Source organism: Hyla sarda, chromosome 5, assembly GCF_029499605.1.
Source record: "Hyla sarda isolate aHylSar1 chromosome 5, aHylSar1.hap1, whole genome shotgun sequence".
Classification (NCBI taxonomy): Eukaryota; Metazoa; Chordata; class Amphibia; order Anura; family Hylidae; genus Hyla; species Hyla sarda.
In genome coordinates, this window is record NC_079193.1 from 344,316,971 (window position 1) to 344,461,149 (window position 144,179).

The following is a 144,179-nucleotide window of genomic DNA, read 5'->3' on the forward strand; positions in this document are numbered from 1 at the left end:
AATCAATATATACAAAAGTAATACTTTTATTGAAGAAAAAATGACATACATTAAAAACACGTAAAAATAGGAGGAATGAACATCACAGAAAAGGGCGACATCACCGGGACTACTGCTGAAATATCTGGAAAATATGGTAACTACATGGTAAGTATATAGCAAAAAAAAATACTGGGAAGGAAAATACACATGTATGTGTAGTACTTGCAAGTAAACAAACATACACAGCTGTAAACAATCCACAATGGGACATCAGTAAGGTGCAAAGGGCTACAGCCATTAACTACATAAACTGCAATAAAAAATTGTCAGAATTGTACCATACATATATCAAATGGATACCAACCACAAGAAAAGTAATGCAGTCCCGGGATGGCAGCATATGTCATGGCATAGCAGAGGGGAATAGGTGCTGTGCTTTGACTAAACAGGCAACTATGGGAGGAAGTAACAGTGTGTGTACTATTGTCAAATAGTGCAGCTCTGGTCCCACCCTCGAAATGAAGAAAATAAGAAATAGCTGTGAGAGTACTCTCAGGGGCTCAATAACAGCAATAATACCACTAAAATAACCTTGTCACCACTCTGAAGGGTTAATGTAGTGACGCCAAAGTTGTGGTGTGACCACGGGGTGTGAGGGGTGTAGGTGGATGGGGCAGATGGTATAGCCCAGGGGCAAGGTGTTATTAACCCCTAATGTACGTGACGCCAGACCAGGTAAGGGTTAATGGTAGCTTTACTGAGGTTAGACTAAGAGGTTAGTCTTCAAAGCTAGGCCAGAATCCCAGAGAGTCGACTAGTAACATTGAAAGGGCCTTGCAGCTTGCTGGGACTTGCAGTACTTTTGGGTCATACTTCAATACAGCCACTCTAACTATAATTGACTTGACTAGTGACTTGACTTTGGTAGAGACAGCAGACATAGATGAGATGACTTACTGACAATGTGGCTGGTGTGCAGGCGTTATGGCCTCCAGGTGTACTGGACACGGAATCTGTGATGTCTGTGCTTTGCTGTTACTCAGGATCTAAGAGCAGTGAATGATCAAAGAGGCAGATTGTAATGGCTGTCCCTCTTATAAAGGGAGGATGAGTAAGAAGCCCATAGGTCAAGCCGCAGGTCAGGTGGTCAACCGGTGCTCTCTGGGTAACATAACACATCTTGTGATACATAACAGGTGATTCCTCCAAAGGTCCTTAAAGGTCTGTTATACTTTATATACTGTGAGAAGGTGAAAGGTATGGTGGTCGATGGACGCTATGTGTCACCAAGGCTCCTGGCCTTGGTGAAGTAAGAGCCGGTATTATTCAGTGTCTGGACTGCGAGGCAGTCTGACACTAAGACAGTAGTATGGCTTTAAGGCCAATCTGGGACGGCTCTTACTGGGAATGACCAAGTGCAGGGTGGCGGTCATTCCCCACAATCCAGGCCAGCTTTTGTTGGCCATAAAACATGGCTGTTTCACCAGCTGAGGGGGATTTGCTATTTGCAGCTCACAGTGCAAGAGACAGCTGTGTCTGGAGTCCTGCCCTCTGTTTTGCTTCAAGTGTGGAAGCTGCTGAACAGCCTAGCTGGATGCTAGGGAAAGTCTTTGCTTAGTGCCGCACGGCACGATCTCCGGTGTGAACAAACACCAAGGAACAAAGGTGGACTTTGTTATGTTTTCCTTTTGTTCCATGTTAAAGACTGTTTGGCTGTACGCTTAAGTGTGAATAAAACACTGGACTTTGATTTAAAAACACTGTCTCCATACCTCAATACTGCAACCGCACCTGTTTGCAAGAGCGAGTCATCACAGTACATAACATTATGCACTATATTTACAACACCATACATAACATTAGATTACTACTGTGATAGCCTGGGAAGTGTAGGGTATGGGGAGTGTAGCTGTGCAGTAATTAAAGGGTACTTGTTAACCCTAGCTATTCGTGATGCCAGGGTGAGGGTTCCTCAATAACGCTTTTCCTACCTCCACCCTTCCCAAGAGCGATAGGGAGGTAGATAAGAAGAATAGATTATCCACAACCGGAGAGTTTCTGAAACAGCATTAACTTTTACTGAAGATTTTCTGCAAGCTTCAATAATACAACAGTCTCTGAGCATAACAACATCTTTCCTTTGAGATTTACAAAGGTTGGAACTTTAGCATTAAGAGTCTTTTTTGTATATTGCGTTGCTCCACAGGATTTAGGGGTTAGTTGCGGTCCAATAGTCACGCTAGCATTAGCGGGGATTTAAATTTGAACTCACGGTTTTGGTTCCGCTGAGGCCGGAAGTTTTGAGGCCTAGCGTGTCTTTGAAAGTTGCGTAGCACCGTCCTGTTAGTCCGGCATCCACGAGAGAAGCAACCCAAGAGAGCGATAATTGGACGCAGCTCCCTTATATGGACAGGGGCTGGACTAACGCTAATTGGTCCATACTGATGTCAATCACCATTACAGAGATTTGTGGGTAACACATGACCCAAGGACCTCCTAAGGTCCTGCAACATACCATAGAGGTTACTAGCATGGTCACATGACCGAAGGTCCTGCGACGCTGAACAAGGTAAGTACTATACATTACTATAGAATATATATATATATATATATATATATATATATATATAATTATGAAATATATACATATACTAACATTAGAGATAGACTATAGGAGAGGCAACTAGGGGCTGTCCCACCTGAAGAACCCTACCTGAACGTAGTTACTCTGACTTTGGGGAACTCTACACTAGGTACAGTATGCAATACGGTACCGGGACACCACACTACTATGGGGGAGACACTGCAGGAGAGCCCCTAGGACAAAGAGGGACTCAACCTGACAGGGCCTAAGCACTACACAGGAGTATATCCTGTACTGGGACATTACAGTAGCATAGAGTGGGGGACTATGAGGACAAGTGAGAGACCAAGAGAAGATAGCCTATGGGTGAATGGGCCTGGTATTGGTTGTAGACATTACTCTCTTGGCTCAAGGGTTAAATCTGTGACCATTGGGGGCATTTATCAAATCCTGTGTAGAGGAAAAGTTGACCAGTTGCCCATAACAACAAATCAGATTTCTTCTTTCATTTTTGAGACGCCCTTTTAAAAATGAAAGAAGCGATTGTTACGCCGAGCGCTCCGGGTCCCCGTTCCTCCCCGGAGCGCTCGCCTCATCCTCGTTGCTGCAGCGCCCCGGTCAGATCCACTGACCGGGTGCGCTGCGGTACCGCCTCCAGCCGGGATGCGATTCGCGATGCGGGTGGCGCCCGCTCGCGATGCGCACCCCGGTCCCCGTACCTGACTCGCTCTCCGTCGGTCCTGTCCCGGCGCGCGCGGCCCCGCTCCCTAGGGCGCGCGCGCGCCGGGTCTCTGCAATTTAAAGGGCCAGTGCACCAATGTTGGTGCCTGGCCCAATCTTCCCAATTACCAATTAGTGTGATCACCTGTGTACTTCCCTATATTACCTCACTTCCCCTGCACTCCCTTGCCGGATCTTGTTGCCTTAGTGCCTAGTGAAAGCGTTCCCTTGTCTGTTCCTAGCCCGTGTTCCTGACCTCCTGCCGTTGCCCCTGACTACGATCCTTGCTGCCTGCCTCGACCTTCTGCTACGTCCGACCTTGCTTCTGCCTACTCCCTTGTACCTCGCCTATCTTCAGTATCTTCAGCAGTCAGAGAGGTGAGCCGTTGCTAGTGGATACGACCTGGTCACTACCGCCGCAGCAAGACCATCCCGCTTTGCGGCGGGCTCTGGTGAAAACCTGTAGTGGCTTAGAACCGGTCCACTAGCGCGGTCCTCGCCAATCCCTCTCTGGCACAGAGGATCCACCTCCTGCCAGCCGGCATCGTGACAGTAGATCCGGCCATGGATCCCGCTGAAGATCCTACACTGGTCGCCCAGCTAGCCCTAAAGATCGCCCAACGAGATCAACAGCTGGCATACTTGACCTCCGAGGCACTGCGTATTCAGTCACAGATACAGCAGCTGCAGATACAGCAACAGCTACAGCTGCAACTACCATCTCCTCCGCCGGCTCCTGCAACTCCTCCGCAGCAACCGGCCGTTCCTAACCCCTGCTTGTCCCTGCCGGACAAATTTGGCGTAAAGATCGCCCAACGAGATCAACAGCTGGCATACTTGATCTCCGAGACACAGCGTCTTCAGTCACAGTTACAGCAGCTGCTGCCGCAGATACAGCAACTTCAGTCACAGCAGCTGCTGCCGCAGATACAGCAACTTCAGTCACAGCTACAGCTGCAACAACCATCTCCTCCGCCGGCTCCTGCAACTCCTCCGCAGCAACCGGCCGTTCTTAACCCCTGCTTGTCCCTGCCGGACAAGTTTGATGGGGACCGCAATGATTCTGCCACAGCCACAGTCCAGTCCTTCTTCGCTGAGGTCCGTGGTGTCTTCGAGGAGCCTGCCCGAGCTTCTTCTGCCGAGATTGCCCTGCTGAACCTGGAACAGGGTGTTTCTTCCATTGGCGAGTACGCCATTCAGTTCCGTGCTCTTGCTTACGAGTTGTCCTGGAATAGTGAGGTTCTCTGCGCGACCTTTAAAAAAGGCCTATCCAGCAACATTAAAGATGTTCTGGCCGCACGAGAGACTCCTGCTGACCTACATGAACTCATTCATCTTGCCACTCGCATTGACATGCGTTCTTCCGGATGGCGTCTGGAGCTCCGCCTGGATATGGACTTTGTTCGCACGAAGCGTTTTTTCTCCCCGGCTCCTCTCTCCTCTGGTCCTCTGCAATCCGTTCCTGTGCTTCCCGCCGCGGAGGCTATGCAAGTTGACCGGTCTCGCTTGACACCTCAAGAGAGGACACGACGCCGCATGGAGAATCTTTGCCTGTACTATGCCGGTACCGAACACTTCCTGAAGGATTGTCCTATCCGTCCTCCCCGCCTGGAAAGACGTACGCTGACTCCGCACAAAGGTGACACAGTTCTTGATGTCAACTCTGCTTCTCCACGCCTTACTGTGCCTGTGCGGATATCTGCCTCTACCTTCTCCTTCTCTACTATGGTCTCCTTGGATTCCGGATCTGCAGGAAAAATTTTTTTGGCCTCTCTTATCAACAGGTTCTACGTCCCTGTGACCAGTCTCGCCAGACCCCTCTACATCTATTGTATTAACAATAAAAGATTGGACTGTCTCATGCGTTTCCGCACAGAACCCCTCCTAATGTGCATCGGACCTCATCACGGAAAAATTGACTTTTTTTTCCTCAGGTTCTTTGGCCCCAAGAAGAGGGGGAGACCCAAGGGGGGGGGTACTGTTACGCCGAGCGCTCCGGGTCCCCGTTCCTCCCCGGAGCGCTCGCCTCATCCTCGTTGCTGCAGCGCCCCGGTCAGATCCACTGACCGGGTGCGCTGCGGTACCGCCTCCAGCCGGGATGCGATTCGCGATGCGGGTGGCGCCCGCTCGCGATGCGCACCCCGGTCCCCGTACCTGACTCGCTCTCCGTCGGTCCTGTCCCGGCGCGCGCGGCCCCGCTCCCTAGGGCGCGCGCGCGCCGGGTCTCTGCAATTTAAAGGGCCAGTGCACCAATGTTGGTGCCTGGCCCAATCTTCCCAATTACCAATTAGTGTGATCACCTGTGTACTTCCCTATATTACCTCACTTCCCCTGCACTCCCTTGCCGGATCTTGTTGCCTTAGTGCCTAGTGAAAGCGTTCCCTTGTCTGTTCCTAGCCCGTGTTCCTGACCTCCTGCCGTTGCCCCTGACTACGATCCTTGCTGCCTGCCTCGACCTTCTGCTACGTCCGACCTTGCTTCTGCCTACTCCCTTGTACCTCGCCTATCTTCAGTATCTTCAGCAGTCAGAGAGGTGAGCCGTTGCTAGTGGATACGACCTGGTCACTACCGCCGCAGCAAGACCATCCCGCTTTGCGGCGGGCTCTGGTGAAAACCTGTAGTGGCTTAGAACCGGTCCACTAGCGCGGTCCTCGCCAATCCCTCTCTGGCACAGAGGATCCACCTCCTGCCAGCCGGCATCGTGACAGCGATCTGATTGGTGGTTATGGTCAACTGGTCAACTTTTCCTCTACACAGGTTTTGATAAAAATCGCCCCATGCGTCAGAGTGCGCCTGCCTCAGGCGGCAGAGACTTGATACTAAGAGCGAAAATACTTGACCGGCTAGGGGTGGAGAAGTCAAATGTTAACCAATGAGCAGTTTTCTTCATGACACAACATTCTTGAGAAATATAGGGATTGACAGTCTGGTGTCTGCTGTATGAACCATGATGTCACATTCTGGAGATTTGGAAGATTTTGCAATGCTCCTTAGACACAGCTCTTTACTATGCCATTTTTATTGTATTTGTATGGCAAACCTCAAATAGGGAAAACTAATATTTATGCCTGAACATATGTTTGGAATAAATAGAATACAAGATCTGATGGCTATGAATTGTTTCCAGTAAAATATATAACAATGGCTGCATTCATACACATTCTGGACATAAAGAGAGAACTCTGGCAAGGTGGCCAACTGCATAAAGATTATGAATACAATAAAACGTTATAAGTACATTTACAGTAAGCAGTAACATATGCTACAGTATATATACGTGGCTGGTGATATTCTGTGCAGTGGAGGAGTTTTATAGGCTTTCTTATACAGTCCTGTTTAACAAACATGTTATGGGTATATGACAATAAATCTACAATCTGTTATTTTCGGTTTATACTTTCGCCTCTGACGTTAAAGGGTTTTAGCCGCAGAAAAAAAGCAAAGGTTGTTCGTCAGCCTTCTCTCTCACTTAGAATAATACACTTATTGGTACTATATGACTGGAAGTTTTAGAGATGTCTGGTATCATGTGTATTTCAATTGACACTGCCATGAAAAAAAAAAAATTCAAATGTGGTAGAGATCAATAGAATGAGCAGGAAGAAGTGTGTCACATGACCTGGACAGACTCATAATGTAAGTCTATGGGGCCATCCAGGTCTCATAGACACAAAGCTTGGAGACTTCTCTCCCTGCTTGTTCTTGGACACTCAGATCCTGACATGTCAGAAGTATTTTTATATTAAAACAGGGGTAGGGTCACCTATAGTGCATAGACAGTGTATTTCACGCTGCAAGAAACACGCTGAGCGGACACAAAGGGCTTCCCTGCTTGCAGCCCTGTGTGTGCAGTAAGGTTTGTAGTCAGGCCCAAATCACCATCAAACCTTACTGCACACACAGGGCTGCAAGTAGTGTTGCCACCTGGATGGTATTTTACCGGCACAGCTGCTATTTTGGCCACCATGCCGGTATTTTTATATAAAAAATACCGGCAATGCAATAACCGGTATTTATCTAACCAATCCTCTAACTCCCGGAATGTAGCACCATATTCTATACTGGTGTTTCCCAACCAGAGCGCCTCCAGCTGTTGCAAAACTACAACTCCCAGCATGCACGAGCATGCTGGGAGTTGTATTTTTGCAACAGCTGGAGGCTCCCCTGGTTGGGAAACACTGACCTATACTATATACTACTATATAGTCCAACATGCTGGGAGTTGCAGTTTTGCAACAGCTGGAGGCACCCCTGGTTGGGAAACACTGACCTATACTATATACTACTATATAGTCCAATATGCTGGGAGTTGTAGTTTTGCAACAGCTGGAGGCACCCCTGGTTGGGAAACCCTGACCTATACTATAGTTTTGCTACAGATGGAGACACCCCTGGTTAGATAACAGTGACCTATATTATATACTACTATATAGTCCAACATGCTAGGAGTTGTAGTTTTGCATCAGCTGGAAGCTTCCCTGGTTAGAAAACAGTGACCTATACTATATACTCGGGTTAAGTCCTGGGGGGAAAAAGTGTGGGAACTCACCCAAAATTTTTACTCAATTGTTGGTCCTGCTAATAGGAACAGTGTACCTGCTGTGGAAAAAGTGCAGGAACTCCGTTCCCATGTGTTCCTGCAGGACTTGAACCCTGTATATACTACTATATAGTCCAAACATACTGGGAGTTGTAGTTTTCGTTTGGGGCAGCTGCTCAGCCACAGGCTGTATCAGGGCATTCTGGGAGCTGTAGTTAGTAACCAACTGCAACTCCCGAATTTAATTTAAAAATCGATCAAAAAGGGTACTGTTAAAGACTACAGATCGTGGCACAAAAAATGAGCCCACATACAGCCCCGTATAAGGATAAATAAAAAAGTTATGGGGATCAGAATACGACAAAATATTTCTGGGGTGAAATTGAAAAAAAAAAAAAAAAAGCCAATTTGTAACTTTTGGGGGTTTCCGTTTCTACACAGTGCAATTTCTGGTACAAATGACACCTGATATTTAATCTGTAGGTCCATACGGTCACAAGGATACCCCATTTATATAGGTTTTATTTTATTTTACTACTTAAAAAAAATCCTGACTTCCGGTTCCGGCACGCGGATGTGAGGTACGGCGAAAGAGAGCTCCGGACGCACCGCTTCGTCCACCCGCTCCTAACACCTCATCCAACAATCTTTTCCTACCCGTCTGGGGCCGGAGGTTAGTGGAGTGCGGCAGGCACCAGATGGACCGCTTTTTACAAAGGAGCGGGGACGGGCAGGGCCAGAGAGCGGGGACGCAATTACAGCCCTGTGGAGAGCTGGGGGCCGGGAAGATGGCGGCGATTCCACTCACTGAAACAGCGGGACCGCTGGCGGGCCTGCTGGCTGGGTCAGAGGAGGCCATGATTCCGGGACTGCCGTTCTCATTTCAGTCACTGGCCACTCTAATGGCAGCGGAGGTAACGAAAATGCTCCTGCCTGATTTGAAACTGCAAATTGATACCTCTATTGCCTCTGCCCTTACCCATGTCCAGGGAGAGGTGTCCCTACATACCTCCCAGATAGCTGACCTGGAGGAGCGGATGAATGTAATGGAGGAGGAGATGATGTCTGCTAAACAAAAACTACAGCAGTCTGCTCAACTCACTAAAGCTCTACAGGAAAAGACAGATGATTTAGAAAATCGCTCCCGCAGGAGCAACCTGAGATTGGTGGGTTTACCTGAATCAATACCGTCTCATCAACTATGCGCCATTTGTGCGGAAGAACTACCACAAGCACTGGGCATTAAAGTTAAAGCTGCAGTGGAGAGAGCTCATAGATTAGGCCCTGTAAGACAACCTGTGGCCTCTTCTATTGCTAATGCTGATAACAGACCAAGACAAGTGATCACGAAATTCTTAAACTATGCGGACAAGGCTTTGATTCTCTCTACCTACAAAAAGCTGACATCTCCTCTGATGGTACGTGGTCACAAGGTGTTGCTGTTTAATGATTTCTCAGCGGAGGTGGCAAAGAGGCGAAAGGCGTTTTCTCCAATTTGTTCGCAACTGGTGGCTCAACAGAGAAAGTTCACTCTACAATACCCTGCAGTGCTCAGAGTTTTCAAGTTAGATGGCACTACTGAATCTTTTACTACGCCTGAAGATGCAATGGCGGCGTTGAATTTGAGAGCCGCAGTTGCAGGGACTGCTTTGTCGGAGAAGAATAAGAGACGACGCCATGCAAGCCCTCCTACTCCGCCAGTTGCGATGGAGTGACCTGATTCTGACTGATTCCAGGGACTGTGGAATTTTTTTTTTTTCTCTTTTCTACTCTGCGGACTAGTGTGACCTTCTCCTTGGGACGCTTTTTCCCTGAACTACGATGGACTGCTTCATGATTCCCCTCGACTGCACGTGAGAAATATACTGTATCCCGTTTTATTTTTATTTTTTCTTCGTCTTTTCTGGACTTTGTGACTGTTTTTTGCGCTCATGCTGATTATTTTACAGTTATGGTCTGCTCGGAACTCGCTGTGGCAGCTTAGCTACCTGGGTGCTCACTCTCTCTCTTTCCCCACCTTCCCCCTCCCCCCCCCCTACTCTTTCCTCTCCCCATACCCCCCCCCCCGCCCCCCCCTACTCTTCTCCTCTACTCACTCTCTGTTGCCCCCCACCTTTTTACCCTACACCTTACCTTCTCCCCCCCATCCCTCCTACTTTTCTATTACTCCTTGCCTCCTTCTCTTCCATCCACTTACCTTTTTACTTTTCTCCTGCCTGTTCTCACATGGCCTTGACACTGTCATCTTATCACCATCCCAGAGGTTCAGGGCCGGAGCCTCTTCTGGTTTGCTTTATACTACTAGGCGGTGTACTGATGAGTTGGGTTTGCGGGAACCCAGTGGAGGTCCGCGGAAGAAGTGAAGTCCTTATTCTCCCTATCTCGCTTAGATCTATGGGATTTACCATAGACAGGGATTGGTTCTGTGTTATTGCCATTTATATGTTGGTGTTTTTTTGTTTTTGGGTTTTCTCCCGGGGAGGCTGCACCTCATTAAGTTTATTTACTTGCCTTTTGCTCTTACCATCATTTGTATTACAGGAACACCTAGGCCTTTTACTCGTATTTTCCTATCCTCCATATGAAAATTATTTCTTGGAATACTAAGGGCTTGCGTTCTCCTGAGAAGCGTTCGTCTGTTTTACGCCATCTACAAAAACTGAAGGCGGATGTGGCACTTCTTCAGGAGACGCATTTAGTTACAGAGGATTTTGTGAGAATGCAGAAAATGTGGGTGGGACGTGTTCTGGGGTCCCCAGCTGTAAATAGAAAGGGGGGGGGGTATTGATCCTGATACATAGGAGACTGGTACACAGCGTTAAAGCACATTGGGAAGATGTGGAGGGGTTGCTGCAACATGTCCTTTTGATGGAGGGGGATAATTCTTATAGCATATACAATGTGTATGGTCCTCAGTCTGGGAAAGCCAGTTTTTTTGATGCTCTGGCCTCGCACATTTTGGCGGACACAGAAAGATTTATAGTGGTGGGCGGAGACTTTAATACCGTAGTCAATGCAGCGGAGGACAGGAAACGAGATGTGGGTAGTACACCACACACGGAACTATATTTGCAATCACTCCTTCACACTACGGGGTTAGTTGATGCGTGGAGACATCTGAATCCTACGGAACGAGAGTACACACATTTTTCACACCCTCACCTGTCCTGGTCACGCCTAGACTACCTGTTTATTTCCCATCCTCTTTTGTCGCATGTCCAATCTGAACATATTTATGACATAATTATCTCAGATCATGCACCAGTGGGATTGTCTTTGACCCCAGCAATACCCCCGGGAGGAGATAGGGTTTGGAGATTCCCTGCTATGCTAGCTAAAGATGAGTCTTTTGTCCAACTACCAAACCACTGGTGGGAGGAATATGCCATGTTTAACGAGACACATAGGGACGACCCTCATTTGTTTTGGGAAGCTGGTAAGGCGGTGTTAAGGGGGAAAATTATAGCACATGTTGCCCACCATAAGAAATTAGCTAGGGACAACTATGACCGCATGACTACGCAACTGAGACAAACCTATACTTCTTTCTTAGATGATCCAACTCCAGTAAAGAAAGACATTTGGGTTCAAGCGCAGCATGATTTTGAAATCTCTCGGGCTGCGGTGGATTCCTACTACAGGGACCAGTTTAGGGCGGAATTTTACAGGTTTGGAAACAAGTCTGGGAAATTATTGGCCAATATGGCGCGTGGTCAGCGGCCCCTAGAGCCCATCCGGCCCCTTAGAGATAAAGCCGGCACCCTGCATAGACAGCCTAGGGATGTGGTGGAGGTTTTTCGTCAATATTATCAAGACCTCTATGCGGCTCAAGATATAGATACTGCTGCAGGGGACGGATTTTTGAGTTCCATTACACTTCCTGAATTGTCTGCGGAGGATAGGGACTTGATTAATGCCCCTATTACGCTGGAGGAAGTTGCTCAGGCGATTTCCCACTTGAAATGCTGTAAGGCACCTGGACCCGACGGCTTTACGGGGGAGTTTTTTAAGATTCTACGTGAGAAGCTTAGTCCAGTATTATTGGCAGTATATGATAGTACGTTGTCGGTGGGGATGTTACCCCCATCTGGCAATTTGGCCCATATAAAGGTCTTACATAAGATGGGGAAGGACCCTTCTCAACCTAGCGCCTACCGCCCTATATCTTTAATAAATGTCGATATTAAACTCTTGTCCAAAATATTAGCAGACAGGCTGGCAATATATTTGCCATCCCTGATAGGGACACATCAGGTTGGTTTTATTAAAAATAGAGCTGCCGTGTTCAATATACGGACAGTTCTAGCAGTCCAGGGGGCGGTGGCGTCTCGTCCATACTCCAGCCGGGCTCCAGCACTGTTGTCTTTAGACGCCGAAAAGGCTTTTGATAATGTTCACTGGTCTTGGCTGGAGTTGGTACTGAACAAAATGGGGTTAGTGGGTAGTTTTAGAACGTTTTTGTCGGCTTTATATAAGAATCCTGTATCTAGAATACATCTACCGGGGTATCTATCTACCCCATTTCCATTACAGAAAGGCACGAGACAGGGATGCCCCCTCTCACCCCTGCTTTTTAACTTGGCCTTGGAGCCGCTGGCACAGTACTTTCTTCAGCACAGCATCTATGAAGGTATTATGGTGGGGTCGGAGGAGGTGCGAATTAGCTGCTTTGCTGATGATATACTGCTATATCTAAACGAACCAGAGACCCAGCTGCCGGCTGTTTTTAGAGCCTTGTTCACTTTTGGCTCTCTATCGGGCTACAAGGTGAATTTAGATAAAAGTCAACTGCTATTTTTAGGTTCGGGATCTCATGATCCTGCCCGGGTACCCTTGGTTCAAGTAGCTAAGAAATATATCTCTTACTTAGGTATAAAATTAGGTTGCACTCCACTCTCCCTGTATACTCTAAACTATCCCCCCTTGTTTGCGAAAATTGAGGGCGAGTTGCACAGATGGCAGAACCTGCCTCTCTCGTTTTATGGTAGGGTGCAATTAATTAAAATGATGAGCTTCCCAAAACTCCTATATCCGCTGCAGACAATTCCCCTGTTATTACGCCATACTGATGTTAAAAGGCTCCATGCTAGTTTTACAAGGTTTATTTGGGTAGGTAAACGCCCAAGAGTAGCCTATGACACTTTATGTCTAGCAAGAGAGAAGGGGGGATTGCAAATGCCTAATGCTCGTCTATATAACTTGTCAGCTATTTTTAGACATGTCCGGGACTGGATCTTTGATACCGCTCATTTTTCAAACACACCCTTGGAGAAGGGTCTCTGCCCGCTGGGTTCACTGTCCACCCTGTTTCATTTACCTTATAAAGATATCCCTGGTTCATTGAGAAAGAATGTACTATTTAGTGACACATTGGCAACATGGAAGGCGCTCCGTAGGATGTGTGGGATGCCTTGGTGTCTTTCTAGACACTTTCAGTTGTGGAGCACCCCTGCGCTTGATCACTGTACCAATAGTCCGATAGGCAACAATTGGAAATCGCTGGGTATCACTCAGTTTGCTGATTTCTTGACTGAATCTACTGGAGTGTTCATGAGCTGGGGGGAATTCCAGAGCAAATATACCCTTCCTGATTCCCATCAGTGGCTGTATAATCAATTATGCTCCTTTTTTCATGGTGTGGTGAGAGGTTATGCAACGGTAGAAAAACCTAATGATTTTGACAAATTGTTGGGGAGTACACAGTCCCACCGTTCCCTTTCGCTGATCTACGCAACCATCAGGGATATAGCGTTAAAGGGACGGGGGGCCACAGCTCTTGCCAAATGGTCCTCTAAACTTGGTGACTCTGAAATTGCCCCCTGTTTACTAGAAGGCTTATTGGCTGTCAATGGCTCTACCCCCAGTGCACAGTTAAGAGAAATTCATTGGCGTATTCTACACAAGGCTACGTATGCATTTAAATGGAGGGGCACGCCACCTCCGCCTCCGTTCCTCACACATTGTCCGACATGTCAACTACAGGGGGCGGACCTCTGGCATTGCTTATGGGAATGCCCGCAGGTGTCGAAATTGTGGTCTGACCTATCCTCCTTAGTACTGACCATTTGGGATAGACATTTACCGTTCTCCCCAGAACCATACCTCTTTCACTATCTACCTGTTAGAGAATCGAACCCTCCTGATAGGGGCAAAATGCCCAAGGGTGTACACTTACTTATCTTTATTGCTAAACTGTGCTTGCTTAGACACTGGCTCCAACCTACCGTGCCGACAATTACAGAAATCTTAAAGGAATATCATTCTGTATTACATAGAGAGATGTTATTGTCCATAAGATGCTCAGAGTTGCATGCAAAGGCCTTTTTTAATAAATGGAAAAGATATCTGCACTACTTACCTGATGTCGGCGAACGTCACAGGATAATGGCATATTTTAAACACACTACATGGTATTCAACTGAGGCTCTCAGGGGCACTCTTGGTAATCTAGAGCTACCATCTTAATGTTATATGATCCTCTACATCCTTGGCTCTCTATGGGACCCCACTATTAGAACTCTCTGTATGCATAATGTATAGTCTGACCTTAGGTGGCAAATACCCTACATAGGTACGACACTGTACTCGGGTGGGAATGGTGCAGCCTTCTCTGGGAGATTTGAGGTTTTGTTTCACAATTGTTACTTGTTGTTTCCTATATTTTGGGAGTAATCCTCCGTATTACAAACTGGATCCAGACGATACTTTTGACCTATTATCCTGACATTGTATTGTTGTTCCAGATTCTGACTGATTTCAATGCACCTTTGTCATATATGCTTTGTACATGCTCTGGATCCGTGAATAAAATATATTTAAAAAAAAAAAAAAAAAAAAAAAAAAATCCTAACTACATGTACCAAAATTAGTAAGTTTAAAATTGTGATCTTCTGACCCCTATAGCTTTTTTATTTTTCCACATGCGGGGCTATATGAGGGCCCATTTTTAGTAGCGTGGTCTGTAGTTTTTATCGGTACCATTTTTGTTTTTAAGGGACTTTTTTAAAATCTTTATTAATATTTTTATGGTATATGAAGTCCAGGTAGAAGAAATGAAGATATAGCACTCACCCAATGTTTAAATACATGAAGGGACTTTATTGGAACATGATATCAGTGCACACATAACATGGGAGACAGAAAACAGCGTGCAGCTACACGAGCTGCAGGAGGAGCAGTGACTGCCCCGTTTCGCGGTTAGTACACCGCTTGGTCAGGCCTACCTCTGCTGCTGCACACAGCACTATGCTAAGTAAGCACGGTCTCCGTGGGCGGGCACACATATTGCTATGACATTGGCTGGCTAAAGGCCAGCATGTGCTATAATTTTCATAAAGCTGGACTGATGTCCAGGAATACCTACAACAGAAAAAGTAAGGGTAGGGGAGAAAGGGAACAAGTAACACAGTCACAAAAACATTGCATGAACTGATTTTAACGAACAAGTGTCAGCTAAAGGCATTGAACTCATTCCTCTTGTTCAGTCCGAGAGGACCTGTGGCTTGCTTCTCTCGGCAGTAAGTGGGTATGAAGAGTCAGACCCGGCATCGCATTCTTCACCATCTCTAATCCAAAGAAACAGAGGCACGATGTGGAGCCCTTGAGTGCATTAGTTACGTGCTGTGCCAATCTGGGTACCCCTTGACCTTGCCCTGCAAGTCTGAGGTGCTCCCGGATTCTCATAAAGAGGAGTCTTATAGTAGAGCCAATATAAAAGTGTCCACATGGACATGGGAGGCAATAGACCACATAAGGTGTCCTGCATGTCACAAGTTCCTTTACATGTATATCCATGCCACCTTCTTTGAAGTTCTTCCCGGTGAGCATATATTTACAGTATGCGCATCTGCCGCACTTGTGATTGCCTTGTGGTGTAGATTGATTTAACCATGTTCTTTTCTGGATCTCGGAGTCTGTGCTAAATTTACTTTGATCAAGTTATTTTTAATGGTGGCACTGCATCTGTATGTCACCATGGTTTTCCTCATTGCTGTTTCCCGTTCTTCTTCAATCAAGTGCCAGTGTTTGTAAATAGACTTACGGATGTCAGAGGCTAGATTATTGTATTTGAAGGACAATGTGAAGCGGTTCTCTTTTTGTTTCTTTCTCTTTTTGTTTTTCTAGATGAGATCTTCTCCTAAATGGATAACCTCTGGACACCAGATGCTCCTTTAACTGGCTAGACTGTTCGACAAAGTCCAAAGGGTCAATGTTGGTTTTCTTTAGTTGTAAAAACTGACTAAAGGGGATTGCCTCTTTTTAGTATGAGGTGGGTGAAAGGAGTCGTGGTGCAAATACATCTACGGGGTTGACAATTTTCTGAAACCTCTGGTACGTAGCTCATTTCCATTTATGGAAATCAGCACGTCAAGAAAGGCGAGTTCCATTATACTGAAAAGTGTCATCCACATACCTTTTATAGAACTTTATACAGGAGAAGAAGGGATTTGCGGTGGTATATATAATTTGGGCTTCCAAGAAAGCCAGGTACAGGTTTGCCAACGTGCATGACACCGGAGTGCCCATCCCAGTACCGTTATGTTGCCTGAACCACTGCCCATCAAATTGGAAGAAATAATTATTCAACACCAATTCCAAAGCCTGGAAGATTAAAGATTTTTTATAGAAGTAATTTACAAATCTGTTTAACTTTCTGGAGCCAGTTGAGGGACATAGGGGGAGATTTATCAAAACCTGTCCAGAGGAAAAGTTGCCCATAGCAACCAATCAGCTCACCTCTTTCATTTAACAATTTTTCCTTTGCACAGGTTTTGATAAATCTCCTCCATAGAGCTTGTGCTGCTCCTAAACATCATAGCCCTCATTTATTCACAATGTTTATATGGTACATTATGGCTTAGATTTATCAATCTGCCTAAACCCAAAACTGTCTGGTTTTGCCCATAACAACCAATCACAGCTCAGCTTTCATATCTTAGCGAGCTCTGGTAGAGAGGTAAATAATGTAAAACATCAAAAAGTACAGCACGTAATGCACATATGGGGGGAGATTCATCAAAACCTGTCCAGAAGAAAAGCTGACTAGTTGCCCATAAGAACCAATCAGATCGCAGAGAGCGACCTCTGTGGTGGCAGAAAATTCTGGCGGTGGGATCACTCAAAAATGTGCTGTCTGCATAGACGGCAATGGATTCCTGAGGGGATTCCGCAGAAAGAAATGCTGAGGCTGGAATTGGAATTTCCATGGAAGATGTTTCCGTTGCGGTTATTCCGCCACGTGCACAGAATTGCATTAAAAATGATGGGACTCTGCTGCAACAGAATTTTTTCCACTGGATTTCACTTGGAAATTCCGCTGTGTGAACATATACTAAAGGGGACTGAGATTTATTTGCTACTACTATAAATGAGAGCCCTCTCTAAATGGCACTGTTAATGGGTGACTCTACTGCTGGGTTTTTTGATGGCAGTCTCTAGCTGCCACTCGTAAGGGGATATCTTTGGTTGACAGTGTTTGGCCAGATGGAATAAAGCTGATTGGTCACAGATCCCCCATGACTCAACTTTCGTCCTGAAGAGTCTTCCAGGTGTATAGGTCTTCTTTAACCTTTTCGGACCTGGGTTCACCGTACATGAGGGCGATCACAACATTCTGGTTCACGCACCCTTGGTAGAATGGGGGCATCTCCGCATCTTCCCACACGTCTTGAACATGGGGGTTCTTCAAGGACTCCTTAATAGAGCCACTCCAGGCAAAATGTGTTGGAGTTGTGGTGTGGTTTCTGGGGTGAATCCTGCCTTCCTATCACTGGTCTGTATTTTTTGCTGCTGCTCTGTATCTTTTGCTGCTACTCTGTACATTCCACCTTTGCTGCTATCTTGTATGCCTCACTTTATGCACTTTTTGTTTGGCTTTCACTACTAAGTGGTTATGTAATGTAAATGTACACATTTTTTATGCAGTGTTAGTTTTCTCACTATTTATATGCACTACTAGAGCACCTTCTCTCACTATGATTATTGATTGCTCACCTTTTTGCATTATTTGGAGCTGACCAGTTGTTAACTATATTGTTATTATATTTTTTTTATTCCAGGGCCTCTCACCCCAGTACCCCCACTTTTATCTTATTTAGCATATTGATTTTATACCCTGTTCTTTTTAAACAATAAAACTATTATTCTGCTGTATGCATACCATATTTTATATGTATCAATAATAATAATGATCATAAAAATATTTTTTGACATTTATTTATTATCTTGATTTTATTGGGGGTCCTTGTTTGGTGTAGTTTTTACACATGTACAGTGGGGATCAAAAGTTTGGGCATCCCAGGTAGACATTTGTATTAATGTGCATAAAGAAGCCAACGAAAGATGGAAAAATCTCCAAAAGGCATAAAATTACAGATTAGACATTCTTATAATATGTCAACAAAAGTTAGATTTTATTTCCATCATTTACATTTTCAAAATAACAGAAACAAAAAAATTGTGTCTGCAAAAGTTTGGGCATCCTGCAGAATTTAAAGCATGCACTGCCCCTTTGCAAAGCTGAGACCTGCCAGTGTCATGGATTGTTCTCAATTATCATCTGGGAAGACCAGGTGATGTCAATCTCAAAGGTTTTAAATGTCCAGACTCATCTGACCTTGCCCCAACAATCAGCACCATGGGTTCTTCTAAGCAGTTGTCTAGAAATCTGAAACTGAAAATAGTTGATGCTCACAAAGCTGGAGAAGGCTATAAGAGGATAGCAAAACGTTTTCAGATGTCAATATCCTCTGTTCGGAATGTAATTTAGAAATGGCAGTCATTAGGAACAGTGGAAGTTAAAGCAAGATCTGGAAGACCAAGAAAAATATCAGACAGAACAGCTCGCAGGATTGTGAGAAAAACAATTCAAAACCCACGTTTGACTGCACAATCCCTCCAGAAAGATCTGACAGACACTGTAGTTGTGGTACACTATTCCACTATAAAGAGATACTTGTACAACTATGGTCTTCATTGAAGAATCATCAGAAGAAAACCTCTTCTATGTCATCACCACAAAAATCAGCATTTGAACTTTGCAGATGAACATATAGACAAGCCTAATGCATTTTGGAAACAAGTTCTGTGGACCGATGAGGGTAAAATTGAACTTTTTGGCCAGAATGAGGTAAGGTACGTTTGGAGAAGAAGGGGAACAGAATTTAATGAAAAGAACCTCTGTCCAACTGTTAATCATGGGGGTGGATCAATCATGCTTTGGGGTTGTATTGCAGCTAATGGCACAGGGAACATCTCATGAGTAGAAGGAAAAATGGATTCAATAAAATTTCAGCAAATTTTGGATGCTAACTTGTTGCCATCTGTGAAAAAGCTGAAGTTAAAGAGAGGATGGCTTCTACAAATGGATAAGGATCCTAAACACACCTTGACATCCACCAGGTATTACATAAAGAGGCATAAACTGAAGGTTTTGCCATGGCCTTCACAATCTCCTGACCTCAACATAATTGAAAATCTATGGATAGACCTTAAAAGAGCAGTGCGTGATAGACAGCCCAGAAATCTCAAAGAACTGGAAGATTTTTGTAAGGAAGAATGGGCAAAGATACTTCAAACAAGAATTGAAAGACTCTTGGCTGGCTACAAAAAGCGTTTACAAGCTGTGATACTTGCCAAAGGGGGCAGTACAAGACATTAACTCTGCAGGGTGCCCAAACTTTTGCAGACGCCATTTCTTTGTTTTCTATTATTTTGAAAGTGTAAATGATGGAAATAAAATCTAACTTTTGTTGACATATTATAAGAATGTCTAATCTGTAATTTGATACCTTTTGGAGATTTTTCCATCTTTCCTTGGCTTCTTTATGCACATTAATACAAATTTTTACCTGGGGTGCCCAAACTTTTGATCCCCACTGTAGGTGCTATTGCCAAATTGGTTGTTTCTCTTACTGCCATGTAGGAAGGACATTTCTCTTTTTCGTTGTTACTTTCTTTGATAGGTGGACTGTCGTCTGTCAGAATCCAGTGCTGTATCATGGACGTACGTGCAAAGTCTGTAGGATGCTTACTGAAAGCTTCTTAGTACCTCTTGGTGACATTGATGACTCCCTTAACTTGATCCCTCTGAGTAGTTTCATCTCCCACTTGAAGTTATGCCCACCAGGGCTCAGAGGGACTTTCAGTAGAACCAGGAGTCACTTGAGCTATCCGTTGCTGAGCCACCTTGAGTTTTGATAGGATGTCACTTGACTCTAGAAGATACAACTGGGTGACCGGAGTGTATTTTGGTAAGACGGTAGCCACACTGGACAAATTGACTAGTCGGACTGGAACTCTCCCATTGGTAATAGTGACAAGGCTTCTTGCGGCTCAAACGAGAGGACGATCCTTTTATTGTATAGGCTCTAGCAGGAGTTGATAGTCCTTGTTTCTCCCTCCAGGACATGCACGACACCAAAGGACTGTCTCTGTGTTGGGTTGTAAGGTCACCGACCTGATGTCTTGGATTCGTACTTTGCAAACTTCACCTTGCTAGTTGGCAAACTTCTGCTCCGTTTGGAGAACCTTTAAGTGGTGCTGTGCAGCCCGCTGGCCTGAGGGGGACATGTAGGGAAGAGAGGCATGCAATGAATCTACAATGTCAGCAAAACAGTGTTTCATGATATTCATCCCCAATATGAACTCTGCAGACCCTTTATCAGACACATCAGTTACAATCACTCCCTTTCCCCTGAGTACATGTCTCCCCAACTGGATGGTGGGCTCCCAATATCCATGAGTAAGTAGAAAACGCAAAATGCAACTCAGCTCACTCACCACACGGATGAGGAGTGGATGGGCTTGCTCTGAATTCTGCAGCGCTGGAGCTCGGAAGAAGCGGGCCGCCTGCCCGTATAGACAAACGATCAAATAGTAGTGGATCTAGCTTCTCAGCAAAACATTGTTAAAATCCAATCTTTAATGAAGTCGGTTAAAACATGGAGAATTCATAGATAAAAATAGACACGCTAACGCGTTTCGGGCTTATTACAAGCCCTTAGTCATGGCAAACAATAATGAGACTGTGCTTACTTTTATATCTAAAGTATATGTGACAATTACCAGAGCGGTAATCCTTCAGCTGGAGTTAGTGTGACAACAGATCCGGTGGTGGAAACAGGTAGGGTCATAATGAAAACATGGGCTTGGCGAGAAATGCCAATAAAGCCCATTTCTCACCCAGCCCGTGTTTTCATTATGACACTACCTGTTTCCACCACCGGATCTGTCGTCACACGCTAACTCTGGTTGAAGGATTACTGCTCTGGTAATTGTCACATTTACTTCAGGTATAAAAGTAAGCACAGTCTCATTATTCTTTGCCATGACTAAGGGCTTGTAATAAGCCTGAAACGCATTGGTGTGTCTGTCTTTATCTATGAATTCTCCATTTTTTAATCGACTTCATTAAAGATTGGATTTTAACAGTATTTTGCTGAGAAGCTGGATCCACTACTATTTGATCGTTATCCAAAATATCCATGCCTGGATATAGGTTTCCTGTTACCTGCTACTACCCTGAAATCAACATCGTCAGGTTCACACAACAAATTAGCATTCCAGTACTTGTAAAAAAACATCTTTAGATATAGTGGACACTTGCAATCCTTTATATATTAATGCCTCCAACTGTACACCTCCTACAATGACTTTTGCATAGGGGCAGGAGGCATCATAAAGGGATAGTCCTGACTTAGGGCGTTCTGGATTGGCGACTGCTGGCTGTTTTCCTGGGGACCGGTCCTTTACTCAAGGGGGAATTCCATTTAAACCCCAGGAGTGCACTGTCCAGACTTGTTACAGTGAGTACAGAAGGGTCTATTACTCCCAGAATACCTAGCGGGTGAAGGAGCACAGTTATTGGGATTATATGGGGCAGGAGTAGAGGGGGTTTCTCTATGCAAGGATTGCTCATGGAAGAGTGGAGCAGGACGGGTGCTGAGCTCCCTGATAGCCTTAGTCAATTGTGCAAAGTCTTGAGTAATATTTTAAGTCTGAATCCATAGTGACTGATATGGTTGCTTGGACTGCAGTCGGGACAGTTGAAAGGGGGCAGTATAGGCCTGACCGTCACCCCTGAGGGCTCCTGAGCAGGTGCAAGGGGAGTACAAACATCTTTAGACTCAATCCCGGACTCAATTACTTGAATAGCCAGTCTTTTAAAAGCAGGGAAGGACAGACTGGGGTTCTGAACTGCTAGCATTATCAACTGGGCTTTGTCGCACTTATTATGAGCCCCATCGATAAACCTGTCCATTAACACCGTGTTGCCCTGCTCGGGCGTGATACCATCTATTCTTTGAACAGTCTCTAGGGAATTCTGTAGGGCAATGACATAAGTCTCACCTGGTTTCTGTCGCCTCTCATACAATCGGAGACGTACCTCTGACGGAGAATGTGACTCAAATACCTGGTACAACCCTTCAAAGATCTGCTCTACAGTCGCCTTATCAGAGGTGGGCCAGGTGCGGACTTCCTCAAGTGCTGGTCCTTCTAGTTGTCCTGTAAGTAGCTGCACCTGTTGATTAGGAGAGACAGCGTAAAAGACAAACACACCCTGGATCTTCTCCTTGAAATCCCTCAGGGTGAAGGGGTCTCTATTGTAGATAGGGAGGACAGGATTCCCCAAGAATACCGGTGCTGACATCTTGTAGACTTTTTTAGTACACTGTCACTTTAAGATGAATTGAGCACGCTGTCACTTTAAGATGATTTGAGTGTGCTGTCACTTTAAGATGATTTGAGTGCGTTGTCACTTTAAGATGATTTGAGTGCGCCATTTCATTAAGAAGATTGACAATAGACTGCAACGGTTTAAATCTTGATTACCAGGAACCCTCCGAGTGAGGCTCCCCCAATATGCAGCGAGTACCTGTGGACTTTGTCGGGCACTGAGGGGTTAATGCTAGCTGCCACCGGTGCTGGAGACTAGTTGTGGAAGATCGTTGGTTTATGTGGGTACTTGTTGGTATGGCGCAGAGCCAGACACAGCCGCCGGAACCTTCAATAGGGAACTTCCTGTTTTGTCCGGTTGGTAAAGTCTTGACCCGTGCAACACGGAACGGATGTTTGGTTCCAGCTGGCACACTGAAGAGGCGTCACCGCTGAGGAGCTGCGCCCGCTCGCGCACGCACGGGAAATGTCGGACTCTGTTCAACCCTTTGAGGTACGGATTTACACACTTTATAACAGCAATTAACAGTCTTTCTTTCACCTCCCTCTCTACTTTATCAGCGCCCGCTAGTAACTCTTTGCAATAGGGACAGTCCTGTACACTTTTCTGGCGCAAATGTTTTTGCATATGCATGCAATCAGACTAAGGGGAGGACTTGCAGCTTTATGGCTAAGGCACACACTTGTATCCTGTTTGTGACTCCAAAGTTTTGTGGTGAGCCACTGGGTGTGAAGGTGAGATGTAGGGGCAGATGGTATTAACCCCTAAATGTTCGTGACGTCAGGGCATGGTTTTCCTATCCCTGGGTTAGGCAGGGTAATAATAGTCCAAGACCAGGTTAGGGTTAACGGTAGCTTTACTGAGTTAGACAGTGGTAACAGTCTTTACAGCTAGGCCATGATCCCAGAGAGGTGGCCAGTAACACAGACGGACCTTGCAGCTTGATGGGACTTGTAGTTACTTTGACATGCTTTAGGGCAGCCACGTTGACTAAAATAGATTTGACTATAGACTTGACTTGACTGTAGGTAGTGACAGCAGACATAGATAGGGGATAAGATGTCAGATCGCCGGCTCCTGCTGCTGGGGACCCCTTGGATTTACCATGCAGCACCCTCTTGTAGCGGCTTCCGGAACCGCTGGAGGTCCTCAGGCTGAGTCCATCTCGACCACAGGGACGGAATATCGTGACGTCAAGACTCCGCCCCAGTGTGACGTCACACCCCGCCCCTCAATGCAAGTCTATGGGAGGGGGCGTGACAGCTGTGGATCCGTTATGTGTGACCCCACCCTAAAAGGGGTACTCCCCTGAAAAACATTTTTTTTTTAAATCAACGGGTGCTAGAAAGTACAACAGATTTGTAAATTACTTCTATTTAAAAATCGTAATCTTTCTATTACTTATCAGCTTCAATTTGCTCCACAGGAAGTTCTTTTCTTTTTGAATTTCCTTTCTGTCTGACCACAGTGCTCACTGATGATACCTCTGTCCATTTTAGGAATTGTCCAGAGTAGGAGCAAATCCCTATAGCAAACCTCTCCTGCCCCGGACAGTTCCTAAAATGGACAGAGATGTCAACAGAGAGCACTGTGGTGAGACTGAAAAGGAAATTCAAAAAGTAAAGAACTTTCTGTGGAGCAAATAGAAGCTAAGTACTAGAAGGATTAAGATTTTTAAATAGAAGTAATTTACAAATCTGTTTAACTTTCTGGCACCAGTTGATTTAAAAATAAAAAAGCTTTCCAGGGGAGTACCCCTTTAAGTGCGAATTTTGAAGGAGACTGGGCGTGGTTAGGGGTGTGGCTGAGGGTGTGGTTAGGGGGCGTGTCTTATCCCTCTTTGCTCTAAGCAGAAGTTGGGAGGTATGGTATCTATCATTTTCTGTAGTTATGCAGTATAGTGTGTAGATCCCTCTGTTCTGCACATAAAGCCTCAGCTACTAGATACTATCGTTCCCATGACAACGCTACGTGCTCTGCCCGCCCCCAGCGGCGATGACGCAACACGCACAGTACGTGCTTTCGTAGCCTAGACTGAGACCCTAGTGACGTCAGACGTCACGTCCCGGCTACATCTTCCACCAATCATCCCCGACCGGCTTGTGTAAGTAGTCAGGTAGTAATGGTGATCGGCAGCCGTGTGTTCCGCAGTGTCCGGGCGCCGGTTCTCACACACGGTGTACGGGTGTTCGGTGTATATGACGCGTGCCCCTGCTTGTGTGTTATGGAGACCTGGGTGTATCTGACTGGCAGGGGCCACAATAGGCATCGCGTGTAATGACTCTGGGCCCCTGTCACGTGACACAATGTCTGTGTGGCCCCTGCTACCGATCGGAGGATTTATTTATAGCAGCCAATCAGATTCTAGATCTCACTCATCATGTGTCCTATTCAAACTGAAAGCTGCCGTCTGGTTGCTATGGGTGACGCCAACGCCACTTCTTACATAAAGCCCTGTATTTTACTGAATTTATTTTTTAGTTTACTGAAGGGGGCGCTGGTCATGGCATCTGCTAGACAGCTGTGCAGTATACTGCCAGCTGTTGCCAAACTACAACTCCCAGCATGCCTGGACAACTGTTGACTGTCCGGGCATGCTGGGAATTGTAGTTTTGCAACAGCTGGAGGCACCCCTGTTGGGAAACACTGGTCTGTGGGGTGGCGATACAATGATCTAAGAGCCAGGGAGTAAAGTTCCTTCTGGGAGTCTCAGCAATGAGGCTCTGACCAATCAAAAAAAGATATTTTTTAAGTGACAGGTAAGCCTTAAAGGAGATCTGTAGTGCTCTGAACTTAATCCCCTACCTGAAGGATAGGGGATACGTTTTAGATTGCGGGGGTCTGAGCGCTGGGGCCCCCCGCGATCTCATGTACGGGACCGCGGCAATGTACAGGAAAGGGGGCGTTCCATATCCGCATGACGCGGCAGCCGGCACGCCCCTCCATATGTATCTATGGGATTCATGGAGGGGTGTGCCGGCTGCCGCATCATACGGGGACAGAACGCCCCTTTCCTGTACATTGCTGCGGCCCCGTACAGGAGATTGCGGGGGCCCCAGCGCTCGGACCCCCCCGCAATCTAAAATGTTTCCCCTATCCTTCAGATAGGGGATAAAGTTCAGAGCACTACAGATCTCCTTTAAAGGGGTACTCCCACCCTAGACATCTTATCCCCTATCCAAAGGATAGGGGATAAGATGTCTGATCGCGGGGGTCTCCAGCGGCTCTGAGCCGCAAGTCCGGGACGTCAGGATTCCACCCCCGTGTGACGTCACGCCCGTCCCTTCAATGCAAGTCTATGGGAGGGGGCATGACGTCACGGACTTCTGTCCCGGACACGCGACTCAGCCTCCAGCGGTTCCGGTGTAAAAAGAGGTGGGTGCCGCATGCAATAATGCGGGGGTCCCCAGCGGCGGGACCCCGCGATCAGACATCTTATCCCCTATCCTTTGGATAGGGGATAAGATGTCTACGGTGAGAGTACCCCTTTAAAGGGGTACTCCAGGAAACTGAAACGTATCCACTATCCACAGGACCTGATCGTGGGGGATATGGCTGCTGGAACCCTCTACGATCTCCTTTGTGGGCCCTACTACTTACCCATCCTTGACTCCCAGGCCTCACCCTTAGGGTGCATGAACACCACGTTTTTGCTATACAGTTCCCATATAAGGTTTCAAATTAAAAACCGTACGGAACCATATAGAAAACTGTATGCATTGACTTAACATTGTAAACCGTATGTCAAACGCATCATCCGGTTTAGTCCGTTTTGCATCTTATACGGTTATGCACAGTTTTTTACCCGAATCCAAAACTGTAGTCTACCATGTTTTTTTGTTGGGGTGAAAAACCGTATTAAACCGTATACAGTTTTTTTTTTAATGGGAGTCAATGAGAACCATACAAAACGGTTCCATCCTTTGCACGTTTTTTTTCCCTTGGAATTTCAATCAAACATGTGAAACTTTATTCAAAATGAAGTGAAAAGTTAAAAATGTATACGTTTTTTTCTTAAAAAACTGATGCAACCCGACTTCATTTTTCAGGACAAGCAGGACTCTGTGTGTGATCCGGAACATATCACAGAGCCTCAGTGTACAGAGCCCTGCTTGTCCTCAGTGTACAGAGCCCTGCTTGTCCTCAGAGTACAGAGCCCTGCTTGTCCTCAGTGCACAGAGCCCTGCTTGTCCTCAGTGCACAGAGCCCTGCTTGTCCTCAGTGCACAGAGCCCTGCTTGTCCTCAGTGCACAGAGCCCTGCTTGTCCTCAGTGCACAGAGCCCTGCTTGTCCTCAGTGTACAGAGCCCTGCTTGTCCTCAGTGTACAGAGCCCTGCTTGTCCTCAGTGTACAGAGCCCTGCTTGTCCTCAGTGTACAGAGCCCTGCTTGTCCTCAGTGTACAGAGCCCTGCTTGTCCTCAGTGTACAGAGCCCTGCTTGTCCTCAGTGTACAGAGCCCTGCTTGTCCTCAGTGTACAGAGCCCTGCTTGTCCTCAGTGTACAGAGCCCTGCTTGTCCTCAGTGTACAGAGCCCTGCTTGTCTTCAGTGTACAGAGCCCTGCTTGTCCTCAGTGTACAGAGCCCCGCTTGTCCTCAGTGTACAGAGCCCTCCTTACAGAGACACACAGATAATAGATATAGGGTCAAAAATATACACCTTAACCATTGTGTATTACAAATATACATATAATGGTATCATCTAAGCGCTGCGGAATCTGTAGGCGCTCTATAAATAAATAAATCTACGTTATATATAATGTTTTTGTTAACCACAGGTTCACTTTAAATGCCTTGTTTTTTGTTTTACATTTTGGGTACAGCAACCTGCAGTGTATTTGCTGTGGATTGTTTGAGGAAATAGCTGCATTTACAGGGGGAAGAAAATGTTTTCCGCAGCAAGTTCCACAAAATAGAAATTATCATGGTAGCAAATTGCATCATTCTGACGCATTTCAAGCAAGTAGGGGCTCTTAATCATAGTCCGATTTACAGTTGCAGAAAAATAGGAGATTTTGATAAAATGTCAACAACACAATGCAGAATGAAAATCTGCACAAACTTCTTAGTGAAATTGACTTGCAGTGCATGGGCTGTTCGGGCATGCTGGGAGTTGTAGTTTTATAACAGCTGGAGGGAATCTGGTTGTGGAACAGTGCTATAAAGACATACACTTAAAGGGGTACTCCAGTGCAAAGAAAATGCTTTAAAAACAAACAGGTGTCAGAAAGTTAAACAGATTTGTACATTACTTCTATGTAAATATCTTAATCCTTCCAGTATTTATCAGCTGCTGTGTACTACAGAGGAAGTTGTGTAGTTCTTTGTCAGGCCTGAGCAAATCCCCATAGCAAACCTCTCCTGCTCTGGACAGTTCCTGACATGTACAGAGGTGTCAGCAGAGAGCACTGTGGTCAGACAGAAAATACACAACTTCCTCTGTAGTATACAGCAGCTGATAAGCACTGGAAGGATTAAGATTTTTTAATACAAGTTATTTAGAAACCTGCTTAACTTTCTGGTACCAGTTGATTTGAAAACATTTGTTTTCCACCGGTGTACCCCTTTAACTCCTTGGAGACTGAGCCCATTATAACCCTAAGGACGGGAGCATTTTTTGCACATCTGACCACTGTCACTTTAAGCATTAATAACTCTGGGATGCTTTTACTTTTCATTCTGATTCCGAGTTTGTTTTTTCGTGACATATTCTACTTTATGTTAGTGGTAAATTTTTGTCGATACTTGTATCATTTCTTGGTGAAAAATTCCAAAATTTGATGAAAAAATTGAAAATTTAGCATTTTTCTAACTTTGAAGTTCTCTGCTTGTAAGGAAAACAGACATTCCAAATAAATGATATATTGATTCACAAATACAATATGTCTACTTTATGTTTGCATCATAAAGTTGACATGTTTTTACTTTTGGAAAACATCAGAGGGTTTTAAAGTTCAGAAGCAATTTTCCAATTTTTCACATTTTCAAAACCGGAATTTTTCAGGGGCAAGTTCAGTTTTGAAGTGGATTTGAAGGGCCTTCATATTAGAAATACCCCATAAATTACCCCATTATAAAAACTGTACCCCCCAAAGTATTCAAAATTACATTCAGTAAGTTTGTTAACCCTTTAGGTGTTTCACAGGAATAGCAGCAAAGTGAAGGAGAAAATTCAAAATCTTAATTTTTTACACTCGCATGTTCTTGTAGACCCAGTTTTTGAAATTTTACAAGGGGTAATAGGAGAAAAATCCCCCCAAAATTTGTAACCCAATTTCTCTTGAGTATGGAAATACCTCATATGTGTATGTCAAGTGTTCGGCGGGCGCAGTAGAGGGCTCAGAAGGGAAGGAGCGACAATGGGATTTTGGAGAGTGAATTTTGCTGAAATGGTTTTTGGGGGGCATGTCGCATTTAGGAAGCCCCTATGGTGCCAGAACAGCAAAAAAAAAAAAACACATGGCATACCATTTTGGAAACTACTCCCCTCAAGGCACGTAACAAGGGGTTCGGTGAGCCTTAACACCCCACAGGTGTTTGATGACTTTTCGTTAAATTCGGATGTGTAAATGAAAACATTTTTTTTTCACTAAAGTGGTAATGGGAGAAAAATCCCCCCAAATTTGTAACGCAATTTCTCCCGAGTACGGAGATACCCCATATGTGGCCCTAAACTGTTGCCTTGAAATACGACAGGGCTCTGAAGTGAGAGAGCGCCATGCGCATTTGAGGCCTGAATAAGGAATTTGCAGTAGGGGTGGACCCGGTTACAAGGATGGGGCTGGTCTCCACCAAAACCCTACAGCAGTGTCTCCCACAGGGTGCCTCCAGCTGTTGCAAGACTCCCAGCCTGCCAGGACAGTCGTGTCCGGCAACACTGGGAGTTGTGGTTTTGCAACAGCTGGAGGCGCCATTTAGGAAACACTGCCGTATGAGACGTTTTTCATTTTTATTGGGGGGGGGGGGGGACGTGTAAGGGGGTGTATGGGTAGTGTTTTACTTTTTATTATTTGTTAGTGTTGTGTTTTTAGGGTACATTCACACAGGCAGGGGTTCACAGTAAGTTTCCTTGAAGGAAACCCACTGTAAACCCGCCCGTGTGAATGTACCCTGTACAACCTTCAGCTGTGGGAAAATGGCAACTCCCAGAATGCACTGACAGACCGTACATGCTGGGAGTTGTAGTTTTACAACAGCTGTATTCACACTGGTGGGGAACCACTGAGTTAGAAAACAGACTCTAGCTCAGTGATTCCAACCCATGTGCCTCCAGCTGTTGCAAGACTTCAGCTCCCAGCATGTACGGTCTATAAGTGCACTCTGGGAGTTGTAGTTTTGCAACAGCTGGAGGCACACGGGTTGGAATCACTGAGTTAGGAAACAGACTCTAGCTCAGTGTTTCCCAACCAGTGTGCCTACAGCTGTTGCAAAACTACAATTCCCAGCATGCCCAGACAGTAAGGGATGCTGGGCGTGTAGTTCTGCAATATCTGGCCCTTCAGATGTTGCAGAACTACAACTCCCAGCATGCCTGGACAGTCTGGGCATGCTAGGAGTTGTAGTTTTGCAAAACTACAACTCCAAGCATGCCCAGACTGTCCAGGCATGCTGGGAGTTGTAGTTCTGCAACATCTGAAGGGCCAGATATTGCAGAACTACACGCCCAGCATCCCTAACTGTCTGGGCATGCTGGGAGTTGTAGTTTTGCAACATCTGGAGGACCACAGTTTAGAGACCACTACACAGTGGTCTCCAAACTGTGACCCTCCAGATGTTGCAAAACTACAACTCCCAGCATGTCCAGACACCCTTTGGCTGTGTGGGCATGCTGGGAGTTGTAGTTTTGCAGCTTTTAGAAGGCCACAGTGAAGATCACTTATCGCGATCTTCACTGCAGCCTTCTCGGCCACACTTTCCGGCCGCCGCTCTTCCTCTGCCGCCGATGCCGCCTCCGAAGGTCCGGGTAAGCCGGGCCATGCTCCCCCCTCTCCGCCCGTGTTCCCCCATTCTGTACTGACTTCCGATCGGTGGCCAGAGCGGGGGAAATGAACTCTAACCCCCGCCCCCCTCCTGCCATTGGTGGTCAGCCTGAACGACCAATGGCAGGGGATAGGAGGGGGTGGCAACACTGCCACCTCGCTCCTATCCTTTAGGCTGGTTGGAGCTGGCTCTGACAGCTCCGATCAGTCTTGTTTTCCGGAAGATCTGAGATTTGCTGCGATCGACGATATGGGGGGGTCTCAGAACCCCCCTAGGCATTGCCACGGGATGCCTGCTGATAGATATCAGCAGTCATCCCGGTCCGATCACCACCCGGCGAGCGGCAGTGATCGGAAATGCAGAGGGCGTATGCATACGCCCTCCGTCCCCAAGGAGTTAATTTAGGTAATTCAAAAAGTAAACAATATAGATTTATTTTCTCTTCTTGTCTCGTACCCCCCTCAAATGTATCCCCTTAAAGGGGTACTCCAGTGAAAAACTTTTTTTTTTTTTTTTTTAAATCAACTATTGACAGAAAGTTAAACAGATTTGTAAATTACTTCTCTTAAAAAAACTTAATCCTTCCTGTACTTATTAGCTGCTGAATACTACAGAGGAAATTATTTTCCATTTGAAACACAGAGCTCTCTGCTGACATCATGAGCACAGTGCTCTCTGCTGACATCTCTGTCCATTTTAGGAACTGTCCAGAGCAGCATATGTTTGCTATGGGAATTTCCTTTTACTCTGGACAGTTCCTAAAATGGACAGAGATGTCAGCAGAGAGCACTGTGGTCATGATGTCAGCAGAGAGCTCTGTGTTTCAAATGGAAAATAATTTCCTCTGTAGTATTCAGCAACTAATAAGTACAGGAAGGATTAAGATTATTCAATAGAAGTAATTTCCAAATCTGTTGAACTTTCTGGCACCAGTTGATTTAAAAAAAATAAGTTTTTCACCATAGTACCCCTTTAAGGACCAGGCCAATTTTATTTTTGCAGTTTTGTTTTTTTCTTCTCGCCTTCTAAAAATCGTAACTTTTATATTTCCATCCACCATTGTTTTATGCGCGATCAATTTTCCTGCATAATTACATCACTCATTTTACCATAAAATGTATGGCACAACCAAAAAAATACTATTTGTGTGGGGAAATTAAAAAGAAGACCGCAATTTTACAAATTTTGGAAGGCTTCGTTTTCACGCCGTACAATTTACAGTAAAAATGACGTGTTCTTTATTCTGTGGGTCAAATCGCTAACTTTTTAACCAAATTAGTATGTTTAAAATCCTTCTATTTTGAGGACCTATAACTTTTTCATTTTTCCGAGGCGGTATGAGGGCTCATTTTAGGCGCCATGATCTGTACTTTTTATTGATACCACATTTGTGTATATAAAACTTTTATACATTTTTTTTTATAAAATGTGACAAAAAAGCAGCAATTTTGCGTTATTTTTTTTTTTTTTACGTTCACGCCGTTCACCGTAAGGGATCAATAACATCATATTTAATGTTTGGACATTTACGCACGCGGCAATACCAAATATGTTTATTTTTTTTTTTTAGACATTATGGGGGTAAAATGGGAAAAAGGACATTTTACATTTTTTTACTTTCACTTTTACATTTAAATAGTCCCCATATAGCAATCCTTTGATTGCTAATACTGTTCAGTACTATGCATAGGGCATAGCACTGATCAGTATTATCGGTGATCTTCTGCTCTGCTCGATCTCAGACCAGAACAGAAGACCCTGGGAGACGACCGGAGCCAGGTGAGGGGACCACTGGCCGCCATGCTGGATGATCGGATCCCCGCGGCAGCGCTGCGGGCGATCCGATCATCCATTTAAAGTACCGCACTGCTGCAGATGCGGTGATCTGTATTGATCATGGCATCTGAGGGGTTAATTGCGGACATCCGCGCAATCGCAGATGTCGGCCATTACCGGCGGGTCCTTGGGTCCCCAATGCTCGCGGTCAGGACGGAGAGTAAATGTACGCCATGGTGCGTTAAGTACCACGGCACCATGATGTACATTTACGTTTATTGTCATTAAGGGGTTAAGGAATGAAAATTAACCATGAATGCACCCCACAAACTGTTAAAACTAGAAAGTACGATACATCCTGCAAAAAAAATAAATAAAAAAAGCACTAAAAAAAGAATGAACCTCATTCAGCCATATTGATGCTATAAAACTATACTATCTGGAGTGCATGCAGAAATAGAAATTCGAATGGTCCTTGATCCCAAAAATGTCCTGGTCCTAACATATTCTTGTGTGTTAGAATAGGATTTATTTTATTACATTATTTATTTACTTATGTTATTTTATTTTTTACAGACAATGGCGAAGGTGTCTGACATGTTTGATGTTAATTGGGAAGGTAAGATGTGGCTGCGTTATTGTTTTCAAAAAATAGAAAGGCATAGTGGTTAAAACTTAGCTTTTAAAGGGGTATTCCGGGCAAAAAATGTTATCCTCTATCCAAAGGATAGGGGATAAGATGTCTGATCGCGGGGGGCCCGCTGCTGAGACCCCCCCCGAGATCTCCCTGCAGCACCCACATTCTATGCGGGTGCTGAATCTCCAGTTTTGGAAATCTCCAGGTTTCCGGGACTGGGGATGTCACGCCACGCCCCCTCCATTCATGTCTATGGGAGGGGGCGTGACCACGTGAGCCCCTTTACCATATAAAATATATGGGTAGTGGACAGCAGTACAATTATCCGTCACTGGACAACTTCTGTACCTACCATATAGATACCGGAGTGGCGTTTGGACACCTCAGGGTTTACACAACGAGATCTGTATAATTATTAGTAACATGAGAAAATGAATATCTCAACATCGCCTTCAGTTGGCGAGCAGCAGTAGCCGGAAGTCTCAGCTCCCTGCTGTACAGCAGGTTCTGCTCAGCGCCGGAGCTAACAATATGGTACACTAACTGTGGCATCTTGACCCTGCACAGGCACATTGGAGGCTATATACAATGGACAATACATATGGGCTTATAAAGCATTTGATCCAATGCGCTCCTCAGGGATTTGTTGCACTGAATAAGAGATGGTGTATTTTCTCTTATAGGCTTTCTCATTAGGGGCCAATGGACAAATCTAAATGTGCATATATTAGAGTATAGATATGTATAAATATTTTTTCTATACAGTTCATTTGTAGGTGTCTGTCTGCCTTAAGAGATCTTTACATGAATCTATGATCTAACTACTACAGTGGGGATCAAAAGTTTGGGCACCCCAGGTAAAAATTTGTATTAATATGCATATAGAAGCCAAGGAAAGATGGAAAAATCTACAAAAGGCACCAAATTACAGATTAGACATTCTTATAATATGTCAACAAAAGTTAGATTTTATTTCCATCATTTACACTTTCAAGATAACAGAAAACAAAAAAATGGCGTCTGCAAAAGTTTGGGCACCCTGCAGAATTTATAGCATGCACTGCCCCCTTTGCAAAGCTGAGACCTGCCAGTGTCATAGATTGTTCTCAATCATCATCTGAGAAGACCAGGTGATGTCAATATCAAAAGGTTTTAAATGCCCAGACTCATCTGTCCTTGCCCCAACAATCAGCACCATGGGTTCTTCTAAGCAGTTGTCTAGAAATCTGAAACTGAAAATATTTGACGCTCACAAAGCTGGAGAAGGCTATAAGAAGATAGCAAAACGTTTTCAGATGTCAATATCCTCTGTTTTGAATGTAATTAAGAAATGGCAGTCATCAGGAACAGTGGAAGTTAAAGCAAGATCTGGAAGACCAAGAACAATATCAGACAGAACAGCTTGCAGGATTTTGAGAAAACAATTCAAAACCCACGTTTGATTGCACAATCCCTGCAGAAAGATCTGGCAGACACTGTAGTTGTGGTACACTATTCCACTATAAAGAGATACTTGTACACATATGGTCTTCATGGAAGAGTCATCAGAACAAAACCTCTTCTACGTCCTCACCACAAAAATCAGCATTTGAACTTTGCAAATGAACATATAAACAAGCCTGATGCATTTTGGAAACAAGTTCTGTGGACTGATGAGTTTAATATTGAACTTTTTGGCCAGAATGAGCAAAGGTACGTTTGGAGAAGAAGGGGAACAGAATTTAATGAAAGAAACTCTGTCCAGCTGTTAAGCATGGGGTGGATCAATCATGCTTTGGGGTTGTATTGCAGCCAGTGGCACAGGGAACATCTCACAAGTAGAAGGAAAAATGGATTCAATAAAATTTGAGCAAATTTTGGATGCTAATTTGATGCCATCTTTGAAAATGCTGAAGTTAAAGAGAGGATGGCTTCTACAAATGGATAATGATCCTAAACACACCTCGAAATCCACGGGGGATTACATCAAGAGGCGTAAACTGAAGGTTTTGCCATGGCCCTCACAATCTCCTGACCTCAACATAATTGAAAATCTATGGATAGACCTTAAAAGAGCAGTGTGTGACAGACAGCCCAGAAATCTCAAAGAACTGGAAGACTTTTGTAAGGAAGAATGGGCAAAGATACCTCAAACAAGAATTGAAAGACTCTTTCAATACCTCAAACAAGAATTGAAAGAATTGAAAGGCTGGCTACAAAAAGCGTTTACAAGCTGTGATACTTGCCAAAGGGGGCAGTACAAGATATTAACTCTGCAAGGTGCCCAAAATTTTGCAGTCAACAGTTTTTTTGTTTTCTGTTATTTTGAAAGTGTAAATGATGGAAATAAAATCTAACTTTTGTTGACATATTATAAGAATGTCTAATCTGTAATTTCATGCCTTCTAAAGATTTTTCCATCTTTCCTGGCTTCTTTATGCACATTAATACAAATTTTTACCTGGGGTGCCCAAACTTTTGATCCCCACTGTACTTGTATAGCATATTTAATATCAAATATAGAAGCTTTACATGCGTACATCATCCTGATGACGTCGGCGCTTATAGGCTGACAGAAACGTGTTGAAGGCGATGTTGAGATATTCATTTTCTCATGTTACTAATAATTATACAGATCTCGTTGTGTAAACCCTCAGGTGTGCAAATGCCACTCAGGTATCTATATGGTAGGTACAGAAGTTGTACAGTGACGGATAATTGTACTGCTGTCCACTACCCATACATTTTATATGGTAAAGGGGCTCACGTGGTATTGGTGAATTATTTAAGTTACATCATGAAAAGCTAAGTTGGATAGATTGCACCTAGTGTGGTCGATGGGACCGGTAGAATACCCATAAACATATTTATGCTTTATTGTTTTGTTAATTTCTAGAATGTCTTGAATGATTGGAATGTGATAGTTCTAGTCCCATGACTCTTCTAATAGTTTCTAGGCGAACATACAACTATTAAACTGGAAGTGTTCTTATATATAGACGCCCATTGTTTTATTTTCACATCCAAAAGTCTACTTACATTAAAGGGGTACTCCGCCCCTAGACATCTTATCCCCTATCAAAAGGATAAGATGTCTGATTGCGGGGATCCCTGTGATCTCCGTGCTGCACCCGGCGTTTGTTTAGAGCATCAGGTTCGGTGCCAGAGGCTTGTGACATCATGTCCATGCTCCCTCAAGCAAGTCTATGGGAGGGGCGTTACATCCCCTCCCATAGACTTGCATTGATGGGGTATGGCCGTGACGTCACGAGCCTCCGCCCCACATCGCCAGTCTTCCGGCACGGAGCAATGTTCGCTCCATGCAGCGGATGTCTGGGGTGCTGCAATGAGACATCTTATCACTTTTCCTTTGGATGGGGGATAAGATGTCTAGGGGCGAAGTACCCCTTTTACGCTTTCACATTGATGCATTGTGGGAGATGGAACTGTAGTCTGATGAGAAACTATAGCAGAAATATAAATGCAGCTCTTGATTTAAAGGGGTATTCCAGGGGAAAATGTTTTTTTTATATATCAATTGGCTCCAGAAAGTTAAACAGATTTGTAAATTACTTCTATTAAAAAATCTTAATCCTTCCAATAATTATCAGCTGCTGAAGTTGAGTTGTTCTTTTCTGTCTGACAACAGTGCTCTCTGCTGACATCTCTGCTTGTCTCGGGAACTGCACAGAGTAGAAGAGGTTTGCTATGGGGATTTGCTTCTACTCTGGACAGTTCCTGAGACAAGTGTCATCAGAGAGCACTTAGACAGAAAAGGCCAGGTCCCGCGGCTAATACAGGACATCACCGATTTCGGTGATGCCCTGTATTAACCCTTCAGAGGCGGCGATCAAAGCTGACCGTTGCGTCTGAAGCAAAAGTGACACTAACCCGGCTGCTCAGTCGGGCTGTTCTGGACCGCCGCGGTGAAATCGCGGCGTCACGAACAGCTTACAGGACACCGGGAGGGACCTTACCTGCCTCCTCGGTGTCTGCTCCGTGCTGGGATCCCCTGCATCGTTGGCGCTCTCCTTCGTCGTCATCACGTCATCGTGCACGCCGTCCCGTCATCCAATAGGTGCGGTGTGCATAGCGACGTGATGGCAGCGACGGAGAGTGAGGATACCGGGCAGCAGAGACATTCCGGAGCGATGGGGACACCCCGGGGATGCGGTGACAGCGATGGAGGGCGGCATCCAAGGCAGCGGTGATGGGTCCGGAGCGGCGGGGACACGTGAGTATTACCTCCTATACCAGTGGTCTTCAACCTGCGGACCTCCAGATGTTTCAAAACTACAACTCCTGGCATGCCCGGACAGCCAACGGCTGGCCGGGCATGCTGGGAGTTGTAGTTTTGCAACATCTGGAGGTCCGCAGGTTGAAGATCACTGTCCTATACTTTACATTGTATTTGGTTAAGAATCTTTTTTTTCTAGATTTTTCTCCTTTAAAATTGGGTGCGTCATATATGCCGGAGCATCTTATATGGCAAAAAATATGTTAATTATTATTGAAAAATTTTATTGAAGGAATAGTCCAGTCCTGAAAAACGTATCCCCTATCCAGCCCACGGGAAGGAGGCATGTCGAACACCGCGCAAAGCGTTGGCTAACACGCCCCCTTAAAATCTGAAAACCTTTAAAATCATAGCCCGTTATTAATAACTGACGTTATTTTGTGTCGGTAGAAAGAACAGAAGAAATAGTTCATATGCACTTAGGTTACTGTTGTTGGTATACGGATAAGAAAAACGCCCCGGACTTCAGGCGCTCACTATGGGCACATAGAAGAGAACCGCTGTGAATCCTGTAGGTCAGTCCTATCACTTGTCATCTGTCATTTGTTATGGGTGTCTTTTCTTCGGACTATTGCTCTTAGGCAGCACGTGCTAGTATTACAATGTGAGCGGACAGAACAGGGCCACCATTGTATGGGGATAACATCTGCCGGTGTCTGCTCTTTTTACATGGCTCAGCACCGGCCCTGCCGTCCAGTAACAGGTGATCTGTATTAAGCTGTCACCATAAACATCACAACCAATAAACTTTTATTCATCCTAAAAAAATCCCTGAGCCTTTAATTACGGCCGAAAAGACCAGAGAAAAATAAAGCAGTTTTCTTTTCCACAAAAGAGATGGAATATTCCTAACCAGATAAAACAAGGCCGGAGCCAGGCTAAATATCTGACGTGAAGCAGCAGTGTCCAAAAGGAAGTCTGGGAGCACTAAACTCTATGCGTGGAACATCAGCAGAACTTCCCTTTGAAAGAGAATACGGTTTAGCAAAGCTCCTAATGCCGTCTTAAGTACTGGCTGCTATTAACAGTGTTGTTTTTGCTCTAAGTGCTGTTCTAAGGTTAATCTGAGAAACATATCCACCTTAGAAGAAATATGGCTTTCTTATGGGTGATAACTCAGTACCTAGGCTGGTTGTGCACTGACTCCATGTAGGGTCAGGTAAGGTAAGTGGACGGCTACAACCATGATGGAGTCTTCCCAACCACAAGATCCTCTACTCAAGTCTGTTCACCTTAAAGGGGTATTCCAGGTTTATACATCTTATCCCCTATCCAAAGGATAGGGGATAAGATGTATAATCGCGGGGGGTCCTGCTGCTGGGGACCCCCCACGATTTCTGTGCAGAAACCTGGCATTATGTGTCGGATGCTGCTTCTGTGACGGAGACGTGACGTCACGGTGATGGCCACACCCCCTCCGTTCATGCTGTCACGCCCCCTCCCATAGACATGAATGGAGGGGGCTGAATACCCCTTTAATTTTCCCCTATTGCGATCATAGCTGTGTAGTTGGACTTGTAAAATGTTTAGAGTTTTCCGTTCTTAACCCCTTCAGCTGCGATTTTAGTATTTTTTTCTCCCACTTACATTTTGTTTCCCCACTCACATTTTAAGGTTGAGTTCACATCAGCATCGATCTCTGTTCGCTGAGTCCATTCAAATTACGGGACTTTAGCAGGGAAAAAATTATATCTCAAGCAGTTATTTTTTTATCCGCCCAACTCCTGCGAAAAAACAACAGACCCCATTTAAAGTCAGTGGGACAACCCGAAGGACTCCATTCAAAGTCAGTGGGACAACCCGACGGACCCCATTCAAAGTCAGTGGGACAACGTCGACGGACCCCATTCAAAGTCAGTGGGACAACCCGACGGACCCCATTCAAAGTCAGTAGGACAGCCCAACGGACCCCATTCAGAGTCAGTGGGACAACCCGATGTACCCCATTCAGAGTCAGTGGGACAACCCGATGTACCCCATTCAGAGTCAGTGGGACAACCTGACGTACCCCATTCAGAGTCAGTGGGACAACCTGACGGACCCCATTCAGAGTCAGTGGGACAACCCGACGCACCCCATTCGGGGTCAGTGGGACATGACAGTGTCCATTGTGCAACTGACTGCAGGTCCATTGTTTGGTACTAGAACGAAATCTACAACAGAGCTTCCCGAATGGATTCAGCCTAAGACAGTGTATCCCCACCAGGTTGCCTCCAACTGTTGCAAAACTACAACTCCCAACATGCCTGGACAGCCTTTCCCGGCTTGCTGTACGTCTAGAGACAAAGCAACACAAGTCAGCTGATCACAGGGGGCTTAGCTGCTTCTCCAAGTCATCCCCAGATGATGTGTGCGGCCCATCTCTATGTCCTGCGTCCCCGCTATCTGCAGACTGCTGAGAACATGTTAGCCAAATGCATTCAATATAGGCCATATAGGCCCGGCGGGACATAGAGATGGACCATACTTGTCATCAGAGGGCTGGCTTGTCAGGGAAGACAAAAAGAAGCCAAGCCCCCTGTGATCAACTGATCTGCGATGCACAGGAAGGCAGGAAATGATGAAGATGACGGTAATCCCTAGTGCAGAACCTCTGGGGGATTAAAATACTAAATAAACGGCACAATCCACCCCAACAGCTGTCCGGGCATGCTGGTAGCTGTAGTTTTGCAAAAGCCTTAGGCACCCTGGTTGGGAAACACTGCCTAAATCAAAGCTGATCACAAAACGTCTTAATGCGGGGACACCCAGCAAGCAGTTGTAATCTATGAGAAAACCTAGTAGTAAGTGTTTAGTGTCCCAGAAGGACCACCACAGTGCCAAATAATCCTTACACAGTTGGCTTTGAAATTAGAAGACCGCCCTGAGGGCTAATATTGCTATCCCACCTAAGGCCATGTTCATACGGTGTAAAATGTGCAGAATATCCACCCAAAAAACACAAACGGTCACTCTGCACTTTTCACTGTTCCGCCGGGCGCTTGGATCGCTTGGAAACGCGCTGTCTCATAGATGGCAATGCATTTCCAAGCAGAATCCACAGAAAGAATAGACATGGCTGTTCATTCTGCAGATGACAGAATCAAGGTTTCCGCCGTGTGCACAGCGCAGCAGAATCCCATTGAAATCAATAGGAATTCCGCTCAGAAATTCTGCCGTGTGACCATAGTCTCACACTGATGAGGATAGCCTTTCATTCTTTGTGCGTTCTGATGAGCTGCACCCACATAGTCCGTCTCCTGAGTATGCTGCCCTTGTTTCTTGGCATAGATGCTGTTTGCCGCCTTTTACATTTTGTGTCCTTTCAATAATAAAGGTTAAAGGGATACTTCGCTGCTCAGTGTTTGGAACAAACTGTTCCGAACGCTGGAGCCGGCGCCGGGAGCTCGTTACGCCATAGCCCCGCCCCTCATAACATCACGCCCCACCCCCTCAATGCAAGTCTATGGGAGTTGGCGTGACAACGTCACGCCCCCTCCCATAGACTTGCATTGAGGGGGCGCGGTGTGACAGCATGAGGGGGCGGGGCTATGGCGCCACGAGCTCCAACGTTCGGAACAGTTTGTTCCAAACGCTGAGCAGCGGAGTATCCCTTTAAAGGGGTTGTGCGCTGCCCTGCCTTTCGGAGCTCCGCACGCAGCGTCCGGAAGTTCATTACTCCGAACGCTGTGTGCGGGCTTACGTGTTCGCGGGCGCCCGGCCCCCTCGTGACATCACACCCGCCCCCTCTACCAAAGTCTATGGGAAGGGGGCGCGACCGCTGTCACGCTCCCTTCCCATAGACTTTCGTTGAGGAGGCGGGCGTGACGTCACGAGAGGGCCAGCGTGATGTCACGCCCGGCGGCCGCGAACACGGAAGCCCGCACACAGCGTTCGGAGTAATGAACTTCCGGACGCTGCGTACGGAGCTTCGAAAGGCAGGGCAGCGCACAACCCCTTTAATTTTCCCTTAGACAAGAACATTTTGGGTGTTAGTCTATGAGCCGCATATGACTAACACCTCTTTTTTTTCCCCCTGTCCGGTACAGATGTTTCATAAGACAAGAACTCACAAAGTACACAAGAACACACTGGCTAATAGAAGGTGTCAGAAATCTATGTGCGAGAACATTATTTTTCTTTAGCTATTCCTCCGAGAAATAATCCTTCTGTCTTTCGTTTTTCCGGGATTTTACCAGAATTGCTAATTCCACATTTGGGTGACAAATGTGTTAGCAGTAAAGCGAGCTGCATGATAGCCCAGCCCCGTGCTGCGATAGTTTATATTGGTGCTTGGGTTGCTGCAGGTGCCAATGTATGGGTCGGAAGGGAATGTTGGCCAGCTGAGGGTTTTTTTTTTTCGGTCTTTGGCCTTTGCTAGTATTGTGATGTATTCACAGTCGTTTTTATCCGTACGGTCCATTTAGACCATTTAGAAAGATCAGAACCCAAGAGGGATTTATTGGGCTTAGAATTTCACTGTGAAAACACTGACAGTTTTATAGGAGATCTGATCGCTCCTGGCATTGAAGCCAATGTTATAGTGTAGTCTGGTGTCTTTTTCATTTCGTTATGCTCCAAGCATTGTGCTGTTGCTATATCTTTCTTATGTGAACATTAAAATAGCAGAATTATATTGTTGTTATTAGGGATGTAAGAAAAAATCGATTCTCGCGATAATCGCGATTTTTCATTTGCCGATACAGAATCGATTCAAAATATTTTTTAATCGATTCTTTTAGGGATGTGGAATTTTTAATAAAACGCACTTTTCTTACCTGCCAACGAGCCCGCGGAGCTCCGGTACAGGTGTTCGGTCCCCGGGCTGTATTCTTCTTACTTCCTGTTAGTCCGGCACGTCACATGGAGCTTCAGCCTATCACTGGACGCAGCGATGTCCCGCCTCCGCTGGTGATAGGCTGAAGCTCCATGTGACGTGCCGGACTAACAGGAAGTAAGAAGAATACAGCCCGGGGACCGAACACCTGTACCGGAGCTCCGCGGGCTCGTTGGCAGGTAAGATAAAGTGCGTTTTATTTTATTTTGCAGCCCGGACGGGATAACATAAAAAAAAGTGTGCACCGGAGTACTAGATCACCGCTGTCAAAGCTGACAGCGGCGTCTATTGGGATCTATGAATGCTCCCAGGTGGGCGATATATCGCGATGTATCGTCACCTAGACGGTATCGCGATATATCGCGATATATCGAATCGCCACACTGGTATCGCGATTCGAATCGAATCGCCAAATTCTTGGCGATTCACACCCCTAGTTGTTATTGCATTATTTTATATTATCTGTAATGAAAAAAGGTAATATAGTGCAGCATACCCTATTATTAGAGAATAAAGGTTATTTTGTATGCCTTGTGCTTACCTGTTTTAGCTGATGGGGCATGCATTGGTCATCTTGATTCTAGTTCAGAGTAGAAAGGATTTTCTTATGTTGCCTACATTTCCATTTGCCATTAGGAGAAAGGGATTTGACGTATAATCCATAATTGGGGTGTTTTCTGAAGATTTAAAGTGTACCTGTCAGATCACCCATTATATGTTGCTCAGTATCTCATCGTGGTCATGTACATATCATTTTTATTATTCCGTTACCTATATTTCTTTCAGAATTAGCTTTATTTCTGAATTACCTTAATGTTGTCGACCAGAATAAGGGGGGGGGGGGTCCTTTCCTTCTCCTCAGGTGATAACCACTAGGGTCGGCAAGAATTTGGCGATAAGATACGTATCGCGATACACGTATGACGTTACAATATATCCCGATATATCCCGATTCTGTTAACGAGATGATATATCCCGATTCTGTTTCAAAAAGAATGTGTTTTATACTTTTATTAAAACATATATTTTTTTTAATACACTTTTATTAGACTTTTAGGAGGAATCATAGATTCCTCAGACAGATGAATAGAGTTCTATTGAACTCCATTGATCTGCAATCCATTGATAGAGCCTAGTCAAGCCAGGATCTATCAATGACAGAGTCACGGGACAGCAGGAAGCAGAGGTAAGCCCTCCGGCTTAATAGCCAGCCGCGGCGATCGCCACATGCAGGCTATTAGCAGCGGCCCCCGCTGGGGGCTGCAGAGTATGGAGCGGTCAGGAGTCCGGAGCCTTCTCCATACAGACTGCTGAACGCCACATACTGGCAGAGTACGGAGCGGGCACGAGTCGGGAGCCGCTCCATACACCCAGAGCGCGCTTGTCAGGTCCGGCCCTGCTTGCACGAGCCATAAAAATTCACCAGCCCGGCGCCGGGAGATACCAAAAGGATCAATTCAAAAATATGCTGGGAGCTGTAGTTTTACAACAGCTGGAGGCAACACTGCTCTAACACAGTTATTTACAAACATTGCAGCTTCAGTTGTTACTAAACTACAACTCCCAGCATGCTGAAATAGTCAAAGCTTTCTCGGACTCCTGAATGACAAAGAAGTTGATCAGACATTCAGGAGTCTGTGAAAGATGAATGACACACATAGTGACAGCTATGCTGATTAGCATCCAGCTTTACTAGGAGAAGATAAAACAGATAGAACATGTATTCATAAAAATGCTGTACTTTTATCTAAAAAATCCTTGCACTAATTTTATAAAGATCTGTTCTTATATTTATACATTTTATCCTGTGATGAATTCACCATAATGTCTTCTGATTACTGCAGGCAAACTCCAAGTATCTTCCTCTGACACATGACACAGCATAAAACCAGAGAGGAAAGGGTTACAGAGTAGAGAGTACTGATTGGCTGACTGCCCAGACTTCCTCCTGTGAGGGAGACAGACTGACACGCCCCCTCCAGCCTGCACAATGAAAAAGTAACTCACCAGCAGATAAATGCTTATATCTCTGGATATATAGGTCCGAGACACATAAAAATGATATGCACATGATCAGGATTGGGTCCAGAGTAACATATGACTTCTTTTGTTTTTTTTTTGCACTATGACAGGTACACTTTAAATAATTCTTTATTACACAAAAGTATTTCCTTTCAGAGTTTACATTGAATCAACATGTCAATTTACATTAGTTTACCAAATCTTTCTGGTTGTATTATTATTTCCAAAAATATACAAAAGAACATTTTTGATTTTTATTTCCCATCCCCCTCCACCTCCAGGTGCTTCAGGTGCGACTTAAAGGGGTACTCCGGTGGAAATTAATTTATTTATTTTTTTAAATCAATTGGTGCCAGAAAGTTAAACAGATTTGTAAATTACTTCTATAAAAAAAATCTTTACCCTTCCAGTACTTTTTAGCAGCTGTATGCTACAGAGGAAATTATTTTCTTTTTGCAATATCTTTTTTGTCTTGTCCACAGTGCTCTCTGCTGACACCTCTGTCCGTGTCAGGAACTGTCCAGAGCAGGAGAAAATCCCCATAGCAAACCTATGCTGCTCTGGACATTTCTTGACACGGACAGAGGTGCCAGCAGAGAGCACTGAGGACAAGACAAAAAAGAAATTAAAAAAGAAAAGAATTTCTTCTCTAGCATACAGCTGCAAATAAGTACTGGTAGGATGAAGATTTTTTAATAGAAGTCATTTACAAATCTGTTTAAGGCTGCATTCACACCTCGTTTTTTACATACGGGTGCCGGATTCCGCTGGGGGAGGGGAAAACCGGGTGCTCCGTACCCCAGCCGGATCAGCCCGTGACTCCGTTTACTTTAATGAGCCGACCAGAGTGAAATGGTGACTCCGGTCGGCTCAGTTTTGATCTGTATCCGGTTTTGGACCGTACCTAAAACCGTACTATACTACGGTTTTAGGTCCGGTCAGGAAACCGCATACGGGTCAAAACTGAGCCGACCGGAGTCACCATTTCACTCCGGTCGGCTCATTAAAGTAAACGGAGTCACGGGCTGATCCGGCTGGGGTACGGAGCACCCGGTACCTTATCCCCTATCCAAAGGATAGGGGATAAGATGTTAGATCGCTGCGGTCCCGCTGTTGGGGACCCCGGGGATCGCCGCTGCGGCACCCTGCTCTCATTACTGCGCAGAGCGAGTTCGCTCTGTGCGTAATGACGGGCGATACAGGGGCCGGAGCAGCGTGACGTCATGGCTCCGCCCCTCATGACAGCACGGCCCGTCCCCTTAATGCAAGTCTATGGCAGGGGGCGTGACGACCGCCACGCCCCCTTCCCATAGACTTGTATTGACGGGGACGGGCTGTGACGTCACAAGGGGCAGAGCCGTGACGTAACGCGGCTCCGGCCCCTGTATTGCCCGTCATTACGCACAGTGTGAACTCGCTCTGCGCAGTAATGATAGCGCGGTGCCGCAGCAGTGATCCCCGGGGTCCCCAGCAGCGGGACCGCGGCGATCTAACATCTTATCCCCTATCCTTTTGGATAGGGGATAAGATGTCTAGGGGCAGAGTACCCCTTTAAAGTGTTTGACATAGTTGTGAGTGGTGGTGCAACGTGTCCTTTTGTAAATGAAAAACTAGACCCTAAAACCATTGTTTCCCAACCAGGGGTCCTCCAGCTGTTGCAAAACTACAACTCCCAGCATGCCCGGACAGCCAACGGCTGTCCGGGCATGCTGGGAGTTGTAGTTTTGCAACAGCTGGATGCCCCTCTGGTTGGGAAACACTGCCCTTGGCAGCCTAATGTAGCCCCCAGAATTGACCGGACACTCCCATAGGCCTCTGTAACATATTCAACATTCACTTCTTCCTCTTGCAGATATGCGCGACAAGATGAAAACCTGGCGAGAAGAAAACTACAGGAACAGCGAGCACATCCTCGAAGTCGGCGAAGAGTTGCTGAACGAGCACTCTTCCAAGCTCGGAGACGATAGTAAGTTTATTACTTACATGGGTTCCAGTTCAGTAAGATGCTCGCTGGTGTTGGGAACACCTGTTCGCCTCTAATATCCCACAGGGGACTCCATATATAGATTTTTTTCAATTGGTGTCAGGAGTAGTTTATATAAGAACGGAGCAGCCCAGAGCTTTACATGCGGCAGTAAAAAGTGTGTTTCTCATTACCTTCTATGGCCGCGTATCTTTCCAATGGCTTTCGAAAAAAGATGTTTTATTTAAAGAAAAAATATATATTTTAAATAATGAAAATCTGCACTTTTATTGTTGGCTGTTTCTAACCAGAATATTGGAGGACTTTCACCTCGAGCTATTCAAAGTCAGTGAACCCAGAAATGAGGCCCCTGCTTGTCTGCAAGGTAAATGACCTGTAGGGAGTCGTCAGTTTTAGCCAAAGTCTGGGGGGGATAGTAAGACATGTCATGATCCAGAACAGAGATGCAGATCTGCCTGGAGTAAAGACCCTCCTGGTGCCGCAGCAATGCAGGAGGGGCTCACCGAGTGACCCACGTGGATTTACGAAATGCAAGAGAGCTAGCTCTGCAAAAACATGATGAATGCCGTAAAGGCTTGAAGACGATCTCCTCCGCTACATAATGTCCAAATCCCTCTCCATACAGACAACACGTATCTTATAATGGCTTACAACATTTCTTGTGACTACACCCCCTCTGCTGTGGGAAACATTTTTTTTTAGGTCTTTTTAAGTCAACTGGCTCCAGACAGATAAACAGATTTGTAAATTACTTCTATTCAATTTTTTTTTTATCCTTTCAGTACTTATTAGCAGCTGTATGCTAAAGAGGATATTCTTTTCTTTTTGGATTTCTTTTCAGTCTGACCACAGTGCTCTCTGCTGACACCTCTGTCCATGCCAGGAACTGTCCAGAGCAGGAGAAAAGCCCCATAGCCATCCTCTCCTGCTCTGGACTGTTCCTGACATGGACAGGGGTGTCAGCATAGAGCACTGTGGACAGACAGAAAAGTAATTCAAAAAGAAAAGAATTTCCTCTGTAGTAAACTGCTGCTAATAGGTACTGGAAGGATTAAGATTTTTTAATAGAAGTAATTTACAAATCTGTTAAACTTTCTGGCACCAGTTCATTAAAAAAAAAAATGTTTTCCGCTGGAGTACCCCTTTAACCCGTACAGGACCTAGGGCGTATGGATACGCCTTCTGTACCTGGGTCTTAAGGACCCAGGGCGTACCTGTACACCCGTGGGAATTTCGGTCCCCGCCGCGCGCCGGGCGGGGACCAGGCCGGGGTGACTGCTGATATCGATCAGCAGGCACCTCGTGCAAATGCCCAGGGGGGTCATCGCACCCCCCCCCATGTCGGCGATCGGCGCAAATCGCAAGTGAATTCACACTTGCGATTTGCGCCGATTCCGGATCATTCGGGTCTATGGTGACCTGGTGACCCGAAATATAAGGGGGATCGCGGGTGTCTAAGACACCCACGATCCCCCTGTAGCCATAGGAGTGAGGTGGCAGAGGTGCCACCCCTCCTATCTCTGCTATTGGTGGTCTAGACGCGACCACCAATAGCAGATTAGGGGCGAGGGGGGTTTACTTTCATTTTCCCCGTTCTGCCCACCCACAATCGGCAGGGCAGGACGGGGAAATGACGGGGACCGAACGCCGAAGATCCACTTACCCGTCGGTGGAAGCTGCGGGACCGGATCGGCGGTGGTGATCGGCGCGGGCGGCGATGTCGTGCGGCAGAAGAGGACAGCTCCCTGGATCCGACGGAAGACGGTAAGTTGCCTAGCAACATCTAGAGGGCTACAGTCTGAGACTGTAGCCCTCCAGATTTTGCTAAACTACAACTCCCAGCATGCCCAGACAGCTGCTGGGCATGGTGGGAGATGCAGTTTTGCAACAGCTGGAGGTCTACAGTTTAGAGACCACTTCACAGTGATCTCTATACTGTAGCACTCTAGATCTTGCAAAACTACAACTCCCAGCATGCCCACATAGCTGTTTGCTGTCTGTGCATGCTGGAATTTGTAGTTTTGCAACATCTGGAGGTCCACAGTTTGGAGATCACAGTGCAGTGGTCTCTATCTGTAGCCCTCCAGATGTTGCAAAAATGCAAATCCCAGCATGCCGAAACAGCTGTCTCGGCATGCTGGGAGTTGTAGTTGCGATCCCTCCAGCTGTTGCATAACTAGATCTCCCAGCATGCCCTTCAGCGATCAGTACATGCTGGGAGTTGTAGTTTTGCAACAGCTATAGGCACACTGGTTGGAAAATACTGAGTTAGGTAACCGAACCTAACTGAAGGTTTTCCAACCAGTGTGCCTCCAGCTGTTGCAAAACTACAACTCCCAGCATGCACGGTCTGTCAGTACATGCTGGGAGTTGTAGTTTTGAAACAGCTGGAGGTTTGCCCCCCCATGTGAACGTACAGGGTACATTCACACGGGTGGTTTTACAGTAAGTTTCCTGCTTCAAGTATGAGCTGCGGCAAACTTTTCGCCGCAGCACAAATTTCTAGCGGGAAGCTCACTGTAACCCGCCAGTGTGACTGTACTCTAAAAACACTATACTACACTAACACATAATAAAGGGTAAAACACTACACATATACCCCCTTACATTGTCCCCCCAATAAAAATGTATTGTACGGCAGTGTTTCCAAAACGGAGCCTCCAGCTGTTGCAAAACAACAACTCCCAGCATTTCCGGACAGCCACTGACTGTCCAGGCATGCTCGGAGTTTAGCAACAGCTGGAGACACCCTGTTCGGGAATCACTGGCGTAGAATACCCCTATGTCCACCCTTATGCAATCCCTAATTTAGTCCTCAAATGTGAATGGCGCTCTCACTTCAGAGCCCTGTCGTATTTCAAGGAAACAGTTTAGGGCCACATATGGGGTATCTCCGTAATCGGGAGAAATTGCGTTACAAATTTTGGGGGGCTTTTTCTCCTTTAACCCCTTATGAAAAGGAAAAGTTGGGGGCTACACCAGCCTGTCAGTGTAAAAAAAATTAAAAATTTTACACTAACATGCTGGTGTTGTCCTTTACTTTTTATTTTCACAAGTGTTAAAAGGAAAAAAATCCCCCCAAAATTTGTAACGCAATTTCTCCTGAGTACAGAAATACTCCATATGTGGGCGTAAAATGCTCTGCGGGCACATAACAAGGCTCAAGAGTGAGAGCGCACTATGTACATTTGAGGCCTACATTGGTGATGTGCACAGGGGTGGCTGATTTTACAGCAGTTCTGACATAAACGCAAAAAAATAAATACCCACATGTGACCCCATTTTGGAAACTACACCCCTCACGGAAAGTAACAAGGGGTATAGTGAGCCTTAACACCCCACAGGTGTTTGACGAATTTGGATGGAAAAATGAAAAAAAAAATGTTTTTCACAAAAATGCTGGTGTTACCCCAAATTTTTCATTTTCACAAGGAAACATAGGAAAAAAGCCCCTCAAAATTTGTAACCCCATTTTTTCTGAGTAAGAAAACACCCCATATGTGGATGTAAAGTGATCGGTGGGCGAACTACAATGCTCAGAAGAGAAGGAGCACCATTGGGATTTTGAAGATAAAATTTGTCCGGAATTGAAGGCCACATGTGTTTACAAAGCCCCCATAGAGCCAGAACAATGGAACCCCCCACATATGACCCAATTTTGGAAACTAAACCCCTCACGTAATGTAATAAGGGGTACAGTGAGCATTTACGCCCCACAGGTGTCTGACAGATTTTTGGAACAGTGGTCCGTGAAAATGAAAAATGTAATTTTTCATTTGCACAGCCCACTGTTCCAAAGATCTGTCAAACGCCAGTGGGGTGTAAAAACTCACTGCACCCCTTATTAAATTCTGTGGGTGGTGTAGTTTCCAAAATGGGGTCACGTGGGGGGGTCCACTGTTCTGGTACCACGGGGGGGGGGGCTTTGTAAACGCACATGGCCCCCGACTTCTATTCCAACCAAATTCTGTCTTCAAAAGCTCAATGGTGCTCCTTCTCTTCTGAGCATTGTAGTGCGCCAGCAGATCACTTGATGTCCACACATTGGGTATTTCCATACTCAGAAGAAATGGGGTTACAAATTTTGGGGGTCATTTTCTCCTATTACCCCTTGTAAAAATATAAAATGTGGGGGAAAACCAGCAATTTAGTGAAAAAATATTTTTTTCTCATTTACACATCCGACTTTAGCAAAAAGTCGTCAAACACCTGTGAGGTTTTAAGGCTCACTGTACCCCTTGATGTGTTCCTTGAGGGGTCTAGTTTCTAAAATGGTATGCCATGTGTTTGTTTTTTTTGCTTTTCTGGCACCATAGGGGCTTCCTAAATGCTACATGCCCCACAAAAACCATTTCAGAAAAACTCACTTTCCAAAATCCCATTGTCGCTCCTTCCCTTCTGAGCCCTCTACTGCGCCCGCCGTACACTTGACATACACATATGAGGTATTTCCTTACTCGAGAGAAATTGGGTTACAAATTTTAGGAAGATTTCTCTCCTTTTACCCCTTGTAAAAATTCAAAAACTGGGTCTACAAGAACGTGCGAGTGTAAAAAATGAAGATTTTGAATTTTCTCCTTCAATTTGCTGCTATTCCTGTGAAACACCTAAAGGGTTAACAAACCTTTTGAATGTCATTTTTAATACTTTGGGGGTGCAGTTTTTATAATGGGGTCATTTTTGGGGTATTTCTAATAAGAAGGCCCTTCAAATCCACTTCAAAACGGAACTGGTCCCTGAAAAATTTTGATTTTGAAAATTTTGTGAAAAATTAGAAAATTGCTGCTGAACTTTGAAGCCCTCTGATGTCTTCCAAAAGTAAAAACATGTCAACTTTATGATGCATTCATAAAGTAGACATGTTGTATATGTGAATCAATATATAATTTATTTGGAATATTAATTTTCCTTATAAGCAGAGAGCTTCAAAGTTAGAAAAATGCTAAATTTTCAATTTTTTCATCAAATTTTGGAATTTTTCACCAATAAACGATGCAAGTATCGACAAAATTTTACCACTAACGTAAAGTAGAATATATCACGAAAAAACAATCTCGGAATCAGAATGAAAGGTAAAAGCATCCCAGAGTTATTAATGCTTAAAGTGACAGTGGTCAGATGTTCAAAAAATGGCCGGGTCCTACAGTGAAAATTGGCTGGGTCCTTAAAGGGTTAAAGTGCAACTGTCACAACCTGTAAGCGCTGGGACCGCGGTGTGATTGACCTGAAGGTCCCCAGCGCATGCACCCTCCATCACTCTTACATGCCCGCAGCTAGTTTACTGCGCCGGCGCTCGCTCCCAATGCCTCCTTGCTTAAAGCGCTTGTACATTTCTAGAAGCAGAGAGCCTGAATCTTAAAGGAATCACCGCAATTCTGCACTGTTAGTAAGGGCACAGATGTTCTATATCACTGTTCTATCACTTAGATAAAATTCAGAGCAGGGGCAGTGATTAGACTCCTTCCCCTCTTTCTGGAAAGCCAGAGGCATCATGGGGAAAGTATATAACCTATTTTCTTCCTGGGAATGTATTCCTATATAATTTAGCAACAGACAACAATACCAAAAACCAATTATGTAACCTACAGTTGTCACCCAAAAACATATTAATCCAATTATTATAATCCAAAATAAACTTTATTATAACCAAAAAAATGGATATACACAATAGAAAAATCACATTACCAAAAGACCGTACAGGAAAAAAACCCTATCCCATAAAAACATGTATCTCAATACAGCACAAGTTCCCCAGCCACAATAATATCAAATAATGGCAATATGCATTTACACCTTATTAAAGGGGTACTCAGCTTTCTGCTGACATCTCTGTCCATTTTAGGAACTGTCCAGAGCAGCATATGTTTGCTATGGGGATTTTCTCCTGCTCTGGACAGTTCCTAAAACGGAAAGCAGATGTCAGCAGGTAGCACTGTGGTCATGACAGAAGAGAAATCCAAAAAGAAAAGCATTTCTAGTAGTATACAGCCCCTAATATGTACTGGAAGGATTAAGATTTTTTTTTTAATAGAAGTCATTTACAAATCTATTTAACTTTCTGGCACAAGTTGATTTAATAGAAAATGTTTTCCAGTGGAGTACCCCTTTAAACCCCCATTAGAGTCAGTAGAGAAAATGATTGAAACATATGCCAGTACAATAGCCGTGTTCAATAGTGCTCATTACCTACTCCAGGCATATTGCCAGTGGCCATATGGGGACACCGTGCACCCTCAATCATGGGAAAAGTTGTCTGTAAGTAGAGCCTTTTCGGAGGGGAGGATGAATTAAAGATGGCAGGCAACCCATACATGCCACATCAACTTAACTAGGTATTCACAAGGCATACACAAGAACCCCATCATTATTTTCTAAGGGTAAAACACATAAGCTCCTGGTCACATGTAAGCAAAACGCTGCAGCCAATCGCCTTACAAGTTTGCCGGCAAACCTGTGCTTCGATTGGCTGTCGCATTTCGTCCACATGCGACCAACAGCTTGTGTGCTTTCACCCTAACAATTGCCTATGCTGCACTATATAAGAAAAGATTGCCAGGGTGTTTCTTTAAAGTGTTACTGTTACTTTTGGCATGCCTGTGCATCATGTCAAATAACAGTAATCCTTAAAGGTACATCGCCTTTAAAAGGGGTATTCCCATCTAATCAATTTGCTTTTTCGCCTGCCAGAAGTGGTCGGAAAAGCCGAAAGCAGTTTACTTAAATCACATTGACTTTAAAGGGGTATTCCAGGGAGAAAAAAAAAAATCTTAAATCAACTGGCTCCAGAAAGTATAACAGATTTGTAATTTATTTCTATTAAAAAAATCTTAATCCTTCCAATAATTATCAGCTGCGGAAGTTGAGTTGTTGTTTTCAGTCTGGCAACAGTGCTCTCTGCTGACATCTCTGCTTGTCTCAGGAACTGCACAGAGTAGAAGAGGTTTGCTATGGGGATTTGCTTCTAAACTGGGCGGTTCCCGAGACAGGTGTCATTAGAGAGCACTTAGACAGAAAAGAACAACTCAATTTCAGCAGCTCATAAGTACTGAAAGGATTGAGATTTTTTAATAGAAGTAATTTACAAATCTGTTTAACTTTCTGGAGCCAGTTGATAAAAAAAAAAAGTTTTTCTCCTGGATGACCCCTTTAATAGGAGTTGCGCAAATGGCCTAGCCAAGAGTTACTTAAACATTAGTAAGGGGCATATTTTTATTTTGTGGCATCTTATTATAACCAACCCCATTTATCAACATGAAAAAAGTGCTTTCCGTATCTATTCAAACCAGTGTTCCCCAACCAGAGTGCCTACAGCTGTTGCAAAACTACAGCTCCCAGCATGCCCGGACAGCCAAAGGCTGTCCGGGCATGCTGGGAGTTGTAGTTTTGCAACAGCTGAAGGCACTCTGGTTGGGAAATACTGATTTAAACCATGACACATGAACAGGATTAATGTAGCATGGATCCCTGACGTTGTAAATTCACGTATTATTGACATGTTAGCAAGATGTCCCATACACACAGTAAATATCGGACCCCATGTGAATTAGGATTTGTTTGCTGGGAAAGATGCAGAAAGACATGGAGCTTATACTGGGTGGCGGCAGTCACCACTCTGTCGGTCATGTAATCCAGCTCTCGCAGCACTTGTTAACGGGGTACTCCCCTGGGAAAAAATAAAAATTAAATCAACTGGTGCCAGAAAGTTACAAAGATTTGTAAATTACTTCTATTAAAAAATCTTAATCCTTCCTGTACTTATCAGCTGCTGTATTCTCCACAGGAAGTTCTTTTTGTTTTGAATTTCCTTTCTGTCGGACCACAGTGCTCTCTGCTGACACCTCTGTCCATTTTAGGAACTGTCCAGGGCAGGATAGGTTTGCTATGGGGATTTACTCCTACTCTGGACAGTTCCTAAAATGGACAGAGGTGTCAGCAGAGAGCACTGTGGTCAGACAGAAAGGAAATTCAAAACGAAAAGAACTTCCTGTGGAGCATACATCAGCTGATAGCTACAGGAAGGATTAAGATTTTTTAATAGAAGTAATTTACAAATCTGTTAAAGTTTCTGGCACCAGTTCATTTAAAAAAAAAAAAAAAAAAAAAATTTTTCCAAGGGAGTACCCCTTTAAGTATTCCACCTCTCGCCCGGGTGCCCCTTCCTTGGTCTCGACAGGATTGCGTTCTGCCGATAATTAGGTCTCCTGTGAGTCGGGAGCTTTCCAAGAATAACATATTCCAGGAAATGGTCACCTAGCATATAGGAAACCTGACCCCCTCTGGCACGACTCTATTATTTGGTACCTTTAAACAATATTAAACAGAGTTCCAATAGTAAAAGCTCATTTATCTTCCGAAGCTGTGAACTTTGGCAGAACAAGGGCTTTTTTTTTTTTTTCTTTATTTCTTAAGCAAAACCAAAGACGAAAAAATAAAACAAAAAAGTTGCTTTGCTGTTTAGTTTGGGACTCAGCTGAAAATGTTGATTTCTCTGTCGGAGAGCGGTAACGGAATACAGGGGTCTTCAGGTCTGGGGTTTCAGCTCAGGTGGGTGGGTCACGTATAGTTGCGGTTCAGCCATCGCCTGTGTTTCCAGACGCACCGTCCAACCTTCTCTAACCCGTCACAATCAGGTAATCAGACTTACTGCTTATAGGTTATTAAAAGAAACATTGGCAGATGTTACTGGGTTTATAGCAATCCAAAAGGCTACTATAAAAATCCATATACTGCAGAATAAACGGAGGAGGAATCGGACTTGTTTGTTACTAGAAATGTGAAGCGATATAGACTGCAGGATATATATATATATATATATATATATATATATATATATATACCGTATTTTTCGCCGTATAAGACGCACTTTTTATTGCCCAAACTGGGGGGAAAAAGTTGGTGCAACTTATACGGCGAATACACCCCTATCGCGGCGGTCCCTGCGGCCATCAACGGCCGGGACCCGTGGCTAATACAGGACATCACCGATCGCGGTGATGCCCTGTATTAACCCTTCAGACGCAGCGATCAAAGCTGACCGCCGCGTCTGAAAGGAAAGTGACACTAACCCGGCTGTTCAGTCGGGCTGTTCGGGGCCGAACAGTCCGACTAAATAGCCGGGTTAGTGCTTACAGGACACCGGGAGGGACCTTACCTGCCTCCTCGGTGTCTTCTCCGTTCAGGGATCCCCTGTATGGCCGGCGCTCTCCTTCCTCGTCATCACGTCGTCGCGTACGTGCGTCGGCGTGCGTAACGACGTGATGGCGGCGATGGAGAGCAAGGATACCCGGCCGGCAGCAGAGACGTTCCGGAGCGACGGGGACATGGCGACTGCGATGGAGCGACATCCAGGGCAGCGGTGACGGGTCCGGTGCGGCGGGGACACGTGAGTATTACCTCCTATGCAGTGGTCTTCAATCTGCGGACCTCCAGATGTTGCAAAACTACAACTCCCAGCATGCCCGGACAGCCGTTGGCTGTCCCGGCATGCTGGGAGTTGTAGTTTTGCAACATCTGGAGGTCCGCAGGTTGAAGACCACTATAAGGTTCAAAATCTTAATTTTTTTTGATTTTGCACCTAATAAATTGGGTGCGTCTTATACGCCGGTGCGTCCTATAGGGCAAAAAATACGGTGTATATATATATATATATATATATATATATATAAATATATATATATATAATATATACACACATATAGAGGGATATATGCTTTCAACTCTTCTAAATCTGACAGATTAATACACTTTATAGTTATATTTATTTTTTATTCTTTATTTTTCATGTTTTTAATTCAAACTAAACTATCCCTACACAGAGGGAATAACAACTTTTAAGTCGAACATCAAGCCGCCAAATAAAATCACAGTCAAGCAGGGACAACCTGCATGAAGATATGTGATTCAAATTCACCAAATAAACTTAAAGGGGTACTTAAGGATTTATTTCATTAGACCGTGCTACAGGGGTTGTAAAGTTAGTGTAGTTCATAATATAGTGTCTATCTATGTTTGGCTGGTCTCACAATTTTTATGTGATCTTTGCACCGGATGTTCACTTTTAGTATCATAGAAAATGAGTTGTCTCGGTCCTTTCTAGGTTGCAGGTTGTATCACTAGTCTGGTGCTGAAAGGGAGCGTGTCTGTGCTTTAATGGGTGGAGTGACAGCTGGGTGGAAGGGAGATCATTCTCCACAAGGCTGCAGGGAATTGTAGTTTCTAGCCCAGCATGCATGTAAGGGTGCCTAGCTGTGCTGCAATGGGTGGGTTGGCTGATGTGTGGGAGATAATTCTGCTCTGGCCTAGAAACAAAGGATCCTGGGGATTATAGTTAGGGGAAGGCACAGAAACAGTAAATAGCCAGATCCCACAAGCAAGCCAGCAGTGTGATGGGGGACACAGAAGGAAAACAGAGGTTTTCACTTAATTGTGCCCAATTTGTACATTATGATTTAGGGGTGTACTCACTTTTGTAGCCAAGGTTTATACATTACTGGCTGTGTGTTAAGTTACTTTGAGGTGATACAACAATATTATGCACTGTTATACAGGCTGTGCACTGGGAGATAATGTATATAATGTGAGGGGTGGAGTCACTTATGGGAGATAATGTATATAATGTGAGGGGTGGAGTCACTTATGGGAGATACTGTATATAATGTGAGGGGTGGAGTCACTTATGGGAGATACTGTATATAATGTGAGGGGTGGAGTCACTTATGGGATATACTGTATATATATAATGTGAGGGGTGGAGTCACTTATGGGAGATACTGTATATAATGTGAGGGGTGGAGTCATTTATGGGAGATACTGTATATATAATGTGAGGGGTGGAGTCACTTATGGGAGATACTGTATATATAATGTGAGGGGTGGAGTCACTTATGTGAGATACTGTATATATAATGTGAGGGGTGGAGTCACTTATGGGAGATACTGTATATATAATGTGAGGGGTGGACTCACTTATGGGATATACTGTATATAATGTGAGGGGTGGACTCACTTATGGGAGATACTGTATATAATGTGAGGGGTGGACTCACTTATGGGAGATACTGTATATATAATGTGAGGGGTGGACTCACTTATGGGAGATACTGTATATAATGTGAGGGGTGGAGTCACTTATGGGATATACTGTATATATAATGTGAGGGGTGGACTCACTTATGGGAGATACTGTATATATAATGTGAGGGGTGGACTCACTTATGGGAGATACTGTATATAATGTGAGGGGTGGAGTCACTTATGGGAGATACTGTATATATAATGTGAGGGGTGGACTCACTTATGGGAGATACTGTATATATAATGTGAGGGGTGGACTCACTTATGGGAGATACTGTATATATAATGTGAGGGGTGGACTCACTTATGGGAGATACTGTATATATAATGTGAGGGGTGGAGTCACTTATGGGAGATACTGTATATATAATGTGAGAGGTGGACTCACTTATGGGAGATACTGTATATATAATGTGAGGGGTGGACTCACTTATGGGAGATACTGTATATATAATGTGAGGGGTGGACTCACTTATGGGAGATACTGTATATAATGTGAGGGGTGGAGTCACTTATGGGATATACTGTATATATAATGTGAGGGGTGGACTCACCTATGGGAGATACTGTATATAATGTGAGGTTTGGACTCACTTATGGGAGATACTGTATATATAATGTGAGGGGTGGAGTCACTTATGGGATATACTGTATATATAATGTGAGGGGTGGAGTCACTTATGGGATATACTGTATATATAATGTGAGGGGTGGAGTCACTTATGGGATATACTGTATATAATGTGAGGGGTGGAGTCACTTATGGGATATACTGTATATTTAATGTGAGGGGTGGAGTCACTTATGGGATATACTGTATATTTAATGTGAGGGGTGGAGTCACTTATGGGAGATACTGTATATATAATGTGAGGGGTGGACTCACTTATGGGAGATACTGTATATAATGTGAGGGGTGGAGTCACTTGTGGAATATACTGTATATATAATGAGAGGGGTGGAGTCACTTATGGGATATACTGTATATATAATGTGAGGGGTGTAGTCACTTGTGGAATATACTGTATATATAATGAGAGGGGTGGAGTCACTTATGGGATATACTGTATATATAATGTGAGGGGTGGAGTCACTTATGGGATATACTGTATATAATGTGAGGGGTGGAGTCACTTGTGGAATATACTGTATATATAATGAGAGGGGTGGAGTCACTTGTGGGATATACTGTATATAATGTGAGGGGTGGAGTCACTTGTGGGATATACTGTATATATAATGTGAGGGGTGGAGTCACTTATGGGATATACTGTATATAATGTGAGGGGTGGACTCACTTGTGGGATATACTGTATATATAATGTGAGGGGTGGAGTCACTTATGGGATATACTGTATATAATGTGAGGGGTGGACTCACTTGTGGGATATACTGTATATAATGTGAGGGGTGGAGTCACTTATGGGATATACTGTATATATAATGTGAGGGGTGGAGTCACTTATGGGATATACTGTATATAATGTGAGGGGTGGAGTCACTTATGGGATATACTGTATATATAATGTGAGGGGTGGAGTCACTTATGGGAGATGCTGTATATATAATGTGAGGGGTGGACTCACTTATGGGAGATACTGTATATATAATGTGAGGAGTGGAGTCACTTATGGGATATACTGTATATATAATGTGAGGGGTGGAGTCACTTAAGGGATATACTGTATATAATGTGAGGGGTGGAGTCACTTATGGGATATACTGTATATATAATGTGAGGGGTGGAGTCACTTATGGGAGATGCTGTATATATAATGTGAGGGGTGGACTCACTTATGGGAGATACTGTATATATAATGTGAGGGGTGGACTCACTTATGGGATATACTGTATATATAATGTGAGGGGTGGAGTCACTTATGGGATATACTGTATATATAATGTGAGGGGTGGACTCACTTATGGGAGATACTGTATATATAATGTGAGGGGTGGAGTCACTTATGGGAGATACTGTATATAATGAGAGGGGTGGAGTCACTTATGGTATATACTGTATATATAATGTGAGGAGTGGAGTCACTTATGGGATATACTGTATATATAATGTGAGGGGTGGAGTCACTTAAGGGATATACTGTATATAATGTGAGGGGTGGAGTCACTTATGGGATATACTGTATATATAATGTGAGGGGTGGAGTCACTTATGGGAGATGCTGTATATATAATGTGAGGGGTGGACTCACTTATGGGAGATACTGTATATATAATGTGAGGGGTGGAGTCACTTATGGTATATACTGTATATATAATGTGAGGGGTGGAGTCACTTATGGGATATACTGTATATATAATGTGAGGGGTGGACTCACTTATGGGAGATACTGTATATATAATGTGAGGGGTGGAGTCACTTATGGGAGATACTGTATATAATGAGAGGGGTGGAGTCACTTATGGTATATACTGTATATATAATGTGAGGGGTGGAGTCACTTATGGGATATACTGTATATAATGTGAGGGGTGGACTCACTTGTGGAATATACTGTATATATAATGTGAGGGGTGGAGTCACTTATGGGAGATACTGTATATAATGTGAGGGGTGGAGTCACTTGTGGGATATACTGTATATAATGTGAGGGGTGGAGTCACTTGTGGGATATACTGTATATAATGTGAGGGGTGGACTCTCTTAGTCTGTATGTGTAGCCTCCATCTTCCGAGGAGACTTGATGGGTGTCTGAGCTCCACATCTGACTCTCACACTACAGGTTGGGGACCCCCTGCTGTATATATGAAGCTTTTATTCTGCTCTTTTTCTCAATGTAACCTACACCAGACACCATCAGAGCTGTCACTTAAGTTTGTCCATTGCCGTTTACATAACTTCTCTCTCCCCGTGAATGAGGGCGTCTACATGTGCTCCTCGTCGTTGCTGTAGACCTCAATCCTTAATAAACCTCCTCTTTCATGTTAAGACATTGAAGCCCTCCGCGTCTCTCTGAAGGCAGCATGAAGCAGCGTTGTTGTTTTCCCCTAACATTGTAGTCATTCCTGAATATATACATAGATGTGCAGGACAGATAAGGACCCTCTCGCATACTTTCCTAACTTACGCTAACACTGTAGATCTTACTTGATCTTGGGCTCGATTTTCATTTGCCGAAGCCTCGTTGTTTCTTTGTGACTTTCCAGCATTGATTGTTCCCTTCTTTTTCCTTTCACAGTTAGTTTTAGTTTTTCATGTCGCTGATCTTATTCACAATATACTTGTTGTTGTTATGTTTTCAAAGCATCTGTTTTGGCTCCCGTGTCCTGTAGTTAACATTCTCAATTCTGACCCCAAAATACATGGAAGGAAAGACACAGGCCAAGTAATTGTAATGGATAAATCACATGTGGCTGGAGCCTGTGCAGTTTTTTCTTTTAAGGCTGCATTCACACGGCCGTCTGTCCCCCTTTTTTTTATCCCCGTTTCGGTTCCGTTTTTGCAGGCTGGAAACGGATTAAGAACGGTTTAAAAAAAAAATCCCATTCATGTCAATGGGATTTTTTTTTACAATCTGTTTACATCCCTTTGTACCCGTCTGCACTCATTTCCGTTTTTTTTACCACAAAAAAACGGCACATGCAGTATTTTTTCTTCCGTCAAAAAAAAAAAAAACGGAAGAAAACAACGGATACAGTAAATTCAACATTGAAGTTTTTGGAAAACGAATGAGCCTTTAAAGGGGTATTCCAGGAAAAAACTTTTTTATATATATCAACTGGTTCCAGAAAGTTAAACAGATTTGTAAATTACTTCTATTAAAAAATCTTAATCCTTTCAGTACTTATGAGCTTCTGAAGTTAAGGTTGTTCTTTTCTGTCTAAGTGCTCTCTGATGTCACCTGTCTCGGGAAACGCCCAGTTTAGAAGCAAATTCCCATAGCAAACCTCTTCTAAACTGGGCGCCTCCCGAGACACGTGTCATCAGAGATTACTTAGACAGAAAAAAACAACCTAAACGTCAGAAGCTCATAAGTACTTAAAGGATTAAGTTTTTTTAATAGAAGTCATTTACAAATCTGTTTAACTTTCTGGAGCCAGTTGATATATAAAAAAAAGTTTTTTCCTGGGAAACCCCTTTAATGTCATCTATTTGCATCAGTTTTTTCAATCCGTTTTTTGATCCGTTTTTACTTCTGAGAATGCTCAGAACAAAAAAAAAATGTATTTTTTGGTTTATTAACTGAACAATAACGGATCCAAACAGATACAAATGGATAGCACCCGTTTGCATCCGTTATTGTCCGTTTTATTTATAAAAATAAATTTTTTAAAAATTTTTGACAGGAGAAGAACAGGACGGGTCTAGACGGCCGTGTGAACGCAGCCTAAGACCTCAGTTTTAAGATCACTATCGACTCTTTTTAAAGGGGTACTCCAGTGGAAAAGTTTTTTTTTTTTTTTTTAATCAACTGGTGCCAGAAAGTTAAACAGATTTGTAAATTACTTCTATTTAAAAAATCTTAATCCTTCCAGTAGTTATCAGCTGCTGAATACTGCAGAGGAAATTCTTTTCTTTTTGGAACACAGAGCTCTTTGCTGAATCACGAGCACTGTGCTCTCTCCTGACATCTCTGTCCATTTTAGGAACTGTCCAGAGTAGGAGAGAATCCCCATAGCAAACATATGCAGCTCTGGTCAGTTCCTAAAAGGGACAGAGATGTCAGAAGAGAGCACCGTGGTCATGATGTCAGCAGAGAGCACTGTGTTCCAAAAAGAAAATAATTTCCTCTGTAGCATACAGCTGCTAATAAGTACTGGAAGGATTAAGATTTTTTTAATAGAAGTAATTTACAAATCTGTTTAACTTTCTGGCACCAGTTGATTTAAAAAAAAAAAGTTTTCCACCGGAGTACCCCTTTAAGATTTTAGTTGTTTTATCTTTTCACTGATGGGTTATTAGTTTGTTTTTGTATTATTTATGTTATTGCACCATTGAAAAATGAAAGCAAACCTGTAAAAATAAGGACATTAAAAAAAAATTTTAAAAAATTGTCGATCAGGGTCTTTTCGGCTACACCCTCTCTTTTCCCATGCTGAGTTTATGAGACCTGGACGGCCCCATAGACTTGCTTTACAAGACTGCCCCGATCACATGACACAGAGCCGCGAGAGATCGCGCTATGCGCAAACTTCTCCTGGCTCGTTCTCGTGTTCGCTTGGCGGCTTATCTCTCAGAACCCGACCAATGGAAACTTGACGTATCAAAACATTTTTCTAAATGAATGTTACTATTCAACAATCAATGCTGTTTAAATTAATGAAATGTGCTAATTAAATGATTACTTACATAGAATGGCACCACCTGTTGTTTTAAGTGTTTAACACAGTGTCTCCCAACCAGTGTGCCTCCAGCTGTTGCAAAACTACAACTCACAGCATGCCCGGACAGCCAAAGGCTGGTGGACACACATGCTCAACTACTCTCCCCATTGACTCCTCCCTATTTCTGTAGCCTACATAGTGATCCTCTGTTAACAGATCAGCGGCTTATACAAATTACCTCTTCTCTGCTTGTCAGAGAAGGACCAGAGAGTTGTTCTGCAATATACAGCAAATCTGAGAAGGCTGCTTCTAAGTAGAGATGAGCGAACTTACAGTAAATTCGATTCGTCACGAACTTCTCGGCTCAGCAGTTGATGACTTTTCCTGCATAAATTAGTTCAGCTTTCAGGTTCTCCAGTGGGCTGGAAAAGGTGGATACAGTCCTAGGAGACTCTTTCCTAGGACTGTATCCACCTTTTCCGGCCCACTGGAGCACCTGAAGGCTGAACTAATTTACGCAGGATAAGGCATCAACTGCCGAGCCGAGAAGTTTGTGACGAATTGAATTTACTGTAAGTTCGCTCATCTCTACTTCTAAGGGTTGATTTGGGATCTTACTGGGGACTGTACTTATGACTTTCTGGGTGGGGCTTTCTGGAGAAGGAAAACTTAAAGGTTTCCGCCACTGGTTAAATGGAGCAGAAAATAACCCTGAGTGAATGGCGCTGCAGACTCACTAGTAGGAAATGCACATAGACCGGATAGGTGCAATATGTCCTCAGTAGGAACATCTATTGAAGTGCATGACAAATAAAAATAAAAAAGGTTGCGATGACGCGTTTCGGGAGGAAACCTCCCTTCCTCAACTGGAAAACATTTTTTTTAAATCAACTGGTGCCAGAAAGGTAAACAGATTTGTAAATTATTTCTACAAAAAAATCTTAATCCTTCCAGTACTTATCAGCTGCTGTTATAATCCACAGGAAGTTCTTTTCTTTTTGAATTTCCTTTCTGCCTGACCACAGTGCTCTCTGCTGACACCTCTGTCCATGTCAGGAACTGTCCAGAGCAGGAGAGGTTTTCTATGGGGATTTGCTCCTGCTCTGGACATTTCCTAAAATGGACAGAGGTGTCAGCAGAGAGCACTGTGGTCAGACAGGATTAAAGGGGTTATCCAGCATAAGGTGATTTTAGTATGTACCCGGCAGGCAGTAATGGACATGCTTAGGAAGGATCTGCGCTTGTCTTGGGGCTAAATGGTTATGATGTGAGATTACCAGAACACTGTGGCTAGCTTTTTGTGAACTTGTATTTCCTTATTGAGTTTTCATTTTCGCCTACAAATCCCATAATTCCATTTTCCTCCCTCCCACACATCAGCCACCCCACCCAATGAAACATGAGTGGCATCCATTCAAAAGACCTGTGGTTTTCAATCAGGGTGCCTACAGCTGTTGCGTTAGTTGCAGATTGATCTCTCTCCCACCAAGCGATCGCTCCACCCATTGAAGCAGACAGGCTCCCTGTCATCAGCTGACTAGTGAGTCACGTCCCGGCCGCATTGCAAGCTGGGAAAAATCTGAGACAACAGTCATTTTGTATGCTGGTAAAAATAAATATTGGGGTGAAAATCACATAAGAATTGTGAGAAAACGTCACATACAGCTACAGTCACTATATTATGAACTACACTAACTTTACAGCACCTGAAGCATAGTCAAATAAAAACAATTCCTTGACTACCCCTTTAAGGCTGGTTTCACATCACGTTTTTGCAATACAGTTCCCGTATCAGGTTTTTGATGAAAAATGGATTCCTCAAAACCGGACTAAACTTTATCAAAACGTGTGTACAAATTTGAACCCATATACGGTTTTAAAAAATGATGTCCAGTTGCATCAGTTTTTAAGAAAAAAAAATGTGTACGTTTTTAACTTAACTTTAACTTCACTTCTTTATGAATAAAGTTTCACTTTTTTGGTTGAAATTCCAAGAATAAAAACTTTCAGTGCCAAAAACTGTATGGTCCAAACCAGATGGAACCATACGCACATACGGTTCTGTACGGTTCCCATTGACTCCCTTGTTAAAAAAAAAAAAAAAAGTATTTTTTTACCTGGACCAAAAACCATGGTAGGCTACGGTTTTGGGTACGGGAAAAAAACGGACAAAACCTTACAATATGCTAAACGGACACAACCGGATGCATCTTTTGGCATATCATTTTTAATGGAGAGTCAATGCATACGGTTTTTAATACGGTTCCGTACGATTTTCACATTGAAAACGTGTACGAGAACTATATTGCAAAAAGGTGGCGTGTACCCAGCCTAAGATTTTTTTATAGAAATAATTTACAAATCTGTTTAACTTTCTGGCACCAATTGATTTAAAAAAAAAAAAAAATGTTTTCCAGTGGAGTACCCCTTTAAAGGGACCTATACTTACAGCTGGAAAAGGGGGTGGAGGCTGACTAAGGAATATACAATGGACTTTATTTACAGCTGCCAGAGCGGGGAGGAGGCTGACTAGTGAATGTACTGGGGACTATGTTTACAAATGCCAGAGGGGGAAGGAGACTGAGTGTTGTAGGCAGAAAGCAGAGAGATTGGTCAAGTAACACTGCCCAGCAGCCTGCCCATGATAGCAAAGATTAGTGGTGCTGATAGGGACACAGAGAAAACAAAAAGGTATAAATAGTATATTTTGGGGGTGAAAACTGTGCAAAGTACTTTTAAAATAGTATCTGTTGTATTGGGGGGGGGGGGGGGGGCAGTTATAAATCTGTTTGCAGCCGAGTTTTATTACTGACTGTCTTTATTTCTTTCTTCTCTGGACAGTATGGATAGTACATGAACAGGTGTTTGTTGCTGCCTTGGATTGTGGTCGTGATGACATAGCAATGGTAGGTACTATATATATATATATATATATATATAGATATGTCTACCTGATAACACCTCCATGACACAGTATTGTACTGATTGTCTGTTATGAGGTGGTATTCTGCTCTTGTAATGTTTATAACTCGACGTATTACTAGGATAGGCCATAGCATTCTGATCATTAGGAGCCCAACCTCTAGGACCCCGGCTATGGGTCATTTTATATATATTATGTGGGTGTTTGTGTATGTAACATGTTGTGTTTCTATACTGGGAAATGGAGATTATGGAGATAAATGTGGCAATTACGATATTCAATAGTTGTATAATTATCAAGTGGTCAAATCCCCCAATTTCATGTCCAATCTCCCGCATTTCATTGCTATCCCTCAGTTTCACATACCCCCCCCACATTTCACTCCCCTCCCCCCATTTCACATCTCTTCCATTTAATTTTCACACCCCCATGTCACATCTCCCCCATTTTACATCTATACCACCCATGTCACCTTCCCCCCACCCCATGTCACATCTCCCCCATTTCACATCTATACCACCCATGTCACCTTCCCCCCACCCCATGTCACATCTCCCCCATTTTACGTCTATACCACCCATATCACCTTCCCCCCCACCCCATGTCACATCTCCCCCATTTCACGTCTATACCACCCATGTCACCTCCCCCCCACCCCATGTCACATCTCCCCCATTTCACATCTATACCACCCATATCACCTTCCCCCCCCCACCCCATGTCACATCTCCCCCATTTCACGTCTATACCACTCATGTCCCCTTCCCCCCACCCCATGTCACATCTCCCCCATTTCACATCTATACCACCCATGTCACCCCCCCCCCACTCCATGTCTCATCTGCCCCATTTCACGTCTATACCATCCATGTCACCCCCCCCCCACTCCATGTTTCATCTCCCCAATTTCAAGTCTATACGACCCATGTCACCGCCTCCCCCCACTCCATGTCTCATCTCCCCAATTTCACGTTTATATGACCCATGTCACCCCCCCACTCCATGTCTCATCTGCCCCATTTCACGTCTGTACCACCCATTTCAATCCCCCCCCCCCCCAAGTCACATCTCCCCCACTAAAGTTGTTCCGGGGCACAGGGGAAACAAATAAAAACCTGATCTCATTCTCCTCCATGCAGTCCAGTGGCTTATGGAACTTAAAGGACCTTCTTGCTCATCCAATCACTGGCCTGACACATGACACCACTGCGGCCACTGATTGGCTGATCTGGAAAGGTCCTGGAACCAGCTGCTTGTCTGAAGCATGGAGAAGATACCGGGACCACACAGAGGAGAACGGGGTCTGTGGCCGGCCTACGGATACCAAGGGTAGGTAAGCATTAGGTTTTGTATGTTTCCCCCCGTGTCCCTGTTATTTAGTATAGTCTTTTCCAATCAGGATGCCTCCAACTGTTGAAAAACTACAACTCCCAGCATGCCCGGACAGCCTTTGGCTCTCCGGGCATGCTGGGAGTTGTAGTTTTACAACAGCTGGAGGCACCCTTCTTGGGACATACTGACATAGCATTTAATAATAGCAAATTTCCCTAGGAGGGGCCATAGCAATACAATTGTTAAAATTGTTGACACTTTCTGTATCGCTCCTTTCCGTCTCTAAACTCTCGCCAGCTCCACCATATTTTTATGGTTTTCGGCGCGCTCGGCGTATAATCCTTTGAAATGAAGCTGCGGTGTAGGTTTTCTCGCCGTGTATCGGTCTCAGAGTAAAACATGGCAGCACATATTCTCAGACGTGTTCTTCGCCCCTTCGGCATGTGCCGCACGGTGTTTAAGTTTGTGCGGTTATGTCATGCATATTTATCATATTTTTTCATCGTCTTACGCTAAGTTTTTCTGTTCTCCGGCCAAGACTGTCCCAGATTTGTTTTAGTTAAAAACTATCCGAGCGTTGCCAAGTTGTTGCAAATCAAGAACATTTTCAGCCATCTCAAGTGTCAACAGGAACGCGGGAGCCCGGTATTAAAGGGGCAGGACGCAAAAAATACCACCAGAGGTCTGAGACAATAAAAAGAACCAAACACTGACAGTCTGGCACACTTTAGAGAGAAAAATGCCTACTGCAGGAATCTCTCCCCATAACAGTGCCTACTGCAGGAATCTCTCCCCATAACAGTGCCTACTGCAGGAATCTATCCCCATAACAGTGCCTACTGCAGGAATCTATCCCCATAACAGTGCCTACTGCAGGAATCTATCCCCATAACAGTGCATACTGCAGGAATCTCTCCCCATAACAGTGCCTACTGCAGGAATCTCTCCCCATAACAGTGCCTACTGCAGGAATCTCTCCCCATAACAGTGCCTACTGCAGGAATCTATCCCCATAACAGTGCTTACTGCAGGAATCTATCCCCATAACAGTGCCTACTGCAGGAATCTATCCCCATAACAGTGCCTACTGCATGAATCTCTCCCCATAACAGTGCCTACTGCAGGAATCTCTCCCCATAACAGTGCCTACTGCAGGAATCTATCCCCATAACAGTGCATACTGCAGGAATCTCTCCCCATAACAGTGCCTACTGCAGGAATCTCTCCCCATAACAGTGCCTACTGCAGGAATCTATCCCCATAACAGTGCCTACTGCAGGAATCTCTCCCCATAACAGTGCCTACTGCAGGAATCTATCCCCATAACAGTGCATACTGCAGGAATCTCTCCCCATAACAGTGCCTACTGCAGGAATCTCTCCCCATAACAGTGCCTACTGCAGGAATCTCTCCCATTACAGTGCCTACTACAGGAATCTATCTCCATAACAGTGCCTACTGCAGGAATCTCTCCCCATAACAGTGCCTACTGCAGGAATCTCTCCCCATAACAGTGCCTACTGCAGGAATCTATCCCCATAACAGCGCCTACTGCAGGAATCTATCCCCATAACAGTGCTTACTGCAGGAATCTATCCCCATAACAGTGCCTACTGCAGGAATCTATCCCCATAACAGTGCCTACTGCATGAATCTCTCCCCATAACAGTGCCTACTGCAGGAATCTCTCCCCATAACAGTGCCTACTGCAGGAGTCTCTCCCCATAACAGTGCCAACTGCAGGAATCTCTCCCCATAACAGTGCCTACTGCAGGAATCTCTCCCCATAACAGTGCCTACTGCAGGAATCTCTCCCCATAACAGTGCCTACTGCAGGAATCTCTCCCATTACAGTGCCTACTACAGGAATCTATCTCCATAACAGTGCCTACTGCAGGAATCTCTCCCCATAACAGTGCCTACTGCTGGAATCTCTCCCCATAACAGTGCCTACTGCAGGAATCTATCCCCATAACAGTGCCTACTGCAGGAATCTCTTCCCATAACAGTTCCTACTGCAGGAATCTCTCCCCATAACAGTGCCTACTGCAGGAATCTATCCACCTAGCAGTGCCTACTGCAGGAATCTCTCCCCATAACAGTGCCTACTGCAGGAATCTCTCCCCATAACAGTGCCTACTGCAGGAATCTCTCCCATTACAGTGCCTACTACAGGAATCTATCTCCATAACAGTGCCTACTGCAGGAATCTCTCCCCATAACAGTGCCTACTGCTGGAATCTCTCCCCATAACAGTGCCTACTGCAGGAATCTATCCCCATAACAGTGCCTACTGCAGGAATCTCTTCCCATAACAGTTCCTACTGCAGGAATCTCTCCCCATAACAGTGCCTACTGCAGGAATCTATCCACATAACAGTGCCTACTGCAGGAATCTATCCCCATAACAGTGCCTACTGCAGGAATCTCTCCCCATAACAGTGCCTACTGCAGGAATCTCTTCCCATAACAGTGCCTACTGCAGGAATCTCTTCCCATAACAGTGCCTACTGCAGGAATCTCTCCCCATAGCAGTGCCTACTACAGGAATCTCTCCCCATAACAGTGCCTACTGCAGGAATCTCTCCCCATAACAGTGCCTACTGCAGGATTCTCTCCCTATAACAGTGCCTACTACAGGAATCTCTCCCCATAACAGTGCCTACTGCAGGAATCTCTCCCCATAACAGTGCCTACTGCAGGAATCTCTCCCCATAACAGTGCCTACTGCAGGAATCTCTCCCCATAACAGTGCCTCCTGCAGAATTCCCTCCCCATAACAGTGCCTACTGCAGGAATCTCTCCCCATAATAGGGGCAGAGATCATAATCTCCCCAGTACCAGTGCCTACCTCAGAAATACCTCCCTAGTACCAGTGCCTACCACAGGAATACCTTCCAAGTACCTGTGCCTACCTCATTAATATCTCCCAGTACCAGTGTCTACCTCAGAAATACTTCTCCAGTACCAGTGCCTACCTCAGGACTACCTCCCCAGTACTAGTGCCTACCACAGGAATATCTCCATAGTACCAGTGCCTATAGTACCTAATCTCCCCCCATAACAGTGCCTGCTGCAGGAATCTCTTTCCAGAACATTACCTACAGCATCAACTTTATGCCATGTAACAGTGCCTTCCACAGGTATCCTCCCTCTCCAGTAACAATAGATGCCACATCATCTAAATCTTTGTGGAAAAAGATTCAGCAACCATGCCATAAAGAATCTACCTATGTAAAAGCTGGCCAATTGGAAATTAATTTAATTTTTAAAAACTATACCCGTCATTCCAGGTAAGACATCAAAGATCTGTCAATTTTGTAAAAAAAAATTTTTTATCACATTATTTTAAAATAGAGAGAGATTTTAAGGTTGATTTAGGAGAAGTCTGTTTCTAATGCTGACCATTGATCCGTGCTCCTTTCCTTGTTTTGAAGTCTTGTCTACAAGAACTACGAAGGCAGTTTCCTGGCAGCCACAGGGTTAGGAAACTCACTGGCATGAGATTCGAGGCCTTGGAAAGGTAAAATAATGGATACCATATACCCTGCACGTGTTGGGTCTTCTTTTTGTTTCTTTTTTTTGTGTTTTGTTGCTACTATATGTGTTTGGATTGTTTCCTGAAATGTATCCTCTGAATTTTGCAAGTACAGTACAGGAGTACATTTGGCAATGGTGAAACCCATGTTCCAGCTACCAATATTTACACTGTACTCTATAGGCAGATATATATACAGAAGGGTAACTCACCTTGTTCTGCAGGTATAAGCCTTTTTAGTCAATAGCCTCCAGACCACTGCCTGAAAAAAGGCGAAACAAGGAGAGTAACAGAGACCTGAACCTCATGATAAGACTTTGGTGGAATATCCTGGGGAAGAAAATACATATAGGCTGGCATTTATCATTGTAGGTGTAAGTGAAGCATTTATCATTGTAGGTGTAAGTGAAGCATTTATCATTGTAGGTGTAAGTGAAGCATTTATCATTGTAGGTGTAAGTGAAGCATTTATCATTGTAGGTGTAAGTGAAGCATTTATCATTGTAGGTGTAAATGAAGCATTTCTCTGCACCTTTTTTTGTGTGCTGTAATGTGTAGGAGCGCCACATTTATTAAATGGTCTCAGAGCATTTGATACATTTTGTGCTGATCACATTTTTAGAAATTTCACTCTTCACATACACCAAAAAGTTAAGCTAAGTCTGGGCTGGTGTAGTTTTAGAGACTTTTCAGTGGCTTTGCGCCTTTTTTGTGCCTTTTCACAAATAGGTGCAGTTGATAAAACCCTTCCATATCATGTGTATTGCCAAAATCTGTGGATTGCAACTCAAAATCAGCAGAAATGTGTAAACCAAAAGGCACAAAAAAGGTGCAAATAAACCCTGCTTGAAGCTTTTGTAGACACAAAAAACTGTCTAAAGAAAATGATAAATGTCAGCCATAATACGTTAAAGGTGTACTCCACCTCTAGACATCTTATCGCTCAGCCAAAGGATAAGGGGTAAGATGTCTAATTACGGGGGTCCCTCCAATGGGAACCCCCTCGATTTCCCTGCTGCACCCAGCGTTCATCATGACCACGCCCCGCTCGTGACATCACGGCCACGCCCCCTCAGTGCAAGTCTTCCATAGACGTCATGAGCGGGGCGCAACCGTGAGGTCACGAGCCTCCGGCGCTGCACCCGACGCTCTAGACAAACGGCGGGTGCAGCAGGGAGATCAGACATCTTATCCCCGATCAGACATCTTATCCCCTATCCTTTGGATAAGGGATAATATGTCTAGGAGTGGAGTACCCCTTTACGGGTCTATTCACTCATACAGTATGTTGCACATATTTGATGCTGCAGATTTCAAGCTGTGTTCACTCATTTAGTTCACATAAAAATAGCTGCATAAAATCTGCAGCTTTAAAACCTGTGCATCAAATATGCGCAGGATACAGTACGTGGGAATAGACCCTAAGGGTAGGGTCACACGTGCCGTATTTTCTGCAGTTGATTTTGCTACTCATTGACTTCAATGAGTAGGAAAATATTGGGGTTAGCCTGAGGCCCCCCGCGATCACCAGGACGAAAAGACCCAAGTACATCTCTCGGGCATCATCGGCGCTCCTATAAAAATGAATGGAGTACGTGCGGTCTACCGGTAGAAGACACACGCTCCTCACTGAGAGCCGGGGTCCTGTCTTGGAGATCGCGATCAGGCCCCCCCCCCCCCTACTTTTCCCCTATCCTGTAAATGGGGGATACGTTTATTTTTGCCGGAGTACTCCTTTAAAGGGGTTTTCGATAAAAAAAAAACCCTCATTTTATATACCCTATGAGTAAATTCTCTGCTAATAGAGGGGACCCATTGTTCTGTATCTCCTGGCCAGATCGGAGAACAGTAACAAAAAACATCTTACTGTAGGACCTGTCCTGAATTACACAGACTTGTAGGTCCATTGGTGTGAATAAGTATCTGATGCATTTTTTCCCCAAACAATGTGCCTCCAGCTGTTGCAGTACTTCAACTCTCAGCATGCTCGGACAGTAAAAGGCTGTTTGGGCATGCTGGATGTTAAAGGGGTTATCCAGTGAGGGGGGGTTACAACTTTTAGAGTTAGCAACAAATAAAAAAAAATAAAGTTTTACTTACCTCCTGCGCTCCAGCGGTGCCTCCAGTCGCAATGGCGATCCTCTTATTGTGAGAAATTGTGCCCTGAGTGACGTCGAGTCCCAGAGTGTCACACTGCTGCTCAACCAATCACTGCCCAGGGCAGGACACCAGAGGCACCGCTGGGGCGCAAGAGGTGTGTAAAAGTTTTTTTTTATTTTTTATATGCTGCTAATTCTCAAAGTCATAAAAAATAGGTATAACCCTATTAAAGTTTTGCAACTGCTGGAGGCACACTGGGTTAAAAACACTGGTTTAATGCTTCATATCCCCTGTAGTGGTGCTATGAAAAAAATAAAAACGCAAAGCACCATTATGTAAACGCACCTAATTTCTTCCCTAAATGTCCTGATAAAGATATATATGTATGTGTGTAAATTACATTGAGATGGTAATGTAGACTGTAGCACAGTGTTTCCCAACCAGGGTGCCTCCAGCTGTTGCAAAACTACAACTCCCAGCATGCCCAGACAGCCGTTGCCTCCAGCTGTTGCAAAACTACAACTCCCAGCATGCCCGGATAGCCGGTGCCTCCAGCTGTTGCAAAACTACAACTCCCAGCATGCCCGGACAGCCGTTGGCTGTCCGGGCATGCTGGGAGTTGTGGTTTTGTAACAGCTGGATGCACACTGGTTGGGAAACACTTCTGTAGAGGTTGGTCAGAGGTGATGACATCACTCAAGGGGCGGGGATAGAGCTCAGAGACAAAATCCAACCACACCTCCTGAGACCGCAGGAGATCATGCATTGTCTTGGGAACAAGGGAGGTGCCAGACACCACCACGTTAAAATAGAAAGACTACACAACTTCCTGTCAGGGGATAATTCAAGCAGGAGCCATGCTAAAGTCTGTTCAATTTCTGATGACAATATTTTAGTAAGTTTTTATATATATATATATATATATATATATATATATATATATATATATATACTGGAGTGATAGTTTTATTTAAATACAATTATGTAAAAATTAAAATAACCCTTTAACATTTGGATAAACCAAGTGTGCATGTGTTTGGGGGAATCATTGAAGGCATCTATCTGTTTCCTGATGCTCCATTGTTCATACCTCTTGATCTCTTCATGGTCATAATTAAAGGGGTACTCCATTGTCCAGCGTTCGGAACTAAATGTTCCGAATGCTGTTTTCGCACTGCAAGGGTCGGCCACTCCCCTCGTGATGTCATGACCATGCCCCCTCAACGCAAGTCTATGGGAGGGGGCGTGACAATGTCACACCCCCTCCCATAGACTTGCATTGAGGGGCCTGGCCATGACATCACGAGGGGGCGTGTCCAACCCCTGCAGTGCAGAAACAGCATTCGGAACATTTAGTTCCGAACGCTGGACAAGGGAGTACCCCTTTAAGGCTGGGTTCACGCCACGTTTTTGCAATACAGTTCCCGTATACGTTTTCAATTTAAAAATCGTACGGAACCGTATTGAAAACCGTATGCACTGACTCTCCATTGAAAACCGTATGCCAAAAGATGCATCAGGTTGTGACCGTTTTGCATCCTGTACGGTTTTCTCATGTTTTTTTTCCCATCCCGAAAACCGTAGCCTACCATGGTTTATGGTCAGGGTGAAAAACCGTATTAAAACGCATACGCTTTCTTTTATTTTTTTTTATTTTTTTTATTTTTTAAACATGGGAGTCAATGGGAACCGTACAGACCTGTATGTGTGTACGGTTCCATCCGGTTTTCACCATATGGTTTTTGACTTTGCACAGTTTTTTTCTTGGAATTTCAATCAAACAAGTGAAACTTTATTCATAATGGCATGAAAAGTTACAAACATATACGTTTTTTTTTTCCTTAAAAAACTGATGCAACCAGACATTATTTTTCAAACCGTATACGGATTAAAATTTGTACACACATTTTGATACAATTTAGTCAGGTTTTGAGGAATCCGATTTTTATCAAAAACCTGTATTGCAAAAACGTGGTGTGAACCCAGCCTAACAACCTGGGTTGTCATATTGGTTGTCACTCAGCTTTCCCAGAGACCGATATGTACAAATGAATCTCTTTTGCTTTCTTTATTGTATGAGGAAATGTCTCATCCTTGTTTAACCCCTTCTGCACCCAGCACCTTACAAGAAGCTTTTCATTGTACGTTCTCTCCTGATTGCAATTTACATGGAAACCTGAACTGTTTAGAAGTATTTTTCTGCGGAGCCGAATAATATCTTTTTTTACGCTGACTCGTTGGGTTGTTTCTTTCTATGTTTTCTGGAACTCATTTTCCATAAGCGGTTTTCACTTTCCTTTTTGGAACAGGTATGATGATGCTCTCCAGATATATGACAGGATATTACAAGAAGATCCAACCAACACAGTAAGTCAAATATTGTGACTGTTAATAGGTAATTTGAGAGAAGCCGGCTGAGTGTATACTCTTGGCTAACAAAATATTGCTCCAAAATCGTTCTCGCTCTCCCGCAGGGAAATATATTTCTTTTAATTAATTTTTTTTTTTTTTTATTAACTTGGAAGTATTGTTTTGCTTGCACTTTAAATACCAGAGAAGCGCAGAAATTAATAATGTAATAGCTCGTCTTCCTAGTTCGACAGGCTTTGGCAAAACGTTATTGCTGAGCGTCCCGCTCTCGAAATAGATCTTCGCGTTTAGGTTTAACTTGAATTTAATATTGAGACTGACAATGGCTTCATTTATTCTAAACCACCCGGAATCAGAGAAGTCATCACTGATCACAGTCGGGAGTCTGATCTTTCCTCGTAAGACCATGTTCATGTGGCCAGAAAATACGGACGGATATTCCGCACATGGGCACTAGGGCCACCAGGAAATGTACAGTCTCTGTAGACGGCAATACATTTTCTGAGCTGAATTCGCAGAATCATTGAACAGGTTCAGTGTTTTTGTGGACGCCGGAATCGGGATTTCTAATTCCGCCGTGTGCACAGTGCAGCAGAATCCCATTGAAAACAGCGTCAGATAAATTTTTCGAGGGGAATATGCCTGCAGAATTCCGCTAGGTAATTCTGCTGTGTGAACATGGCCTAAGACAGTGTTTTCCGACCTGTGGCTCTTCAGCTGTACCAAAACTACAAATACCATCAGTCCATGACAACCTGCAGTTGTAGTTATGCATCAACTGGAGAGCCACTGGTCGGGCAACACTGTCTTAAAGGGGTACTCCTCACCTAAACATCTTATATAGAGATGAGCGAACTTACAGTAAATTTGATTCGTCACGAACTTCTCGGCTCGGCAGTTGATGACTTTTCCTGCATGAATTAGTTCAGCTTTCAGGTGCTCCGATGAGCTGGAAAAGGTGGATACAGTCCTAGGAGACTCTTTCCTAGGAATGTATCCACCTTTTCCAGCCCACCGGAGCACCTGAAGGCTGAACTAATTTACGCAGGATAGGTCATCAACTGCCGAGCCGAGAAGTTCGTGATGAATCAAATTTACTGTAAGTTCGCTCATCTCTAATCTTATACCCTATCCAAAGGATAGCGGGATAAGATGTCTGATCGCGGGAGTCCCGCCACTGGGGACCCCCGCGATCTCCCTGCTGCACCCGGTGTTTGTTTATAGTGTCGGGTGCAGCGTTGGAGGCTTGTGACGTCACAGCTACGTCCCCTCAATGCAAGTCTATGGGAGGGGGTGTGACACGTCACGCCCCCTCCCATAGACTTGCATTGAGGGGGCGTAGCCGTGACGTCACGAGCCTCTGCCCCGCATCGCCAGTAATCCGGCATGAAGCAAAGAGGGGTACCAGGATATGCAGGGTGGAATAGAAACTGGTTTGGTTACAGAGACCTTGCCAGATTTACATGCAAGTAATTGAAATAAGTATCCTCCAATGGTGCAAGGTGGTAAATGCAGGAAGAAGCAGCCGGGTTCTCAGGCGCGATCCACTTGGAATAACTTGCAACAGTTGTGCAAAGTGGTAATATCATACACTGGTTTATTTGCCAAAAACATACACAAACGCGTTACAAGGTATAGCAACCTCTTTTTCTGATGCCACACTCACATTGAAAGAGGTTGTTATACCTCGTAAGGCGTTTGTGTATGTTTTTGGCAAATAAACCAGTTTATGATATTACGGCTTTGCACCTGTTGCAAATTATTCCAAGTGGATTGCGCCGGAGAACCCGGCTGCTTCTTCCTGCATTTACCACATTGTCCTCATCGGTCCGGATTCCCCGCAGCACCGCTCCCCCGGGAGGCAGCACCACCACCAGGAGTAAAATCTTTCTGCTGTTACAAGTTGTTGTCTTTCCGAACACAAGTAATCCAGGTGAGCAGTTTACTGTAGAATTCCACTACGTGATCCGTGTCACCTAACCTTATTACTCTATGGGAAGCTCTGCACTTTTATTTTTTTGTCCAGAACTCCAATGGTGCAAGGAGTCGCAGGTTCCCGGGTGTGTATAAGAAAGACTCAAGTTTATTGTCCAATACAAGCGTTTTTGGAGATACTACATGTCCGTCTTCAGGTACAAGAACACTGCTTGTATCTAAAGAAGGAGACGTAGTATCTCCGGGAGCACTTGTACTGGACAGTAAACTTAAGTCTTTCTTATACACACCCGGGAACCTGCGACTCCTTGCAAGATTGGAGGATATGTACTTTTAAAAATTTTTGTCACATTTCTCAAACCATTCCTAAACAACTTTTGCTGCGTGGCCATGGCATTCTGCTGAAAGTGGCACAGTTCTTACTGTCCCCTCATCTCTCCCTATGTAAGTTATTACTGTCCTCTCATCTCTCCCTATGTAACAGTTATTACTTTCCCCTCATCTCTCCCTATGTAACAGTCATTACTGTCCCCTCATCTCTCCCTATGTAACAGTTATTACTGTCCCTTCATCTCTCCCTATGTAACAGTTATTACTTTCCCCTCATCTCTCCCTATGTAACAGTTCTTACTGTCCCCTCATCTCTCCCTATGTAACAGTTATTACTGTCCCCTCATCTCTCCCTATGTAACAGTTAATACTGTCCCCTCATCTCTCCCTATGTAACAGTTATTACTGTCCCCTCATCTCTCCCTATGTAACAGTCATTACTGTCCCCTCATCTCTCCCTATGTAACAGTTATTACTGTCCCTTCATCTCTCCCTATGTAACAGTTATTACTGTCCCCTCATCTCTCCCTATGTAACAGTCATTACTGTCCCCTCATCTCTCCCTGTGTCGATCATTACTGTTCCCTCATCTCTCCCTATGTAACAGTCATTACTGTCCCCTCATCTTTCCATGTGTGTCAATCATTAGTGTCCCCTCATCTCTCCCTGTGTGTCAATCATTACTGTCCCCTCATCTCTCCCTGTGTGTCAATCATTACTGTCCCCTCATCTCTCCCTATGTAACAATCATTACTGTCCCCTCATCTCTCCCTGTGTGTCAATCATTACTGTCCCCTCATCTCTCCCTGTGTGTCAATCATTACTGTCCCCTCATCTCTCCCTGTGTGTCAATCATTACTGTCCCCTCATCTCTTCTTGTGTGTCAATCATTACTGTCCCCTCATCTCTCCCTGTGTGTCAATCATTACTGTCCCCTCATCTCTCCCTGTGTGTCAATCATTACTGTCCCTTCATCTCTTCTTGTGTGTCAATCATTACTGTCCCCTCATCTCTCCCTGTGTGTCAATCATTACTGTCCCCTCATCTCTCCCTGTGTGTCAATCATTACTGTCCCCTCATCTCTCCCTGTGTGTCAATCATTACTGTCCCCTCATCTCTCCCTGTGTGTCAATCATTACTGTCCCCTCATCTCTCCCTGTGTGTCAGTCATTACTGTCCCCTCATCTCTCCCTGTGTCAGTCATTAGTCACTGATTGTAGCGGCGGACACCTGTATGACCGGATGTGGTGATTGGGTTACTACATCCTCAGCGATGGAGGAATCCCTTCTATGTTATCCATGCATTGTGGCTTTACTTCCACTATTCAGAGATGCTAAAGATCCAGCATCTACTCCAATGTTTTCCAACCAGTGAACCTCCAGCTGTTTGCAGAACTACAACTTCCAGCATGCCCGTTCAGCCAAAGGCACTCACTGGACTCTACTCAATATAGTGAGTGTTACATGGCGGCTTGTTTCCAAAATCAGCGCCGACCTGTCCATGGGGGTCTTTGCGTTGCCATAACCCAGCCTCATTCCTTTTACTAGATCCCTTCGGCAATACCAGATACAACTCATGGGCAGGTGCAGCAGTATTCTTGAGAAAACCGCCATGTTTTTCTGATCTTACAGCCAAATTGCACCGATATAAACTTGATGTATTTTATTTTATACCGTAATCTAAGCAACTCCATGTGTTCGCATACACACACACACACAAGAAAAAAAAGCGAAAGTCTCTTCTGGATGCCAAAATAAACTTAGAGAAAGCTGTGTCTCGAATCCAAAGCCCTCCGCCCCCCACGGCAGCCGCATATCCATATGGAAATCATTAGCAGGTAGATGATATATAAACAATCTCCATACCTGACAATTTATCAGAGCGTTTCCATTCAGTGTTTACCCGTCAGTGCGGGCCAAGGAGATTTCTGACCATCCTTGGGAGAACCTTGTGCTGTAAAATGATGGGAAGGAATTTATGTTTTCTTTTTTTTTTTTTTCCATATAAAATGCTAAAAAACGATATTGTCTGCATAATAATGTGACCAGTGTGAATAGTAGCCGGTTTTTAATTTAAATCGGCAAAATGAGATGAAAAGCTGCCAAAAAAGCATAATTGGGAGCTGTTTACAAGAGTGGTGAGTGCCAGACGTGCCGCTGGAAACATTTACTGTGCCCGTACATGTCCCCGCTCTGCGGCTCAGCTTATACTCAGTTGTAGGATAACCTATTAAAATGTCTATTCCAATGTTTCCCAACCAGAGTGCCTCCAGCTGTTGCAAAACTTCAACTCCCAGCATGCCCGGACAGCCCTTGGCTGTCCGTGCATGCTGGGAGTTGTAGTTTTACAATAGCTGGATGCACCCTGGTTGGGAAACACTGGTCTATTTGCTGAAAGTTCTGTCTCCTTTTAAAATGTTGCTTCAAGCCGCAAGTTCTGATCCAAACAATGGGTGTAAAGTAGGGATCGACCGATATTGTTTTTTTAGGGCCTATACCGATAATCTGTGGCTTTTCAGGCCGATAGCCGATAACTCATCGCCTATTTCTCCCCCCCCCCCGAAGAAGCTGCTGCAGATCATTGATTTAAAGCGGGCTTTAAGTCAATGAACTGCAGCAGCTTTGGCTGAATAAGAGACCACCGCTGCCACCCACTTCTCTCCCCCTGCTTGTCCGGGGTCCTCCCAACCACCGCCGCTGCCCCCCAGCCATCCCCCCCTATCCCCACACCGCACGCCGCCCCCACCGCCGCTGCCCCATTGCCTCCCCTATCCCCGGTTTTATAATTACCTGTTCCCGGGTCCGCGTTACTTCTGGCTCCCGTCCTGAGCTGTCACTGTGCGCACTGACGGTGACGTCACGTTGTGGACGTCACTGCGCTGCGCAGCGTATCGCAGGACGCAGCAGGAGCCAGAAGTAGCTCGGGCCCCAGACCCCGGGAACAGGTAATTATGGAACCGGGGATAGGGGAGGCAATGGGGGCGGCGTGTGGTGCGGTGGGGGGGATGTGGGCGGCGTGCGGTGGGGGGGCGGTGCGCGGGTCGGGACATTATCGGATTATCGGCAAGGTAATTGCCGATAACGTCAAAAATCGTGAATATCGGCCGATAATATCGGCCAAACCGATAATTGGTCGATCCCTAGTGTAAAGTAGTCGGCTTATACTCGAGTATATACGGTATATGTTTCAATATGGTTTTTCACCTGGACCAAAAACCATGGTAGGCTACGGTTTTGGGTACAGGAAAAAAAACTGACGAGACCCTCCAGGATGCAAAACGGACACAACCTGATGCATCTTTTGGCATACGGTCCGTATGGTTTTCAAATTGAAAATGTATATGGGAACTGTACTGGAAAAACGTGGTGTGAACCCAGCCGTAGAAAAATGTATTCCTCACGATCTCCTGCCCGGTTCTCCCCATCCACAGAGTTGTGTCGACCACTGCATGTAAGTGAGGATTGACACTCCCCATCCATGCATCTCTATTGCTTCTTTCACGCTGATGTTTGTGCCCGTCAGTGTACCTGCCGTTAGAAGATAGCGGGAGAAAAAATTGTGCTTGCGACGTCTTTGTCTCCCGCTATCTTCCAGCGGAATAACGGGAGTCATAACTGACGTTAGAGGAATCCCATTCAAGTGAACGGGATCCTCTTTGCCCCTTATGACTCCGGTTAGGCTCCGTTACAATAACGGACGTTAATGGCACTAAAAGTGGGGGGGGGGGGGGAAGAGCCCTTAAAGGGGTACTCCGCTGCTCAGCATTTGGAACAAACTGTTCCAAACGCTGGAGCCGGCGCTGGGAGCTTGTGGCATCATAGCCCCGCCCCATCATGATGTCCCACCCCACCCCCTCAATGCAAGTCTATGGGAGGGGGCGTGATGGCTTTCACACCCCCTCCAATAGACTTGCATTGAGGGGGTGGGCAGGGCGTGGCATCACGAGGGGGTGGGGCTATGATGTCACGAGCTCCCAGCTCCAGCGTTCGGAACAGTTTGTTCCAAACGCTGAGCAGCAGAGTACCCCTTTAAAGTCTGTTTGTATCGGAGCCTCACACATAATGCGAAAGTAGCCTTAGGGAGAGCAGGTCGGACCCCCCCCCCCAATATGACACTTATTCCCTATGCTTTGGATAGGCGATACATTTTCCTAAACTGGATAACCCCATTAAATTGTCGGTAAATAAAACTGTAGTGATGCAAAGGGTAACTAAAGGAGTCCTCTATCTGAACAGTGCTGAACCCACATCATGGACTACTTTTCCCTTATATCATATATAGATAAAGCTGGTGACCTCCAACCTTTTGGCTCTCTAGCTGTTGGAAAGAAACGATTTCCACCAGACCTTGACAGCCAAAGGCTGCAGCTAGCTATAGTGATGTAGCTGTAAGGTAGTCCGCAGACAGCAAGCGCTGAGACCACTCCGCAATGCGCAGTCTCTATAGACGGCAATGCATTTCCTAGCAGCCGTCTCTCATTGAAAGCAGCAGGGCTCTGCTCCAACTGAATTTCCGAGCTGAATTTTTCAGCCTTATTCCGCACGGAGATTCCGCCTTAGGCAGTGTAAAAACTACAACTCCCATCGTTTCCTCACAGCTTTTGCAGACCTAAAAAAGGTTCAGTACATATCCAACATGGAGCTAAGCCTCTTTTCACACTTAATAAGAAAGTGATAGGTAGGCTATCTAGGTCACCAGACTAAAGTAGAGACCCTACTCTGATGATCATTTTCTAATAGAGAAGATTTAGGAACAACAAATTGGAAGGAAGCCAAAGGTTTCTTTAATGGTCCCAAACAGGACCGTTTATTGGCATATAAAATAATATAAGATGATGACACGTTTCGGGTGGAAGCCCTTCCTTCCTTAGATCTGTAGTAACTTCTGCACGAGGCCGCAACATTCTATTCACAACTCCAACCAGGCTGCCTTCAGCTTTTGACACTACTACTCCCAGCATACCCAGATAGCCTTTGGCTTTTCAGGCATGCTGGGAGTTGTAGTTTTGCCCTTGCCGGAAGCACCCTGGTTGGGAAACACTGTTCTGAACAATAAGTCCTGATCCAATAGGAGAAGGATGACTGCAGTACTTGCCCATGTGTGTAAAGCATAGCAGGGATGGACAAGAGTTTCCAGGAATTGGATCTTTAAAGGGGTACTCCGCTGCTCCAGGTGTGGCATGGCGTCACGGCCACGTCCCCTTGTGATGTCATGCCACACACCCTCAATGCAAGTCTATGGGAGGGGGCGTGGTCGTGACGTCACGACCCCCACCGCCGGCACCCAGCGTCCTAAAAGAACACTGGGTGCTGCACAGAGATCACCAGGGTCCCAGCTACGGGACCCCGCGATCAGACATCTTATCCCCTATCCTTTGGATAGAGGATAAGATGTCTAGTGGCGGAATACCTCTTTAAAGGGGTACTCCAGTGGAAAACTTTTTTTTTTTTTTTTAAATCAAATGGTGTCAGAAAGTTAAACTTAGATTTGTAAATGACTTCCATTCAAAAATCTTAATCTTTCTAGTACTTATTAGCTGCTGAATACTACAGAGGAAATTCTTTTCTTTTTGGAACACAGTGCTCTCTGCTGACATCACGAGCACAGTGCTCTCTGCTCACATCTCTGTCCATTTTAGGAACTGTCCAGAGCAGCATATGCTATGCTATGGGTATTTTCTCCTACTCTGGACAGTTCCTAAAATGGACAGAGATGTCAGCAGAGAGCACTGTGCTTGTGATGTCAGCAGAGAGCTCTGTGTTCCAAAAAGAAAATAATTTCCTCTGTAGTATTCAGCAAGGATTAAGATTTTTTTTAAATAAAAGTAATTTACAAATCTGTTTAACTTTCTGGCACCAGTTGATTAAAAAAAAAAAAAAAAAAGTTTTCCACCGGAGTACCCCTTTAATATCTGCGTCTCCAACCTTAGAATAAATCGGGGAAGTAATACTGGTGCCTGCGGCCTCATGGCTGCTAATGCTTTATTAGGATCACCTAATAGCTGTGTACATAGGCAGCTCTCTCCAATAAGGGGAAATGTATCCCCTTTTACTATAATTTAGGATAACGTTGTTAGTCTTGGAATGCTGGCAAGGGAGATCACAATGCCTTAGAGCCAACAATGGGCCGGTTACGGGAACCTTAAATTGATTCTGACAATGTATCTAGAGCCCTGTATTTATAAATACTCTTGAGAAGGTATCCGCAGGCATATGTATCATTGGCCGCTATTGTTGTTTTCACATTGGCCATTGAGCCCCTACACCAGTGTTTCCCAACCAGGGTGCCTTTAGCAGTTGCAAAACTACAACTCCCAGCATGCCCGGACAGCCGTTGGCTGTCCGGGCATGCTGGGAGTTGTAGTTTTTCAACAGCTGGAGGCACCCTGGTTGGGAAACACTACCCTACACAATAGGCTAACTCTTCCTATGGCTTTTTAGCCTGTGCTACGTATATTGGGAGCAGGGTCAGCAGTCATGTCCTTGTCTTCAGAGGACAGGTTACACGCAGGTTCTTGACTCATAAGGGAATGTTAAAGGGGTACTCCGGTAGAAAACTTTTTTTTTTAAAGGGGTATTCCAGGAAGAAAACTTTATATATATATATATATATATATATATATATATATATATATATATATATAATCTCAACTGGCTCCAGAAAGTTAAACAGATATGTAAATTACTTCTATTAAAAAATCTTAATCCTTTCAGTACTTATGAGCTTCTAAAGTTGAGGTGTTTTTTTCTGTCTAAGTGCTCTCTGATGACAAGTGTCTCAGGAACCGCCCAGTTTAGAAGCAAATCCCCATAGCAAACCTCTTCTAAACTGGGCGGTTCCCGAGAAACGTGTCATCAGAGAGCACTTAGACAGAAAAGAACAACTCAACTTCAGAAGCTCATAAATACTGAAAGGATTAAGATTTTTTAATAGAAGTAATTTACAAATCTGTTTAACTTTCTGGAGCCAGTTGATATATATATAAAAACATTTTTTTTTCCTGGAATACCCCTTTAAATCAACTGATGAAAGTTGAACAGATTTGTAAATGACTTCTATTAAAAAATCTTAATCCTTCCAGTACTTATTAGCGGCTGTATACTACAGAGGAAATTCTTTTCTTTTTGGGTTTCTCTTCTGTCGCCACCACAGTGCTCTCGGCTGACATCTCTGTCCATGTCAGGAATTGTCCACAGTAGGAGAAAATCCCCATAGCAAACATATGCTGCTCCGGACAGTTCCTAAAATCACAGAGGTGTCAGCAGAGAGCACTGTGGTCGTGACAGAAAAGAAATCCCAAAAGAAAAGAATTTCCTCTGTAGTATACAGCCGCTAATAAGTACTGTAAGGATTAAGAATTTTTAATAGAAATAATTTACAAATCTGTTTAACTTTTTTGGCACCAGTTGTTTAAAAAAAAAAAAAAAAAAGGTTTTCCACCGGAGTATCCCTTTAATACTGGTCGGATTTGTCTACGTGTATGCAAGGGATGGGTCCTGCTATAACTGACCATTCTATGGTAAGACAATCCTATTAAAGGGAACCTGTCACTTTATAGAGCAGGAAAAGCTGAGAAATACGTTTGTGGGAAAACATTTAGGATAACATGTTAAAGGGGTTATCCAGGTTAAAAAAAAATTTTTTTTATAAATCAACTGGCTCCAGAAACTTAAACAGATTTGTAAATTACTTCTATTAAAAAAACTTAATCCTTTCAGTACTTATGAGCTTCTGAAGTTGAGTTGATCTTTTCTAAGTGCTCTCTGATGACACTTGTCTCTGCAACTGTCCAGAGTAGAAGTGAATCCCCATAGCAAACCTCTTCTACTCTGTGCAGTTCCCGAGACAAGCAGAGATGTCAGCAGAGAGCACTGTTGCCAGACAGAGAACAACTCAACTTCAGCAGCTGATAATTATTGGAAGGATTAAGATTTTTTTAATAGAAGTAATTTACAAATCTGTTTAACTTTCTGGAGCCAGTTGATATATGAAAAAAAGTTTTTTCCTGGATAACCCCTTTAATCTTACTTCTGATCAAAGTAGTCATGTGGGAGGTCCTACTGACTGACTGACAACCATTTGTATGTATGTAATGAGAGCTGTGATTTAAAGGGGTTCTCCACTGGAAATTTTTTTTTTTTTTTTTTTTTTATCAACTGGTGCCATAAAGTTAAACAAATTTGTAAATTACTTCTATTTAAAAATCTTAATCCTTCCAGTACTTATCAGCTGCTGTATACTACAGAGGAAGTCCTTTTCTTTTTGAACTTCTATTCTGTCTGAACCCAGTGCTCTCTGCTGACACCTCTGTCCATGTCAGGAACTGTCTAGAGCAGGAGAGAGAGTTCCTGACATGGACAGAGGTGTCAGCAGAGAGCACTGTGGTCAGACAAAAAAGAAATTCAAAAAGAAAAGAACTTTCTGTAGAACATACAGCATCTGAGATACAAATCTGTTTAACTTTCTCGCACCAGTTGATATATATATATATATATATATATATATATATATATATATGTTTCTTTCTTTTTTTACCAGTGGAGTACCCCTTTAATGGGTAGGGCCATTCGCTTGACTACTTAGCCCAGAATAAGCAAAGTAGTCATGTGGGAGGTCCTACTCACGGATTGACAGCTCTCTGTGTGCATCTAAAAGGAGTTGTGACTCAATGGGTATGACCACCTACTTGACTACTTAGCCCAGAGTAACCAAAGTAGTCATGTCTGAGGTCATAGGGTGGAGGGATATGCTACTTGAACCCATTTTTTTCACGATTAATGCAACTGTTTCTTGTGTTCAGTGGGTCTCTATTAGACTTGCTATAGCTGGGAGATAGTTAACTATCCTATCACATATAGCAAGTCTATACTTCTTTTCCTTAATCCCCCTGATATTCCATTTAATTTTTTTTTTCCCATTTAATACTTCTTTAGATTTAGGCGGTCTCCAATACCTACTATCTGGCAACTGACTGGCGTTCCTTCCCATTGGCAAGGGGGGGGGGGGGGTAGCTAAATGAAATGGGGGGGGGGGGGGGGGATTTCATAATTTTTTTATTAGATCGCATATCAAAATCGCAATATTTATCTCCATAATCACAATTGCACATTTTCCCAAAATCAGGCAGAGCTTTGTCTATGAAAGAGTACCCGACATATCCCTCAAAAAAAGTTATATGTTACTCAGTGCCTAATCCTGATCATGCACTTAAAATTTGTATGTGTCTAGCACCTATATTTCTCTCACAAATACCTTATATATGTTGCTCACTCTGCACAACTCCTCTTCCTCCCTGAGTCTGCTGTGCTGTGTTTCTTCATCCAATCACTGCAGGCTGCTCTGTAACCCCTCCTCTCTGTTTTCATGCTGCAGTCTGATAGGACAGGAGTGAGCACAGGGGAGTGCTAGTCCCGCCCTCACTTCCTGGACTTTGTCCATGCCTGTGCTTCAGCTGAGACAAAAATGATGCTGCAGCCTGACAGGATTATGTTCCGGATGGTACGGGGACACCTAGTGGTCTTTTTTTTTTTTTTTTTTTATAAGCCATGATTTCTATTAAAAGGAAATAACATTTTCTTATGAAGTATGTTAGGTTAATGTTTTGCCAAGATGTACAACATATAAATAGTTTTTGAACCTGAGCATGCCCATCGAAATGTTGTGACGGCTCCGACTAAAGACTGCTTGTTGGCTTGCAGTCCTATGTAAAAAAGATATGTGATTTTAAATTGACAAACTAAGTTTTCCTTTATCTAACAATCTCAGCTCTGCCTTATCTTCACGATAACAGAATAAAGATTTAGTTATACCTATTTTTAGTTAGGCAAATTTTCTTTGTTTACTTTGTTAGGCGTTAAACTGAGATAAATCATGGGCTGAGCGTTTCTTTAAAGGGGTACTCCGGTGGAAAACTTTTTTTTTTTTTAAATGAACTGGTGCCAGAAAGGTAAACAGATTTGTAAATTACTTCTATTAAAAAATCTTTATCCTTCCAGTACTTATTAGCAGCTGTATGCTAGAGAGGAAATTCTTTTCTTTTTGAACTTCTTTTTTTTGCCTTGTCCACAGTGCTCTCTGCTGACACCTCTGTCCGTTTCAGGAACTGTCCAGAGTAGTATAGGTTTGCTATGGGAATTTTACTCCTGCTCTGGACAGTTCCTGATACGAGCATCAGATGTCAGCAGAGAGCACTGTGGACAAGACAAAAAAGAAATTCAAAAAGAAAAGGTTTTCCTCTGTAGTATACAGCTGCTAAAAAGTACTAAAAGGATAAAGATTTTTTAATAGAAGTAATTTACAAATCTGTTTAACTTTCTGGCACCAGTTGATTTAAAAAAAACAAAAACGTTTTCCACCGGAGTACCCCTTTAACTATTGAACTGCAGGCGTTCGGGCAGACTGCACGGGTAACACTGATTCTGGCAGGAGAGCGAGAGAGCAATCCCACATAATGTGTTACTGGACCGGCCTCAAAACATTCCCGTCCAGTCTCTCCCCCCCCCCCCCCGACAAGCTTTGTAAATCATCCTAGATCCTGATACATTACTGGAAAAATCACTTAACCGCACCACCAATGAAATCCTCGGTGCGCAGTGAGTCGGCGGAGTAGGGCTTTGCGTTCGATGGTATTTTAGTAAGTTAAATCCACATGGACAAGATGTCTGCAGCCTTGCAAAAAAATATGAAATCCTGATCCAATCCAATTTGTTTAGCCTGTTGACATTCCTGGCTATTTTTACCTCTCTGTAGTTCTATTGGGGCCGTGTTTCCCATCCAAGGTGCCTCCAGCAGTTGCAAAACTACAACTCCCAGCATGCCCGGACAGCCAAAGGCTGTCCGGGCATGCTGGGAGTTGTAGCTTTGAAACAGCTAAAGACCCCCTGGTTGGGGAACACTGGGTTGAAATGGGGTTGGTTATAGTAAGATGCCATAAAATAAAATGATGCCCCTTACTAATGTTTATGTAACTCTGGGCATGCTGGGAGTTGTAGTTTTGCAACAGCTGGAGCCACCCAGATAAGGAAACACTGTATTGAGTTTTGTATTCCTTAAAGGGGTACTCAGGTGGAATGCAAAAAAAAATGTTTTTAATCAACTGGTGCCAGAAAGTTAAACAGATTTGTAAATTATTTATATTTTAAAAATCTTAATCCTTCCAGTACTTATCAGCTGCTGTATGCTCCACTGAAAGTTATTTTCTTCTTGAATTTCTTTTCTGTCTGACCACAGTGCTCTCTGCTGACACCCCTGTTCATGTCAGGAACTGTCCAGAGAAGGAACAAATCCCCATAGCAAACCTCTCCTGCTCTGGACAGTTCCTGACATGGACAGAGGTGTCAGCAGAGAGCACTGTGGACAGGCAGAAAAGAAAATCAATGTATTTAATGTGTAGCTGTTGCTTTAAAAGACTGTTGACATGTCCTAGAGACATGTCAAAGAGTTGTGTACGGTCGCGGGGGCTGAGCACTTCTCACGTTCTCTGCTTCTGACCGAAACAATCCAAAAGACTTGTCTAGGTCACGTGGCCCAGAGCTGGAAGATAATGCACTTAGGGCGCACTGCGGGGGGTTCGGGGGGGTCTGAACACTCGGACTCCGACCAGTCCAAACTTAACCCATTAAGGACACAGCGGCTGCCCCAGTGCCTCAGCGGGACTTAATCAGTATAGCTAAAGTTATATATACTTAGTGTTACTTTTCCTTTTATTTGTTTTTAAGGTAGCAGTTCCCCTCCTGTGCATGGCTGCAACAAATCTGCTAAGCAGTCGTGCCCCGATACCTGTATCCTAGATATAGCACACTGTCTAAATCCCACATAGCCAACGCTTCTAGAAACTTTTCCTATTATCCTCTAAATTTTTGGGTTGTCGTCCATTGATATCTCATAGCTGATCCGGCTCTTAGTGTACGGTATTATGTCCATAGCTTAAAGCTCTTACAAGCCCCTTACATTTCCTTTGGGGCCAGTGAAACCTTTATCCCTCCCTTACAAAGATTATTGCAGTGACAGGAAGGAGAGATACAACCCTGAATGGGATCCCGGGATTAGCCTTCCCCGCTGGTTTGTAATTACTACATTCTGCCGGGACCCTTCTTTGGATGAAGCCATGCATAGTGTTGGTATCAATAGGCGGGCATACGTAATGCGATCGCTGGGTGAGTTTTGCATTGTGTCGGTAGAACAGCATAGGGTGTGTTTATATACTCCGGCCAAACACTGGAATTCCTCTGGCATTGAGATAATAATTTGCACAGTTAAATTGCCTTCTCTACCGAGGGTCTAATCCTTTCTTAATGTCAACCTATAGGCGACAAGAAAAAGGAAGATTGCCATTCGCAAAGCCCAGGGGAGAAACGCAGAGGCAATCCGAGAGCTGAATGAGTATCTGGAACAGTGAGTGTTTTACAAGGGGATTTTGTTTTGCGCTTCTGCTTATATATATTTATATATATATTTTGTTTTTTTAATTAAAATGGAATTTGCATTTGATTTAGTCCCCTTTTCTTTCTTCAAACTTTCTTTCCCACCCTTCCCATGTTCCTCAAGCATCTGACCTTCTCGTTGCAGATTTGTAGGTGACCAAGAAGCTTGGCATGAACTGGCGGAACTTTATATCAATGAACTTGAGTAAGTGGCTGAACAGAGTTCTGATATGTAGAGGATTGAGGAGATGGCTTTGGTCGTGAACTTAAAGGGATGGTCCAGCGAAAAAACAAGATATCCCCTTTCCACAGGATAAGGGATGTGTCTTATCCGACCACTGGGCCCCCTGCAAGCTTCTGAACGGGTCCTCGGGCATCTCCAGCGCTCCCTCCCGTTGAAGTGAATGGAGTGTGTGCCGTCTGCAGTATGCACGCCTCTCCGAGAGCCTCTCCAGAATATGGGGGGGGGGGGGAAGCGATTTGACCACCTTTTCAATGGGTAATCCAAGACTATAAAAATCAGAGCTGATTTCTTCAAACAAATAATAGCACCACCCCTGTCCTCAGGTTTTGTGTGGTATTGCAGCTCCATTCCATTGAAGAATGGAGCCAAGTTGTAATACCATACACAACCTGAGGACCCTTATCAATCCCAGTAGTAAAGGCAACACATCACTATGCCTTCCTTGCAGCACTGCCCCATTTAAGTACATAAACCTGTCTGTCTTCACTACTGGGAGTGTTCAGGGAAAACTGCACCACTGCATCTCCCTTGTTCTCTGGATTGGTGGGGGTCTGAGAGGTCGTAATCATAAGGCGGGGACACAAATCTGATTTGGTGACATAACAAGATGTGATTATGTGTCCACCTGTGTTATTAGGGGATAGCACATAACTGGTATAGGTCATCGCATTATGGTTGTGGGGGTCCAACCCAGTGTTTCTCCACCATTGGGCCTCCACCTGTTGCAAAACTACAACTTGCAGTATTCCCTGGAAGGAAACAATGAAGTTTCCTGTTATATGACAACAAGCAGATGTCTTAAAGGGGTATTCCGGCCAAGGACATCTTATCCCTTATCTAAAGGATAGGGGGATAAGATGTCTAATCGTGGGGAATAAGATGTCTGATCGCCCACCGCTGGGACCCCTGCGATCTCCGTGCGATCTCCACATTCTATGCTGGGCTGCTGCTCCTGTCTCGGAAACCTCTGTGTTTCTGGGACTGGAGAAGTGACGCCGCGCCCCCTCCTACATATGTATGGAGTAGACGTGGTGTCACTTCTCCACTTCAACAGGTGGAGGCCCAATGGTGGAGAAACACTGGGTTGGACCCCCAACAACCATAATGCGATGACCTGTACCAGTTATGTGCTATCCCCTAATAACACATTTGGACACATAATCACATCTTATGTCACCAAATTAGATTTGTCTCACCGCCTTATGATTACGACCTCTCGGACCCCCACCAATCCAGAGACATGAATGGGGGGGGGCGTGGTGTGACATCACGAGTGGGACACCTGTGGCTTATTACCACCACAGGTGTCCCAGTGCCTCCTAGATGTGAGGTCTACTCTAGGGATGCTGCCTGTGGCCATTAGAGGCCGGGACCATCACCTCTACTGAGACGCACATGATGCCCTGCGGTGACATTTTTATTTTGAAAAGCCAAACATTTTAGCTGTATACTTTTTTTTATTCAATTCCTCACAGCATTTAAAGGGTTATTCTGGCCAAAGACATCTTATCCCCTATCCAAAGGCTGCCACTGGGACCCCCCATCCCCCACCCCCGGTGATCTCCATGCAGCACCTGCATTCTATGCTGGGCTGCTTCTCCGGTCTCGGAAACCTCTGTGTTTCTGGGACTGGAGGCGTGACGTCACGCCCCCTCGTGATGTCACACCACGCCCCCCCCCCCCATTCATGTCTCTGGATTGGTGGGGGTCCGAGAGGTCGTAATCATAAGGCGGTGAGACAAATCTAATTTGGTGACATAAGATGTGATTATGTGTCCACCTGTGTTATTAGGGGATAGCACATAACTGGTACAGGTCATCGCATTATGGTTGTTGGGGGTCCAACCCAGTGTTTCTCCACCATTGGGCCTCCACCTGTTGAAGTGACACCACGTCTCCTACATACATATGTATGGAGGGGGCGCGGCGTCACTTCTCCAGTCCCAGAAACACAGAGGTTTCCGAGACCGGAGCAGCAGCCCAGCATAGAATGCAGGTGCTGCATGGAGATCACCGGGGGGGGGGGGGGGGGGGGGGGGGGGTCTTTGGCCAGAATAACCCTTTAAATGCTGTGAGGAATTGAATAAAAAAAGTATACAGCAAAAATGTTTGGCTTTTCAAAATAAAAATGTCACCGCAGGGCATCATGTGCGTCTCAGTAGAGGTGATGGTCCCGGCCTCTAATGGCCACAGGCAGCATCCCTAGAGTAGGGAGTAGTATCCCCTGGAGACCTCACATCTAGGAGGCACTAGGACCTGTGGTGGTAATAAGCCACAGGTGTCCCACTGCAGCGCGCCAGTAGGAAACCACCGCCATAAGACCGGTTCCTGTTAGAAACAGCGCCACTCCTGTCCATGTTGTGTTGCAGTATTCAGTAATAGTGAAGGAAAGAATAGGCTGCACTCACCACATTTATTCTCTTCCATACTTTAGTCCATAAAAATCATGGGGTACATACAGCGGGTGCGTCCAAGGACGCACCCGCTGTATGTACCCCATGATTTTTATGGACTAAAGCAGGCAAGACAATAAATATGGTGAGTGCAGCCTATTCTTTCCTTCACTATTGTTACATTGGGGACTGTATGCTGCTTATGGGCGTTTTGCGTCGCCACATATGTGCTGCAAGTCTCCATCGGTCACATCCTGCGATTTTTACATTGGGATTTGCTTAGGACTGTACTGTTAGGCTAGGTTCAGACTACAGAATCTCCGGGCAGAAAAATTTCCGCCCGGAGATTCCGAGTGCGGCCAGCGCAGACTAAATCAGTCGGTGTTAGGACCACGCGGACACGACAGACTCCAATAGACTTCAGGCGGAAATTTCCAAGCGGATTTTCCGTTCACAAATTCCGCTTTACAAATTCCGAAGTGTGAATTTGTAAACGGAAACCCATTCACTACACTATACATTTTAGCAAGCGGAATTTCTGCCTGCAATTTCAAAGCGGAATTGCAGGCGGAAATTCCATAGTGTGAACCTCTCCGTAGTAGTGCCAGTTCTCTATTCTACTATAGGGATTTATTCAGTATTAGGGTTGAGCTGCAATAACCCAAAACAGCCCTTAGGAAACAGCAGCACTGTTTTGAGGAAACTTCAGCCCTGTATTGAAGAAATATAATAATCATGTTCTTTAACACAGTTAGAATATATGGGTATTGTTTATTTTCCCATATGCTGCTTATTAGGAACTTAAATTCATTCATTTTAATAAAAGGAATACATTTCCTTCCTCAGACAAAAGTCTTTGTATACAAGACAAGGCTGAGTTGCCAAGGACAATAGGGAATTGTCTGTGTGAGCTGAACCTACTTATTGGCTATGTAATGTTAGGCCTTTATAGCCGTATTGACAGGAGGATATAACAACATGAAGGATTAGCCGGCAGCTTAGTGCACTTCTTCCAACATCACTGCATGAATTCGGTCACAAGCACATGCCTCTTCACAAGCCTTAAAGGGGTACTCCGGTAGAAAAAATGTTTTTCATATCGACTGGTGCCAGAAAGTTAAACAGATTTGTAAATGACTTCTATTAAAAATTCTTAATCCTTCCAGTACTTATCAGCTGCTGTATGCTCCACAGGAAGTTGGGTTGTTTTTTTCTGTCTGACCACAGTGCTCTCTGCTGACACCTCTGTCCATGTCAGGAACTGTCCAGAGCAGGAGAGGTTTGCTATGGGGATTTACTCATACTCTGGACAGTTTCTGACACAGACAGAGGTGGCAGCAGAGAGCACTGTGGTCAGACAGAAAAAAAATAATAATAATTCAGCTAAGTACTGGAAGGATTAAGATTTGTTTAATAGAAGTAATTTACAAATCTGTTTAACTTTCTGGAGCCAGTTGATTTGAAGAAAAAAAAAAGGTTTCCACCGGAGTACCCCTTTAAGTCTATCCTGTTTAAGGTGTCTCTGTCATTATAAAAACTTTTTACACGTCCTGTGGACATGTAAAAAAAATGTGAATAGATTTTATCGGTCAGGGTCTGACCAATCACTAGAATGAGCATGGAGGGAACTGCTCCTGAATTTGTCCTGGTCACGTGACACAGAGGGGCTCGATCTACTGATCGGTCGAGAACACGTTTTCTATGGCAAATCGATCAATGACACTTTATACCTCCCCTATATGCCATGCAGTGTATGGTTCATGGTCTGGAGAAAGATTTTTTTTTTTTCCTGATATTTTTTTAATGTATTTTTCTTAAAGGAAAACTGTCACATGTTTGCTCCCGCACTAACCACAGGTACTGATGGATAGTGCGGGAGACGCTGATTCCTATGATCCTTACCTTGGCCGCATCCGGCCGGCCGTTCGCCCGCAATCTAAGTTTTATTATATATGGAAGTATGGTTGTAACTGGCATGGGCGGGGTTTCTGTAGCTTAACTTGCATTGACATCAGCGCCGCCCACTTATGAATATTCATCCCCCCTCCCTCCAGCTCTCCCTCTCTTCATCACTCCCAATTGGTCTTCACTGCACATGTCAGGAAGCAGCACATGTGCAGTGAAGACCAGTTGGGAGCGGTGAAGAGAGGGAGAGCTGGAGGGAGGGGGGATGAATATTCATAAGTGGGCGGCGCTGACATCAGTGCAAGTTAAGCTACAGAAACCCCGCCCGTGCCAGTTACAACCATACTTCCAGATATAATAAAACTAAGATTGCGGGCGAATGGCCGGCTGGATACGGCCAATGTAGGGATCATAGGAATCAGCGTCTCCCGCACTATCCATCAGTACCTGTGGTTAGTGTGGGAGCAAACATGTGACAGTTTTCCTTTAAAGGGCTACTCCGGTGCTTACACATCTTATCCCCTATCCAAAGGATAGGGGATAAGATGCCTGATCACGGGAGTCCTGCAGCTGGGGACCCCCGTGATCATGCACGCGGCACCCCTTTTGTAATCAGTCCCCGGAGCGTGTTCGCTCCGGGTCTGATTACGGGCGACTACAGGGCTGGCGGCATGTGACGTCACGCCTGCGCCTCCGTGTGACATCACGCTCCGCCCCTCAATGCAAGGCTACGGGAGCTTGCATTGAGGGGCGAAGCGTGACGTCACACGGGGGCGGAGGCAGGACGTCACACGCCGCCAGCCCTGTAGTCACCCGTAATCAGACCCGGAGCGAAGACGCTCCGGGGACTGATTACAAACAGGGTGCCGCGTGTATGATCACGGGGGTCCCCAGCTGCAGGACTCCCGTGATCAGGCATCTTATCCCCTATCCTTTGGATAGGGGATAAGATGTGTAAGCATCGGAGAACCCCTTTAAACCATCATTGGTGAAGCTTATATTGTAGCAATTTTTTAAAGCCATATTTTGGTCAGTGCAAAAAATCGCTTTGTGTCATTAGCCCACTTATAATTTAGTAACTGCTAGCATGGGGTAGAAATTCTTCAGGTAGGTTTCAATAATTTCCACAACCGCTGGTGTCTCCTAGAGCACCCCTGTGGGGGAATGTTCATCTTCATCACCTGCACGGGTTACAGGGAGACGGCTTTTTGGGTACTCGTGGAGTTAAACTTGTGGTCCACCTGTTTGGAGAGGATCAGGTTTTCTTATCCTTTTTGGACATGCCAGAACGTTATGACATCCCTGGAACTGCCTTTTATAGGAATTTTCACCTTTGGCATGCGGTCCAGGCGCAGTTTGGCTCCCTGATGTTTACTCCTGTATTTTCGGAGGTGGAGCTTCTACTGGGCACCACGGATCTATCTAAGCCCCTTACCCAGTCCTATGTTCTTCTCCAGTCGCTGGGTCCTAGCCCTTTCTCAGAAGCATTAGATAAGTAGGTGGTTGATATCCCTGACTTATCTGATTGTCAGTGGAAGGAGGTCGAGGGAACATATTATTCCACTGTATTTGGTTGTAGGGATATGTTGCTCCTCTGAGGTAGGTACTTTCTTACATGCTGTTTGGGATTGTCCTGTTATCGCCCCCTTCTGGAGAGATGTGATGAGGTTTTTAGCTGGCAACTTGGATTGATTAATGGGGTTGTTTGTGGTTCCCATAGACATTTCTTAATTCGGTTCCTTCTCTTTTGTTCTGGTAAAGTGGTGATGACCTGGAAGGAGACCTTTCCTCCTCCTCTGTCCCGATGGTTTAGTTTAGGCAACAAATATGTCCCATTGTACCAGGTGTTGTATGTGAGTCGCAAATGTCCCAAGAAATTTGATAAGATCTGGACCCCTTGGCTTTTACTTGAAATGTCAACTGACCCTCCGACTGGATTGTTCGAATAGGTCTCCTCTGTTGCGGTGCTGCTTTGGGATGGGTACCGGGGTTGAGGGGGGGGGGGTGTAGGGTTGCCGGGATGTGTGTGTGAAGTCTGCTTGTTTTTGTCTGTTTACGTTCGGCTTTTCTCCAAGCTGGGTCCCAGTTGTAGCCGTCACCTACTGTTGGGTGGATATCAGCTCCTACCTTGTGTTCCTGTAGATGCTCTAGTCCAGTGGTCTCCAACCTGCGGACCTCCAGATGTTGCAAAACTACAACTCCCAGCATGCCCGGACAGCCAACGGCTGGGAGTTTAGGTTTGCAACATCTGGAGGTCCGCGGGTTGGAGACCACTGCTCTAGTCGGATCATCCGATGTCTCTCTCCTGTATTTATTTATTTTTTTATTACGATGTGGGTCCCTGTTGTTTTTGTACCTTGTTGGTATTGTATGTTAATTAAGTTGCAAAACATTATAAATAAATACTTTAAAAAAATAAAAAAAGGTAGGTTGCAATGAGTCCTGAGAAACTCATGATATGACAGTTTGGCCCAAGAGTCTCCTAAAATCATAGCATTGCCTCATTTTACACCTGATCTCTCTGTTTCCCTATAAGAAGATGCAATTCCCCTAAATCTGACACTTGAATTCTTTGTTTCTCTATACAAGCCCCCCAAAACTTACACTTAAAAGGGGTATTCCAGTGGAAAACTTATTTTTTTTTTTTTTTTTAAATCAACTGGTGACAGAACGTTATACATATTTGTAAATTTCTTCTATTTAAAAATCTTAACCCTTCCAGGACTTATCAGCTGCTGTATACTACAGAAGAAATTCTTTTCTTTTTGAATTTCTTTTCTGTCTGACCACAGTGCTCTCTGCTGACACCTCTGTCCATGTCAGGAACTATGCAGAGCAGGAGCAACTGGCTCCAGGAAGTTCAACAAATTTGTAAATTACTTCTATTAATAAATCTTAATCCTTTCAGTACTTATGAGCTGCTGAAGCTGAGTTTTTCTTTTCTGTCTAAGTGCTCTCTGATGACACCTGTCTCGGGAGCTGTCCAGAGTAGAAGCAAATACCCATAGCAAACCTCTTCTACTCTGTGCAGTTCCCGAGACAAGCAGAGATGTCAGCAGAGAGCACTGTTGCCAGACAGAAAATAACTCAATTTCAGCAGCTAATAATTATTGAAAGGATTAAGATTTTTTAAAAGAAGTAATTTACAAATCTGTTTAACTTTCTGGAGCCAGTTGATATAAAAAAAAAAAAAAGTTTTTTCCTGGAATACCCCTTTAACCTCTTAGTTTCCTTATAAGAAGAAACAAGTCCCCCTAAAACCTACACTTGCCAGCCCTGAAGTTCCCATTGACTTCAGTGGATAACCACATGGAGAAGTCACAAGTCACTTCTTTTCTGCACGATTCTATGTTTCCCATTGAAGTCAATGGGAGCAAGATGTTCAAAGCTAACACATGTGTTTTTTTTTAAATTCTCCAAAGAAACAGCTCCCCCCTTCCTGCTATCGCACGCCAGTGCACGGAAACTGCCGGAATCACCATCGGCCCAACACAGGATACAACAGAGAAAGAAATCCAGCACTGTTCACTTGCGATCCAAAAGCCTTCTTTTTATTGAACGTGTTCACACAGGATACAAAGAGGAGATAAAATCTCTTCTGCCGCGTTTCGCGCAGTCAGCGCTTAGTCATACTGATGGCGCGAAACGCGTCAGGAAAGTTTTTATCTCCTGTTTGTATCCTGTGTGAACACGTTCTATAAAAAGAAGGCTTTTGGATCGCAAGTGAACAGTGCTGGATTTCTTTCTCTGCTGTACCATGTGGTTTTTGGCGCAGAATTTATCGTGCATCATAAACATTGTGAACATGCCCTCATGGTATGCTTACACACATTGGGGCAGATTTATCTCAGTGACTCGTCTTACTTTAGTCTAACTTTAACTTTACAGCACCTATTAGTGGGCTTAATTTGTGCCCAAATTTTGGTGCAACTCAATTTTAAAGGAGTAGTCCAGTGGTGACCCAGTGGTGGACAACTTATCCCCTATCCTAAGGATAGGGGATAAGTTTGAGATCGCAGGGGGTCCGACCGCTGGGGCCCCCTGCGATCTCCTGTACGGAGCCCCTTCGGCAATCTCCGGCTCTGCCATAGAGATGTATTGAGGGGGCGTGTCGGCCGCCGCTTCGTGCGGAGGTCGACACCCGCTATCTGGACGGAGAGCCAGGGCCCCCGTACAGAGAGATCGCAGGGGGCCCCAGCGGTCGGACCCCCCGCGATCTCAAACTTATCCCCTATCCTTAGGATAGGGGATACGCTTTTCACCACTGGACTACCCCTTTAAGCCACGCGCTGTTTCCAGCAAAGCCATGCACCAGTTCTTCAGGTGCAGATCGTACCTGAATTTCTGCGCATCGGGAATAGTAAATCAGTCCCAGCGCTTGGTTGTAAAAAGGACCACTCCAGTTTCTGATGCAGTTTCCACTATTCACATTAGCTCATAAACTTTTGCAGAAGCTTAATGGATTTCCATTGAGAGAGTTTGTGAATTTTTGACCCTTTTGTATCAAGCTCCTTTTAACTTTCTTTTTCTCTTGTTTTTTTCCCCCCCTAAACCTGACAGCTATGCAAAAGCCGCTTTTTGTCTGGAGGAACTTATATTAACCAACCCGCACAACCACTTCTACTACCAGCAGTTTGCTGAGGTCAGTATTTACAAATGAGTGTCGTCTTGACCTGAAAAATACTTCTGTCATGTGCCTAGACCAGTATTTCCCAACCAATGTTCCGCCAGCTGTTGCAAAACTACAACTCCCAGCATGCCCGGACAGCCAACGGCTGTCCGGGCATGCTGGGTGTTGTAGTTTTGCAACAGCTGGAGGCTCAATGGTTGGGAAACACTGGCCTAGGCACGTGGCCAAAGTATTTATTGGTTGGCGTGTGAGTGAACAGATTCCGACCAATGACTAGAATGAGCTTGGAAAGAACCTCACGGCAACGCTATGGGAGCAGGACAGTCCAATAGATCTATTTCATGAGTCCGTCCAGGTCACACTTTCACCAGCTCTTTCTTGTGAACACTCAGACACCTTCCGATCAAAACCTTTGAGATGTCTTGTGTATCAAATTCTATACATTTATTCATTTGAGAAGGATGTAAGGATGAATGGTAATGCTCCAGGATCTAGACCTTTGCACCTTTACCAGATAATCTGCGTTTTATATTAGATAGGCATCTTAATGAGGTGCTCTGGCGGAATACATCTTATCTTGAGATAAGATGTCTGATCACAGGGGTCCCCGCGATCTCCGGGCCGGCAGCTGCGGCATCCCGGCACGCCCCTTCCATTCATGTCTATGGGAGGGGGAGTGACGGCTAGTATGTAGTCGTCACGCCTCCTCCCATAGGCATAAATGGAGCGGGCATGGCAGCTGTAGTCGCCAGTCATGCTCCATGCTCTGGATGACTGGGGTGCCGCAGCGGAGATTGCGGGGGTCATCAGCAGCGAGACCTCCGCAATTAGACATCTTATACCCTGTCCTTGGGATAGAGGATATGATGTTTTCCTTTATAGTATCCCTTTAAATAGGCACTGTGTCATCTGAACAAATTTTGCATAGATCAATAGTACAAGCGAATAAAATAAATTTTGTTATATATCTTATTAGACAAAAATACTTTTTTCTCCTGTTACCAATTTTTCCTTCCTCCCCCTTGCTGTTAAAATCATCTCTGAAAACCAGCTCATCTTTGTCCTGTGTCTACAAGACAAGCCAATACAAGTCTATGGAGGGGGGAGGAGGAAGCTCCGCCCACCAGCTCTGGGAGAACTGCAAATTATAGACGAAGCCTCCAGAGCAGAAATGCTGAAAAATACCATATACAAGATATAATGGGCAGAAATAGTGCTGCTCCTCATGTACACATAGGGCAGCTTAACCTTTAAGGTAACATAAAATGATAGGTAGGCTTTAAATGGTTACTCCGCTCCCCAGCGTCCGGAACATTGAGTTCCTGAATGCTGTGTGCGGGCTTCCATGTTCACGCCTGCCCCCTCGTGACGCGACGGCCGTCACACCCCCCCCATCCCATAGACTTGCATTGAGGGGGCGGGCGTGAACACAGAAGCCCGCACACAGCGTTCAGGAACTCAATGTTCCGGAAGCTGTGGAGCGGAGTAACCCTTTAAGCTTTGCTGCACGTATAAGGAGCACCCTGAATATATAGTATAATAGATAATTTATGTATTTCCTTGTGTAAAAAAATTCTTATTTATAAAGAAGAAACCTATATTGACATTGGACATTTTGGTCATTGTATTTCTTATTATATGTGTTTTTTGTATATGTCAGAATATTTGAGAAGGTTGTGTCTGTCTTATAGGCTGCTGATGTTTGGCTTTTCATTTTGCAGGTGAAATACACTCAGGGGGGACTTGAAAACCTTGAACTGGCTAGAAAATATTTCTCCCAGTCTCTGAAGCTGAACAACCACAATATGAGAGCCCTGTTTGGTCTCTATATAGTAAGTTATGAGAATACACCTAGGAAATTTTATTATTTCAAGATGAAAACTTACCAACTATTCACAGGATAGGAATTAAGGATGTGAACAGTGGGGGTTTTGACCACTGTGGGACCCAGACCTATTGCAAGAAAAGGGGTCCCTTGTCCCCTGAGTGAATGGTGCGGCAGTCTGCATGGATAGTCACTGCTCCATTCACTGTGGGACTTCAGAAGATAGAGGCATATACAGCACTTGGCTATTTTTGGGAGTCCCATAGAGCATTAATGGAGCAGTGTCTGAAGGTGTGTGCTGCTTCATTCACTCAGAGGACAAGGGACCCCTGTTCTCGTGATAGGTGGGGGTCTCAGTGGTCAGAACTCCACCAGTCAGCTAGCTTTTCCTTATCCTGGGGATAGTTAGTAGGTTTAAATCTCTGGATAACCCCTTTAATCAGTTTTGAAAAGTAAACGTTCTAATATACATACCCTTTATTTATTAGAATTTCAACCTGCCAATGACCACCCGTGCGTCTTTGTTATGGTGGTCATCACTGATCCTTATTCTACAGCACTGTGTTTTGATGGTCCTGCAAAGGTGTCAGTACCACCCTGTAAGGCTGGGTCCACACTACGTTTTGTCCCATACGGGAGCGCATACGGCAGGGGGGAGCTAAAAGCTCACGCTCCCGTATGTTACCGTATGCGCTCCCGTATGTCATTCATTTCAATGAGCCAACCGGAGTGAAACGTTCGGTCCGGTCGGCTAATTTTTGCGCCGTATGCGCTTTTACAACCGGACCTAAAACCGTGGTTGACCACAGTTTTAGGTCCGGTTGTAAAAGCGCATACGGCGCAAAAATGAGCCGACTGGACCGAACGTTTCACTCCGGTCGTAGTGTGGACCCAGCCTAACAAGGGCTCAGCTGTAAAGACCCGGATCGGTGGAACCTCTGGTCATAGCCATTTAACACTTTGATTGCTTTGGTCAGTAGTGACTACAGCATTTATTTGAATTGATTACAAGGTTTTCCGGTGAACAACTCAGGGACAAGGGAAACCCTCTGCAGTCAACTCTGGGGACCTAGAATGGACACCAGGGCCATCCGTACACTTGTTATAAGGGTACACAATCACCTGCATCATAGTGACACAGAGGGTAATGTATAGGCATGGAGGAAAACGCTGACACATTGTAAGTGTAAAATAAACAAGATCTGCAAAAAAAAAATTATTTAAAAAAACTACAAATTATTTAAATTAAAATACATTTTCTTACGTATACACGACTTAAAAACAAAAAGCCTACAGTTAATTGATTGTAATAATCTAAAGAACTGGTTATTCACATGAGTAAAACATGAAATGTTTAGAAAAGAATGTAAGAAAGTTCTGCGTTTACAGTGTGCGTGTTATTTAAACAAACGTATATGTCTGAATGTCAACCAGGAGATCGAGCGGGGAGAAGCGCGGCTCTCAGTTATCTCTGAAAAGACACCATAGACTTATAATGTTGCATTAGACAGAGATCGCTGAGAGCCGGGAAGTGAAGTGCTCAGTACTCAGATTCCGACTGATCAAAACCTTTGGCATGTTAAAAGTTTATTTATTTATTTATTTATTTTTTAAAGAGTACCTCTCATGAGCTTGTTAAATGTTATAATCCTCCCAGTTCACTGCACCCATCATAATAAACCACCTCCTGCTTTTATTTTTATTATTTGTTAGTTTTCTACCTTGATATTGCTCTGTATTTTCTGCTCAGTCAGATTCACAGACTGGGAAGGGGCGTTCCCCAGCAGGCGTGACATCATCTGAAGCCATACAGGGGAGAACTTCCTCCCTCACCAGGCCAGCAGGAATCCAAAGTCTGTGCAAGAGATGGGGGGAATTGTGCTCTGGACAAGTAGGGAGACACCTAGTGGCAGCTTTTTATTTTTTTTTATTTTTATTTTTTTACTTATTGAAAAAACTAAATGTTACATAATATATAGGAATACAAATTTCATATCATAATATATAAGAATACAAAATTCATATACTTTTCCCCCAACCTACTTAACCCACCCCTACCCTGGAGAGAAGAAAAAAACATAAGACTTCCATTTTTTTTATTTTTTTTTAAACAACTTACATTAGAAAGATTTTTTATTTACCAATGCAATATCAAAAATTTGTTTTAATGAGTGCCCATTTAGGCAAAACAAGCCTGGCTGTTAATGGGTTAAAGGGGTACTCCGCTGCTCAATGTTTGGAACAAATTGTTCCGAATGCTGGAGCCGGCGCCGGGAGCTCGTGACGTCATAACCCCGCCCCCTCATGACGTCACGCGCCGCCCCCTCAATGCAAGTCTATGGGAGGGGGCGTGATGGATGTCACGCCCCCTCCCATAGACTTGCATTGAGGGGGCGGGGCTTTTTAGGGCAATTAGCCACCTCAATGCAAGTCTATGGGAGGGGGCGTGATGGCTATGACATCATGAGGGGGCAGGGCTATGACATCATGCGCTCCCGACTCCAGCGTTCGGAACAGTTTAACCCCTTTAACTTCATCTCCTGCAGTCTCAACTCTACCATAAAATAACACATTGCAGTACATTCTATGTAGTAATGGGCCAAATAGAAGGTCTCTGGAGTCGGTGCTGCCGCTGGTTTTCCTTTGCCAGTTTACATGAAACGTTTATACATATGAGCAAAGTGACGCTTGTTGTGTTACATACAGTCTCTTTCCTCCTCCCATTACATTACCTATATATGCGGGCCGTAAGAGCAGCTCTCCGGGTCCTGATAACTACAAGGGCTTTGCAGTGTTATTTTTCTATTATTTTTATAGTGTCCTGGAGAACTCATTATTGGGCATTTTCTATTAGTTCTCATTTATTAATCCTCTGGCCGCCAAATCCATGATTCACATTCCAGTTTTATAACTGAGCCCGAAAAAAAAACAGCTTTGTGTTCTATTTACAAAAAATGGCAAACGGGGAATCATCTGATATGGGTGGAATTGTGGCAAGAGCGCTAGACGCCACCATTAGGGAGTCCTGACTAGTAATGAAAAAGATTTTTTGGAATGGAGCTCATGATACAACCCTGAATATGTCTGCGCTGTAGCTTAGCAGCAAACATCATAGCCAGTGGGTGTCGGTGTTAAATCTTTGGGCTTCTGGGAGCAGCCTGTGCGAAACATTGCATCTGTTTTATTGAGAAAACTTTTATAAAACGTAAAAATTAAATAGTGCCACCCACCCGTTAGAGGTAACTTCTCTTTGAAATGAATGTATGTATGTTTGTTTTTTTCTGTTTCTATTTTATTTATATACTTATTTATTATTTTATTTTCCTTGTACATTATTACATCAGCTTTTTTTTTAACAACAATTAGAAATAACCTTAAAGGGGTACTCCGCTGCTCAGCGTTTGGAACAAACTGTTCTGAACGCTGGAGCCAGCACGAGAGCTCGTGATGTCATAGCCCCGCCCCCTCATGACGTCACACACAGCTCCCTCAAAACTAGTCTATGGGAGGGGGCGTGACGGCTCGTCACGCCCCCTCCCATAGACTTGCATTGAGGGGGCGGGGCGTGACGAGCTCCCGGCATCGGCTCCAGCATTCGGAACAGTTTGTTCCAAACGCTGAGCAGTAGAGTACCCCTTTAACAGCCATGGACATAGAACATAAGAATAAACAGGAGCGGTCCCATTTACTTCCATGGAAAATGTTACTGAACGTACTCTGTGACCTTTGCAGTGGCCATTTTACAGGGAGTGGGAGACTGAGCTGTGAACTTCATCTATTGTCTCTACTGATGTCACCTTTCACTGTAATGCTGTACAAAAGTATTTATTTAATTAATAGTTTTATTTGCTTATTTAGATTTTTTACATTTTCTTTGGACATTATATTACAGACATATTATAGATAGTAAAATAGAAAATGTATTTAAAATAATATCACCAATAATTATTTAAAAAATGTAACAAAACTTAATTTAATAATTAATTTTCTCATGACACTTTTCACTAGTCATTAAAGGGATTGACCAACCAACAATATCTGTTCTATATCTAACTATTGTATGTAAATATTCCTGTGGACCTCAGCAGTAATTTAGTGTTAGTTGTACTGTAAGAGGACACAGTGAATATTGAAGGCAGTGTTTCTCAACCAGTGTCCGGGCATTCTGGGAGTTGTAGTTTTCCAAGAGCTGGAGGCACACTGGTTAGAAAACACAGATTTAAAGGGGTACCCCGCTGCTAGACATGTTATCCCCTATCCAAAGGATAGGGGATAACATGTCTGATCACGGGGCTCCACCGCGGCACCCCAGTCATCCGGTCCACGGAGCGAACTCCGCTTCTGCCGGATGACTGGCGATCACAGTTGCCATGCCTAGGGGCTGAGTACCCCTTTTAAGGCTTAGTCATTTCTACATCAGAGACTGTGGGCAAAAAAACAAATGGAGCTTGACGGTCTGTTGCACAATGGACATCAGTGGATCCCATTGACTTTAAAGGGGTATTCCAGGATTTTTTTTTATTTGACTATGCTACAGAGGCTGTAAAGTTAGTGTAGTCCATAATATAGTGTCTGTACCTGTGTGTGACGGTTTTGTCACAATTCTGTGATTTTCACCCCAATATTTATTTTTAACAGCATACAAAATGACTGTTGTCTCAGATTTTTCTCAGGTTGCAATGCGGCCAAGACCTGACTCACTAGTCAGCTGATGACAGGGAGCCTGTCTGCTTCAATGGGTGGAGCGATCGCTTGGTGGGAGAGAGATCAATCTGCAACTAATGCAACAGCTTTAGGCACCCTGATTGAAAACCACAGGTCTTTTGAATGGATGCAGCTCATTTATGTTTCAATGGGTGGGGTGGTTGATGTGTGGGAGGGAGGAAAATGGAATTCTGGGATTTGTAGTATAAAAAGAAGAGTCAAACAGGAAATACCAGTTCACAAAAAGCTAGCCCCAGTATTATAGTAATCTCACAACATAGCCATTTAGCCCCAAGACAAGCGCAGATCCTTCCTAAGCATGTCCATTACTGTCTGCCAGGTACGTACTAAAATCACCTTATGGTGGATAACCCTTTTATGGGGTGCGTCTGGGGCCCATTTATTTAGCAGCTCTGACCGTACAATTGCCGCTTGCAGCATTTCTTTTTGCCCACTCACGTCCTGCTAGTTGAACGGACTCTGACGAAGCTCCGATGCAGATGTGAACACAGCCTATCTCTGATTCATCTTCCTAAAAACTGATGGGGTAAGCAATGTGAAATGTTGGCAAAGACCAAGAATCCAGTTTTATAAGAATGTTCCCCCATCACTACTCAGAGCTCACGTTTCATTTTCTCTGCTTTATTTTACAGCAATTTAGTTCATTTTCATTTGTTATTACACATTCCTGGCATAGTGTGATTTCACATTCCTGTTAACATGTGCGCTGCGGATTGTGAGCGATACGAACGGCCGGACCATGGAAATGCGCAGAGCTTAAAGGGGTGTTCCAGGAGAAAACTTTTTTTTATATATATATCAACTGGATCCATAAAGTTAAACAGATTTGTAAATTACTTTGATTAAAAAATCTTAATCTTTTCAGTACTTATGAGCTGCTCTATTAAATAATCTTAATCCCTCCAATAATTATCAGCTGCTGAAGTTGAGTTGTTTTTTTCTAAGTGCTCTCTGATGACACCTGTCTGGGGAACTGTCCAGAGTAGAAGCAAATCCCCATAGCAAACCTCTTCTACTGTGTGCAGTTCCCGAGTCAGCAGAGAGCACTGTTGCCATACAGAAAAGAACAACTCAACTTCAGCAGCTGATAATTATTGGAAGGATTAAGATTTTTTTTTTTTTTTTATAGAATTAATTTACAAATCTGTTTAACTTTCTGGATCCAGTTGATTTAAAATAAACATTTTTTTTTCCTGGAATACCCCTTTAAGGTTATTAGTGCAAAGTGACCCTTGAAGATTAAGGGGTTGAATGGCTTGTAATTTGTCTTCATGAGAAAGAAAAATACAAAAAAACAGTCACTGGCAAGTGTTATAGACTTACACTTCTCCCACTATTGTCTCATTCTAGTCATCAGTCCACATTGCAGCTAACCCCAAAGCCAGCGCAAAGATGAAGAAGGATAATGTGAAATTCGCTACATGGGCTTCCAGTCAGATCAAAAAAGCTTACCAGGTACCTAACCAACGCCAAATAAATAAATAAATAAATATATATATATATATATATATATATATATATATATATATATATATATATAGATTAGATTGGTATATGAATTGTATGTGTCAAAATACTGTTCATTTTTACTTTGTTTCTAAGCATTTGGCTGAGCAGGTTGTCACTCCCGCACGTCTCTGAGGGTGGGGTCCGCTCTGCTCCTAGGACGGGTGAGTAACTGGGCCCCATTCCGGAGATCGTAAGGGACCCCAGTGGTTGGACCACCCCACGATCAGACGCTTATCCTCTATCCTGTGGATAAGGGATAAGTTTTAGTTACCTGGAGTACCCCTTTAAATGTTAGAGGATCCCCCCCTCTCCTGACCTGTCTCATTTAGTAAATACTATATAGATACTATATTATACTACAGTGTTTCCAACCAGTGTGCCTCCAGCTGTTGTAAAACTACAACTCCCAGCATGCCCGGACAGCCAAAGGCTGTCCGGACATGCTGGGAGTTGTAGTTTTGCAACAGCTGCAGTCACCCTGGTTGGGAAACACTGCCTTCGGCTGTCTGGGCATGCTGGGAGTTGTAGTTTTGCAACAGCTGCAGGCACCCTGGTTGGGAAACACTGCCTTCGGCTGTCTGGGCATGCTGGGAGTTGTAGTTTTGCAACAGCTGGAGGCACCCTGGTTTGAAAACACTGCTATACTATATTATAATATGCTATACTAATAAAAAAAAATTCCCCATGAAATTGAAACATCTTTTCTTATAGGTCTGTGTTATGCCCATCCTCTTAGTCTTACTAGAAATGCGCAACTAAATAGCCAACTGGGTGTTACCAGGCGGGGGGCTTAGACTATCCAGTCAGAGCTCACAGAATCAGACAGCACAGGGAAACGCCCCCATCTGGTGACAGTCACACATTGCTATCAAGAATTACAGGGACGACACATGTCCCAGATTTACTAAGATTGGTTTTTAGAATCACACCACATTAGGCTTTTAAAGGGGTACTCCCATGGAAGACTTTTTTATTTTTTTTTTAAATCAATTGGTGCCAGAAAGTTAAACAGATTTGTAAATTACTTCTATTAAAGAAATCTTAATCCTTCCAGTACTTTTTATGGGCTATATACTACAGAAGAAATGCTTTTCTTTTTTCGATTTCTCTGATGTCATGACCACAGTGCTCTCTGCTGACCTCTGCTGTCCAGTTTAGGAACTGTCCAGAGCAGTATATGTTTGCTTTGGGGATTTTCTCCTGCTCTGGACAGTTCACTAAAAGGACAGCAGAGGTCACCAGAGAGCACAGTGGTTATGACATCAGAGAAATCTAAAAAGATAAGCATTTCCTCTGTAGTATACAGCCCCTAAATAGTACTGGAAGGATTAAGATTTTTTTAATAGAAGTAATTTACAAATCTGTTTAACTTTCCCGCACCAGTTGATTAAAAAAAAAAAAAAAAAGTTATCCACGGGAGTACCCCTTTAATTTCTCATCTCACTATATGTATTATCTTCTGATGGCCATTGAGTGTATTTTGCTTTTTTTTTTTTGTGACTCTATGCGCTAGACTTTGCTAATCATGTCATTAACGGAAAAACGGACTAATTTAAAGCTGTTCAGTTGCAGCAAAACGGGAAAACCCTTAGTATATATCCCAACCTTTAGTATATATATCTCTGGACAGGAAAAAAAAAAAGCCTACTTCCTTCTGAGCCGCTTTGTTGGCCTTTGTAGGGCCACTCATGCCCTATTTTTCTGCGTGTTTGCTTCTGCATTTTTTACTACCCATTGAAGTCAATGAATTGCAAGATCAGCTGCAGAAAATATGCAGCAAAATATGGCACATGTGACCCTACCCTCTACTCTGCCGCAATCCTGGTTCTTCGGTGCATGTAAATGACCCGCTTGGTGCTCGGTGATGTTCGGCTGAGCCCCCTCTGCTGTAGAATGGAGCTCCGTGCTGCAGGGGCTCAGCAGGAAGAATAATTGTCTGCATGGTGCCAAATAGCTACATCTTATTGGGATAATCAAAAGATTGTTTCTATGATAACCATTCTCCCGATCACTTTTAGAGGTGTCCTAGAGTGTTTTGGTTTGTGTTGCCCATTACTCCTGTATTGTACATCAAACACATTTCATTTAAATTCCTTCTTGGGTTAAAAGGAACTCTTTTCTGTATGAAAATGCTTTGCTGTCAATCAATCAGTAAGACCTCCCACTGGATTCATAAGCCAAGAGCCCTTAGCTCTGTGTTCAACAGCTGGAGGCACCCTGGTCGGGAAACACTGCTCTAGGTTTAAATGTCCAGACATGCTGGGAGTTGTACTTTTGAAAAAGCTGGAGGTGCCCTGGTTGGGAAACACTACCTTAACTGTTTTTGTAGAAATAACATTATACCTTGACCTGTACACTTTAAAGTTTGCCTATTTTCATGCAAGTTAGAAAGCATACAAGTTCACAATAAATGAGTTGCATTTAGTCTTCTATAATGGCAGTATTAAAGGGATTATCCAAAATAAGATGATTTTAATAATTAAAGGGGTACTCCGCTGCTCAGCGTTTGAAACAAACTGTTCCGAACGCTGGAGCCGGTGCTGAGAGCTCCTGACATCATAGCCCCGCCCCATCATGATGACAAACCCCGCTCCCTCAATGCAAGTCTATGGGAGTCTATGTGGCGTGACGTCATGAGGGGGTGGGGCTATGACGTCACTTGCTCCCGGCTCTAGCGTTCGGAAACTGTTCAGAACACTGAGCAGCGGAGTACCCCTTTAATTGTCATATAGTAATGGACATGCTTACCAAGGATCTGTGCTTGTGTTGGTGGTAAATGTCCGTGTCCCCCATCACGCTGCTGGCTTGTTTTTTGGGAACTGTTTACTTCCTGTTTCTGTGGCCTTCCTCAGACTACAATCCTCGGGATCCTTTGTTTCAAGGTGGGAGGTGACTTATTTCTCTCCCAAATTCGGTCCCCCCACCCCATTGCAGCACCTGACACACAAGCTTTGGATCTGTGTGATGATGAATGCACATGTGCGTCGGTAACATCATCAGGGGGCTGGCTTCACGCACAACAGACAAAGCTGTGATGCCCCATTTCAGCACCTGACTTGTGATTTATTGTCTCGGGCCACACAGCAAGCTGGGAAAGGTCAGAGACAACACTCATTTTGTAGGCGGCAAAAAATGAACTTCCTGGGGAGCAGAGAGAAATTCGATATCAGTCACCAAACACAGGTAACTAGACTAACTTTACTGCCCCAGTCTAACATTCAAAGAGCCAAAAATGCCGATATGCCCCTTTAACGTATAGTCCCTCCACCCACGATCACTGAAACTATTAAATACCGTCTATGCCGCCATCTGATTATTATGGCGGATACTTATTTGCCTTGCTCATGCATTTTGGAAAGAGCTAATGATTCGATCATTCCGAGAAGCCGTCCTGGTATAATAAAGCGCTTGTTACTTTAAGTTCTTGGTAAGCGGCTTTACGCGTCTTGGAGCAGGGGGAATCTTGGCGCAGGGCGACGCAGTATATTATTGCTTACACATTAATGAGATCCCATTCACTTTTATTTTTCCAGTCAAACACTTTTTTTTGGAGCGGTTATTGAATTTTAATACGCCTGACCCCCACTTCTAATTGTAGATGGGCAGCGCCGCAGTGATGGCGGTATAACTACTTCAGGTCGCTCCTCATGATTAATGTAGACAGACTAATTGCTTGTCAGAGATAATAACCTCCGTCAGCTCGCCGTAAAGCCGGTGATGGGAATCGTGTTTGACATCCACATATATATAAGGATTCTTAGAAAAGCAACACGTCCAAGTACAACTAAGTCCGGGCAGCCTGATTTTATTAGAATCTCTGGTTTTGCCGCTTCTAATGTAAATATTTTTTGTGTAAATATATATCTTTTTCAATCAGTGTTGGGATCTTGTGAGTATTGACCCCTGTATGCTGACATTTTTATTATTCATCTTATTATGTTTTGCCTTAAAACATATGACTTGAATTTGTTATTAAGACTAGATGACCAGAAGCGATGCAGCACGGCCAAATCATCACATCCCTATGAGACGATAACATATCGAGCTAGCCTTGTCTGTATTAAAGCCTTCTGCTACAATTCTGAACATATCCATAGGGATTTGCATTAGTATGATTGGCACTGATGCCGAGTAATATGGCCTGGTTGGCAGCTGATGACACAGTTCATCCTTATGGGGTTCAAAGAGGGTTAAGGTCCGAGCTCTGTGGTCTAAACTTGGACATACACTTACGATATCAGCCGACAGGTATTCTTCCAGGACCTCCCCGTACACATGCACGCTCTCTTTGGCCAGACATGCTTGTATTTTAAATTGGGTAGAAGAGTAAGTCACTGTCAGATATATCTGGCAATGGCTTAGTTTCCTTAAAGTGGTACTCTGCCCCTAGACATTATCCCCTATCCAAATGATAGAGGATAAGATGTCTGATCACGGGGGTCCCACCGCTGGGGACCCCTGCGATCTCCCTGCTGCACCCAGCGTTCATTTAGAGCGTTGGATGCAGCACTGGAGGCTCATGACATCATGACCACGCCCCCTCAATGCAAGTCTATGGGAGGGGGCGTGATGCCTGTCACTCCCCTCCCATAGACTTGCAATAAGGGGGCATGGCCGTGACATCATGAGCCTCCGCCCCAGTCATGCCTGGGGTGTCGTAGCCAAGATTGTGGGGTCTCCTATCTTTGGATAGGGGATAAGATGTCTAGGGGGCGGAATACCCCTTTAAGAGCCCAATACTTCTCACTCCCAACATGTGCTGTTGGTGGAAAGTCAGGACACCCTCTGAAACATAAAAGTGTACCTGTCATTAAAACAAAAAAAACCTGTTTGTGTTCAGACCCCGACTGATGACTAGAATAAGCAGTGAGAAAAGCAGGCAGCTGCACGCTTCTCTCCCCACTCTGTGTCTGAGACCTGGACGACGGCCACATAGACTTACATTAGAAGTCTGACCAGGTCACGTGACACAGAACCAGGAGAGAACATGCGAAGCGTCTACATTTCCAGGTTCCTTTTCACAATCAGTCAGGGTCTGAACACTCCGACCGATCAAAACTTTTGATATCCCTACTACAAAGTTTTTTTTTCATGTAAGTGCCCCGTTAAAAAAATCCTGCAGGTTTGGCCAGCGTTATTTTAACGTGTAGTGCAGTTTAAAGCGTACCTGTTGTATCACAGAAAAATATGAATGCTTATATATGTTACTCACTCTAAGCAGCTTCTGTTTAGCTTCTGTACTTGTCTCACAAATTCCTCTGTTCTGCTCACTCATTCTGACATCCAGTGCTCAGGAAGGGGCGTGTCCAAGACAAGCACTGAGCCTGCCCTCGATCACCATGCATTCACTTCCTCCCTGAGTCTGCTGGGTCTCTTCATCCAATCACTGCAGGCTGCTCTGTAACACCCTCCTCTCTGTTTTAAGACAGGAGTGAGCACAGTACCACCCTCACTTACTGGACTTTGTCCATACCTGTGCTTCAGCTGGGACAAAGATGATGCAGACAGGATTATGTTCTGGATGGTATGGGGACCCCTAGTGGTCTCTTTATTAGCCATGATTTCTATGAAGTGTTAAGATTAAACAAGATGTCTGGCGCAGACTTTTTCTATTCCGTCCTGCCCGGGCTGCAAAAAAAAGACAAAACAAACGTTCACTCACCTACTTATGTTCTCCCGGAGCTCCGCAACAGCTGATCGGTTGGCCGGGCTGTTTACTTCCTACTTCCGATACGTCACATGGCGCTTCAGCCTATCACCGGCCGAGGCGTGACATCGATGCGGCTGGTGATAGGCTGAAGCACCGCGTGATGTACCGGAAGTAGGAAGCAGACAGCCCGGCGACCGATCAGCTGTTGTGGAGCTCCGGGAGAACATAAGGAGGTAAGTGAAAGTTTGTTTTGCTTTTTTTTGCAGCCCGGGCAGGACGGAATAGAAAAATTCTGCGCCGGACATCTCCTTTAACATTATGCCAAGATGTAAAACCTTTTTGTTTCTGACAGTGCCCATTTAAGGGGTTATTTTGGCATTATAACTAAATTTTATTCTAAATGAGTGGGCAGCTTCCGTTCTATTAGCACCTGGCCCCCTGTATCGGACACATTGTGGATGTTCGGAGAGGGAATGAAAAGAGACCCAGGGGGCACCAGAACAAGTAACAGCAATATCTTGGGTCAGAATCTTCTGGTTTTAATGGTCTAATAGTAAATTAGTAATTGGGGGGTCCTATAAACAACACCTTTATTCTGTAGCTACAATAGTTGCAAAACAGCTGCGAAAATAGGCCCACGCACATAGATTTTTTTTAAGCGCCGACTTTATTATATATATAAATGTGTAGGGTTTTCTTTTTTTAGTGTTTATGTAGTACTCAGAAATCCGACCTAATTTCTTCAGACGTCTCAGCGATTTTATCAAAAGATTCCCAAGCATTACCTCTGTTTTTTGTATCAAAGCCGCTTCTGGAAGGAATTGAAACTCCCGTAGTAGCAGATTAGGAGCGTTCCTGTTTGCCTGGGAATGGAAGGCGAGTGTCAGAAGAAAAGACGTTCTGTTCTCCTTCAGGCCGGGCGTGCTCGAGTTTATCAGTGAGCGGAGTGGAAATAAAGAGTAACCCGTGTCGCCGGACAAAGCTTTTTATCTTAGTCAGCAGCTATGGGAATATCTGTAGGTGAATTACACCTGGAGCATTCAGCGCAGACACAAAAGATAGAGCTAGTATTAACCCACACAGTGCTCACCCTGAATACATCAGATACTCAATCTGTCCCATGTGCTGCTCAGGTTGTGCAACTTTTATGGGTACAATTTTGTAACATCAGAGATTTTTATGTATCCAAAGTGCATTAAAATCCTAAAATCACATATAAATTATAAGACCTTATGTTGTCTAAAGAAAATCAGGGCGCTACTGACTATAGAGGGGGAGGGGGTGCACTGGTTGCTCATGATGAAAAAGCCAGTGTTACTGAGGTTTAAAGGGGTACGCTGCCTCTAGACATCTTATCCCCTATCCTTTGGGATAAGATGTCTGATCGCTGGGGTCCCGCCGCTGGGGACTCCCGCGATCTCTGCTGCGGCACCCCAGATATCTGGTGCACGGAGCTAACTTTGCTCCTTGTCAGATGACTGGCGATGCAGGGCGGAGGCATCTGACGGCCACACCCCGGTCGTGGCGTCACGCCCCCTACTATAGACTTGAAATGAGGGGGCGTGGCTGTGATGTCATGAGCGGGATGCTGCCATGACGTCACGAGCCTCCGGCGCTGCACCTGACGCTCCGAGTGAACGCCGGGTGCAGCAGGAAGATCGTGGGGGTCCTAGCTGCGGCACCCCGCGATCAGACATCTTATCCCCTATCCTTTGGAAAAGGGGATAAGATGTCTAGGGCAGAGTACCCCTTTAAGGGATTATCCAGGAACAGGGCTATCTTAAAAAAAAAAAAAAAAAAAACAGCATCGCACCTGTCCTCAGGTTATGTGTGATATTTCAACTTGGCTCCATTGACTTCACTGGAACTGAGCTGCAAAACCCCCCGGGGTGGTGCTGTTTTATGAAGAAATCAGCTCTGTTTTTCTATTTCGCGAAAACCTTTTTAAGGGTAACCCAAGCCTATTAAAAATTTGGTGATAAATTTAATAGAAATAAATTCCTTACCAGGGCCCCCCTCCACTGCTCCCGTGATCCCTGCCAGTCTTTGTGTAAATGCCGCTAGCAGTGATGTGCCATACTGACCGGTCCCCTCTGCATTCGTCACGCCCCCTCCCATAGACTTGCAATGAGGGGGCGTGGCCGTGACATCACGAGCAGCCGGGACATCACAAGCCTCCACCCCGCATCGCCAGTCATCCGACAAGGAGCGAAGTTTGCTCCGTGCATCGAATGTCTGGGGTGCTGCAGCCTAGATCGCAGGGGGCCCCAGCGGCGGGACCCCCGCAATCAGACATCTTATCCCCTATCCTTTGCATAGGGGATAAGATGTCTAGGGGTGGAGTACCCCTTTACACTCCTATCTTGGTTATACGCTATGCTACCAATAAATAGAATTTTTCACATTTCTGGTACAGTCTGCTCTAAAACAAAAAAATAACCTATAATACTGTCACGTATGTGTTATGATTTACAGCCAGGTTTTTTAGCAGGACCCCATGGATGTACAATGCAGCCACAACGTCTGCAGTACAATTACTAAAAAACCCGTAAAGCGCTGCCAGGACCGAAACCAAATCTTGCAATACAATAAAACAAGATATGTGTTGTAGCCAAGAAGAAAACAAATAACCTGCAGCATAATAAAGTGTAATACGTGGTGTAACCCGGATATGGCTCCTAGCAGATGCTTTTCTGTGCGCCCGTCCAATTTCTTTTTTTTTTTTTTGCGTTATTAAGTGATGGCGAATACATCAGCGGTACTTACCTTATCAAGCCGTGAGCGTGTCATAAAAAAGGGAAAAGCTGTTCCCAGCCCAGTGACTGATCGGGTCGCGTAGTTAAAGGTCAGAACCAGGTTAACGGCGACTCCCAGCTTCTCGGTGGAACTGTTTCTTGATCACATAATCCTTCCACACACATCATACCAGACTTACCAAATGAATATAAGTAAAGGAGGGGGAGGGGCGCCCATAAATCACTGCCGGAATATGCAGGAATAAACCATTATATTGAAAATTTATTAAGTGTTTAAATGTTCACATTAAACGTTTTTCCCCTTAACCGATAGCAAATTGCACAAGTGTTCTTGAGAGAAAATAGCGCTTTATTGGCGCTGTTGAGCAAATACGCCTTTCACTGACAAAAGCCAGCCTATTACCTGCCCCCGTATGTGTAGTGTGATCAGGCCCATGAGTGATGGAGGTTGTCAGGGCTGGTAGAAAACTCATTTTAAAAGCAGCATGAAGTACTCAGCAGCTCGCCATTCAAAGGGCTTCAGTCACTAACACTGCGGCCTGATGTACAATTCTAGGAAGATGTAATTGGCCCCGGCTTAATGTCTTCCTGAGGAAAGGCTTCGGAGTGGAAATGAAACCTTAGTTAAATGGTGGACTGGATTGTTAATCTTTCCTTAGGCTGCTGTGCTATCCAGAGGAAGACAATGGCCGCCCTTTTGGGCTCTTTTCTTGCATAGATTAGGTCTTTTTTCCTTTATTTAAGAAAGTCACATTTCTGGACATTGGTGAATGAAACCACATAGAAATGTATTGGGTGGAAATCGGCTTTAAAGGGGTACTCCGCTGGAAAACCTCTTTATTTTTTTTATTTTTATTTTTTTTTTAAATCAACTGGTACTAGAAAGTTAAACAGATTTGTAAATTACTTCTATTAAAAAAAATCGTAAACCTTCCAGTACTTATCAGCTGCTGTATGCTCCACAGGAGGTTCTTTTCTTTTAAAATGTCCTTTCTGTCTGACCACAGTGCTCTCTGCTGACACCTCTGTCCATGTCAGGAACTGTCCAGAGCAGGAGAAAATCCCCATAGAAAACCTATCCTGCTCTGGACATGGACATGATATGGACAGAGGTGGCAGCAGAGAGCACTGGGGTCAGACCGAAAGGAAATTCAAAAAGAAAAGAACTTCCTGTGGAGAATAGAGCGGCTGATAAGTACTGTAAGGATTAAGATTTTTTAAATAGAGGTCATTTACAAATCTGTTTAACTTTCTGGCACCAGTTGATTTAAAAAAAATAATAATAATGTTTTCCAGTGGAGTACCCCTTTAAAAAGGTGGTGCAGACATGGGGAGAGCTTATTGAGGGTTCACAATCCACTCCTTTACAAGTGAATAAAAGAGGGTATCCCAAGATTAAAGGGGTACTCTACTGCCCCAGTGTTTGGAACATTTTTGTTCCGAATGCGGGCTGCGGGGGCCGTGGCGGCACACCACGCCCCCTCAATGCAAGTCTATGGGAGGGGGCGTGGCAGCTGCCACGCCCACTCCCATAGACTTGCATTTAGGAGGAGTGATGTCACGACCCCCACACCCAGCGTTCGGAGCTAAATCTTCCGAACGCTGTGGCAGTGGAGTACCCCTTTAAAGGTTATCCCCTTTCCATAGGATGTGGGAAAACTAGCTGATCGTTGGGGGATGAGACCACTGGGACCCTCACTGATCAAGAGAATGGTGGTCAGTGTCCCCCTGAGTGATAGGGCACAACTTATAATCGTGGGATTACCCCTTGTGATCTTGTCTATTGCTTTAAGAAGGACCGATCCGCCCTCCTCCTGGAGATGTATGAATAAATTGACAACTAGGTATTACAATTTATTTTTACATTTCCAGTGGGGATAACAGGAATGACACAATGTAAGGTTATAAAGATGTTTCCTAACTAAAACTGTCAGGTCACTCCTAGGATCGTTTTTCCCAACCAGGGTGCCTCCAGCTGTTGCAAAACTACGACTCCCAGCATACCCGGACAGCCAAGTGACTTCAATGGGGTCTGCCGCCAAAATTACCTGCTGAGGGTCCGCCCATTTAAAACTCGCAGCGGGAAATCTGCTGGGAGTTTGAAACAAATCCGCTTGTGTGAACGTGCCCTTAAAGGGGTACTCCGCCCCTAGACATCTTATCCCTTATCCAAAGGATAGGGGATAAGATGTCTGATCGCAGGGGTCCCGCCGCTGGGGACCTCCGTGCTGCACCCGGCGTTCGTTTCGAGCGTCCGTTTCAGCGGCAGAGGTTCGTGACGTCACGGCCATGCCCCCTTAATGCAAGTCTATGGGAGGGGGCGTGGCCATGACAAGCTCTGCATCGCCAGTCATCCGGCACGTAGCGAAGTTTGCCCCTTGCACCGGATGTCTAGGGTGCTGCAGACATCTTATCCCCTATCCTTTGGATAGGGGATAAGATGCCTAGGGGCGGAGTACCCCTTTAAATGGTTTTCTGGGCATAGAAAACTATATGTTAAATGAATATATCATCCAAAAGCAAATATCTTACTATTATGCATCTTGCTTTCCAGTGCAGCATTTTTGGTAATTTTTAGCTTCCTAACCCATTGCTTTTAGCTCCGCAGGTCCTTAGAGTTGCAGTCTCTCTGCACTGTGATCAGTCCTCCCCAGTCCCTTTAAGGCATACATATATAAGTAAGCTACTCTTATCTCTTGCTTCCCCTGGAGGGAAAAAGGAGCAGGACATAAGGCAGATAAAGAGATAAGGGAGAATAATGCTCACAGTGCAGAGACTAAAGCAGTGTCGCCCAACCAGGGTGCCTCCAGCTGTTGCAAAACTACAACTCCCAGCATGCCCAGACAGCCGAAGGCTGTCTGGGCATGCTGGGAATTGTAGTTTTGCAACAGCTGGAGGCACCCTGGTTGGGCGACACTAGACTAAAGGCTCATTCACACCATGGAATTTCCAAGTAGAATTCCCACTGTTCTCAATGGAATTCTGCTACATCCTTCAACTGGAATTTTTGCCACAGACGTTCCGCCACAAAAATGACCCTAGACTCCACCAAAAGGAGGAACATGTTCAATATTTCTCAGAAATGCATTGCCGTCTATAGTTCTTCCGGCACCTGCTCCAGATGGAGTCTCCGCTCCAGAATATTTCCAGGCAGAGATTCCGTAGTGTTAACGAGCCCTTATGCCAGCCATATATACATTAGATAAAAGTCATTTAACCCCTTAAAGGGGAATTCCAGGCAAAAACATCTTATCCCCTATTGAAAGGATAGGGGATAAGATGTCTGATCACAGGGGGCGCGCCGCTGGGACCCCCCGCGATCTCCCTGCCGCAGCCTGCATTCTATGCGTAGCTGCATCTGCAGTTTCGGAAACCGACGGGCTTCCGAGACGGGGACGTCACGCCCCCTCCATTCATTTCTATGGGAGGGGGCGTAACGGCCGCAACGCCCCCTCCCATAGACATGAATGGTGGGGGCGTGGCGTGACGTCACATCCCCGTCTCGAAAGACCGGCGGTTACCGAAACTGCAGACGCAGCTACGCATAAAATGCGGGCCGCTGCCGGGAGATCGCGAGGGGGTCCCATCCTTTCGATAGGGGATAAGATGTTTTTTTGCCCGGAATACCCCTTTAATTAGCAACGACTGTGCAGAAACGTAATATTAATCAAGTAACAATTCTCTCCTTCAGCTTGCAGGCCGGACCATGATGGACTCTCAGATGTCTTTGAAAGCAGTGGAGAACATGCTGGAAACATTACAGATAACCCAGTCCTAAAAAATCTCAGTTTCACGACCTGACAAGATTATTCTCATGAAGGATTCGGTTCATTGGCTCATCTACAGAGTGGAGCGCACTCATTGGCTGTACACAATGGAAGCAGAGATACACAACCAATCAATTCACCAGGAGCCTGTGACATCACTACGACGTGAACAAGATTTCTACATTAGTATCGCCTTTTTTTTGTTAAATTATTTTTCTTGATTTTACCTAAGATAGAATATATCTGTATATTAACAACAAAGTGACTATGAATCACAGAGCCACGTTACATAGAGCATTCATCTGCATTGACCCCTGTACCACTGCATTATGGACAGGAAGCAGCACACTATGATTTCAGATAAATTGCGGCAGAACCATAGTTTATTCAATTGACACAATATCGATTAAATTTTGATTGCACCCCTAAGAATGAATTTTGTCACTGCATTATCTTTTGGCACACAGCTACACAAGCTTCTCTACATTTTTTATATTTATTTTATTCTAGATGCACTGACGTGGGTATACGGTATGCTGTGTTAGGGTAGGGTCACACACAGCGCCGACGGCAGTCACAGAGCAGACACACACTGCTACCCAGCCACAGCAGGGAGCTGACTCTGCTATCGCTCTGTGACTGCCGTCGGCGCATCCGCAGTGTGAAATACGCTGCAGATGTGCTGTGTGACCCTACCCTTATTGTGAAAATGTCTGAAATTTAAAATTTTTTAGAAGAAACAATAAATAGCTGAACAAGTCTATGGGATGGGTTTTAAACACTGTCACTATTAAAAAAAAAAACAACTTTTGACGTGTTTGACAAGACATGTCGATAGTTATAATCGTTTTTTAGACTGCTATCGGTCTTACAGTTTAAGTCTATGGAATGGTCTTGATCAGCTGCACTTTTCTTCCCACTCATTCTAACAATAACATATAGTAAACCAGTCTTCAAAAGGATCGTGAAGAGTGAAAAATGGATAGATAAATGGAGAGAAAAGGATGATATCCAGTGTGAATGTCACAGTAAAATGTTGTAAATCCGTATTCTGGACCTGAGATATGGCTAATTAAGTGTACAATATTTATTATACATAAAATGGTAATCCGCTACTGTCCAAGCAGGGACCTTGCAATGGAAATAGTAAGATAGTAAAAATTGCAAATAAATATAATGACAAGTGTTAAATGGTATAAAACAGAAATGGAATATAATAAAACTACCTATAAGGAATCAAATGTCCATAATGAAATGCCTCAGTCTCTTAGAAATTCACTAAAGATAAGTGTGGAACGGGTCTCTTAAAAGATTAGAAGGTTGATGCACGGCACCACTCACCACCTTGTAGATCGCTCTGCACTTGCAGGTTGGCATGGAGCTGTGTCCGGCCTCTGGATAGTGGATTTGATGCAGTCTGAGTGCTGGAAGTCCCAGAATGTCCTGATGCAGTTGGCCTGTGAGCGTACTTCAGGATCGACAGTCTCTGCACTCGCCGTCACGCTCCCTCCCATAGACTTGCATAGCGGGGGGGGTGACGTCACACGGGGCCGGAGTCGGGACGTCACCATACTCCGGCCCCGTGGTCGCCACCCGGCTGTTTGTGAGCTGGCACCCGGCATCCAGCTCAAATAGGTGGGTGGCGAACACAAGATTGCGGGGGTCCCCAGCGGCGGGACCCATGCAGTTAGACATCTTATCCCCTATCCTTTGGATAGGGGATAAGATGTCTCAGGGCCTGAGTACCCCTTTAATGCCCAAATTGGGTGCCTTAGTATATACGATGGGTGGGTTACTGGGGATGTGCTGTCCAATCAATTTGTAATTTCCCAAAAAATGCCAATTTTTCTTTCAATTTGCTTGTCATCTTTATTAAAAGGTAAAATGAATTTTGGATCCTGGTCATGTGATTGAGGTTCATTGATATTGGGTGTAAAAAAACATGGATCTATCTAACTCCTGCACTTTACTAATAGATTGATCCAAGATGTGTTTAGGATAGTTTTTCTCCAGGAACTTGTCAGTCAGGGCATTAGCCTCTATTTCAAATTGAGATCCAAGGGTACAGTTCCTCTTGAGTCTACAATATTGGCTCAAGGAATTATTTAAAAGCCATCTTGGTAGATGACAGCTGTTAAAAAGAATAAAACTATTTTTGGAAATGGGTTTATGGTAGGTGCTGCAAATCGGATTTGGTTGTTTGGCTGAAATTTAAATATCCAAAAATTCTAAAACATCTGTACTAATGTGTGGTGTAAAATGTAGATTTAAAGAATAAGTATTCAGTTCCTGGATAAAAACCTCCAAATTGTTCCTGGAACCTTTCCAAATAAAAAGCATATCTCTTTAGCATATCTCTTGTTGCTTTGTTCCTCAATGTGTAAAACCCTATCGGGGACATTTATCATTGTTGCTTTGGTAAGCGAGTTCTATAGGCGTTTTCTTTTTTTGCTTTTGTTTTGCTTATGTATGACACATTTATCATACTATCACAGGGGGTTGATAAATTTGGCTTACATAAGCAAAAAACAATAAATCAATTTTGAATACCATTTTTTTTAGCACACATAAGAAAAAAAACAATAAATGACTTTAGAACACCAATTTGCAGCTTTGAAAAAAATGATATATGGTTATTAAATTTTTTTTTTTACCACTTTTTTCCCCTAAATGCACTCTCATTTTTGTTTTTTTACTTCTCATTTCAAATCCGTGTATCCTGTGGATTACTTTAGATACGGAGGAGTGACCAGCGTTTATTTGGTTTAATGTTAATAAAACGGTTAACGAGGGCTTGTGGTTTTTTAGAATATATATATATTTTTTTTAAACGTGTTGTGTTTTTTAATTTTATTTACTTGACAGGCTTAGTAGTGGAAGCCGTCTTATAGACAGAGTCCATTACTATGCCGGGGTTAGCGTTAGCCACAAAAACAGCTAGCGCTAACCCCCAATTATTACCACCGGTACCCACCGCCACAGGGGTGCTGGGAGGAGCCGGTACCAACAGGTCCGGAGTATCAAAAATGGCGCTCCTGGGCGGTAACAGGCTGGCGTTATTTATGCTGGGGAGGGCCAGTAACAATGGTCCTCGCCCACCCTGGTAACGTCAGGCTGTTGCTGCTTGGTTGGTATTTGGCTGAGAATAAAAATCATTTTTGACACTCCGGGCCTGTTGGTACCGGCACTCCTGTGGCGGTGAGTACCGGGGTAATAATTGGGGGTTAGCGCTAGCTGTTTTTGTGGCTAACGCTAAGTCTAGCTTAGTAATGGGCTCCGTCTATAAGAAGGCTTCCACAACTAAGCCTGTCAAGTAAATTAAAAAAACACAACACGTTTAAACACATTTTTTTTATTTCTGGTCATCGGCGCAGTCCACCGAATTCCAAGTAGTCCACAGGATACACGGATCTGAAATGAGAAAACAAGAAAAATAGGTTAATACATTTATTGTCAACCTCCCGCGCATCTTCCGTGCCATGCCCTTACAGTAAGCTGTGAGTTGTAGTAGTGCGGCAGGTGACAAGCTTGTCACTCGCGCCTGCCGCACAACTACAACTTCCAGCATGCTCTTACAGTAAGTGCATGCTGGGAGTTGTAGTTGTGGGGCGGGTGTCACCTGCCCTCTACTGCACAACTACAACTCCCAGCTTGCCCTTACTGTAAGGGCATGCTGAGAGTTGTAGTCGTGCAAGCCAGGGAAGCGAGCGGTAATGCGCTCCGCTCCCTGGCCGGGGTGATAAGAGAATCACTGTAATTTTATTACGGGACCCAGCGGGAAATTTGAAATTACCGCAGTGCTTAGGGATGGCAGGGACGGCTCCTACACATCTCCCCACCAGGCTGCAGTGAGGCCACCCCAGGCTCCTTTTACCATATAACAGAGCCGCAGTTTTTAGTTCCTACTGTAAGATCAAATTTCCGGCGGGGTCCCGTGATTGGCTGCTTGGTCCCGGCCAATCATGGGACCCAGCGGGAAATATGAAGTTACAGTAGGGGATATAGAAACTCCACGGCACCGAGGTATGTTAAAAGTAGCCTGGGCTGACATCACTCTGTAGCCGCCGGGCTCCTTCTGATTCACTGCTACCCTAACTGAATATTGGGGACACTGCTTTACATCCCCCTTTGTCTCCCAACCTGAGCGAGACATCTTCTACCCGCTACTTGCTACAAGACTACAACTCCCAGCATGCCATCACTGTATGGGCATGCTGGGAGTTGTAGTCTTGCAACAGGTAGCAGACAGATGGGAGACAAGGGGGGGGGGGATGTAAATCAGTGTCCCCAACATTAAGTTAGGGTAGCAGTGTTAGAATCAGACAGAGCCGGAGTGATGCCAGCCGGGGCTCCTATGTACAGTTGTTATTTCCGATTTCCAGCCTGAGCCGTGATCTGACAGCGGGAAATATAAAATCTGCTCTCCAAAGCCGTTTTGTAAGGCAGCTCTGCACTTGCTTACATTTACGCTGTTTTGGAGGGATGGAGCTTTATGCTTACAGCCAAAAGTCACCCAAAAATTAGCTTAGATGCTTGTGCGACTTTTGTAAGCAAAAAAGAGCTCTAAATCCCTTGATAAATGTCCCCTATATATTTATTAAGGTGTCTCATCTTCAACTGTGGCGCATTGCACCCAAATCTCACATGCATCACATGATTTACCTCACAATTTAAACTCTGGTGAAAAGATGGAGGCTTATGTCACTCGGTGTGGAGACTCCAGGAAGACACCAGAGGTCATATTAACCCTTTCTAAGACATTCCTCTGGACATTTTCCACTCGTGGATAAACCTACGTGCACTACTGTCTCCAGCAACCAAGATGTGGGCCCATCTACATATACAAGCACAGCCGCAGCCATAACAACAGAGACCACCATGTTGGCATAGGTAAATCTATCTCAAAACTCACTGTGTGGTAATGAGGAAGGTGTATTTGTAATTACTGATTATGGGGGCGGCTGGCTCTAGGCTGACCGCACGGACAATGCCTGTCCCCATAGATGTAACATTTGTACGGAAGAAAGTTTGCCTGTAAATGGAGCAGAATCCCATTAAAAACAATAGAAAGCTGCTGCACTGGCATTCTGAGTGGAATTCAGGAAAATGAATAGTGTGACCGCACCCTTAGGCCGGCTTCACACAACAGAATCTGCTGCCGGACATTCCAAGTGTGGGCAGCACGGACCGCTGAATGAATCGGCACTAGGACCACGCAGACATTGCCGAGTTCTGTGTTTTGGCAGAATTTTTGGAGTCCACCACGAAAACTGTGTAGCTTTCCTTCAATGAGGCTCTGCTGCTCTAGAATTTCAAAACGGAATTTCTCTCAGAATTTCCTTAGTGTGAAATTGGCCTTATGCAGAATACACAGCACTACCACTACTGCTGCAATGTATCAACCAATGATCAGATGTAAGCTGAATGACACAAACGAAAAATGGTTAAAAAAAAAAAATAATATATATATATATATATATATATATATATATATATATATATAAATATAAACAGGAGAATATATATATATTTCTTTCCCCCCTCCAACCCCCCACCCCTGTTAAAACAAAAATAAATAAATGTGATACACAAGCCCTAAATTGATGGCAATAAAAACTACAACTACAGCATGTATTTTATTTTTTTTTTTTTTTATGAACTGGTACCAAAAAGTTAAACAGATTTGTAAATGACTTCTATTAAAAAATCTTTACCCTTTCTGTACTTTTTAGCAGCTGTATGCTAGAGAAAATTCTGTTCTTTTTGAATTTCTTTTCTGTCTTATCCACAGTGCTCTCTGCTGACACCTCTGTCCGTATCAGGAACTGTACAGAGCAGCATAGGTTTGCAATGGGGATTTTCTCCTGCTCTGGACAGTTCCTGATACGGGCATCAGGTGTCAGCAGAGAGCACTGTGGACAAGCCATTAAAGAAATTCAAAAAGAAAAGAATTTCCTCTGTAGCATACAGCTCCTAATAAGTACTGGAAGGCTAAAGATTTTTTAATAGAAGTAATTTACAAATCTGTTTAACTTTCTTGCACAAGTTGACTTATAAAGACCTTAAAAAAAAAAATGTTTTCCACCGGAGTACCCCTTTAAACCAGAGCGCAGACACTAAACCTGGTCTTGGTCCATAGCCCAATAAGTGATAACCACCTTCTTTTTGTTTTGTTTTAGGTTATGAGCAGATCTGCACCTGAGCCAGGAAGAGAGAGAAGAATTACATTTTATCATTTATTAATCCTTATCTCAATGTCCGTTTTTTCTGCTGGACGCGCTGTACTACTTATTTACGGTATTTCCATTACCGCTTAGTAATCGTGGTAGTGATGTTCTTGTATTGGGGCCAAAATAAAGCCATTTTCTTATGTGGGGTGGGGGAGTGTAATGGAAGTTTTTGCGAGTCCACCGGTCACAGGCACATTAAGCCCAGATAGGAAATGACAATATCGACATGATAAACGATACTGGTTGGTCAGAGTTCAGGTATTCCGCCGTTAATGTTATTCTTATCTGTCGGTAGAATCTTGGCAGGTTTCGTAGATCTGTGGGATAGGCACCAGGTGGGGGTCCCGTAGCCTGTAGGATAAGGTTATGTGCTGCTTCAGGGGGGGCCCCCGAGGAAGATGATAATAGGGCCGAAGCCTAGGTGCAGATACTTTACAGCAGTGTTTCTCAACCAGTATACCTCCAGCTGTTGCAGAACTACAACTCCCAGCATGCCCGGACAGCCTAAGGCTGTCCGGGCATGCTGGGAGTTGTAGTTCTGCAACATCTGGAGGCACACTGGTTGGGAAACACTGATTAAAAGCGTAATAGCATGTATAGAAGATAACGGGCCTCATAGCAAAGATCAACATTGGCCCTGTACACATATGTTTTTGCATCTTTACGACCACAGGTTCCGCCCCCGGCCGTGTGTCTGATGGCCCATACTAACAGCTGTCAATTCAGTTAAAGGGGTACTCCGGTGGAAAACTTTTTTTTTTTTTTAAATGAACCGGTGCCAGAAAGTTAAACAGATTTGTAAATTACTTCTATTAAAAAAATCTTTATCCTTCCAGTACTTATTAGCAGCAGTATGCTACAGAGGAAATTCTTTTCTTTTTCAATTTCTTTTTTTTTTTTTTTGTCTCTGCTGACACCTCTGTCCGTGTCAGGAACTGTCCAGAGTAGCATAGGTTTGCTATGAGGATTTTTCTCCTGCTCTGGACAGTTCCTGATACGGGCATCAGGTGTCAGCAGAGAGCACTGTGGACAAGAGAAAAAAAGAAATTCAAAAAGAAAAGAATTTCCTCTGTAGCATACAGCTGCTAAAAAGTACTGGAAGGGTAAAGATTTTTTAATACTGTAGAAGTAATTTACAAATCTGTTTAACTTTCTGGCACCAGTTGATTAAAAAAAATATATGTTTTCCAGCGGAGCAGCCCTTTAAGATGACCAGATCTACAGTTAGGCTGGGACTTTCTGCCGTAATTCGGATGCCAAAGATGTGTGGTGCCTTGGGGGGGTGTATGGCAGTTGGGGTGTTGCTGTGAGGTATATCACGGCTATAATTAACTCTTGTCAGTCGTGACGCCAGGGTGAGGGTTAAATGCTGTATGGCTTGGCCTATCTCCACCCTTCCTAAGAGCGATAGGTAGATGCAGAATAAAGTATTGTCCACAACCAGAGCTTTGCTGAAAACTTGCGTAAACTTTACTGAAGATTTTCTGTAAAATGAGAATACAGGAACAGTCTTTATGACAAAGTCTATATACAGCTTAGCTGAGATTGACGTATGGTTTGGACTTTTGTAAGTTCTTTAGATTAGTTGGATTTAGTATGCGCAGATCCGCTGGATTTAGGGGTATGTTTAGGTCCAGAGGTCTCGCTAGCATAAGCGGGGAAGTTTGTAAGAACTCACTGTTTAGCTTCAGGCCGAGGCCGGCAGGCTGTGGCCTAGTATTTGTCGTTGTAAGTTGCGCAGATCTTGACTCTCTAACGATCCGGAACCCAAGAGAGCGTCTATTGGCTGCAGCTCCCTTTTATGGGCAGGGGCCGGCCGCTTTAGGATTGGTCCACACCATCTGTCAATCAGCTTTACAAGGCATTGTGGGCATCACATCACCCAGAACCTCCAAAGGTCCTTTTACCTACCATAGAGACTAAACCACAGTTACATGACCCGCAGGTCCTGCGACGCTATGCAAGGTAAGTATACACTTTCTATACAGTATTTACATTTATTTTAGAAATATATTAACTATATGAGGGGTGACTAGGGGATGACTAAAGAAGCGGAACCCCACAGTTACTAGGAACTCTGACTTTGGGGACCCCTAACCAAGGCACGATATGCAATACAGTACCGGGACACCACAAATGTTTCTATATTACACCCGTGTGAACCACGACCATACTCTGTGAGCTTATGATTTGACCTACACTAAATAGGAAGAAGATCCAGTGTGCCACAGGATTTATAAAATTCCTGTCTTTATTGATTTTTTTTTTAAACAGGGTAGTACAAAATTCTCAACAAAATTTGTAAAAAAAAGCTTGATGGGTTTCGGGGGTTTGCTCCTTAGTCACAAGCACCGATACATTGTAGTAATGTATCAGAAGAGAGAGATTGCTGCAGATCCTAATGTAGTTAACTTAGGGTGTGCTAAGGCCCATAACACCCCGTTTAACCATCTGCCTGCAATGAATTTTTCAGTATTTTGCATTGACCCAAATGAGAAGAGCTGTTTACATGTTTAGCAACCTCTGTGCTTTTTCTGGAAGAACTGGGGACCGGGGGGACTTCAATTCTCCCAGCTTTGGAAAAATCAGAGGTAGGACCCCCCCACCTATCAGATACTTGTCATGTATCCTGCAGCTATGCCAAAATCAGGGGTGTAACTAGAGGGGGTGCAGAGGTAGCAGTCACACCGGGGCCCTGGTGCCCGAGGGGGCCCCAAGTCACTTCTGTCCCATAGGAAGATACCATTATTATAAGTGTCACATGACAGGCATGGGACACTGTAACACTGCAAAAAAAAGTGAATAAAGATCATTTAACCCCTTCCCTAATAAAAGTTTGAATCACCCCCCTTTTCCCATAAAACAAAAAAAAAACAGTGTAAATAAAAATAAACATATATGGTATTGCCGCATGCGGAAATGTCCGAATTATAAAAATCTATCGTTAATTGAACCACACGGTCAATGGCGTGCGCGCAAAAAAATTCCAAAGTCCAAAATAGTGCATTTTTGGTCACTTTTTATATAATGAAAAAAATAATAAAAATCAATCAATAAGTCCTATCAATGCAAAAATGGTACCGTTAAAAACTTCAGATCACGGCGCAAAAAATTAGCCCTCATACCGCCCCATACACGGAAAAATAAAAAAGTTATAGGGGTCAGAATTTGACAATTTTAAACATATAAATTTTCCTGCATGTAGTTATGATTTTTTCCAGAAGTACGACAAAATCAAACCTATATCAGTAGGGTATCATTTTAATCGTATGGACCTACAGAATAAAGATAAGGTGTCATTTTTACTGAAAAATGTACTGTGTAGAAACGGAAGCCCGTAAAATTTACTCACAATTAATTTTTTTTCCCGTTTCGCCTTAGATTTTTGGGTAAAAGGACTGATGTCATTACAAAGTAGAATTGGTGGCGCAAAAAATAAGCCATAATATGGATTTTTAGGTGCAAAATTGAAAGAGTTATGATTTTTTAAAGGTAAGGAGCAAAAAACGAAAATGCAAAAACGGAAAAAGCCCGGGTCCTTAAGGGGTTAAAAACAAACTTCCCTACCTTATCTCTCCTCCCCCTCTGTCATGCCTACTCCTCTATTCCAGGGCGCTCCTGGATACACCCCCCACATTCCCTGTTCAAAATACATAAAAATTCTTCAATCTGCTTTGGTGTTTTATGTCTTTTTTCTGTTTTTTTTTTTTCTGTTCAAAGCTGTTAATAAAAGCGATAGCATCAAATGTAATACAAAATAATATTGTATGATCAGAACTACCTACAACAAAGACATCGCAGCGAAACTTAAGGTCAGGACCAGATGTTTTAGCACAAAAAAAAATAAAAATAAAAACAAATTCTCTGGAAACATTTCGGTCCGTGCTTCAGCGTCAGGCATCTAAAATATCAGCAACATCTGCTAGAACAATCGGTATCTTTTAACCACACGTCTCCCCTGCCCTAGGTGTAAAGGTAGGTTTAATAGGCTTCAAAGGGAACATAAAGCGCAGAATTTCTCCTCCACTTAAACACGATTTACTGCCATCTTAGCGGCGTTTCCTCCCCAATCGCGTCGCATCAGGTAGGATATTAAAACGGTCTCTTGCAGGTTCAATGGAACAGCCGAGAAGGGCAGACACATTATGAAATCGGATCCGTCGCACCCGGCCCTCCTGCGCTTCACGTAAATACCCTTTTACGGTCACTCTTTAAAGAACGGCTCCTTGGAGAGAAGCAATTAAAGATGAGCGAATTTACAGTAAATTTGATTCATCACGAACTTCTCGGCTCGGCAGTTGATGACTTATCCTGCATAAATTAGTTCAGCTTTCAGGTGCTCCGGTGGGCTGGAAAAGGTGGATACAGTCCTAGGAGACTCTTTCCTAGGACTGTATCCACCTTTTCCAGCCCACCGGAGCACCTGAAAGCTGAACTAATTTACGCAGGATAAGTCATCAACTGCCGAGCCGAGAAGTTCGTGACGAATCGAATTTACTGTAAGTTCGCTCATCTCTAGAAGCAATGTTGCACTATAGAGGCAGAAGGGCTTGGGCTGTTCAGACACCGCTCCAGCATAGGATACGATATCTTATTAAAGAAGCACTCCGGAAATGTATCATTATTATTATTATTTTTGCTTATATAGTGCAACATGGCCTGTCATTAGAAATTAAAGGGGTATTCCAGGAAAAAACTTTATATATATATATATATATATATATATATATATATATATATATATATATATATCAACTGACTCCAGAAAGTTAAACAGATTTGTAAATTACTTAAATTAAAAAATCTTAATCCTTTCAGTACTTATGAGCTTCTGAAGTTAAGGTTGTTCTTTTCTGTCTAAGTGCTCTCTGATGACACCTGTCTCGGGAACCGCCCAGTTTAGAATCAAATCCCCATAGCAAACCTCTTCTAAACTGGGCGGTTCCCGAGACACGTGTCATCAGAGAGCACATAGACAGAAAAGAACAACCTTAACTTCAGAAGCTCATAAGTACTGAAAGGATTAACATTTTTTAATAGAAGTCAGTTACAAATCTGTTTAACTATCTGGAGCCAGTTTATATATATATATATATATATATATATATATATATATATATATATATAAAGTTTTTTTCCTGGATAAGCCCTTTAAAGCAAAGATTTGTGTATGCCTTGTGCTTACCTGTTTTGGCTGATGTGGCAGGCATAAGTTGTTCTCTATGTTAAATGTAAATAGATCTCTAATTCCTATGCCGGCTGTTGCAATACTACAACTCTCAGCATGCCTGGACAGCCGAAGGCTGTCCAGGCATGCTGGGACTTATAGTTTTGCAACAGCTGGAGACACATTGCTTGGAAAACACTGCTTAGGCTGCCTACATTTCCCATAATTCCTCTTGCGGAGGTTGTGGTGTATTCCCGGCCTTCTTGCGCTTCATGTTACTACTCTTTTACATTCACTATTTGGAGAGAAGCAATGTTGCACTATAGAGGCAGAAGGCCTTGGACTGTTCAGACACCGCTCCAGCATAGGATAGGATATCTTATTAAAGAAGCACTCCGGAAATGTATCATTATAATTATTATTTCTGCTTATATAGTGCGACATGACCTGTTATTAGAAATTAAAGCAGAAGATTTGTGTATGCCTTGCGCTTGCCTGTTTTGGCTGATGTGGCAGGCATAAGTTGTTCTCTATGTTAAATGTAAACAGATCACTAAATCCTGTGCCGGCTGTTGCAATACTACAACTCTCAGCATGCCTGGACAGCCGAGGCATGCTGGGAGTTGTAGTTTTGCAACAGCTGGAGACACATTGTTTGGAAAACACTGCTTAGGCTCCCTACATTTCCCATAATTCCTCTTGCGGAGGTTGTGGCGTATTGCCGGCCTTCCTGCGCTTCATGTTAATACTCTTTTACATTCACAATTTAAAGAACTGCTCCTTGGAGGGACTATACAGTATAGTCTCTATAGAGGCAGATGGGCTTGGTCTCTTCAGACACCGCTCCAGCGTAGGGCTTTATCTGATTTAAAAAAAAAAAAAAAAAAAAAAAATTTAAAAAATATATACAGTATACAGAAGGACTCCAAAAATGATTTATTTTATTTTATTATATAGTGAAACATGCGTTATTATCATTAGAAAACAAAGCAAAGGTTCTTGTGTATGCCTTGTGCTTACCTTTTTCTTTAGCTGATGTGGCAGGCATGGGTTGTTCTCCATGTTGGATGTAAATAAATCAGGCGGCGGAGCCCCGAGGACAGGTAAGTGATCGTCAGCGGACCACACGGGGCACCGTGTAGCAAAGCCCCTGTAGCAAAGTCAAATTAAAAAACAATGGAATACCCCTTTAAATGAAGGTAAGTATTTTGCTCCCTACTCCATAGACCTAATGCACTTGCCCCCCCCCCCCCAGTATAAACACAGTGGGGGAGATTTATCAAAACCTGTGCAGAGGAAGAGTGGTGCAGTTGCCCTTAGCAACCAATCAGATTGCTTCTTTCATTTTCCACAGGCCTCTTTAGAGGCCTGTGGAAAATGAAAGAAGCAATCTGATTGGTTGCTATGGGCAACTACACCACTCTTCCTCTGCACAGGTTTTGATAAATCCCCCCAAGTACCTGCCCCTAGAGGTGTAGGTATGATCCTGCGCACAGGGCTATATCAACCATAAGTCATCAATCTCTGGAGTCAACTGCAGACATGATTTTCCTGGCACAAAATGGCAATTATATTTTCCTTTACAACCAAAATGACTCCTTTAAATACTATATGAAAAGACCCATTTGGAATGTTTCCTATAATGTCCAATACGAATCAGCCTATTAGGAAGAGGTAAATAGCAGAGCACAGGGAACCACGTTCAGTCCCCAGGCTAAGAGCCAACTTCAGTGTAGGTCCTCCGAAGGAGGTAATCGGTGATCGAGGAATCGGGCCAGAACAATTAAAACAAAACACTGCGCTAGGACCGGCCAAGAGAATCCGGCAGCATCTTCATATAGTTACTTAGGTTTAAAGAGTTTACTAAAATGATCAAATAAAGATGCTTCAAAAACGTAATAACCGGCTCCTGATCCCTGACTACCAACATATTGTCACCACCGGCCCCTGATCCCTGACTACCAACATATTGTCACCACCGGCCCCTGATCCCTGACTACCAACATATTGTCACCACCGGCCCCTGATCCCTGACTACCAACATGTTGTCACCACCGGCCCCTGATCCATGACTACTAACATGTTGTCACCACCTGCCCCTGATCTCTGGCTACTAACATGTTGTCACCATCTGTCCCTGATCCCTGACTACCAACATATCGTCACCACCTGTCCCTGATCCCTGACTACCAACATGTTGTCACCACCGGCCCCTGATCCCTGACTACCAACATGTTGTCACCACCTGTCCCTGATCCCTGACTACTAACATGTTCTCACCACCTGTCCCTGATCCCTGACTACCAACATATTGTCACCACCTGTCCCTGATCCCTGACTACTAACATGTTGTCACCACCTGTCCCTGATCCCTGACTACCAACATATTGTCACCACCTGTCCCTGATCCCTGACTACTAACATGTTGTCACCACCGGCTCTTGATCCCTGACTACCAACATGTTGTCACCACCGGCCCCTGATCCCTGACTACCAACATGTTGTCACCACCGGCCCCTGATCCCTGACTACCAACATATTATCACCACCTGTCCCTGATCCCTGACTACCAACATATTGTCACCACCTGTCCCTGATCCCTGACTACCAACATGTTGTCACCACCGGCCCCTGATCCCTGACTACTAACATGTTGTCACCACCGGCCCCTGATCCATGACTACTAACATGTTGTCACCACCGGCCCCTGATCCCTGACTACGAACATGTTATCACCACCGGCCCCTGATCCCTGACTACCAACATGTTGTCACCACTGGCCCCTGATCCCTGACAACCAACATGTCACCACCTGCCCCTTATCCCTGACTACTAACATGTTGTCACCACCTGTCCCTGATCCCTGACTACTAACATGTTCTCACCACCTGTCCCTGATCCCTGACTACCAACATATTGTCACCACCTGTCCCTGATCCCTGACTACTAACATGTTGTCACCACCTGTCCCTGATCCCTGACTACCAACATATTGTCACCACCTGTCCCTGATCCCTGACTACTAACATGTTGTCACCACCGGCTCCTGATCCCTGACTACCAACATGTTGTCACCACCGGCCCCTGATCCCTGACTACCAACATGTTGTCACCACCGGCCCCTGATCCCTGACTACCAACATATTATCACCACCTGTCCCTGATCCCTGACTACCAACATATTGTCACCACCTGTCCCTGATCCCTGACTACCAACATGTTGTCACCACCGGCCCCTGATCCCTGACTACTAACATGTTGTCACCATCGGCCCCTGATCCATGACTACTAACATGTTGTCACCACCGGCCCCTGATCCCTGACTACGAACATGTTATCACCACCGGCCCCTGATCCCTGACTACCAACATTATGTCACCACTGGCCCCTGATCCCTGACAACCAACATGTCACCACCTGCCCCTTATCCCTGACTACTAACATGTTGTCACCACCTGTCCCTGACTACTAACATGTTGTCACCACCGGCCCCTGATCCCTGACTACCAACATGTTGTCACCACCGGCCCCTGATCCATAACTACTAACATGTTGTCACCACCTGTCCCTGATCCCTGACTACCAACATGTCACCACCTGCCCCTTATCCCTGACTACCAACATATTGTCACCACCTGTCCCTGATCCCTGACTACTAACATGTTGTCACCACCTGCCCCTTATCCCTGACTACTAACATGTTGTCACCACCTGTCCCTGATCCCTGACTACTAACATGTTCTCACCACCTGTCCCTGATCCCTGACTACCAACATATTGTCACCACCTGTCCCTGATCCCTGACTACTAACATGTTGTCACCACCTGTCCCTGATCCCTGACTACCAACATATTGTCACCACCTGTCCCTGATCCCTGACTACTAACATGTTGTCACCACCGGCTCCTGATCCCTGACTACCAACATGTTGTCACCACCGGCCCCTGATCCCTGACTACCAACATGTTGTCACCACCGGCCCCTGATCCCTGACTACCAACATATTATCACCACCTGTCCCTGATCCCTGACTACCAACATATTGTCACCACCTGTCCCTGATCCCTGACTACCAACATGTTGTCACCACCGGCCCCTGATCCCTGACTACTAACATGTTGTCACCATCGGCCCCTGATCCATGACTACTAACATGTTGTCACCACCGGCCCCTGATCCCTGACTACGAACATGTTATCACCACCGGCCCCTGATCCCTGACTACCAACATTATGTCACCACTGGCCCCTGATCCCTGACAACCAACATGTCACCACCTGCCCCTTATCCCTGACTACTAACATGTTGTCACCACCTGTCCCTGACTACTAACATGTTGTCACCACCGGCCCCTGATCCCTGACTACCAACATGTTGTCACCACCGGCCCCTGATCCATAACTACTAACATGTTGTCACCACCTGTCCCTGATCCCTGACTACCAACATGTCACCACCTGCCCCTTATCCCTGACTACCAACATATTGTCACCACCTGTCCCTGATCCCTGACTACTAACATGTTGTCACCACCAGGCCCTGATCCCTGACTACTAACATGTTGTCACCATCTGTCCCTGATCCCTGACTACCAACATGTTGTCACCACCGGCCCCTGATCTCTGACTACTAACATGTTGTCACCACCGGCCCCTGATCCCTGACTACCAACATGTTGTCACCACCTGTCCCTGATCCCTGACTACTAACATGTTGTCACCACCGGCCCCTGATCCCTGACTACCAACATATTGTCACCACCGGCCCCTGATCCCTGACTACCAACATGTTGTCACCACCTGTCCCTGACTACTAACATGTTGTCTCCACCGGCCCCTGATCCCTGACTACTAACATGTTGTCGCCACCTGTCCCTGATCCCTGACTACCAACATGTTGTCACCACCTGTCCCCTGATCTCTGACTGCTAACATGTTGTCACCACCGGCCCCTGATCCCTGACTACCAACATGTTGTCACCACCGGCCCCTGATCTCTGACTACTAACATGTTGTCACCACCTGTCCCTGATCCCTGACTACCAACATGTTGTCCCCACCTGCCCCTGATCTCTGACTACTAACATGTTGTCACCACCTGCCCCTGATCTCTGACTACTAACATGTTGTCACCACCTGCCCCTGATCTCTGACTACTAACATGTTGTCACCACCTGTCCCTGATCCCTGACTACTAACATGTTGTCACCACCTGCCCCTGATCCCTGACTACTAACATGTTGTCACCACCGGCCCCTGATCTCTGACTACTAACATGTTGTCACCACCGGCCCCTGATCTCTGACTACTAACATTTTGTCACCACCTGCCCCTGATCCCTGACTACTAACATGTTGTCACCACCTGCCCCTGATCCCTGACTACTAACATGTTGTCCCCACCAGCCCCTGATCCCTGACTACTAACATGTTGTCCCCACCTGCCCCTGATCTCTGACTATGAACATGTTGTCACCACCGGCCCCTGATCTCTGACTATGAACATGTTGTCACCACTGGCCCCTGATCTCTGACTACAAACATTTTGTCACCACCGGACCCTGATCTCTGACTACTGACGTGTTGTCATCACTGACCCCTGATCCCTGACCACTGACGTGTTGTCATCACTGACCCCTGATCCCTGACTACTGACATGTCACCACTGACCCCTGATCCCTGAGTACTGACATGTCACCACCAGTCCCTGATCTCTTACTACTTGTATATTGTCACCACTGGTCCCTGATCTCTGACTACTGACGTGTTGTCACCACCTGTCCCTGACTACTAACATGTTGTCTCCACCGGCCCCTGATCCCTGACTACTAACATGTTGTCGCCACCTGTCCCTGATCCCTGACTACCAACATGTTGTCACCACCTGTCCCCTGATCTCTGACTGCTAACATGTTGTCACCACCGGCCCCTGATCCCTGACTACCAACATGTTGTCACCACCGGCCCCTGATCTCTGACTACTAACATGTTGTCACCACCTGTCCCTGATCCCTGACTACCAACATGTTGTCCCCACCTGCCCCTGATCTCTGACTACTAACATGTTGTCACCACCTGCCCCTGATCTCTGACTACTAACATGTTGTCACCACCTGCCCCTGATCTCTGACTACTAACATGTTGTCACCACCTGTCCCTGATCCCTGACTACTAACATGTTGTCACCACCTGCCCCTGATCCCTGACTACTAACATGTTGTCACCACCGGCCCCTGATCTCTGACTACTAACATGTTGTCACCACCGGCCCCTGATCTCTGACTACTAACATTTTGTCACCACCTGCCCCTGATCCCTGACTACTAACATGTTGTCACCACCTGCCCCTGATCCCTGACTACTAACATGTTGTCCCCACCAGCCCCTGATCCCTGACTACTAACATGTTGTCCCCACCTGCCCCTGATCTCTGACTATGAACATGTTGTCACCACCGGCCCCTGATCTCTGACTATGAACATGTTGTCACCACTGGCCCCTGATCTCTGACTACTAACATTTTGTCACCACCGGACCCTGATCTCTGACTACTGACGTGTTGTCATCACTGACCCCTGATCCCTGACCACTGACGTGTTGTCATCACTGACCCCTGATCCCTGACTACTGACATGTCACCACTGACCCCTGATCCCTGAGTACTGACATGTCACCACCAGTCCCTGATCTCTTACTACTTGTATGTTGTCACCACTGGTCCCTGATCTCTGACTACTGACGTGTTGTCACCACTGACCCCTGATCCCTGACTACTGACATGTCACCACCAGTCCCTGATCTCTGACTACTTGTATGTTGTCACCACTGGTCTCTTATCTCTGACTACTGACGTGTTGTCACCACTGACCCCTGATCCCTGACTACTGACATGTCACCACCAGTCCCTGATCTCTTACTACTTGTATGTTGTCACCACTGGTCCCTGATCTCTGACTACTGACGTGTTGTCACCACTGACCCCTGATCCCTGACTACTGACATGTCACCACCAGTCCCTGATCTCTGACTACTTGTATGTTGTCACCACTTGTCCCTGATCTCTGACTACTGATGTGTTGTCACCACTGACCCCTGATCCCTGACTACTGACATGTCACCACCAGCCCCTGATTCCCGACTACTGACATATTGTCACCAATAGCCTTAGGCTAGAGGACACTTGGTAAAATCTACATCACAAATCAGGAATTATTCTGGTAAATACCTTATTTATCTGCCTATATTTATTCCAGTTTGTAGCAGTAAATCTTTATCTATTTTCAAAGTTTAAATAAATAACTAAATACCCATCTATCCAGCAAAAAATAATTATATAAGCAAATAATGAATCTGTTTACCCCATGAAAAAGGGACTTGTTGGCTCCATAGATCAGTTTGTCCCAAGAAGGGTGCCTCCAGCTGTTGCAAAAGGACTCCCAGAATGTATGGACAGCCTTTGGCTTAGAAAAAATGTGACAGTAAGACTGTTACCATGTGACTTGTCATGTGGTTGTTACCCAGGAGGTACCAGTGACCAGGTGATCCCAGGGGTGACCTATGGGCTCCCTGCTTGTCTCCCCCATATAAGCCCTGGGTGGAGCTTATCTCTCTCTCTCGTTGCTAAGGTCCAGTAAAGTGGAGCCTAAGTGTGTGTCCAGAGTCATAGGAGGCCTCAAGTCAAGTCTGCAGCCACAAGCTACAAACCTGCAAGTAAACCACAGTCACAGTCTTGTCAGTCACAAGTCAGTCAAGTCACAGACATCTGTCTAGTCAATGTGGCCTGCACTACATTGTCCACCTCTACTACAAGTCCCAGCAAGCCCTTAAGGTCTCTGAAGTCACTGGTCACCTCTGTGGGTCCTGGCTGAACTGTATAGACTTTTCCACCTGTCTAACCTCAGTAAAGCTACCATTGTCTGTAACTTGGCGTCGGAGTCATTATTGCCCCAATGCCTAGCCCAGGATCCAGCGGTATACCTTTGGGTGGTATTGAGGATAAACCATGCCCTGGCGTCACGAATACAAGGGGTTAATGCCATCTGCCCCTAGGGTAATTCCATCTACCCTGCATCTCACACCCCCATACCACAGTATCAAAGGGTGGAGCCAATGGGGTTGCACAACTACCTTTTGCTTATGGTGGCAAAAATCCTTGCATCAGCCCTGTAGCCCATAGTACATGGACACACCAGGGATTTGAACATTACGGCGGAGACATTTATCATAAACCGTGCTGAGGAAAGCTGCCCAGTTGCCCATAGCAACCAATCAGATCGCTTCTTTTATTTTTCACAGGCCTTGTTAGAAATGAAAGTAGCGAACCGATCGGTTGCTATGGGCAACTGGGCAACTTTCCTCAGCACAAGTTTTGATAAATGCCTCTAGTAGTACATATTTGGGGGAGATTTATAAAAAAAAAAAAAAACCTGTGCAGAGGAAAAGTTTCCCATAGTAACCAATCAGATTGCTTCTTTCATTTTTCCGAGGCCTTTTCAAAAATGAAAGAAGCGATCTGATTGGTTGCTATGGGCAACTCAGCAACTTTTCCTCTGCACAGGTTTTGAGACATCTTCCCAATATGTGCCTCTATACAGGACCAACCTTTGGAAATATAATATAAATTCTCACCTAATACACCTCGACCATGCTATTATTATTATTTGTTTTCTTTTTTTTTCTGTAGGATGCCATGTATTAATACTAAAGAAAAGACCTCCGTATAAAATCTAAGGTGTTTGGAAGTTAGGGCACATACATTTCTATGGGTGCTATATATAAGACTTGGTTCACACTACGGAATCCGCCCCTCCATTGACGGTAATGTATTCCAGGCGAATTTCCCCGAAAGAGTAGACAAGATCATACCTTCAGCGGTGGAATTTCAGCAGTGGCTGAAATTCTGTAGTATTTTTCAAACAGTGTGTCTCCAGCTGTTGCAAAACTATAACACCCAACATGCCAAAATACCAAAATTGTTGGTGCCGCTTGATCTGAAATCAGTGGACCTCATACCGCAGGTCTGGGCCTACGGCAGGTTTCTTGTCTGTTCCTATAGTATATACTGTTTGCCTAGGACAGTGTTTCCCAACGAGCTTGTCTCCAGCAGTTGCAAAACTACAACTCCCAGCATGCCCGGACAGCCTTCGGCTGTCCAGGCATGCTGGGAGTTGTAGCTTTGCAACAGCTGGAGGCACACTGTTTGGAAAACACTGACCTAGCCTAAGGGATCCATAGATTTTGGAGCTTGCAGGTAGCTATATGTAATAGTAATTTGGCCTTGTCCATGAGGCCTAAATGTAACTAATATAAAAATAAATTGTAAATCAGATGCCAACTTCACCATCACCTTCACCATCACCTTTACTATCACCTTCACCATCACCTTTACTATCACCTTCACCATCACCTTTACTATCACCTTCACCATCACCTTTACTATCACCTTCACCATCACCTTTACTATCACCATCACCATCACCTTTACTATCACCATCACCTTTACTATCACCATCACCTTTACCATCCCCTTTACCATCCCCTTCACCATCACCTTCCCCACCACCTTTACTATCACCTTCACCATCACCTTTACTATCACCATCACCTTTACCATCCCCTTTACCATCCCCTTCACCATCACCTTCCCCACCACCTTTACCATCACCTTCACCATCACCTTCCCCACCACCTTTACTATCACCTTCACCATCACCTTTACTATCACCATCACCTTTACCATCCCCTTCACCATTACCATCACCTTTACTATCCCCTTCACCATCACCTTTACTATCACCTTCACCATCACCTTTACTATCCCCTTCACCATCATCTTTACTATCACCTTCACCATCACCTTTACTATCACCTTCACCATCACCTTTACTATCCCCTTCACCATCATCTTTACTATCACCTTCACCATCACCTTTACTATCACCTTCACCATCACCTTTACTATCACCTTCACCATCACCTTTACTATCACCTTCACCATCACCTTTACTATCCCCGTCACCATCACCTTTACCATCCCCTTCACCATTACCATCACCTTTACTATCACCTTCCCCACCACCTTTACTATCACCTTCACCATCAACTTTACTATCACCATCACCTTTACCATCCCCTTCACCATTACCATCACCTTTACTATCACCTTCACCATCACCTTTACTATCACCTTCACCATCACCTTTACTATCCCCTTCCCCATCATCTTTACTATCACCTTCACCATCAACTTTACTATCACCTTCACCATCACCTTTACTATCACCTTCACCATCAACTTTACTATCCCCTTCCCCATCATCTTTACTATCACCTTCACCATCAACTTTACTATCACCTTCACCATCACCTTTACTATCACCTTCACCATCACCTTTACTATCACCTTCACCATCACCTTTACTATCCCCTTCCCCATCATCTTTACTATCACCTTCACCATCAACTTTACTATCACCTTCCCCATCATCTTTACTATCCCCTTCACCATCAACTTTACTATCACCTTCACCATCATCTTTACTATCACCTTCACCATCAACTTTACTATCACCTTCACCATCACCTTTACTATCCCCTTCACCATCACCTTTACTATCACCTTCACCATCACCTTTACTATCACCTTCACCATCATCTTTACTATCACCTTCACTATCACCTTTACTATCACCTTCACCATCACCTTTACTATCACCTTCACCATCATCTTTACTATCACCTTCACCATCACCTTTACTATCACCTTCACCATCACCTTTACTATCCCCTTCACCATCATCTTTACTATCACCTTCACCATCACCTTTACTATCACCTTCACCATCACCTTTACTATCACCTTCACCATCACCTTTACTATCACCTTCACCATCACCTTTACTATCCCCGTCACCATCACCTTTACCATCCCCTTCACCATTACCATCACCTTTACTATCACCTTCCCCACCACCTTTACTATCACCTTCACCATCAACTTTACTATCACCATCACCTTTACCATCCCCTTCACCATTACCATCACCTTTACTATCACCTTCACCATCACCTTTACTATCACCTTCACCATCACCTTTACTATCCCCTTCCCCATCATCTTTACTATCACCTTCACCATCAACTTTACTATCACCTTCACCATCACCTTTACTATCACCTTCACCATCAACTTTACTATCCCCTTCCCCATCATCTTTACTATCACCTTCACCATCAACTTTACTATCACCTTCACCATCACCTTTACTATCACCTTCACCATCACCTTTACTATCACCTTCACCATCACCTTTACTATCCCCTTCCCCATCATCTTTACTATCACCTTCACCATCAACTTTACTATCACCTTCCCCATCATCTTTACTATCCCCTTCACCATCAACTTTACTATCACCTTCACCATCATCTTTACTATCACCTTCACCATCAACTTTACTATCACCTTCACCATCACCTTTACTATCCCCTTCACCATCACCTTTACTATCACCTTCACCATCACCTTTACTATCCCCTTCACCATCATCTTTACTATCACCTTCACCATCACCTTTACTATCACCTTCACCATCACCTTTACTATCCCCTTCACCATCATCTTTACTATCACCTTCACCATCACCTTTACTATCACCTTCACCATCACCTTTACTATCACCTTCACCATCACCTTTACTATCACCTTCACCATCACCTTTACTATCCCCGTCACCATCACCTTTACCATCCCCTTCACCATTACCATCACCTTTACTATCACCTTCCCCACCACCTTTACTATCACCTTCACCATCAACTTTACTATCACCATCACCTTTACCATCCCCTTCACCATTACCATCACCTTTACTATCACCTTCACCATCACCTTTACTATCACCTTCACCATCACCTTTACTATCCCCTTCCCCATCATCTTTACTATCACCTTCACCATCAACTTTACTATCACCTTCACCATCACCTTTACTATCACCTTCACCATCAACTTTACTATCCCCTTCCCCATCATCTTTACTATCACCTTCACCATCAACTTTACTATCACCTTCACCATCACCTTTACTATCACCTTCACCATCACCTTTACTATCACCTTCACCATCACCTTTACTATCCCCTTCCCCATCATCTTTACTATCACCTTCACCATCAACTTTACTATCACCTTCCCCATCATCTTTACTATCCCCTTCACCATCAACTTTACTATCACCTTCACCATCATCTTTACTATCACCTTCACCATCAACTTTACTATCACCTTCACCATCACCTTTACTATCCCCTTCACCATCACCTTTACTATCACCTTCACCATCACCTTTACTATCACCTTCACCATCATCTTTACTATCACCTTCACTATCACCTTTACTATCACCTTCACCATCACCTTTACTATCACCTTCACCATCATCTTTACTATCACCTTCACCATCACCTTTACTATCACCTTCACCATCACCTTTACTATCCCCTTCACCATCATCTTTACTATCACCTTCACCATCACCTTTACTATCACCTTCACCATCACCTTTACTATCACCTTCACCATCACCTTTACTATCACCTTCACCATCACCTTTACTATCCCCGTCACCATCACCTTTACCATCCCCTTCACCATTACCATCACCTTTACTATCACCTTCCCCACCACCTTTACTATCACCTTCACCATCAACTTTACTATCACCATCACCTTTACCATCCCCTTCACCATTACCATCACCTTTACTATCACCTTCACCATCATCTTTACTATCACCTTCACCATCAACTTTACTATCACCTTCACCATCACCTTTACTATCCCCTTCACCATCACCTTTACTATCACCTTCACCATCACCTTTACTATCACCTTCACCATCATCTTTACTATCACCTTCACCATCACCTTTACTATCACCATCACCATCACCTTTACTATCACCTTCACCATCATCTTTACTATCACCTTCACTATCACCTTTACTATCACCTTCACCATCACCTTTACTATCACCTTCACCATCACCTTTACTATCACCTTCACCATCACCTTTACTATCACCTTCACCATCACCTTTACTATCCCCTTCACCATCACCTTTACTATCACCTTCACCATCACCTTTACTATCACCTTCACCATCATCTTTACTATCACCTTCACTATCACCTTCACCATCCCCTTCATCATCAACATCACCTTTACTATCACCATCCCCTTCACCATCCCTTTCACCATCACCATCACCTTCACTATCATCATCACCATCACCTTTACTATCATCTTCACCATCACCTTCACCATCACCTTTACTATCATCTTCACCATCACCTTCACCATCACCTTTACTATCATCTTCACCATCACCTTCACCATCACCTTTACTATTATCTTCACCATCACCTTCACCATCAATTTAACCTTCATCATCACCATCACCTTCACCATCACCCAGTGGCGTTGCTAGGGTTGGTGTCACCCGGTGCGGTAGAAAATGGTGTCACCCCCATACCTACCCCCTCCCCCCATAAAGTTTTTAGCCTGTTGTGACAGACACCACTGTTGTAGCGCATTGTGAGAAATTCCAGTATAATAATCAGATATACCAGTTGCCACAGAATAGGAAAGTGTTAAAGAAGTTTTCACCATTGAAATATACAGCTCCCAGAATTATTTAAAGGGGTACTCCACTGGAAAACATTTACTTTTATATCAACTGGTGCCAGAAAGTTAAGCAGATTTTTTAATTACTTCTATTTAAAATCTTAATACTTACAGTACTTATAAGCTGGTGCATGCTCCACAGGAAGTTGTGTAGTTCTTTCCAGTCTGGCCACAGTGCTATTTGCTGAAACCTCTGTCCATGTCAGGAACTGTCCAGAGCAGGATAGGTTTGCTATGGGGATTTGCTCCTACTATGGACAGTTCTTGACATGGACAGAGGTGTCAGCACAGAGCACTGTGGTCAGACAGAAAATAAATTAAAAAAGAAAATAACTTCCTGTGAATCGCTTATACAGCAGCTAATAAGTACTGGAAGGATTACGATTTTTAAATA

The 144,179-nt window shown here is 44.4% G+C and overlaps 1 protein-coding gene across 2 annotated transcripts; it reads left to right on the forward strand.

The window, feature by feature from the left end:
• The first annotated feature begins 24,491 nt into the window (after positions 1-24,491).
• Positions 24,492-121,051, forward strand: EMC2 (ER membrane protein complex subunit 2). 2 transcript variants are annotated; one of them, XM_056522591.1, is made up of 12 exons: positions 24,492-24,607; positions 32,833-32,875; positions 45,860-45,973; positions 65,189-65,253; positions 70,040-70,125; positions 74,550-74,607; positions 89,184-89,269; positions 89,444-89,503; positions 98,401-98,482; positions 100,192-100,302; positions 106,371-106,475; positions 118,627-121,051. In XM_056522591.1, exons 2-12 carry the CDS (start codon positions 32,836-32,838, stop codon positions 118,711-118,713), a joined length of 894 nt encoding a protein of 297 aa, XP_056378566.1. In that variant the 5' UTR covers positions 24,492-24,607; positions 32,833-32,835; the 3' UTR covers positions 118,714-121,051. The 2 variants fall into 2 exon arrangements, with proteins under 2 accessions (XP_056378566.1, XP_056378567.1); XM_056522592.1 differs by lacking the exon at positions 24,492-24,607 and adding an exon at positions 24,627-24,682.
• Positions 121,052-144,179: the final 23,128 nt, after the last annotated feature.

Excerpts from the sequence above, each read along its gene's own strand:
- EMC2 (XM_056522591.1), top strand. The coding sequence starts at position 32,836 with ATGGCGAAGGTGTCTGACATGTTTGATGTTAATTGGGAAG. Across the intron at positions 89,504-98,400 it reads CTTTATATCAATGAACTTGA|CTATGCAAAAGCCGCTTTTT; the intron begins GTAAGTGGCTGA and ends TAAACCTGACAG. Across the intron at positions 98,483-100,191 it reads ACTACCAGCAGTTTGCTGAG|GTGAAATACACTCAGGGGGG; the intron begins GTCAGTATTTAC and ends TTCATTTTGCAG.